We start from the raw sequence: 138,477 nt of genomic DNA, 5'->3' as shown, positions 1-138,477 counted from the left end.
TGCACACAGGGGCATCTATATGGAAGACCGAGCAAGGGGCCATCTACACAGGATTGGCATATACTATAAGGGGATCATATAGTGTCAGTGCTACCCACTAAACGAGGGCGTAAAGCGGCTGAAACAGATGTGCAGTTTGTAGAGAGATGAGGATGGTGCCAAAGTGAGAAGCCTAATATGTCTGTCTGGCAGATTCTGTGGATTCGTGGCTTGGAGAAGTTCTTATAATAGCCCAGGACAGATGGAGAAGAAAATGAAAAGGGAAGAACTCTGATCTATCTATCTATCTATCTATCTATCTATTTATTGCATCGCTTGGTCGAGGAAGGGGGGGGGGGCCCAAGTTGAACTTTTGCACCAGAGCCCAAGGGACATAAGCTACGTCCCTGTTTAAAAGGGTATACCATTATTAAATTTCACTAGTTATAACTATATCTTGTAACTATGCTACTAAACATTTCTTATCTATTCGGGAAAGTCTGTAGAAGTTCTGAGATAAGGAATATGGAATCTTCCTGCTTCTAATGTTACATCAGACAGGCAGATATATAAAGTCCTTGTGCGTCATAAATCAGTAACCTGTAATCATGGATGACTGACACCACAAGCACCTGGCTCATTCTATGGAATGGAAGCTTATAGCCAGCCTCTGGGGACCTTGGGATACACTTAGTATTTTAAATGCGACATAAAGCTTGCTCACATGCCTTGCACCACTGATTTTTATAGGTTTTAGACACTTTTGCGAAAAGGTATCATGGTTCAAGGGCTGTGGGTTTCTAGGTGCCTGATGGAAGAATCTACTGCAGGTTTACCACATGCACATAAGAGGGACCTTAACATTATAAGTTGTATATCATAAATTGTTATAATTCCTGTTATTAGAAGTAGTAGATTAATTTGTTCAATTTTATTTTTAGCATATAAATTTTTTTGTTTTATTGTTTATTAAGTATTGTCTTGTTATGTGATTACATTAAATTGTTATTGTTCATATTTCATATTTTACTTGCTTTATCTAGGGTACCCTCGATAAAGCAAGAACGCGAAACGCGCGTCGGGTCAGTGGTATGGTGGTCGCCTATACTAAGGACAAGATTTATGGGCTATGTATATTTATGGTACTTGATTTATATATGTTGTATACACTATTGTGCATAATAATAATATAGTTCATGCCCAATGCCCAGTATTGCGTTTATGTAAATCAGCATTATATATATTCATCTGTATTTCTACTATATTACATTTCTGTATTCTGATTCATTACCACCCATTGTTTGGGGATCTGTACTATATGTCAGCTCCTATATCATACATTTTTAAAGTGTTTTTGTAAACAAGTTTTTCTATATATATCCTAATAAAAAGAACATTAATATATATATATCTCTTACAACTTAGTCCTGCAATTTTCTTTGGTGGGTTGTCCCCCCGGTTTTTGGTTTATTATATACATCTGAAGTGCATCCGTAGTGCAGCCACAACCCATATATATATATATATATATATATATATTTACAATATGTACTGTGCTTTACTAGTTTTATAAAGCTCATCAGGTAAAAAAAAAGATGTAACCAGTTTGTCTATTGTAGATCTCCATGTTTTTTGTGGATGATATGGATGAAAAAAAGATTACAATCTGTAAAAAAAATAGTGGGCCGTATAAATGCAGATCGTTATGAAAAAAAAATCTTTACTCCGACATCGTTAATCGTACGATCGGGCCAATTATTGTTTCGTGTAAACGCTCCATAAGGCTTTACATTGCTGTTTCTTATTCACTGAAATAAAGCAAAAACTGACGAGACCTCAAAGGGTTAACTGTATGGTCTGTATTCAGCTATGTAAAGTCTGCCACCTGCTTGTTGGAGTCAGTCTTTCTGGGTTTTCTCCCCTTTCTCGACTTATCAGGGCCTGACCAAATTCTCCTCATTCCTCTGTGCTCATAAGTTATCTCGGGTCTCTCTCCACCAGTGGGAGCATGCTCCCTGTAGAAAAAAAGGGGGGTTAGAACAGGCCTGGGGAGATGTGTGCTCATTCAAATTCCAGTGTTCTTGCGGGTGTTATGCCACCTGTATCCAGACCCAAAGAGCCTTCCTCCAAGGGCCTGGCTGCTGGACAATGCCCATGATGTTCATGAATATACTGTACTGCTGTTGTTCATCTTGCCTGTGAACCACAAGTATGCAGTGCTAAACCCCCCGCACCCCCGCCTGGCCTGTCAGTGCCTCCCCTCACCGGGCCCAACAGTGCACTTGCTCCGACCAGGCCTGTCCCGTCAGTGCACTTCCCCCTCACCCATCTTGTTAGTGCGCTTCCCTCCGCACTCGTCCCGTCAGTGCACTTTACCCCCACCCGTCCCGTCCGTCACTGTGATTGGTGAAGAGCACAGGTATCGCTGCACCTTGGCCAGGCAGAGTGCTCTGTGCGGTCTCCCCCTATGCTGGGGCTACACAGGGGTCACAGACTCCACACCAAAGGTAAAGATCTCCGGGTGGCTGTTCCTGGGAGGCAGGGCAGCAGCTGGGGCAGCTCACTGTCAGTGTCAGAGCCGCTGTTCTGTAGGTAGAGGATTCACTCTCTTCTGTAGCATTCTAAATCTGCACTCCAGGTACACAATTGCATTGCAGGACAGTATCCACAAAAGCAGAAGGCTAAGAACTGATCCCGATAGAGCAAAGTTGCTAGAAGCCTATGAACACTATCTCGCAGCGCGGGTGTCAGCAGGAAACCCTCAGCATTCAGCTCTTCCCAGGTCACAAGGTCTGGGGCTTGTGTCACCCACTAGGACGGGTCCCCCGACACTGGTAGGGCATTAGGTGGTGCGAAGACCCAAAGGTCAAAACACAGGCACATGTATTCTCTCATTCTTCTCAAGTATTCTTCTACCTCATCCTCCAACATCCTGGCAGAGCACAGTACTAATTGGGTTGGGACTCTCACAACATCCTCCTATCTGCTCCTCTGACTATACACTTTTAGCACGCAACTCAGTCAACTCACTACAGAACTGGATCCTAACCTATCAAGTGTCTTATCAAATATAAAGTGTTGTGTCAAGGTAAAGCTGTATGACCTGCTGTACATACGCATTCTCCAAGTAAAGTAGACCTTATTTATGGTAAGGATTTCTCACTCCACACCAACACAGTACACGAACATTCCTTGGGTTATCTCCCCTTTCTGTGAGTGGCAGTGCCAATAGTCCGGGTGGGTCATCACTCCACTCCGGACCACCATGACTACTACGCAAGGGACCCAGCAACAGCCCGCAGGTCACTGACCACAGGAGAACAAGGGATAATCGGCCCTCTAAAATAAAAGAAGATGGGCCACCATACCTGTGTGCCCAACCGACACTGGCGTCACGACATAACATCACTGGGCCCGGCTATATCTCGTCCAACCACCATAGAGCTGGCGTGACACTTCACCATCTGGCAAGTCACCGGCCGCACCTCCGCCATAACACCGCAGGGGTACACCACACCTGATGCGGCCCAGTCTCACCCAGGCTCTGCCTCCAGCGGCCCTCGGCCCCCTTGAGTTTGAGACCCCTGCTGTAAAGACTTTCAACAGTGGAGTCCAATATTTTCTAGACAGTGCCCCTTATGTAGTAACCCTGAATTTAAATGCTAAAGTATTTCTACTTAGTACTCCAAGTTGGAGACCGTCTTTCTGTGTATCTTCAAATTCACAGTGTCCTTAAAACTCTGTAAAGGCTGCATAAAGCAGAGGTACTGTGTTGATGATCTTTTGTTTAAAAATATAAAGCATTACAACGATAACTAAACAACAATGTAAATAACATATAACTGTACAATATATACAATATACAATATATAATATAAGTCCATAAAGTCCGTAAACGTATTGGCAGGTCTCATACTCACCAAACACACCACTGTATTACCCCCACACGTGTACTACTGTATTATACCTTAAAGAAATTCCAGTAAAAGTTACAGTTTTCCCCAACTCCTTGTGGTTGGTGTCCTTTGCCAATATAGTCATAGGGTGGGGAAAAATTTGTTCCAATTGTCAAAATGTTTGTTGGGACTGTAGGAGAGTTAGTGTACCACTCAGACCCTTGCCACAGTGGTACCGCACCATCTGCTAGCCTGCACTCTACCTCCTACTGCAGACCCCTTGGTCACCACATACTGTAGAAGATTATATCCCACTTTTATGTTACAGTAGGCATGGGGACACTGAGGATGAAATTAATTTTCTTATCTTCATCCCCAACAATTTATTTTTGCTAAAATGTTATCTTAAATTTGATATGACTAAAAAAAAAAATCAAGTAGTGTCCTATGCCCGTATCTATTGTGGTGACCTCCGGAGGTGTTATGGCGGAGTTGTGGACAGTCACTTGCCAGATTGTAGAGTGTGACGCCACTCCTGTGGTGGTTGGCTGAGATGTAGCCGGACCCTATTGTGTTGTGTCGTGACGCCAGTGCCTGTTGGACGCACAGGCATGGTGGCACACCTGCTTTCATTTTAGAGGGCTGATTACACCTTGTTCCCCTGTGGTCAGTGACCTGCTGGGCTGCTACGGGGTCCCTTGGGTTATAGTCACAGTGGGCTGGAGTGGTGTAGTGACCGTTGGCACTGCCACCCACAGAAAGGCAAAATGCCCCAAGGAGTGTGTATATGCTGTGTTGTTGTGGGGCGGAAAATCACAGAGTCTCTTTACCATAAATAATCTCTTGTTGAAAGTACTTGTGTGCAGCAGAACATACAACTGTGACAGGATACATTTGAAACACTTGAAAACACACTTGATAATACGCTTGATAAGACACTAGACAATACAGGATCCAGATCTGTGATAGAAGGAGCACAAGTGTGCGTCCTAGCTCTGTAGCGTCTCACACAAAAGACCTCATACAAAGGCTGGGGGACCTAGCAGAGGGCCAGGGCCCAAAGGGACCTTTATAGGGAGAGTTCTAGCCTGCGTCCTTCCCCTACAACCTCCAACACAAAAAGACCTGTACACTTCCTTTACCCATGTGACTTCCTATCACTAGCATATCTGAAGTGTGCTGTGAGTGGGTGAAGAGTGCATAAAGAAGAAGTAAAGTGAGAGATGATAGGACAGAAGAAGGAGATACTCCCATAGGTTCACAGATCAACATGACACACAAATAAACATCTAGTGGCGAAACTTTATCATTACTACATCACCACTTACAATAAGTACAGGCTTTTGCGAAGGGTGCAATAGCAATACCCGTGGTGGGACATCACACTATGTTTTCTAGGACTCCCTAGGGTGGCTTCCAACTTTAGCAGTCACAGGGAATCAAATGCCGAGCGCTCAGGTTTAGAGAACGTTACCGAACCCGAACAGTTTGACAGGAAACCCTTTTGAAGAGGAATCTGCGCGGCTAGTGTATAGACATGTGGGCTGTTGTTGGGTAGTTCTAGTTTTGAATAGGATTCTTAGAGTTCTGTTTACTTTGTTCTAAAGTGATAGGCAAAAAAACATATAGAGTAACAAAAATGGAAATAGAAAAAGGTGGGAGAGAAGCAAAAACAGGAAGGAGTCTAGAAGTATTTTCTGTAAGCAGGTGACTGGGTGTTTAGAAGACTGCTCTCAAGCTTCAGAATAGCTCGCTGTGTCCATGTATAGTAGAAAGTGCAGCTCTGAAGCACAAACTGAAGCTGGTCTAACAAAGAAAATTTTGTACAGACTACAAGAAGGCACCTTGAAGATTTATTATCTGGCTGGAGTTGCATTTTCCCACATACTGTATACAGATAAATGATTACCAAAAAATCTTTGCTATTTAATCTACTTATATAATAAATCGCTGATGTTTGCCTCAAGGCCCTTTGAGTCCCAGGTGATGTTATTGAGTGTATTCTGAAATAAACAATATATCATCCTGTGCCAGTCATGAGTCAGTCTGTCTTACTGGCACCCGTAATTGCAGGGTGGCATTAACAAGCAGAGACACATACTGTACACTATGATCATGTGACTACTGATGCAATGGCAGAAGGTGAGAAGCTGTTTTGGATTCATTTAAATCTAAAAATATCTGTTGGACCTTAAGCTACAGATGGAGTAGCATTTCTGTATTGCTGGTGGGCATTAGTTAGGTGTGAACTGAAATTCTGTCAGCTATTAGTAAAAGCAGCTAGTAAGAGCGTCTCTTACTCTGGAGGACCCATTGTTTCCATGTCAGGAATGTGCAGTGAGCCTGGTGTAAACTGGGCCTGTTTTTACTTTTTAGACTGACACACCGCTTGCCTTTCAGCCTCCTGGCAATGCAAGAGTTACACTGCTCACTGCTAGCGCTCACCAAAAGCCTTGAGCCAAGTAGGTAGGGACAGTGGGTGGGTTCAGGCTCAGGGCCCACTGTCTTGTCTTGCCCCTACCTCCCGTCCTGACAGAATAGCCAGCCAACTGTTTTGTGCCTCGCGGTCACCATGAATGCCATGACCAACATAGTGGACCAGATGCAGCTGCTCAATACCATGGTACAGGAGATGGCTGAAAGGGTCCAGGAACAGGAGACGCCCCCCTGACAGCTTACCATGACCTCCCCGGCACCTCCTGAACCTTCCGTTTAGCTCCCAGAGAAATTCAAGGGGGACAGGAGAAGCTGTTCTTTAGACTACATCCTCGCTCCTCTGGAGACGAGGCTCAGAAAATGGGCATAGTTATGTCCCTTCTCCAGGGGCCACCTCAGGATTGGGTCTTCTCCCTGTCACCTGACTCCCTGACTTGCAGACAGTCGACCAGTTCTTTTCCGTATAAGGCCTGCTAAATGACGACCCAGACAGTGCAGCCAATGCTGAGCGACGCCTAACTATGCTACGGCAGGGTAAACCTCCGGTTGAGGACTACTGCATGGAGTTCAGGCAGTGGAGCAGCCCTTCCACTTGGAACGACTCCGTCCTCCGGTTCCAAAGACCTATTAGTGGCCTACCTGAGTCCTGACACCCTCGATGAAAGCATGACCTTGGCCATTCAGGTGGACCGACGGTTGAGGGACCGACAGCGGGAGAGGGGAACTTCAGACCATCCCAGAACCTCCTTGTCTCCGCCCTCCTTCCCTAAACAAACTCTACCTGTACTGTGGAAAAGCCGGACATAGAGTATGGCAATGTCCAGGCCGGGATCACCGTCAGAAAACTTCAGCGCCTGAAGGACTATCGAAGAACAAACTACTATTACCTATATCTCTGGCGTTTGGGGATACAAGTATTTCTGGGTACGCCCAGGTAGATTCTGGGTCCTCTGGCAATTTTATTAACCCCATGTTTTTATCTGGTTTAGAGGTATGTCCCCTGCTACTCAGGTGTCCTGTGAATGTCACTGGAGCAGACTCCGCCCCCTTTGCTCAAGGGGATGTTACATTACCCCCCGCCTCGAAGTTAAGGTGGGGTCTGTTCATGTGGAGACTCTCGATTTTCTCCTCATGAACAATCTGTCTTCTGATGTGATCCTAAGGGGGTCCTGGCTGGAAGCACATAACCCTGTGTTCAATAGGTCCAGCAGGGAACTTGCTCAGTGGGGGCCTAAGTGTGGTTCTCATTGTATTGCTGTGTGACTTGCAGAATGTTCCCCTCGGGTGGGGGAGATTCCAGAGTTTTTGAATGACTATGCGGACGTATTTGATGAGAGTTCAGTGGAGGGGTTAGTCATGCCAGGGGCCAAATATCCTAAGGGAGGAATATTCAACCTATCTTGCCTAGAGAGGGAGGCAATGCGAGAGTATATAAAGGAGAGTCTCCGTAAAGGTCACATTCACCCCTCCTCCTCTCCTTTAGGGGCGGGATTCTTTTTTGTGAGGAAAAAAGACGGTGGGCTTTGGCCCTGTATCAGGAATTAAACAAAATCACGGTTAAGAACCAGCACCCGCTGCCCCTTATCCCTGACCTGTTTAATCAGATTGTGAGTGCTAGATGGTTTTCTAAGGGTACTATTACACGGAACGATAATCGCCCAAATTGTCCCTTTCCGGACGATTATTGTTCTGTGTAATAATGATTTTGTTATTGGCTGATCATTGATGTAGGTTTAGACCTATAATTGTCGGACGCCGACCGCCCAAACAGAATACTTTACCTATCCACGCTCCAGGGCTCCTCCTGAAGTCCACTTCTCCCCGGGTCCCGCGCGCTCCAGCTTCAGAGCGGCCTGTCAGCTGAGACAGGCCGCTCTGAAGCTGTAGTGTGTGGGACCTAGGGAGAAGCAGACTGCAGGAGGAGCCCTGGAGCATGGATAGGTAAAGTATACAGTTTAAGCAAGGGCTGCAAGGACATCAGTAACGATGTCCATGCAGCCCTCGTTGAACGATTATTGGGCCGTGTAACAGGCCCAGTAAATGAGTGCCGTTCTAGCAGATCGGCGCTCGTTTACAGTTATTATCGGGCCTCCATCGGCCCGCGTAATAACACCCTAAGATAGATTTACGGGGAGCATACAATCTTATTAGAATTAAAGGGGTACTCCAGCGGGAGGGGGCATTTTTTGCTGGGACTGTGGAGGAGGTGGCCGAGGGAAAAGACGTCCACTCACCTCCCCGGTTCCAGCAGTGGGTCCCGCATCGCGGCGCTCCGGTGCCCGATCCCGGCCGCTTCCGGGTGTCTGACGCGGGCCCGAGACGATACGTCTCAGGTCCACTCAGCCACTCAGTAACAGAGGTGGCATCTGAGCGGACTTGAAATGGATCCCGCCTCCTTCACTGAGTGGCTTAGCGGACCTGAGACGTCACGTCACGATGCAGGACCCGCCGCTGGTACCGGGGAGGTGAGTGGACATCTTTTCCCTCGGCCCCCTCCTCCCCGATCCCAGCAAAAAAGTGTCCCCCCGCTGGAGTACCCCTTTAAGGAAGGTCATGAATGGAAGAATGCCTTCAATACCCCAGAAGGTCATTTTGAATATCTTGTCATACTTTTTGGGTTATGCAACGCCCCGGCAATCTTCCAACATTTTGTCAATGATATCTTCCGGGAGTACCTTGGTTGCTTTTTGGTTGTGTATCTGGACGACATTTAGATTTTTTCTCTGATTGGTCTTCTCACATCATGCATGTCTGTACTGTTATGAAGCTTCTGAGAGTCAATCATCTCTGCGCTAAGTTGTCAAAGTGACAATTTGAAATACAAGAGGTCTCATTTTTGGGGTATAAGATAACCTCGAACTCTTTTAGTATGTACCATAGCCATTGAAAACTGGGAGCGACCCAATAACCTTAAAGCTCTGCAGAGGCTCTTGGGTTTCGCTAACAACTATAGGAAATTCATTAAGGAGTTCTCGCTCATAGCCAAACCCCTTACAGATCTAACTAAGAACGGGGTGGATCTTGAAAACTGGACCCCAGATGCTATAATTGCATTTAACCAACTTAGAAGGTGTTTCTCAGAAGCTCCAGTACTGACTCAGACGGACTTTGAGCATCCTTTCATAGTTTAAGTGGACGCATCCGAGGTAGGGGTAGGAGCTGTTCTATCTCAAGGGTCCGCAGCTCTTACCAACCTCCGACCAGTTGCATTCTTCTCTAGGAGGTTCTCCAAGGCAGAGTGCAACTATAACATAGGTAACAGAGAGTTGCTGGCTATAAAAATGGCTTTTGATGAATGGAGATACTTTCTCGAAGGTGCAAAACATAAGGTTGTGGTTCTTACTGATCATAAGAATATCATGTATTTGGGCAAAGCTACACGTCTCACACCACACCAGGCCAGATGGGCCTTGTGTTTCACTAGGTTTAATTTTGAGATTACCTACCGGCCTGGTTCCAAGAATGTCAAGGCTGATGCCCTGCCTCCAACCTGATACTATCCTGTCCCCTGGTGTGGTAGTGGCCATCTTACAGCCGGACCTGGTGACTCAGATCGCTGAGTCGCAGTCCCTGGCGCCCCGGAACACTTTGGAATCAGTATTATTTGTACCTCCTAATCTTCGCCTCCGAGTCTTGGAGGAGATTCACAGCTTCGTGTTATCTGGGCACCCGGGGGTGACAGGAACTAGGTACTTGCTCTTGCGCCACTACTGGTGGCCTTCCTTGGCCCGAGATGTCAAGTCCTTTGTTGATGCATGTGAGACCTGTGCTAGGTCCAAGGTTCCTCGTAGACCACCTGAGGGTTTATTACATCCTCTACCTGTGCCTACAAGACCATGGACACACATCTCGATGGACTTCATTACAGACTTGTCCCTATCTAAGGGGAAGACAGTTATTTGGGTTGGGGTTGATCGATTTTCCAAAATGTGTCATCTCCTCCTCGTACCTTAGCCACACTGTTCATAAACCACATTTTGCATCTGCATGGTATTCCTGAAAATATTGTGTCTGATCGAGGTGTTCAGTTTGTTGCTAAGTTCTGGAGAGAGTTCTGTGGTTGATTGGGTATCTCTTTGTCCTTTTCGTCTGCCTTTCACCACAGACGAACGGACAGACAGAAAGGATTAACCAATTTCTTGAACAGTTTCTTAGATGTTTTGTTGCTGATGTCCAAGACAAATGGAGGGGATTTACAAAGACTTATATTAGGCCCCGTCCCCTTTCCCCGGCAGGATTCACTAAGAGGCACACGTGAATCCGTCCGGCTGGGCATCCGAATCTGCACCCGGCATACGAAATCGATTTTGATCATGATTTATTATGCTAATAAAAGACGCATTCCTTCCATCAGTACTTGTTAGGGGAAAAGGTTTGGCTCTCTATGAAGAACCTAAGGTTAAGGGTGCAGTCCGGCAAACTGGCACCCAAATATGTTGGTCCATATACCATTGTGGAAATAATTAACCCAAGTACTTTAAGACTAAAATTGCCTGCTTTGTTTCGGCTTAGCGTGTTGACTTCCCTTTATTGTGTTTGACTTATTCAGTATAGGGAATGCCTTTGTGGTTGTGCACAGCTGCCTTGGGCCAATTGAGGCAAGTAGGAAGGGACAGTGGGTAGGTTCAGGCTCAGGGCCCACTGTCTCGTCCCTACCTCCCTGTCCTGACAGTCCATACATTACATAGCCTGTTATTGGCAAGTGCCTTATGCTTCCTCCCCTCGGTTGGGGCACTGCAGAGAAACACATGGTTTCTTACAGATGATGACTGTAAATTTTGAGGGGTTGCCTCCATAGATCAGGCTTGTTTTTTCAGGTCATCTTACAGATAATAATAATTTATAGGCAAAAGGTTTCCGTAGTGAATCCTGGTGCCATCTACTCCCCAGGTAGGTGACCCACATGCACTTGGCTGTCCATATGTTTTAAAAGAAAAGAAAAGAAAATGTACTCAGACTAGTGATGTCACGATACCAGAATTTTGAGTTCGATACCAATACCAACTTTTTTTTTACAATGCTCAATACCAATTAGATACTTAATAAATAATGCAAGAATAGAAATGTTATTTCCCCCCCCCCCCCCCCACGGGGTCAGGTCTGTACGAACCAATTTATGTTCCTCTAATTTTATTGCTTTAAAAATAAAGTCCCCATTATTTAAAATAAATAAAAACTTGCCCAACTCTGACTCACTTTTTTTTTTATCGCCTTTCTGGCTGTGGTGTGAGGGGGCATTTTTTGCTCTGTAGTTTTATTTAGTACCATGTTTTTATGTGGTGCTGAATTTGGTGGTTTCTGCGCTTGCTGCCAGGGATGGGGGTAGTAGTCACGTAACACACACCAGCTATCAGGGGGATGATGGGGTTGTAGTAATGTCATACTTCGCTATCAGGGGGATGATGGGGACTGTAGTCATGTAACACACTTTAGCTATCAGGGGGATGATGGTGGTTGTAGTCACATAACACACTTCGCTATCAGGGGGATGATGGGGGCTGTAGTCATGTAACACACACCTGCTATCAGGGGGAGGATGGGAGTTGTAATCATGTAACACACACCTGCTATCAGGGGGAGGATAGGAGTTGTAGTTATGTAACACACACCTGCTATCAGGGGGAGGATGGGGGTTGTAGTCATGTAACACTTTAGCTATCAGAGGGTGATGGAGGTTGTAGTCATGTTACACACACCAGCCAGCAGGGCGATGACTGTCGGTGCTCAGATAGCCGCTAGCCGTGTTCTCTGCACTATACTTTATGTTAAACTACATAATAGCACAGTTTAACATAAAGTATCGATACCAGGAAATCCAGGTATCAAACCATTTTTTGGCCCGGAGTATCGATAGTAGTATCGATATTTCAGGGCATCGTGCATCACTAACTCAGACCAGGCCGTCCTCTTCCATTGCTTCACGGTCCACTTCTGATGTTCATGTGCCCATTATAGGTGCTTTCACTTGTGGCTAGAGGTCAGCATAGGTACTCTGAGCAATGTTTAGGAGTAAGGTTCTTCTGATTCCTCTCTCCTCTCACATACCTTGCCTCTCTATTACATTTTGTATGGTATGTGCTATCCTGTGCTACAGAGATGGGAGATACAAATATAAGTAGGAGATAAGCACCAGGAATGAGGCCACGTGACCCTTGCTTACAGAATAATTTCAGCTACAGACAGTAAAATAGTAAGCGGACAATCTTATTTCAAATAAACTATGTGTGCATAATAAAGATTGGAAAACAACTTTTTCCACTTGGGGGCCCATGACCATGCTGCCCTGAATTGATTAAGTTACTTTTGTTATGTTGAAGTTAGGTTTGTTTATCTTATTGCCACTTTCTCTCTCTCTGTATCTTACTGGTTGACCATCATGTTGGTTATACTGGAGTATCTATGTCTATAGTCAATGTCCTAGACAAGGCAGGGTTGCTTGTTTATGCCCTCTGTAGTGGCGCACACCTCGTCATCTTCTCCCCTGTCATTTCCCAACCCTCCCTCCATAATATTCTTGTCTTGATATGATTTTACCTCATAAAGATGATGTCAGTGTCTGCCCCCCCCCACATATACATACACACTAATGGTAGTTGGGACATTATCAAAATCAGCTAGTTCATTATCTCCAAGAGTTGCCCCGACAACTAAAGGCCCTATTCCAGGGGCCGACTGTGAGGAGCAAACGAGCGCTGTCAGTGCTAGTTTGCTTCTGACTTCCCGCCACTACATGCGGCAGCAGCGAGCAGGTAAGTGCGGGAGGGGCCACGGGGAGCTGCAGGAGGGGGGGGGGTTGCCTGGGTGATCACTGGATCTTCCGGGCAGCCCATAGAGGATAGTGATGGTCTGCTGCCGCCGCTCCTATTTCACAAAGGCAGCAGATCGCTGCTATCACAGTCGTTTGTCTTTCAACATGTTAGAAAGACAAATGACAGAAACGATCAACCGACAAGAACGATGTTGGCTGATTGTTGCCTTCTACAGTATTCCATGGGACGATTATGGGCCGTAAAGCCCAATATCGGCGGAATACGGATGATAATTGTTCAGTGGAGTAGGGCCTTAAGAAGATTCAGCCTTGACACAGACAAGCAAATCCAAGGTATCACACACCTGCATTGACTTTGGTAACTTCATGTAGTGACCACTTTATTTGCAGCTTTTAAAATCAGCAATACACCATCACACAGAGGTATTATTCCAATGTGTTTCTACTAATGTACAGTACATTCACTTATAGTCTTAATAAAGTAGCAAATTGGTGTTACTTCCCAACAAAATTTTGACAAATTACACAGTTTGAAGATCTTCATTCACAATTAGGGCAATTAAAACGACAGCTATAATTCCAATGTATTTTAATGAATCTGTCAGTTCATGCTCAGAGCTGAAGTGTCAAGGAGGAGTTGCTGAGCTACATTATGAATGCCTCCTCCCTCCCTCACCCCTGTCTTGAGTCAGTACTGGAAGTAGTGGTCCCTCAACTTACAATGGCCTGAGGATACAATATTTTCAACATACAGTGTTCTATTCTGGACCATCGTAATTTGAGACTAGACTCAACATACAATGCTATTGTATATCAATTATGGAGGGCAGGGGGGAGGGGTGAAGGCATGCTTGCGCTTGGCAACGCCTCCTTGACACCTAAGTTCAGAGCGTGATGTAGAGCTGACAAGAGTTTCCTCAGACATCTATAAGTTGAATATGGGTGTGCATGTATATGAGAATACAAGTTATCTAAGGCCCTGGTTCCTGATAGGATCTAGTGGCTCTTCCATCACCTACGAGGACTCCAATAGTATGAATAGAACATGATGGAGGAAAAGCCCTGGTACAGATACTGCATTGCCCCCTGTGATGTGAAATAACATTGATAAAGATTTGTGAAACAAGAGATTAGAAAACAAATAAAGATCAGAGTAGGATGGAAGCTCTCATGATCACTTTGGCCATTGATCAATCTTTCACTATTTGTGGTAGTACTAGGTGGGTCTTTATTGGCACTTATGGTTTTCCCTGTAGACTTAGTTTGTTGAGAGGTGATGTGAGTAATGGCATATGGAATAGTAACTGTTGTAGTTCTAGTAGTTGTGATATTGGATAGAGTAGTAGTGAGTTGAGTAGTTTGGGACGCCACACTTGTTCTGATGGTGATGACACTTATCATGGTGCTAGGGAAATTGGTTTTGGAGGAGCTAAAAGTACTGTTTGTAGTGGTTTGTATAGCCTTGGAGGTAGTTGTGAGGTTTGGAATACTAGCTGTAGTAGGGTTAGATGTGGTACTTTTTGTACTATTAGGAGCTACGTGTTGAGTCGTCTGGGAGCCTGCACTTGTTCTACTGGTGATGGTACTCATGGTGCTAAGGAAGCTGGTTTTGGAGGAGCTTGGAATACTGTTTATGGAGGTCTGGATATTCTTTACTGTATTACTGAGGTTTGGAATAGTAGCTACAGTTGTTTTAGATGTAGGAATCATTGTAGTATTTAGATTTATGTGTTGAGGAGTCTGAGAAGCGGAAATTGTACTACTTGTGATAGTACTCATGGTGCTATAGAAGCTGGTTTTGGAGGAGCTGAAAATACTATTTGTGGAGGTTTGAATATTCTTTACTGTACTACTGAGGTTTGGAATAGTAACTACAGTGGTTTTAGATGTAGGAATCATTGTAGTATTTGGACTTATATGTTGAGTAGTCTGGGGAGCTGCACTTGTTTTGTTGGTGATTACACTTATCATGGTGCTAAGGAAAATGGTTTTGGAGGAGCTGGAAATATTATTTGTAGAGGTTTGGATATTCTTGGTCGTAGTATTGAGTTGTGGAATAGTAACTACAGTGGTTTTAGATGTAGAACTTAATGTACTATTAAGAACTTTGCTTTGAGTAGACTTAGAAGCAGCACTTTTTCTACTGGTGGTGGTATTTATGAAGCTACGGAAACTGGTTTTTGAGGAGCTGGAGGTACTTTCTGTGGAGGTTTGGATATTCTTGGTGGTAGTATTGGATAATGGAATAATAACTACATTAATTTGAGGTGTAGTAACTTTGCATTGAGTACTTTGGAAACTACCACTTCTATAGGTGACACGCTTTGTTGTAGTAGTGAGGTCTGGAATAGAAACGGCAGTGGACACACTAGTTGTACCTGTGTTTTGGTCATCAATCATAGCTGTGTCTGGAGTATTATGTTTATCAGTGGTGTACGTAGAATCACTGGGTATCCAAGTTGATGGGATATCGAGACCACTGTTTGTAGGAGCTTCATAGCCACTGTCTATAGGAGCTATATAACCCCTGCCTGTACGAGCTATATAACCTCTGTCAGTAGGAGCTTCATAACCACTGTCTGTAGGAGCTTCATAGCCGCTGTCTGTAGGTGCTTCATAGACACTGTCTGTAGGAGCTTCATAGCCACTGTCTATAGGAGCTTTATAACCCCTGCCTGTAGGAGCTTTATACCCACTTTCTGTGGGAGCTTTATAACCTCTGTCTGTAGGAGCTTTATACCCACTTTCTGTAGGAGCTTCATAACGACTGTCTGTAGGAGCTTTATAACCACTCTGTGTATAAGCTATATAACCACTGTCTGTCGGAGCTCCATAACCTCTGTCTTTAGGAGCTTTATAACCACTGTCTGTAGGAGCTTCATAACCTCTGTCTGTAGGAGCTTTATAACCACTCTGCATATAAGCTATATAACCACTGTCTGTGGGAGCTCCATAACCTCTGTCTTTAGGAGCTTTATAACCACTGTCTGTAGGAGCTTCATAACCTCTGTCTGTAGGAGCTGTATAACCCCCATCCGTGATTGTCTCATAAGCTTGGTTTTCTGTGATGGTGTGGGCATCTATGTTAGTACTAGTATCGCAAATGATGCCTGATGACATTTCTGGAAAGTTGGTTGTCACAGACTCAGTAAAGTCAGTTGTAGCAATCTTAGGAGTTTTACTTTCAGTAGGCACAAAATAATCGCTTGTAGGCATGTCAAGTGTTCTGGTCACTTCGAGGTAACTTATAGCATTAACATCATCACTGTCTGTAGCACATTCAGGAATAATAGTTATATCCATGTCAGGAAAGGCGCTTGTCAAAGACTGAAGAGATTCATTGCTCTCTGCCATGTCAGTAGCTGTGGTTGTAGTGGTGTCCGAAGTAACAGCTATCTTGGTGGAAGGAATATTGCTACTATGAAAATTGGCAAGATTGCTCATTGTAGGATCATCACTGTTCATTCGAGTTTCGGGGTGTCTGGTTGTGGTAAAGTCAGGGCTTCCATTTGTAGTGGATCCAGCAATGCTACTTGTACTGGTGTCAGGTGTGTCGCTTGTGGTATATTCAACAATGGTACTTGTACTGGTGTCAGGTGTGTCGCTTGTGGTATATTCAACAATGGTACTTGTACTGGTGTCAGGTGTGTCGCTTGTGGTATATTCAACAATGGTACTTGTACTGGTGTCAGGTGTGCTTGCAGTCATGTTGTGTTTGCTTGCAGTGGTAATGATGGTGTCTTCCAGGGCTTCTGTCAAGCTGGTATCACCTGTAGCTATATTACAGAAGTACAGGAATATATTATGTTTTAATAGACAAGACAATAAAATTATTCTCTGAAAGGAGAAGAAACAAAGTCAGCAGCTCATGTACACTGGATTCCCGGAGCTCCTATACTGTCATTTAAAAAATTGGAAAAGAAATATACCGTATAGTCAGATAAAATGCATTAGGCGAAATTGTAATTCGAATTTACAGTGTACAAGGCAAATGACGACTCTTAAAAATAGATTTTTGGAAAAAAAACTATCCTGAACCCGATTGATAATGCCCCTGAGAAAGCAATGTCCCTCTCCTAACAAATGAGCTTAGTCCCTAGAGTGAAGGAGGGAGAGAAAAATACACCCGATTTTAACAAAGCTTTTATCACTCGGTATAGTATGGAAAACAATTATGAAAAGAAGGCTTTAACATCAAATTGGGAAATTTTAAAAAATGACCCCCTCCTGAGAGATGCATCTTTAGGAGAGGGAAAACGATAAAGAATCTTGTTGCTCCTTCTGCCCCAAAATATATATAAAAAAAATAGTGCACTCACTTTAGGAGCTTTTAGATGTTGACAAAACTGATGTAAATGCTGACATGGTCTTAAACACAAGTGAAAAAACATTGAGGTACCAGGGGAGGATAAACCTTATTTCATCAAACAACATCTCACATGCCAATCCAGTTATGTAATATATCTACTGGAGTGTCCGTGTGGTATGAAATATGTGGGGAGGACAACTAACCTGTTACATGTACGCATTAACCATGACCGATACAATATCTCACACAAATTTGAGAAACATAGCGTTTCTAAATATTTCCTATCACATCATAATAGTGACGCTAACCTGCTCTACATTACCCCTATAGAATAGACCCCCCAGGATATTAGGATGCTATGCAGGAAGGAAATGTTTTGGGTTTTCTGGTTTAATACGTTATGCCCAGATGGTCTTAATGAATCTCTGGAACAGGTATTTCAATTCACATTACTAATATTTTTTATAATGAAATGGTTTTTAACCCTTTAAGGACGGAGCTAGTTTTCATTTTTGCGCTTTCTTTTTATCCTCCTCCTTTAAAAGGCCACTGTGCTTGCATATTTTCCCCTAGAGACCCACATGAACCCTAATTCTTTGCGACACCAATTATACTTTGCAAATACAGACTTAATTTTTCTATAAAATATGCTGAAAAAACAGAAAAAAATTATATGTGCAGTGAAATTGGAAAAAAAGGTGCAATTCCTTTTATTTTGAGAAGTTTCGTAATTATGCTGTTCGCCCTATCGAAAAACTGACATGTTATTTATGTTCCTCATGTCAGTACGATTACAATGATGCAACTTGTATAACTTTTATATTATTTGATGGCTTTTAAAAAATTAAAAGCTTTTAAAAAAAACTAAATGTGTTTAAAATCGCTCTAATAGGGGCTATTATAGGGCTGTGTGAGGTGTCATTTTTTTGCACCGCGATCTGTTCTTTTTTTTGATACCTTGTTTGCGTATATGTGACTCTTTGACCACTTTTTATTCATTTTTTTCTGGATTTAAAGTAAACAAAAATGCGCAATTTGCACTTTGGCGTTCTTTAGCGCTTACGCCATTTACCATGTGAGATCAGGAATGTAATCATTTAATAGTTTGGGTGACTACGCACGCGGCGATATCAAACATGTTTATTTTTTTATTTATTTTTATTTATAAAACGAGAAAAGGGGGATGATTTTAAATTTTATTAGGGGAGGGGATTTTTTTTATTAATAAAAACACTTTATTTTATTTTCACATACAGTTATTAGAAGTCCCCTGGGGGACTTCTAAATACACAGCACTGATCTCCCTTAAAATCAATGCTGTGTATATAATAGAACAATGATCCATCAGATAGGTGCTCTATTATAATGGTCTGCTGCAGACCAGCTACATGGATTGCCAAGCCGGGATTAGCGTCATTCCGACGCTGAGCCCTGGCCAGCTCAGTACAAGGGATCTCCCCTCCGCGATCGCAGGGGGAGATCCCCCACTAGACACCAGGGAGAGGGGCCACCACCACTATTTAAATGTAGCTGTCAGCTTTGACAGCTGCATTTGAATAGTTAATTAGCCAGCCTGGCTACACATAGCAACCGGGGACTGCGGGTTGCAGAGAGGGCTCAACCGAGAGCCCTCTCTGATGACCCTTAACGGGCGCATGACGGGTATACCCGTCATGCGTTGTTAAGGGGTTAATTGTGAGAGCTCTTTATGTATTTATGCTATATGTATTTATGAGATATAATATGTATAGGGCCTAGATTGCACTGATTTTTCTTCCCTTTACTGCTTTTTCCCTTTTTTCTCTTTCCCTTGCTCCTATCCAATAAATTAAGATTTGCCTTCTTCCCCCCTCCCCTCCCTATTTGTTTATTATTTCCTTTGTAGTTGTGTCCAATAGAACTTGTTGTATTGCAATATGTGATGTGCGATCCTAGCAGGGCCGGCGTCAGCACCTGGCATACTCGGGCAAGTGCCGGGGCCCACGGCCGCCCAAGGGGCCCCCGACACTTGCCCAAGCAGTGAGACAGACGCCCGCCGCATCACCGACCCCCGAGGAGCGGGTGCTGCCGACACCAAGTCCGGGGGAGGGCTGGAGAAGGACCTGCTGTGTTTGCTGCACTGGGGAAGGACCTGTGGTGACGTCATAAGGGGGCGGGACTGAAAACGGGAGAGGCTACATATGGATGAAGGACCTGTGGTGATGTCATAAGGGGGCGGGGCTGAGAACGGGAGAGGCTGTATATGGATGAAGGACCTGTGATCATTGTCATGTGACATGAGGAGGCGGGGCTCACTAATACCTTCCCTCTGTATGCTGTGAGTTTTAGTCCTTCTATTATATCTCCTTCTGTAATGGCCTCTGATCTCCCATAATAACAGGCTGTCCATGCTGGGAGTTGTAGTTCTCCTCATATCTCCTCCTGTAATGGCCTCTGATCTCCCATAATAACAGGCTGTCCATGCTGGGAGTTGTAGTTCTCCTCATATCTCCTCCTGTAATGGCCTCTGATCTCCCATAATAACAGGCTGTCCATGCTGGGAGTTGTAGTCCTCATATCTCCTCCTGTGATGTCCTCTGATATCCCATAATAACAGGCTGTCCATGCTGGGAGTTGTAGTACTCCTCTTAAATCTCCTCCTGTAATGTCCTTTGATCTCCCATAATAACAGGCTGGACACGCTGGGAGTTGTAGTCCTATTATATCTCCTCTTGTAATGTCCTCTGATATCCCATAATAACAGGCTGGACATGCTGGGAGTTGTAGTCCTATTATATCTCCTTCTGTAATGTCCTCTGATATCCCATAATAACAGGCTGGACATGCTGGGAGTTGTAGTCCTATTATATCTCCTTCTGTAATGTCCTCTGATATCCCATAATAACAGGCTGGACATGCTGGGAGTTGTAGTTCCCCCTGGTATACCTCATGTAATGTATCTTATTGTAACTCCATTCTAGCCTGCTCTATGGTGAAGGAGCTAGAATACAGACTCCAGGGGGACGACCTCCTTCTAGCACCTTCATTCTAGTCCATTCTAGCATGGATCCGATCTCACCAGCAGGCGCAGAGCGATGACGTCATCACGTCTGCTGGTGGATCCACAAGGCGCACACAAGGGAGAAGAGGACCCGTCCCCCGCCCGGATTAGTGAGTATGTTTTATTTTTTTATTTTCTTGTGCTGAGGAAGATCAGGGGGCATTTCTATGGGGCAGAGCAGGGGGCATTACTATGGGGGCAGGGGGCATTACTATGGGGACAGAGGGCATTATTACTATATGGGGGGCACAGCACGGGACCCACAAACATCCTTATTTTACTGCACATGACACCAAACAGTGGAGTTACTACTGTATAGGAGCCTATGGGTGGGAAAAAGGGAAGGAAGTTGCTGGAAAAGTGCGGAGCCTGAGATGTTTGTCTGACAGGTCCCGAAGAGATGAATTGTAGCTGGAAGAAATCATCATGGAGGTCTGGGCCAGATGGAGAGGAAACGGAGAGCGATCGCCTCAGATCAAAGAAGACGTCACCTGTGAGTTACTGAATTACGTTTTTTTTCGATATTTTGTTAAACTTTATTTGGTAGGTGTGCCCCGAGGTGTGCTATACAAAGGGGCCCGTTGAGGCTCTCTCGCCCAAGGGCCCACAAAAACCTGGAGCCGGCCCTGGATCCTAGGTTTAGATTTACTGTCCTTTCGCTTCACTGTGCATTCCAGCCTGGAGTGCACAGGCGATTGCGTGTTTGGTGCGTTCCACAGTTGGAACGCATAGAGGATTGATGCAACTTCTGGTGTGCCAGGACATGGTGCGTTCCACTGTGTGGAGTGTTCCCAGCCGCTTGCATGTTGACGTTACTTCCGCCGCGCCACCCAGTGTTTGGAGAACAGACACAGTGACAGGACTGTAAGTTATTGTATAAATATGTACATTTGTGAACACTACTTTAGGCTTGATAAAGGTGATAACGGATCACCGAAACGCAATGCCTGTGAACTATTGGACTTCTGTGATGTGTGACTAAAATAAACTTAAAATAAATCCTGAGTGGACTTGTTACATGACCACTTGAGGGGGATACAGATAAGGTGCTTTATCTATCCCCCATGTGGAGTGAGTATCACATATTTTCTCTTGGCGCCCCCTACTGATTGTTTATCATTTATTCTGAGCGCAATCCTGTTTTCTTTCTGTTTTCTTGCTATCTTACTGTCACTTGGGTTAGAGAGGCACCACTGATGAGCTAAAAGAAATCCACTTACCTATATCCTCCTCTATATATACCCAAAGCTGTTCAGCATTTTAAGACTGGTCAATAATGACCATAATCATTGGTGAATTTTTCACAACTTTTTACAAGCTTGCAGGTAACGTGTATATTACATTTTTATTTTAAAGCCAGAAAAGTTGGGTGGAAAAGTAACAAATGACAAATCTCTCCCCCCCCCCCCCCCATTGTGATCAAGTGTATTCATGTAGCAGTGTTCAGTTTTCTAATTTGATAAAACCATCACATCTTATTATTTGGAAAGATAAGCAATTATTTTAAGAGCCCACCTCTTAAAATAGTGCTCTGTATGTTTTCATTTTGAAATGTGTACAACTCCTGGCCCTGTCATTCTTTGCTATCAGGACTGCTAGGGAATTGTAGTTCTGGAACAATAATTTTGTGATCAAATGATAATCAAATGATCAAACATTTATTTTTGCACAAATTTCGGTGCAAACAAACATCACTTGGTCATTTGCAGGGATCGGTGGGAGTAAACAGAGGAAAAGTGGGACATCGCACTTAATTCCTATTGCATGGTTTGGACCAAATCTGTGCAAATGGCCTGAATTTTCGTGAACTTTAGTGGAGCAAGGATGACTAAAGATTTGTAAGTGCAACCGCATATTGAGAAAAAGATATGTTTATTCTATGTAACTAGGTATGTATGTTCTATGTGCTAGGAAAAAAACAAACCTGATGAAAAGTAATGTGGCAATTGCCAATTAAAAAATAAAAATTTGTTTTCCCTTGTCCATAAAGAATTTCAGAACAAGATGATTCAGGTGAAAAAGTCAAAATAGAATGGAAGAAGTGTATCATACACATACAGTAATTCCAGCTATAGCAATGAAAAGAGTGAAAATGTAAGTGCGCTTGTACTTCTATTGGGCTATGTTCACGCACCATAAAATAAAGTTAAAATCCGTCTGTAAATGTACAAAATTTAAAACAATGTGTGAACAGTTTTTTTTTTTTTAAATGTTTTTTTGCAAAAGCAAGTCATAAATAATAAACATGTTTATTATTTGGATGGTCGTAATAAATTTTATATGTTATTCTATATGGTGTGTGCACTGCCGGACAATTTCCCACTGACAATTAAAACAACGCCTGTTCTTGTAAAAAAAAATGTTTTGTATTAATATCATTGCAAATGGCTTTCGTTACTCACTCAATGTAATGAACAATGGCCTTTGTTTGCTACGGTGGTGAAAATAATTGCCAGGTCAATTATTTCTAGCCGTAGTGCATTAAAATGAATGCAATTTTCACTGCAACAACGGCCATTGTTTGACACTCAGAACATGGCTGTTGCTCTTGTATTGTGTAAACATACCTAATAGAGTGTGTTAATATGTTGAAGATACGGCCATATTTTTTCTTTATATTTTATGGCGTGTCAACATAGCCTAAAGGTTTGCTAGGAGAGTTAGGTGCTCAATGCATATTGTTCTTCTCTAAAACCATTCACATTCTACATTTACTTTTTTTATTAAAGCATACCCATCATTATGAATCTTCACCTAATCGGTGTGCAGTTGCTTCTGCCACCAGATCAGATAGCTATGGATACGACCACGCGGGGTGAGTTCCGTGCTCAATTGCTATCCTGATCCAATAGGGCACAATTTACCCTGTTTGTATTTATCGGTACCTGATCTTCCAGCAGCAGGAGCGACTGCTTACCGATTGTATGCAGATTCATAATGACAGGTATGCTTTAAATATAGAATGATCAGAAAAGAACACACACTGTTGGCCACCATCACACTTTTATTTAGAAAGGCAACACGTCTTATGAAGGTGCCAACAACAATACAGTAAACCATACAGAAAAAAAAAATTACCACTTTGAAAATGGTAACTACAGAAATGCATCTGTATATATAATTTATATAGCAATGACCCCTCTTGGGACCATCTCAGAGCAGACAGCTATCGGTTTTCTGCAGTCCTTGCACTTACCTGAGCTCAGCCATCCGCTTAGGAAGTACAGGGCTGTGACAGTGAGAATCATGGTGCTCTGTTCACCTCCAGCATTTGTTTCCCTTATATATAGGTAGAGCTCTCCATAGAAACTAGAGGAGGTGCCAGCAGTCAAGTCTGGTGTGTTTTAGGGGAATGTAGCACCACTGATAGTATATATGGGACGATACAATAGTATATGCTAAAGCTCCGATACCCTATGAAACATGCTCATGTTGACGTTGCAGTCTCCAACCAAATGATGTAAAACTAAAAGAGAGATAATCAGCTACCCGACCCGACCCCAGTCTCACTGTGATGTCATCTGGTCCCCAGCTCATTGCTCTGCATCCTAATCCTGTCAGTGATTAGCTGATCCTTACAGAGATGAGTCCAGGGGGACAAAATAAAAGTTCAAATCACCCCTCCTTTCCCATTTTACAAATAAAATTATGGGAAAAATAATGATAATGAACATATTTGCCATTGCAGTGTGTGGAATTGTCCAAACTACTGAAATATAATGATATTGTCACCGCATTGTGAAAAGCGTCACCAAAAGAGAAAAAAAGCATAGCAATTTATAAACATATATATATATATATATATATATATATATATATATATATATATATACACAGTATATATATATACACAGTGGGGAAAAAAAGTATTTAGTCCGTCACCAATAGTGCAAGTTCCACCACTTAAAAAGAGGAGAGAGGCCTGTAATTGACACCATATGTAGACCTCAACTATGGGAGACAAAATGAGAAAACAAATCCAGAAAATCACATTGTCTGATTTTGTAAGAATTTATTTGCAAATTATGGTGGAAAATAAGTATTTGGTCAGTAACAAAATTTCATCTTAATACTTTGTTATATATCCTTTGTTTGCAATGACAGAGGTCAAACGTTTTCTGTAAGTTTTCACAAGGTTGGCACACACTGTTGTTGGTATGTTGGCCCATTCCTCCATGCAGATCTCCTCTAGAGCAGTGATGTTGTCACGGCCGCGGCGGCGTCACGTGCTCTGGGCCGCAGCCGCGACCTCTCCATGCAGCCGCCGGGGTCCATGTGCAGGGACCCGGCGCTGCTACTAGTACCGCCCCGGGGGGCGCCTTACCTCGCCCCGCTCCTGTCACCCGCTGTGCCGGCCGGCGCGCGTGTCCCCGCCTCCTAGGGCGCGCGCGCCGGCTGTCTCAGATTTAAGGGGCAGTACGCTCCTAATTGGTTCTAGTGTCAATCACTCACCTATATAGTTCCAGCCCTGCCCCCTCCCAGGGGTCGGAGCCTCTGCATGCTTCCCATAGCGTTTGGCCCAGCTCCCTGTTGTTCCTGACCTTAGTCCTTGTCCCTTGTTCCTGTCCGTAGTCCTTGTCCCTAGTCCTTGCCCGCTGCCTTCCCATTGTTCCTGAGTCCTGTCCGCCATCTGCGATCACGCCTACAGACCTCTGCCTGCACTATCTCCTGCCTACTGCTCCTGCCACGCCTCGCCTGCCGTCACTAGCAACCAAGCCAGGGGTAGCGACCTGGGGGTTGCCTGCCGCAGCAAGTCCATCCCGCCTTGCGGCGGGCTCTGGTGAAAACCAGCGGCCCCTTAGACTCCGCTCCCTGGTGAGGCCGCGCACACCACCGCCTGCTGCTTTTTCAACACTTCGACTCGCTCTCCCAAGCAAATACGCTGGTGACTCCAAGTTGTGCAGAGGATTCCTGACTCAATGCACCATGCATATTGAACTCTTAAGTAGTCAGTTTTCCACCGAGCGCTCTAAAGTGGCTTTCATCATCAGCCTATTGGAGGGTAGAGCTCTGGCTTGGACCGAGATGACCCTGCTGCTGCTAATCTCCGAACCTTCCTGGCCGAGTTTCGCTCCGTCTTTGAGGAACCTGCCCGTGCCTCTTCAGCTGAGACTGCTCTCCTCAACCTCTCTCAAGGGAGCTCCTCTGTTGGTGACTACGCCATCCAGTTCCGCACCCTGGCGGCAGAATTAGACTGATCCCCATCCTACTGGCCACCAGGGTCAATACTCGTTTTTCTGAGAGAGAGGAGGAGGTCTGGCATGAACGGCGACTAAGCCTGTCCCGTCGCCATCACCAGCTGGCGCCGGTCTTCCAGAATCTTGACGTTCCGGTGTCCCAGTCGACTCCTGAGATTCCTATGCAGGTGGAACGGGCTCACCTGACGCCTGATGAAAGAATTTGTCGTCTAGAGCTGAATCTCTGCCTCTACTGCGGTGGTCCGGATCACTTTCGGCTGAGATGTCCCCAACGTCCTCAAGCGTCCGGGAAACGCCAGCACCTAGGTCTGGTGGGAGAGGCCTCCCTAAGTGCGAATGCCACCTCTCCAAGGTTGTCTGTGCCAGTCTCCATCCAAACACCTTCAGGACAAACTCACCAGACTACTGCCTTTCTCGATTCTGGGTCAGCAGGCAGTTTTATTGCAACTACATTGGTCCAAAGATGGCGGCTACCCGTGACCCGACTAGCCAGACCCCTGACTATCTCCTCGGTCACGGGCGAGATTCTTACCAACCATGTGCACTACCAGACCACACCTCTAGTCCTCCAGGTGGGCACTTCACATCAGGAAAAGATTTCCTTTTACGTCCTGCCCCATTCTTCTTCCACCATCCTCCTGGGACTCCCTTGGCTGCGATTACATGCCCCTAAGCTGGACTGGAGAACCGGGAGGATTCTTAGTTGGGGTCAGGACTGTTCCAATCGGTGTCTGAGGTCACCTCAGCCCAAGTACTCTATGTTGTCACCCGACCCCGCCAAGCCTCTATCCGGCCTACCGGCGGAATACCAAGACTTGCCTGATGCCTTCTCTGCCACGGAGGCGGACTTTCTACCACCTCATCGGGCGTACGATTGTCCCATAGAGCTCCTTCCTGGAACTTCTCCACAAGGTCGGGTGTACCCTCTCTCCGTACCCGAGACCAAGGCCATGTCCTCTTACACCCGGGAGAACTTACAGAAGGGTTTCATCCGCAAATCCACATCCCCTCGCCACATAGGGATGGACTTCATCACTGATTTGCCTCCATCTGCAGGCAAGAAAGAGGGGGAGGCCAAAGGGGGGGGGTACTGTCACGGCCGCCACAACCTCTCCATGCAGCCGCCGGGGTCCATGAGCAGGGACCCGGCGCTGCTACTAGTTCGGCCCCAGGGGGCGCCTTACCTCGCCCCGCTCCTGTCACCCGCTGTGCCGGCCGGCTCCTAGGGCGCGCGCGCGCCGGCTGTCTCAGATTTAAAGGGCCAGTGCGCTCCTAATTGGTTCTAGTGTCAATCACTCCCCTATATAGTTCCAGCCCTGCCCACTCCCAGGGGTTGGAGCCTCTGCATGCTTCCCATAGCGTTTGCTCCCTGTTGTTCCTGACCTTAGTCCTTGTCCCTTGTTTCTGTCCGTAGTCCTTGTCCCTAGTCCTTGCCCGCTGCCTTCCCATTGTTCCTGAGTCCTGTCCGCCACCTGCGATCACGTCTACAGACCTCTGCCTGCACTAGGTCCAGAACTAAAATCATCAGACGTCGGGCGAACATCACTACGAGTAATAGTGATGCGAGGCCGATGGCTGATGATTGTAGTATAAAATAATAAAGTATTTACTTACCTTACCACGTTCCCCGGTGTCCTCGGGCCTTGCCTGGCCAATCACTGGCCAAGACAGGACCGCGTCCAGTGATTGGCTGAGTGGCTTGTCAGTGCAGAGACCGGGCCAGAAGTCTGAGATGCAGCTGCAGACACTGGGGAAAACCCAAGGACACCGGGAACGTGGTAAGGTAAGTAAATACTTATTTTATTTTACACTAAAGGATATCGATAACAATGTCCATGCAGCCCTTGCTGCCCGATAGTTGGCCTGTGTAATTGCTCAGTAAACAAGCGCCGATTTAGCAGATCAGCACTCATTTACACTTTATGATCGGGCCGTGTAATAGGACCCTAAGGGAGGCATTTATTAAGTCCGGCGTTTTTTACGCTGGACGTAAAAATGCCCCTGCAGCTCCGGCGCTATGGAGATTTATGTAGAGGCGGACTGCCTCTACATAAATCCCGTGCACGCCGTTGCGCACAGCCGAAAACCTACGCCAGCTGAGGACTGGAGTAGGTTTTCGGCGTACATTTTGGCGGAACGGATGATAAATCGCACGGACTCTGAGTCCGCGCCCTCCGTTCCGCCCACTTTCCGCCCCCTTTCCGCCCCCTGGCGTACTCGGCGGAAAGTGCCGATTTGCGAATATTTTATTCGCAAATCGGCCATTTGTGTATAAAAAAATACGCAAATCGTCACTTTCCGCCGAAAATCATCCGTTCGCCGGATGATACATGTGGCCCTAAGTGTTAAATTTCTCTGCAGTGCCACCACCCCTTATCCAGACCACATTTTGTGTGTTCGTTTTTGAGTCCACCACACGTTGTGCATAGTGTCCAATTCTTTGATAAGATCCCAATAGAAGACCCCTTTTCAAAGCACTTTTTGGAGGCCTTGTCCGAAAGGTTTCATCGTTTTACAAAGGTTCTATTGCAACTAATATGCCAACTGTATAATACATAGACAAGCTGGCTCCTCCAGAGTGAGACACAGCCACTCTAAGGCTAGTAGATAAAGGTTGTGAATGTAATATTTAGATTGTATTAATTTTACAATATTATTTGAATGATTACAATATTATATGACTAATGGCCTCCCCAAAAAGAATATATTATACTGTATTCTATTATAGTGTGCTATATTCTATTCTATTGTACTACCTTACATTCCCTGAATGTTGCCTTTATGTTCAGTGAATACTCCATACTATACTGCCCTTTAACACGTTGTATTGTGATTAAGATGTCTTTACAATGACCTTGTGTCGCCTTCACACAGCACTGAGGCCTATAGAGATCTCCAGGGATTATTGCATTGTTTTTTCTTGTAATGTGCAGTTGATGTGACAACCACAGACACAACATAAAATGTCACGAATACAAGAGTGATCCTTATGTACCTGTCCTCAGGAATGCTGTAGAGACTTGGGTTGTCTTATGTAAGAGAACCTTCTAGCAGACCTTGTTCATCCTTGTATTATAGGGAGGCATCTGGAATTTTACGGGGATGTATCTGGAATTTTCAGGGTGCTAGGAGTGGGAATTTGAGATATTAGGGGCGCTGTGAATGGGTCTGTCTCAGAGGAGATTATTAGAGATGAGCGAGCATGCACGTCCGAGCTTGGTACTCGTTCGAGTATTAGGGTACTCGATGGTACTCGTTACTCGGACGAACATCTCGCGATACTCGAGACAATGGTATCTTCCTCTTCCTGCATGTTTGGCGGCTTTTTCTCAGCCAATCATCATGCAGGAGAGTCTTTGGGAGCTTGTAGCATCACGTGGGAACCCTTCATGTAGATAGCAGCGATTGGCTGGCCAGATCAGATGACCCGGGCATATAAGGATCAGGTCCCGCGGTGCTCACGTCAGACGCAGGCTGAATTAGATTAGGGAGAGAGCTGCTGTCTGTCAGGGAGAGTGTTAGGCAAGGAATTAGTGTGCGGTTAGGCAGGTATCACACACAGAGAACCCCACAGTCCTTCTAAGGGCTTAACATTTTTAAAACATTTTTTTTTGCTACTCTTGGCTGCTGGCTTGGACTTGTAGTGCAGCTGTTGCTGACATTCTCTTGGCTGGCTGGGATCTGAAGTTCAGCTATACCTATCCTCACTGTGCAGTGTCCTGTGCACGTTGTGCCTTAAAGAAAAAAGCACCAGTTACACACATATTCTATACGTCTACCCCCAAAACTGCTGTCAGTAGTCAATTTGTCCTGTTGCTGACATTCTTAATTGTTAATTTGGCATAATGTTGCGATTATCCAGGGCCAGAGGCGTCCATGCATGCTGCCCCTGCTGTTTCCTGTCCATTTTCGTGTTGTTTCCACTATTTTCTGAGGTTTCCAGGTTTTCAGGCAACCATCCCTGTGCAGAGCTTTGGTCCCCTGCAAAAATGCTTGCGTTTCCTATTGACTTCAATGGGATTCGTTACTCGAAATGAGCACCCGAGCATCGGGAAATATTCGTCTGAAGTATCAAGCACCCAAGCATTTTAGTACTCACTCATCTCTAGAGATTATCCCTTTAAGTACAGATTAAAGCATAAGTCTCATAAATTAAAAAAAAAAAGCATACCTACCAATCCTTGTGTCCAGTAGTGCTGCTCCCGGGTCCAGCTGACAGCCTCCAGTCTCCTGCAGCTCTTCCAGCTGTAACATTACATGCCCGAGTCACTGACAGGCTGAGCGGGCAATCGACCAGCCATGGCATTGCAGCTAGCCGGGTATGTGCTGTACCTGTATTCCCGATCAAAATGACAGCCGTCAGTGGGATTGAGTTCCATCCATTCTGCCTTTTTTGAATTTTCACTGGACTTCCCTTTTAAGCCTTTAGGGGCTTCTAGGCTAATATGTCAGGGAGTTTGATGAGTCAGATGTATAGGGGGGTTACCCTGTTTAGTAGCGTGACTGAAAACATCTCAGTATCCACTAACCATCTAGACAGTTGTGAGGAATTACTTTGGAAAATAGCCATTGTTTGTGTACACTAATGCCATAGGTTTACCCAGAACATGGAATGAGCCCTGATTTCAAGGTGAAACAAAGGAGGAACTCCAGAAGGCTGGCTTTAGGATCATGCTGGGCCTTTGTGTATCTTTGGCCTTTGGCTTGACAAAAGTAAAGAACATTTTCGTTGTCCCTCTAACACAAAATTCCTAAATGACCCCAGTTAATCTTTCCCAAAACAGAGCCAGCAATAGTCCTACTCTACAGAACTAAAAATGATGATGGAGATGGCACATGAAGTGAAGAAATTGTGTCTTTAATTCACACCCTCTGGCGCAACGTTTCGGCTCAAACTCATTTAAGCGAAAGTAACAGTCCAACACTACAGATCTGCCCTGTGAGATGCAACAATAGTTTATGGTGTCTATGTACAGGGCATGCAATGCATTAGGCTTCTGTGTTGTCCTTGGTCCTGAACCAGTGGTATACAGTGTGAGTGCCTGAGCTGCATGAGGTGGGAGTGTAAATGTGGATAGATACATATTAGATAGATAGATAGATAGATAGATAAATAGATAGATAGATAGATAGATAAGAATATTTTAAATAATTTTCACTTTTCCTTCTAATATATATACAGATGAAAGGAGCCTGGCTTCGATCTGATTTCATGTCTCTGGGACTATCATGTTACAGGAATAATCACCGACTTTCAGCCCTTCTAAGCTTTCAGATTATTATGTCTTTATTCACTACTTCACTTACATGACAGGTGTGAAACTAAATATATGTGTGGGCTTTGTGCTGTGACCCCTCCTGACCGTTGCATACAACACACTGTGCAAGAGGCGAGGAGAGGGGAATGAATAGTAATATAGTAAATTCTTAAGGTTGTGTCTGGTAGAAACTATTAAGTAACTCAAACCCAGGGGGACGTGTAGAGTACAAAGAACCATAGACTGAATATATATATATATATATATATATATATATATATATATATATACAAATGAAGAAAATTATTGCGGCACTCTGGTACAGCTCGTGTTCAAAAGGTGTAGTTTATTTCTCCCACAAAGTGCATTAGCGACGTTTCAGCTCAATCCTTATGAGCTTTTCTCAAGCTGTGCAATATACATGTGTAACATCAAGTCTTAAAGGGAACCTGTCACCCCCCGTGCCGAGGTGACAGGCTCCCGACCCCCCGTTAGAGCCCCATATACTTACCTAATCCCGCCGGGTCCCGCTTCTGGAGGTGGTCGGGTGACGGAGATCTCAGCCGCTGCAGCCCGGCGCGCGCGCTGAGAGATGAGTCCAACGCTCATAGAGAATGACGGAGCGCTGGACTCTCCTGTCATTCTCTATGGGTGTTGGACTCATCTCTCAGCGCGCGCGCCGGGCTGCAGCGGCTGAGATCTTCATCACCCGACCACCTCCAGAAGCGGGACCCGGCGGGATTAGGTAAGTATATGGGGCTCTAACGGGGGGTCGGGAGCCTGTCACCCCGGCACGGGGGGTGACAGGTTCCCTTTAAATAGTAGCAAAGTGATTACTCACACACATCACGTGATCAATCAATAAAGTAGTAAATAGTGAAAAAAATCATAAATCGCATCAATTCATTATATACGTGAACACCATACTGGACGTGTCATGAGACAGGAATACCCTGTCATACAGTGAAAATATAATATGTGTATTAAAGTGTCCATACATTATAAAAGTCCTTTTCACATGAACAATTGAAGACAGGTGGGATAGTCGCTCACCGGATGACGTCAATAGGCCACACTAGGATGTTGACATGAGACATATGAATAAACTCGTAAGCTTGGCTTGTAAACAAAATTGCAGCGCATGCGCCAGTTGAAGCCGACCAGGGTAAATGACGTAACTAGGTCGGATAGGTGCAGAGGCGTCATGTGTGGAGTGACGTAACCCGTATAAGGAACGGCAAAGCAGCTACGCAGGTAACCATGGAGACTGGACGCTGTAACCGGACATCATGGGGGTTTAACCCTTCGTAGGTGGAAGGCATCTCTTCAGTCACCTATCGGGAATCATGTTGGCCAAGGAAACATGGTCCAAAATATGGGCGAGTTCCTGCATAGGGCTGCGCCCTCGGACCAATGTCACCTCCGGACAATCCAGAGTTGTCACGATTCCTGTATTGGCCTCATCCCAGGGACTGTAGTATAGCCAAATTTGGCTTCTCGTCAGACGCTGGAGAATGAGGTAAGCCCTCCCCCCAGCCTTTTCTACTAATTGCTGGCCACCCCCACCCCCCCACGCTCCAACTGCCCCTTCTATTGGCCCATTCACACTGCGCCACACTTTGTTATTGGCCAGTGCTCCCCGCCTGAAATCCCTAACATACCGCTCCTAGCCTAGCTAATTAACCCCTTACTGCCCCACCTGTCATGTACGGGCTGCACTAGCTGCGCCCGTTTCGCCCTCCCTGTGTTGTGAGGAGGAGACAGGCTCTCACCTCCAGCTACACAGCGTCCCCCAGCTACACCTGCTTCCTGACCATCCCCCCTCCTGTCCTGGGCTCAGCTGCTGGAAATGTCAGGTACCTCAGGCTGTACATAGGAGGGAGGTTGGGACAGAGAGGAGGGGGGAGTCTGCAGACCTGTGCAAACACTTTAGCATTTCATACCTCCCAACTTTTGCAAAGAGCAAAGAGGGACATGTGCGCTGCGGTCCCCATAGCCACGCCCCCATAACGACCCTCCATAGCTACGCCCCCATAGCAACCCTCCATAGCCACGCCCCCATAGCAACCCTCCATAGCCATGCCCCCATAGCAACACTCCATAGCCACTCCCCTACAGTCACCACATGCTGCTGACTGAATAGTGCCCCACATAGTGCCCAATCCCCCACATAGTGCCCCACATAGAATCCAATCCCCCACATAGTGTCCAATCCCCCACATAGTGCCCCACATAGAATCCAATCCCCCACATAGTGCCCCACATAGTATCCAATGCCCCCAAATAGAGCCCCACATAGTATCCAATGCCACCATATAGAGCACCACATAGTAGCCTATGCCCCCATATAGTGCCCCACATAGTAGCCAATCCCCATATAGTGCCCCACATAGTAGCCAATGCCCCCATATAGTGCCCCACATAGTAGCCAATCCCCCATATATGCCCACATAGTAGCCAATCCCCCCATATAGTGCCCCACATAGTATCCAATCCCCCATTATAGTGCCCCACATAGTAGCCAATCCCCATATAGTGCCCCACATAGTAGCCAATCCCCATATAGTGCCCCATATAGTAGCCAATCCCCATATAGTGCCCCACATAGTAGCCAATCCCTCCATATAGTGCCCCACATAGTAGCCAATCCCCCATAGAGTACCCCACATAGTACCCAATCCCCCATATAGTGCCCCACATAGTAGCCAATGCCCCCATATATGCCCCACATAGTAGCCAATGCCCCCATATATGCCCCACATAGTAGCCAATCCCCCATATAGTGCCCCACATAGTAGCCAATGCCCCCATATATGCCCCACATAGTAGCCAATGCCCCCATATATGCCCCCACATAGTAGCCAATGCCCCCATATATGCCCCACATAGAACCATACAGTGCAATACACACTCATACAGAACCATACAGTGAAATACACACCCATACAGAACCATACAGTACAATACACACTCATACAGAACCATACAGTACAATATACACCCATACAGAACCATACAGAACAATATACACCCATACAGAACAATACACACCCATACAGAACCATACAGAACAATATACACCCATACAGAACCATACAGTACAATATACACCCATACAGAACCATACAGTACAATATACACCCATACAGAACCATACAGTACAATATACACCCATACAGAACCATACAGTGCAATATACACCCATACAGAACCATACAGTACAATATACACCCATACAGAACCATACAGTACAATATACACCCATAAAGAACCATACAGAACAATATACACCCATACAGAAAAATACACACCCATACAGAACCATACAGAACAATATACACCCATACAGAACCATACAGTACAATATACACCCATACAGAACCATACAGTACAATATACACCCATACAGAACCATACAGTACAATATACACCCATACAGAACCATACAGTGCAATACACACTCATACAGAACCATACAATACAATACACACTCATACAGAACCATACAATACAATACACACTCATACAGAACCATACAGAACAATACACACTCATACAGAACCATACAGTACAATATACACCCATACAGAACCATACAGTACAATATACACCCATACAGAACCATACAGTACAATATACACCCATACAGAACCATACAGTACAATACACACTCATACAGAACCATACAATACAATACACACTCATACAGAACCATACAGAACAATACACACTCATACAGAACCATACAGTGCAATATACACCCATACAGAACCATACAGTACAATATACACCCATACAGAACCATACAGTACAATACACACCCATGCAGTACAATATACACCCATACTGAACCATACAGTACAATATACACCCATACAGAACCATACAAGGCAATATACACCCATACAGAACCAGATAGTACAATATACACCCATACAGAACCATACAGTGCAATATACACCCATACAGAACCATACAGTACAATATACACCCATACAGAACCATACAAGGCAATATACACCCATACAGAACCAGATAGTACAATATACACCCATACAGAACCATACAGTACAATATACACCCATACAGAACCATACAGTGCAATATACACCCATACAGAACCATACAGTACAATATACACCATACTGAACCATACAGTACAATATACACCCATACAGAACCATACAAGGCAATATACACCCATACAGAACCATACAGTACAATATACATCCATACAGTACAATATACACCCATACAGAACCATACAGTACAATATACACCCATACAGAACCATACAAGGCAATATACACCCATACAGAACCATACAGTACAATATACATCCATACAGTACAATATACACCCATACAGAACCATACAGTGCAATATTCACCCATACAGAACCATACAGTGCAATACACACTGTAGAAAGGCAGTAGGTGCTATTGTCGATGACAGGTATGTGTCACCAAGGTGGCTGGCCTCGGTGATATAAAAAACCCAATAGTTTGCACCAGTGACATTATGTTGCTGAGTGGGTTTTTTTGTGGTAGTTCGGGTCCGGGTTTTTTATGGAGCGACCATAGAGCTTGGGTGGGAAGGTCCCTCCCATACTCCAGCCCAGGTCTTACCAGCCCTTTAAAAGGCAGCTGGTTCAGAGCAGAGAGGGGTGTGGTGTGTTACTGAACCATAGTGTGAGCGCTATCAAAGCTGCCAGGCTAAGGAAGCCTGTGGGATTTGCTGCATCTAAACGGTGGCCTTTTGTTTATTTTTGGCTTACCTGAGAGAAAGGACTGTTTATTTTTTCCTTGAAGTGTTTTTCATTGTGCTGAAGAAAAGCTATCTTTATTTGTAAGACTGCGTTCACACAATAAAGTGTCTTTTTGTTTGACTGGAACCTGTGCCCAAGGACTATCTTTGAGCTGAACCCCCACAATTGGTGGAGGATGCGGGCATAACCCCCAATTTTAAAAGGAGAAAGACTGCATGTCCTGGGTCAAGGCAGCGACAGGGTTAAAGGACCAGTCTGACAGCATGGAGGAGCTCCTTAACCCCTTAACGACATCGGGCATAAATTTACGCCCTGATGCCGGTAAGGGAGTTCAGAGCGGGGCCGTGCGGCGACCCCGCTCTGAACCGCGGCCGTCCCGGGTGCCGCGTGTAGCCCGGGACCGTAGGTATTAGCGGGCACGGTCCGATCGCCGTGCCCGCTAATACAGTAATCAGATGCAGCTGTCAAACATGACAGCTGCATCCGATTACCGGATTCAGCCGTTCCCTGGTGTCTAGTGGAGGAGATCACTCCTCCGGGATGTTATCCCGGAGGAGCGATCTCCGTTTCTGAAGCCGGCCGGGGACCGCCCCAAGATGGCGCCGTCCCCGGCTCGGCACTCGTTTACTTCCGGCTGCAGCAGCGAAAGCAAACGAGTGCCTATCTCATTGATCTTTGCTGTATAACTATGCTGCAGAGATCTCTATGAGAGATCAAAGCACTTATACTAGAAGTCCCCCAGGGGGGCTTCTAGTATAAGTGTTAAAGTAAAAAAAAAAAGTGTTGTTAATAGTAAAAATCCCCCTCCCCTAATAAAAGTCTGAATCACCCCCCTTTTCCCAGGTTATAAATAAAAGTAAATAAATAAATAAATAAGCAAACATGTTTGCTATCGCCGTGTGTGTAATCGCCCGAACTATTAATTAATCACATTCCTGATCTCGCACGGTAAACGGCGTCAGCGCAAAAAAAAATCCCAAAGTGCAAAATTGCGCATTTTTGGTCGCATCAAATCCAGAACAATTGTAATAAAAAGCGATCAAAAAGTCGTATATGCGCAATCAAGGTACCGATAGAAAGATCACATCATGGCGCAAAAAATGACACCTCACACAGCCCCATAGACCAAAGGATAAAAGCGCTATAAGCCTGGGAATGGAGCGATTTTAAGTGACGTATATTTGTTGACAATGGTTTAAATTTTTTACAGGCCATCAGATACAATATAAGTTATACATGTTACATATCATTTTAATCGTAACGACTTGAGGAACATATATAACAAGTCAGTTTTACCCCAGGGCGAATGGCGTAAAAACACATTTCCCCCAAATAAACAAAATGCTTTTTTTTTTCAATTTCACCACACTTTGAATTTTTTTCTGGTTTCGCAGTGTACTTTATGCAAAAATTCAGCCTGTCATTGCAAAGTACAATTAGTGACGCAAAAAATAAGGGCTCATGTGGGTTTCTAGGTGGAAAAATGCAAGTGCTATGGCCTTTTAAGCACAAGGAGGAAAAAACTAAAACGCAAAAATCGAAATTGGCTCTGTCCTTAAAGGGTTAAGCACCTGGTTAAGGCCAGTGCACAGCAGCAGCAAGCCCACTTGGAAACTGTGCAGGCTCAGCAAGAGACTAATAATCTCCTTTATAAACAGATGGCTGTCCTGTCAGAGCCAGGGAGACAGTAACCTCCCAAACACAAGAAGACATTGGCCTTGTAAGGAGAAAGGTAAGGGAAGCCTTACAGAAAATGACGCCAGAGGATGACGTTGAGGCTTTTTTGACGGTGTTTGAGAGAGTAGCTGACCGTGAGAAACTACCTCCAGACCAGTGGGCTGAGGTTCTAGCCCCGTACCTTACCGGGGAGCCGCAGAAGGCGTATTATGACCTGACCCTGCAGGATGCTAAAGAATATACAAAACTAAAAGCGGAAATTTTGGCCCGACTGGGTGTGACCTTGGCAGTTCGGGCAGGACGAGTGCACCGCTGGGTGTATAGCAAGGACAAGCCACCAAGATCACAGATGTTTGACCTACTCCATCTCGTGCAGAAGTGGCTGCAGCCAGAGACCTGCTCTCCAGCCCAAATGGTTGAACGGGTCGTCATGGACCGATTCATACATTCACTCCCTAAGTCTGTGCAGTGCTGGGTTGCACAGGGAGACCCCCAGAATGCAGATGACCTTGTGGGTATGGTAGAGCGATATGTAGCTGTGGAAACCTCTCTAAATGACTCAGGGAGCCTGAGGTCACCTTACTGGGGTGCCCAGAGTAGAACAGATACTCAAAAGAGGGGGTCCAAATCTACTCTTGAGGGGCGTTCTCAGGCCAAGGAAGGGTGTGAACCCAAGTTAAGGGGCCCATCCCGAGATATTATTTGTTGCAGGAGATGTCGGGGCCCTGGTCACATTGCCGCCCATTGCCCTGTGACTACTGAGCCAATGGAGTGCTCCATAGGCCGACGCTGCTCCATGTTTGCACACCCAGAGTGCAGTGCTGTTCCAAACCCTGGCCAGGGACCACAGATGTGCAAGGTGGTGGTGAATGGCACCGAAGTGACTGGACTCTTGGACTCAGGGAGTTTGGTTACCCTAGTAACAGCCAGACTCCCTCATAAAATACTCCCTGGGAAGTGGTTAGGGGTCATGTGCATTCATGGTGACACCAAGCGTTACCCTGTGGCCCAAGTGACAATAGGCACAGACTCTACCAATGTCCCCCACGCGGTGGGAGTGGTAAAGAACTTGTTGCATTCTATTATTATTGGGCGGGACTTTCCCTTGTTCTGGGATTTATGGGCGAGGACAGTGCCACCAAGCCGCCCAGTATGGCATGAAAGCCCTCATGATGTGAGTGAGGAAGCACCAAAAGAGTTCCCCTTAACAGTGTTGGCAGGGGACGAGGATGAGGTGTCATCCCCTGAAACCACTGTACCTGACCTGGAGATATCCCGTGAAAATTTTGGGACCGCCCAGCTGAGGGACCTGACCCTAAAAGGTGCACTGGAGAATGTGACAGTGCTAAATGGTGTCCCACAAGAGCCAGGTGCAGATGAGCGGTATCCCCATTTTGCTATGAACAATGATTTGTTGTATCGGGTGACCAAGGTACGAGATGAGGTCATAGAACAGCTACTGGTACCCGGGCCCTACAGACGCATGGTATTAGACCTCGCCCATTCCTATGTGTTGGGTGGTCACCTGGGGGCAGACAAGACACAGGAGCGGGTCCTGCAGAGGTTTTACTGGCCCGGCTGTTTTAGGCCAATAAGTGATTTTTGTCAGTCTTGTCCCGTGTGCCAGGTAACCTCCCCTATTGCTCATTTCTGTAGTCCCCTGGTACCATTACCCATCATTGAAGTTCCGTTTGAACGGATTGCTATGGATCTGGTGGGTCCCCTGGTTAAGTCCGCTAGAGGTCACCCATATATTCTAGTGATGGTTGACTATGCAACCCGGTACCCAGAAGCAGTGCCCTTAAGGAACACCTCCTCCAAGTCTATTGTCCGAGAGTTATTTTTCATATTTTCTAGAACTGGGTTACCTAAGGAGATCCTAACTGATCAAGGTACGCCTTTTATGTCAAAGGTGATGAGGGAACTGTGTAAAATGTTGAAGATAACCCAGTTACGTACCTCAGTATACCACCCCCAAACAGACGGGTTAGTGGAAAGGTTTAATAAGACCTTAAAGGCAGGGCCGGCTCCAGGTTTTTGTGGGCCCTTGGGCGAGAGAGCCTCAGCGGGCCCCTTTGTATAGCACACCTCGGGGCACACCTAGCACACCTCGGGGCACACCTAGCACACCTCGGGGCACACCTAGCACACCTCGGGGCACACCTACTAAATAAAGTTTGACAAAATATCGAAAAAAAAATGTAATCCAGTAACTCACAGGTGACGTCTTCTTTGATCTGAGGCGCTCTCTGTTTCCTCTCCATCTGGCCCAGACCTCCATGATGATTTCTTCCAGCTACAATTCATCTCTTCGGGACCTGTCAGACAAACGTGTTAGGCTCCCCACTTTTCCAGCAACTTCCTTCCCTTTTTCCCACCCATAGGCTCCTATACAGTAGTAACTCCACTGTTTGGTGTCATGTGCAGTAAAGTAAGGAAGTTTGTGGGTCCTGTGCTGTGCCCCCCATATAGTAATAATGCCCTCTGTCCCCATAGTAATGCCCCCTGCTCTGCCCCATAGAAATGCCCCCTGATCTCCCACAGCACAAGAAAATAAAAAAATAAAACATACTCACTAATCCGGGGGACGGGTCCTCTTCTCCCTTGTGTGCGCCTTGTGGATCCACCAGCAGGCGTGATGACGTCATCGCTCTGCGCCTGTTGGTGAGATCGGATCCATGCTAGAATGGACTAGAATGGAGGTGCTAGAAGGAGGTCGTCCCCCTGGAGTCTGTATTCTAGCTTCTTCACCATAGAGCAGGCTAGAATGGAGTTACAATAAGAGACATTACATGAGGTATACCAGGGGGAACTACAACTCCCAGCATGTCCAGCCTGTTATTATGGGATATCAGAGGACATTACAGGAGGAGATATAATAGGACTACAGCGTGTCCAGCCTGTTATTATGGGATATCAGAGGACATTACAGGAGGAGATATAATAGGACTACAACTCCCAGCGTGTCCAGCCTGTTATTATGGGATATCAAAGGACATTACAGGAGGAGATATAATAGGACTACAACTCCCAGAGTGTCCAGCCTCTTATTAAGGGAGATCAAAGGACATTACAGGAGGAGATTTAAGAGGAGTACTACAACTCCCAGCATGGACAGCCTGTTATTATGGGAGATCAGAGGACATTACAGAAGGAGATATAAGAGGACTACAACTCCCAGCATGGACAGCCTGTTATTATGGGAGATCAGAGGACATTACAGAAGGAGATATAAGAGGACTACAACTCCCAGCATGGACAGCCTGTTATTATGGGAGATCAGAGGCCATTACAGGAGGAGATATGAGGAGAACTACAACTCCCAGCATGGACAGCCTGTTATTATGGTGGAGGCTAGAATGTAGTTGCCAGAGGTAGGTCTTGAGGACCTTTGATGATGTCATGCCCATGTGACCAGCCTCATGTGTGGGAGGAGCTATCTTCCTCTGCTCGGTTTTCTATGAGGCGGCTGGTTTCCCGCTTTTCATGAGGCAGCAGCATAGTGAGTGCAGTGTATATGATCAGCAGGAGGTAAACCACTGTTTTGAGGGGTGTGTGGGTGCACTGTTATGTGATGCTCTGCAGGGTCAGTGTGTGTGGGTGCAATGTTCTGCAGGGAGAGGTTTGTGGGTGCACTGTTATGTGATGCTCTGCAGGGACAGGTTTGTGGGTGCACTGTTATGTGATGCTCTGCAGGGAGAGGTTTGTGGGTGCACTGTTATGTGATGCTCTGCAGGGACAGGTTTGTGGGTGCACTGTTATGTGATGCTCTGCAGGGAGAGGTTTGTGGGTGCACTGTTATGTGATGCTCTGCAGGGACAGGTTTGTGGGTGCACTGTTATGTGATGCTCTGCAGAGACAGGTTTGTGGGTGCACTGTTATGTGTTATGTGATGCTCTGCAGGGTCAGTGTGTGCGGGTGCACTGTTATGTGATGCTCTGCAGGGAGAGGTTTGTGGGTGCACTGTTATGTGATGCTCTGCAGGGTCAGTGTGTGGGTGCACTGTTATGTGATGCTCTGCAGGGACAGGTGTGTGGGTGCACTGTTATGTGTTATGTGATGCTCTGCAGGGAGAGGTTTGTGGGTGCACTGTTATGTGATGCTCTGCAGGGACAGGTTTGTGGGTGCACTGTTATGTGATGCTCTGCAGGGACAGATGCTCACACATGCTGAGGGCCTGAAGCCAATGCCCTCTGCACCCTCCTCTTCCGCCCTATGGTGCATGCAGGAATGGTGTTATCAGGAGCACACCCTCAGAGGGAATTGTCTGTGCAGACGTGCAACAACGCTACTACGACGGGGAGCAGGAGGCAGGCTAATGGGTAAAATGCATGAAAATGGGGTGAGGCGGGCCAAGGTGTGGCCCAAATGCCAAGCCAGTACTCTTTGACACTTGGTTAGAGTGCGTTTGTGGGAGTTTAAACAAATTACTGCAGGGAGGCTTTGTAGAAAGTGACCATGCACACCTATACTACACTGTCAGCACCTTGGGTCTGGCCCGGTGCTGACAGATTCCCTTTAAAGCCTGCCTATCAGAAACAACCTCTTTTAGATTATACGGCATGGAGAGAAAGGAGCTGCTGCACCTAACACCTATGGCTGACACTAAGGGTCTGTTCACACAAAGCAAGAACGGCAGAATGCCGCCAGCCTCCGTATCATAATGACCTTGTATGGGAGGCGCACGCGGCTCCTCTCCCAGCGCTGAAGAATGAACATGTTCATTCTTCAGCGCCGAGAGATGCAGTGCGCACCTCCCATAGAGTGTCATTAAGACACTAAGGCTGGCGGCATTCCGCCGTTCTTGCTCTGTGTGAATGGGCCCTAATGCTTCTCGGCTACATTTAAAAACCAACGCCAGGATGATGGTATATAATTTGATTAAACCATATTGCCTCGTGTACCACGTGCAGGTCCCCTGAGTCCCTACACTACACACTGTCGGTCAGTGACCGCAAACCCCGCAAAGCGAGCGCAAGCAGGGAAGGGAGGCCATAAAATGGTCCTGCAACCTCTTTTAGATTACTTTATTATTTCCAGTCTGGAGAGCAGGAGAGGTTTTCTATGTGGATTTTCTACTGCTCTGAACAGTTCCTGACACGGACAGAGGTGGCAGCAAAGAGCACTGTGTCAGACTAAAGAGAATACATCACTTCCTGTAGGACATACAGCAGCTAATATATACTGGAAGGTTGGATGTTTGTTAAGGAAATTACATATCTCTGGCACTAACCCTTACAATACCCATGTGCTGACATCTCTCCTGTCTGTATAATGTGGCAGATGGATCAGTGAGTTCCATCCACCTCCCATTCTCCTTGTAGATGGATCAGTTCCCTCTGTGTGGTGTAAGGACTGTGGCTGTCTCTCTTTCTCTCTCTCTCTCTCTCTCTCTCTTTCTCTCTCTCTCTCTGAGCTTGTCAGGCTCAGCTTTTTAGTTAGTGATGAGTTGCCATGTAGGTTACCAAAGCCCCCCACCCCCAATCTCTGACAACCAGGGACTCCAGGGGTAGGACCTACCTCTGGCAACTACATTCTAGCCTGCTCACACTGAATAGGTTAGACTCCGGAGGTAGGAATTACTTTTTAGCCAGGACCTACCTCTGGCAACTACGGGCAACTACAGGCTTCAGGGGTAGGACCTATTTCTGGCAACTACATTCTAGCCTGCTCACAGTGAATGAGCTAGATTCCGGACTCCAGGGGTAGGACCTACTTCTGGCAACTACGGGCTCCAGGGGTAGGACCTACCTCTGGCAACTACATTCTAGCCTGCTCATAGTGAATGAGATAGATTCCGGACTCCAGGGGTAGGCAACTACAGGCTTCAGGGGTAGGACCTATTTCTGGCAACTACGGGCTTCAGGGGTAGGACCTACCTCTGGCAACTACATTCTAGCCTGCTCATAGTGAATGAGCTAGATTACGGACTCCAGGGGTAGGACCTACTTCTGGCAACTACGGGCTTCAGGGGAAGGACCTACCTCTGGCAACTACATTCTAGGCTGCTCATAGTGAATGAGCTAGATTCCGGACTCCAGGGGTAGAACCTACTTCTAGCAACTACATTCTAGCCTGCTCATAGTGAATGGGCTACATTCCGGACTCCAGGGGTAGGACCTACTTCTGGCAACTACAGGCTTCAGGGGTAGGACCTATTTCTGGCAACTACGGGCTTCAGGGGTAGGACCTACCTCTGGCAACTACATTCTAGCCTGCTCATAGTGAATAAGCTAGATTCCGGACTCCAGGGGTAGGACCTACTTCTAGCAACTACATTCTAGCCTGCTCATAGTGAATGGGCTACATTCCGGACTCCAGGGGTAGGACCTACTTCTGGCAACTACAGGCTTCAGGGGTAGGACTTATTTCTGGCAACTACGGGCTTCAGGGGTAGGACCTACCTCTGGCAACTACATTCTAGCCTGCTCACAGTGAATGAGCTAGATTCCGGACTCCAGGGGTAGGACCTACTTCTGGCAACTACGGGCTCCAGGGGTAGGACCTACCTCTGGCAACTACATTCTAGCCTGCTCACAGTGAATGAGCTAGATTCCGGACTCCAGGGGTAGGACCTACTTCTGGCAACTATGGGCTCCAGGGGTAGGACCTACCTCTGGCAACTACATTCTAGCCTGCTCACAGTGAATGAGCTAGATTCCGGACTCCAGGGGTAGGACCTACTTCTAGCAACTACGGGCTCCAGGGGTAGGACCTACCTCTGGCAATTACATTCTAGCCTGCTCAGTAGAGAACAGTCTAAATTCTGTACTTCAGGGGTAAAAATTACCTTTTAGCAACTCCTGGGGTAGGACCTACCTCTGGCAACTACATTCTAGCCTTCTCCTACTGAATGGGCTAGATTCCGGACTCCAGAGGTAGGACCTACTTCTAGCAACTACATTCTAGCCTGCTCATAGTGAATGGGCTAGATTCCGGACTCCAGGGGTAGGAGCTACTTCTGGCAACTACAGACTCCAATGGTAGGACCTACCTCTGGCAACTACATTCTAGCCCGCTCACAGTGAATGAGCTAGATTCTGGACTCCAGGGGTAGGACCTACTTCTGGCAACTACGGGCTCCAGGGGTAGGACCTACCTCTGGCAACTACATTCTAGCCTGCTCACACTGAATAGGTTAGACTCCGGAGGTAGGAATTACTTTTTAGCCAGGACCTACCTCTGGCAACTACGGGCTCCAGGGGTAGGACCTACCTCTGGCAACTACATTCTAGCCTGCTCATAGTGAATAAGCTAGATTCCGGACTCCAGGGGTAGGACCTACTTCTAGCAACTACATTCTAGCCTGCTCATAGTGAATGGGCTACATTCCGGACTCCAGGGGTAGGACCTACTTCTGGCAACTACAGGCTTCAGGGGTAGGACTTATTTCTGGCAACTACGGGCTCCAGGGGTAGGACCTACCTCTGGCAACTACATTCTAGCCTGCTCACAGTGAATGAGCTAGATTCCGGACTCCAGGGGTAGGACCTACTTCTGGCAACTACGGGCTCCAGGGGTAGGACCTACCTCTGGCAACTACATTCTAGCCTGCTCACAGTGAATGAGCTAGATTCCGGACTCCAGGGGTAGGACCTACTTCTAGCAACTACGGGCTCCAGGGGTAGGACCTACCTCTGGCAATTACATTCTAGCCTGCTTAGTAGAGAACAGTCTAAATTCTGTACTTCAGGGGTAAAAATTACCTTTTAGCAACTCCTGGGGTAGGACCTACCTCTGGCAACTACATTCTAGCCTTCTCCTACTGAATGGGCTAGATTCCGGACTCCAGAGGTAGGACCTACTTCTAGCAACTACATTCTAGCCTGCTCATAGTGAATGGGCTAGATTCCGGACTCCAGGGGTAGGAGCTACTTCTGGCAACTACAGACTCCAATGGTAGGACCTACCTCTGGCAACTACATTCTAGCCCGCTCACAGTGAATGAGCTAGATTCTGGACTCCAGGGGTAGGACCTACTTCTGGCAACTACGGGCTCCAGGGGTAGGACCTACCTCTGGCAACTACATTCTAGCCTGCTCACACTGAATAGGTTAGACTCCGGAGGTAGGAATTACTTTTTAGCCAGGACCTACCTCTGGCAACTACGGGCTCCAGGGGTAGGACCTACCTCTGGCAACTACATTCTAGCCTGCTCATAGTGAATGAGCTAGATTCCGGACTCCAGGGGTAGGACCTACTTCTGGCAACTACGGGCTCCAGGGGTAGGACCTACCTCTGGCAACTACATTCTAGCCTGCTCATAGTGAATGGGCTATATTCCGGACTCCAGGGGTAGGAGCTACTTCTGGCAACTACAGACTCCAATGGTAGGACCTACCTCTGGCAACTACATTCTAGCCCGCTCACAGTGAATGAGCTAGATTCTGGACTCCAGGGGTAGGACCTACTTCTGGCAACTACGGGCTCCAGGGATAGGACCTACCTCTGGCAACTACATTCTAGCCTGCTCACAGTAAATGAGCTAGATTCCGGACTCCAGGGGTAGGACCTACTTCTGGCAACTACGGGCTCCAGGGTAAGACCTACCTCTGGCAATTACATTCTAGCCTGCTCAGTAGAGAACAGTCTAAATTCTGTACTTCAGGGGTAAAAATTACCTCTTAGCAACTCCTGGGGTAGGACCTACCTCTGGCAACTACATTCTAGCCTTCTCCTACTGAATGGGCTAGATTCCGGACTCCAGAGGTAGGACCTACTTCTAGCAACTACATTCTAGCCTGCTCATAGTGAATGGGCTAGATTCCGGACTCCAGGGGTAGGACCTACCCCTGGCAACTACATTCTAGCCTGCTCACACTGAATGGGCTAGATTCCGGTCTCCAGAGGTAGGACCTACCCCTGACAACTACATTCTAGTCTCAACCCTGTTATTATGGGAGATCAGAGGCCATTACAGAAGGAGATATAAGAGAAGGACTAAAGCTCACAGCATACAGAGGGAAGGTATTAGTGAGCCCCGCCCCCTCATGTCACATGACAATGATCACAGGTCCTTCATCCCTATACAGCCTCTACCGTTATCAGCCCCGCCCCTTATGACATCACCACAGGTCCTTCATCCATATTCAGCCTCTCCCGTTCTCAGTCCAGCCCCCTTATGTCGTCACCACAGGTCCTTCCCCCGTGCAGCAAACACGGCAGGTCCTTCCCCAGCCCCTCCAGCCCTCCCCGGTTGAGACTAGAATGTAGTTGCCAGGGGTAGGTCCTACCCCTGGAGTCCGGAATCTAGCCCATTCACTATGAGCAGGCTAGAATGTAGTTGCTAGAAGTAGGTCCTACCTCTGGAGTCCGGAATCTAGCCCATTCAGTAGGAGAAGGCTAGAATGTAGTTGCCAGAGGTAGGTCCTACCCCTGGAGTTGCTAAAAAGTAATTTTTACCCCTGAAGTACAGAATTTAGACTGTTCTCTACTGAGCAGGCTAGAATGTAATTGCCAGAGGTAGGTCCTACCCCTGGAGCCCGTAGTTGCCAGAAGTAGGTCCTACCCCTGGAGCCCGTAGTTGCCAGAAGTAGGTCCTACCATTGGAGTCTGTAGTTGCCAGAAGTAGGTCCTACCCCTGGAGTCCGGAAACTAGCTCATTCACTATGAGCAGGCTAGAATGTAGTTGCCAGAGGTAGGTCCTACCCCTGGAGCCCGTAGTTGCCAGAAGTAGGTCCTACCCCTGGAGTCCAGAATCTAGCTCATTCACTGTGAGCGGGCTAGAATGTAGTTGCCAGAGGTAGGTCCTACCATTGGAGTCTGTAGTTGCCAGAAGTAGGTCCTACCCCTGGGGTCCGGAATCTAGCCCATTCACTATGAGCAGGCTAGAATGTAGTTGCCAGAGGTAGGTCCTACCCCTGAAGCCCGTAGTTGCCAGAAGTAGGTTCTACCCCTGGAGTCCGGAATCTAGCTCATTCACTGTGAGCAGGCTAGAATGTAGTTGCCAGAGGTAGGTCCTACCCCTGAAGCCCGTAGTTGCCAGAAGTAGGTCCTACCCCTGGAGTCCGGAATCTAGCTCATTCACTATGAGCAGGCTAGAATGTAGTTGCCAGAGGTAGGTCCTACCCCTGGAGCCCGTAGTTGCCAGAGGTAGGTCCTGGCTAAAAAGTAATTCCTACCTCCGGAGTCTAACCTATTCAGTGTGAGCAGGCTAGAATGTAGTTGCCAGAGGTAGGTCCTACCCCTGGAGTCCCTGGTTGTCAGAGATTGGGGGTGGGGGGCTTTGGTAACCTACATGGCAACTCATCACTCACTAAAAAGCTGAGCCTGACAAGCTCAGAGAGAGAGACAGCCACAGTCCTTGCACCACACAGAGGGAACTGATCCATCTACAAGGAGAATGGGAGGTGGATGGAACTCACTGATCCATCTGCCACATTATACAGGCAGGAGAGATGTCAGCACATGGGTATTGTAAGGGTTAGTGCCAGAGATATGTAATTTCCTTAACAAACATCCAACCTTCCAGTATATATCAGCTGCTGTATGTCCTACAGGAAGTGATGTATTCTCTTTAGTCTGACACAGTGCTCTTTGCTGCCACCTCTGTCCGTGTCAGGAACTGTTCAGAGCAGTAGAAAATCCACATAGAAAACCTCTCCTGCTCTCCAGAATGGAAATAATAAAGTAATCTAAAAGAGGTTGCAGGACCATTCTATGGCCTCCCTTCCCTGCTTGCGCTCGCTTTGCGGTCACTGACCGACAGTGTGTAGTGTAGGGACTCAGGGGACCTGCACGTGGTACACGAGGCAATATGGTTTAATCAAATTATATACCCTCATCCTGGCGTTGGTTTTTAAATGTAGCATTAGGGCCCATTTACACAGAGCAAGAACGGCGGAATGCCGCCAGCCTTAGTGTCATAATGACACTCTATTGGAGGTGCACACTGCATCTCTCGGCGCTGAAGAATGAACATGTTCATTCTTCAGCGCAGGGAGATTAGCCGCACGCGCCTCCCATACAAGGTCATTATGACACGGAGGCTGGCGGCATTCCGCCGTTCTTGCTCTGTGTGAACAGCCCCTTAGTGTCAGCCATAGGTGTGAGGTGCAGCAGCTCCTTTCTCTCCATGCCGTATAATCTAAAAGAGGTTGTTTCTGATAGGCAGGCTTTAAAGGGAATCTGTCAGCACCGGGCCAGACCCAAGATGCTGACAGTGTAGTATAGGTGTGCATGGTCACTTTCTACAAAGCCTCCCTGCAGTAATTTGTTTAAACTCCCACAAACGCACTCTAACCAAGTGTCAAAGAGTACTGGCTTGGCATTTGGGCCACACCTTGGCCCGCCTCACCCCATTTTCATGCATTTTACCCATTAGCCTGCCTCCTGCTCCCCGTCGTAGTCATGTTGTTGCACGTCTGCCCAGACAATTCCCTTGGAGGGTGTGCTCCTGATAACACCATTCCTGCATGCACCATAGGGCGGAAGAGGAGGGTGCAGAGGGCATTGGCTTCAGGCCCTCAGCATGTGTGCACCGCACTTCTGCCCAACAACGCATGCACGATTAGCAACATAATGATATCGGGGAGCAGGAGGCAGGCGAATAGGTATATATGCATTAAAAAGGGGAGGAAGAAGTAGTGGTGAGGTGAGCCGAGATGCGGCACAAATGCCAAGCCACCACTCCTCTTTGACGCTTGGTTAGACTGTTTGTAAAGTGGAAAAATCCCACTGCACAGAGGCTTTGTAGACAGGTTCAATGCACACAAGGGGATACACACTGTTAGCACCTCGGGTCCAGTCACTGACGGATTCACTTTGGGGCTATATTCACACTGCGTATTTTTCCGTCCGTAGTGCAAACCACGAATATACGCACGTAGTTTTGAGGTTGATGCGTTCGCTTGGAAGTATACGATATACGCCTGCACAATGCACACTACGTATGAGCTTATGGCCGGATCGTATACAGCGCCATGAAAAATGAACAAGACCATTGTTTGAGGACGGAAATGTTGTAACTCACGGCCGTGGATTTCAGTGCAGTCCCGTACGGAGTACTTATTTCAGCCAAATTGAACTTGATTTTTCGATCCAAAAGGTTCTGTGTGTTTTATTGGGCTGGGCGAAGATTTCCAAGTAAATGACCTGTTTCAGATCACTACGAAACAAGCTAGGGAAGCAGAACTCTACTACGGGCGTATGTTCGCAGTTTGTATCATCCGGCCACATGTCGATTTTTCCCACGCCCGTAGTTTCAGCCGCACATGTACGGCGGCGTACGAACTACGGCCGGATTCATAAGCAGTGTGAACATAGCCTAAAGCTTAAAAATGTAGAAAAATAAAAAACTAACCCACATGGGGAAATGTTGTAACTTTTACATTCTGAACCCTGCCAATGAGCAGCACGCAGGGAGACGCATCCCCCAACTCACTCGAAATATATATGTGTGTGTGTATAGGGTACCCAGCAACCTTGGTGCAGTGGGTACTGGGGTAATAATGGGGGAAGGTGGGGTGAGTCAGGGCTTAGTGTTAGCTGGTATAAAATGGCTAACACTAAGCCCTGACTCATGGATGCCATCTGTCAGCCTGTAAAGTAAAGATGACAAATTGAAAAAAATAATGTTTTATTCAAAAAATAAACCCCCCCCCTCCCCCACACTCCTCATTGACCACACTGGTCATTGACATTGTCCACCGAATCAGTCACAAGCCTGTTTACCAATATCTGAAAAACAAAAGGGGAGACACAAAAAAGGGCAGGAGCAGAACACCCATCATTTTGACAGGTGTTTTGCACCTTACAATATACAGCATCTTGCCAGATGCTGCTTACAGTCTGGTACACAAGGGGTTAAGTGAGGATGCATCGCATCTCCACTTAACCCTTTTGGTGCCATACTGAACAATGTGGCCCACGATGGGGTTGTGAGGATGCACTGTATCCACACCAACTCCCTAGTGGCCAGACCAATCTCACTCTTTACCCGTCCCCGCAAGGAAGGGGGGTTAAACGCCCCCTTCCTTTCTGGGATGGGTGCAGTGCGGGTAAAGCGTCCATACTCACCTTCAACATCTTCCTTCTCCAGAGCCCAGCACACTGAGCTTTTAGTGTGCTGTGCTCTGTCTCTTCAAATCAGCCACTTAGCGGCTGAGGCGAGGCATTGCTGCAGGCGATGACTGGCTGAGCAAAGACTTGTGCAGTGTCAGCTCAGCCAATCAGCAGCTGATCACCTCTCCCCCACCCCAATAAACACAATGAAACAACACCCCCAGCTCTTCCCCACCCCAATAAAAACATGAAACCATTTTTTTTTTTAAATAAACTTTTATTACAAACAATTTAAAGATTAATATTGCACAGTGATCTGTCAGCAGGTTCTGGTTGTATAAACTAATAGTGTGTACAAGGCTTTTTATGCAATCAATATTATACCTTTATTTTGAAAATTAAGGTTATATTCACAGTTTTTTTTGTATCCGATGCAGGGATATGTCGCAAAGATGTCTGAGACAGCCCATAGAGGTCTATGGGAGTTCCGGAATTCTGAACACTTTCCTGATGCACATCAGGAAAGTGTCCGGAATTCTGGTGACAGGCCAGGCTGGGTGCATGTGACAGGCCGGGGTGGGCGCCTGCATGGAGCTGCAGGCACCAGCCCCTCCTCCCAGGCAGACACAGTGCCAGTGCAGCGGACACTAGACTGGGAGCACTAGGCTGGGAGCAGACCACAGGCATTCTTGGCAGCATTCCTCTATCTAGCTACCCCCCCCCAACCTCAGCACAATGATGATCGCTAAGTCCACCGGGACCGCAGCGGTGATGTTTGCAGCCCCACCCATCTCATTCTCGCCAGCAGTGATAATTGCTAAGAAACAACTCCTCCCCCCCCCCCCACACCTATCATGTGTCACAAATCCGGAAAATCTGTCCAGATTTCCAGACCCATAGGGGTACATTAGTCATGGACACCCTTCAGGATTTTTTCTGAAGGGCGTCTGTTCCGGAAAATAGGTCAGGATTTTTCACATTCTGTCCTAATTTAATCCGAAATTCTGGCACAGACGCCCCCGTAGAACTATACGGGAGCACCAGAACTCCGGATGCTTTCCTGATGCACACCAGGAAAGCATACAGAACTCCTGATTTGTTGCCCCAGTGTTCCTTTTACAGACCTCACTGTGCAACGATGAGTTCCCCTTAGCTAGCTGGACACACCTCCTCCCGGCCGCACATGTAGCTCCTCGGTCTCTGGAGGCCGCGGGGCCTGCAGGGTAAGGTGTATATATAGAAAACCAGTGGGCACCGCTGTAAATTAAAGGAGTGCTAAACCAATGCATATAAATAACACATATCCAAGGAGAACAAAAAGCATATGCACAAATAGGTAGCACATCACAAAAATACTTTATTACAATATAGACACAATTACAAAAATTCACTAAATAGATGGAGCAGGAGTATTGCAAAAAAGGGAGACAAACCCCAGTAACACTCTACTTTAAAAACAGTTAAAATGTCCACATAGGTCCGGCCGGTATACCAGCAAGGACCATTCCACCACCCTGACCCAGGACTGTACAACCAATATCAGAATGTAACTAAACTGCCAAAGCAGGGTCCCTATAACATATCCCTATAGCAACACCACAGTGGTGTATCCAAATGGGTAGGACAGTACAAAATAGTCACCATAACAGTCCATAAGAGCGTAGTGAAAAAACGGGTCAGGTGGGAAAGGAGAAATCCCACGCGTTCCGCCGCCCAGCGGCTTCCTCAGGGATATGAATAGTAGAGTGGGGGGCATACTATATATGTATCAAGAACATGTGTGGGCAATTACAATCATAACGTACCATGTGCAGGAGAATCTGGCGTCTAGCGATATCGGGCGCCATCTTGGGAAGATTGCGCATGCGCAGTAAGTCCAAAACATATAAGGAGAGCCATGGCGTGTAGCGATAGCGGGCGCCATTTTGGTAAAGTTGCGCAAGCGCAGTATGTCCAAAACATAGGAGGAAAGCCAATACTAGCAAGGCCACAAAAACATGGTGGCCGTAGCCATGGATATATGTAAGCGTTATGGAAGACTCGCGCATGCGCATACATCGCAGAGAGAAAATCATATAAGATAATAGCGCATGCGCCAGTCGCCCAAATATGTTATCCAGCACTATACCCAGATCTGTGCACTGCGGCCAAGGGATAAGCGACCGCACACAAGTCGGAACATCGGAGCTTGCCCCAAGCTATCATGTAAACCACAATTTTAGCATAGGAGCCGCCGTACAATAACTACTAGTTCCGATTACTAAAACCGGCATCTATTACATAGAAAAAATTGCGATAACATAAACATATGGGAATATAAAAAGGTATTAATGGGGGAAATTTTACAATCATGAGGTTATAACCAATATGTTGTATTGCAAATAAGCGCCCCCATAAATGTAGTAGCTGCATCGCAATAATATAATATCATACGCAAATAACATATATCAAATTAAGATGAATCATTAACAGCTACAAATTGTCCAAATGGTACGATACGTAGACCCACATGAATAGACCCAATCACAATGATTCAAGTAGTGCCTAACAGTGCCGTCCAAATCAGGGTCAAACCACGGAGTATAGTCAGTAGATTCGACCCATATAGATGTTATAATATGAAAATGGTATAAACATGGTATAGACATATTAGTTCACAACTTCACGAAAACAGGCAGTAAAATCCAATGGTGATAAGTTAGAGAGCTCAAGACACGTAAGAGATAAATAAGTCGGATAACTGCTATCTGCCATATAGGGAAACTGCCATAGATAACTGCCATATAGAGAAAGCCAGATGTTAATAGCGGCGGATAGATATTTAAAAATAAAGCGATGTGATGACGGCGAATAAATATTTAGAGATAAGACGATGTATAGTCATGATTAGTAATTATGCCGGCACGATTTATCAAAAAGGCTCAGTTATACTCATGTATCGAGAAAACCTCAATTAAGCCGGCACAATGTGACAAGAAACTGACAACTCAACAGACGCCAATGAATGTCGTACAATGGATACAGATGGTGATAGATATATAATGGAACTGTCGGTAGTCACGATCGATGACACAATATGTCTGACAATTCGGGCATATAAAAGGCAACTGAAATGTCGCATAAGAATTAAGTAATTCTTATGCGACATTTCAGTTGCCTTTTATATGCCCGAATTGTCAGACATATTGTGTCATCGATCGTGACTACCGACAGTTCCATTATATATCTATCACCATCTGTATCCATTGTACGACATTCATTGGCGTCTGTTGAGTTGTCAGTTTCTTGTCACATTGTGCCGGCTTAATTGAGGTTTTCTCGATACATGAGTATAACTGAGCCTTTTTGATAAATCGTGCCGGCATAATTACTAATCATGACTATACATCGTCTTATCTCTAAATATTTATTCGCCGTCATCACATCGCTTTATTTTTAAATATCTATCCGCCGCTATTAACATCTGGCTTTCTCTATATGGCAGTTATCTATGGCAGTTTCCCTATATGGCAGATAGCAGTTATCCGACTTATTTATCTCTTACGTGTCTTGAGCTCTCTAACTTATCACCATTGGATTCTACTGCCTGTTTTCGTGAAGTTGTGAACTAATATGTCTATACCATGTTTATACCATTTTCATATTATAACATCTATATGGGTCGAATCTACTGACTATACTCCGTGGTTTGACCCTGATTTGGACGGCACTGTTAGGCACTACTTGAATCATTGTGATTGGGTCTATTCATGTGGGTCTACGTATCGTACCATTTGGACAATTTGTAGCTGTTAATGATTCATCTTAATTTGATATATGTTATTTGCGTATGATATTATATTATTGCGATGCAGCTACTACATTTATGGGGGCGCTTATTTGCAATACAACATATTGGTTATAACCTCATGATTGTAAAATTTCCCCCATTAATACCTTTTTATATTCCCATATGTTTATGTTATCGCAATTTTTTCTATGTAATAGATGCCGGTTTTAGTAATCGGAACTAGTAGTTATTGTACGGCGGCTCCTATGCTAAAATTGTGGTTTACATGATAGCTTGGGGCAAGCTCCGATGTTCCGACTTGTGTGCGGTCGCTTATCCCTTGGCCGCAGTGCACAGATCTGGGTATAGTGCTGGATAACATATTTGGGCGACTGGCGCATGCGCTATTATCTTATATGATTTTCTCTCTGCGATGTATGCGCATGCGCGAGTCTTCCATAACGCTTACATATATCCATGGCTACGGCCACCATGTTTTTGTGGCCTTGCTAGTATTGGCTTTCCTCCTATGTTTTGGACATACTGCGCTTGCGCAACTTTACCAAAATGGCGCCCGCTATCGCTACACGCCATGGCTCTCCTTATATGTTTTGGACTTACTGCGCATGCGCAATCTTCCCAAGATGGCGCCCGATATCGCTAGACGCCAGATTCTCCTGCACATGGTACGTTATGATTGTAATTGCCCACACATGTTCTTGATACATATATAGTATGCCCCCCACTCTACTATTCATATCCCTGAGGAAGCCGCTGGGCGGCGGAACGCGTGGGATTTCTCCTTTCCCACCTGACCCGTTTTTTCACTACGCTCTTATGGACTGTTATGGTGACTATTTTGTACTGTCCTACCCATTTGGATACACCACTGTGGTGTTGCTATAGGGATATGTTATAGGGACCCTGCTTTGGCAGTTTAGTTACATTCTGATATTGGTTGTACAGTCCTGGGTCAGGGTGGTGGAATGGTCCTTGCTGGTATACCGGCCGGACCTATGTGGACATTTTAACTGTTTTTAAAGTAGAGTGTTACTGGGGTTTGTCTCCCTTTTTTGCAATACTCCTGCTCCATCTATTTAGTGAATTTTTGTAATTGTGTCTATATTGTAATAAAGTATTTTTGTGATGTGCTACCTATTTGTGCATATGCTTTTTGTTCTCCTTGGATATGCAGGGTAAGGTGATCGCATTGCTGCAGGTTCTGGGGCTGTACAGCAGGATTGGTGGTTTACACTGCACCCCCTGATCCTGCTGTAAAGCTCCAGGACTCGTAGCAATGCGATCACCTTACCCTGCAGCCCCCGCGGCCTCCTCCAGAGATCGGGGAGCAGGGCTGTATTTACCCGTTCCGCTTGCTCTTCCCCCAGCTGCCAGTGTGCTGTGACATCTGGGGGCGCTCCGCTGCCGGCTGTACAGGGAGGCGGTAGTCCCCATGTGGCCAGCACTTTCTGAGACATGTCCTTCTCCCCTGCAGTACGGAGTGCACCCTCTGCTCCCGGGCACCGCCCACCTCTGAACCCGCACTGCTCAGGTTCAGATGGTCACTCGCCTGCGGCGGTAGAGTGACTGTGATGAGCGTCTCGCTCCCGGTGTTTGGCCGGTAGAGAATGCCGGCCACAAGAACCACGTTCAGCGGCCCCATGTTCTGCCTTGTGCAGCTCTTTCTCTCCTCGTGCACCTCACCGCCCGCAATGATTTTTACGATGAATTTACGATTTTCACAAAAAATTCAAATCAATTCTAAAATTCTGGGCAAATGAATTGAATTTGATTAATCTATGGTCTAGTGTGCCAACATACATTCCACACACATCACATGTCCCCTTGTGTACTGTAGTGCTTCATATCACCACACCATGCTGGGAGATGTAGTTCTACTGTGCCACTGCCGCCTCCTCCTCCTATGCGGTCATCCTCTAATCTGCTGCAGAACTAAAACTCCCAAAATGATCAGTCTATAAGCATGATGCGGGTTGTAGTTCTGGATGGCCACAGGCTGCAAAACTACAACTCCCATCATGAGCTGTTAGCAGGACATGGTGGGGGTTGTAGTTTTAGGGGGTAATCTCACCTCTCCTGTCAATTTCCGGTCCTGTCAGGCTGTCACTGCTGATATTTTCACCGCTGAGGTCCGTCAGACCTGGGATGGAGGATCAGCCCCTTTGTCCGGGGGACGGTTGGACTGCTAAGGTTCGGTTGGGGGTCGGGGGTATGGTGAGGTAGGGGGATCTTCGCCTTCAGTTGGGGGGGGGGGGGTCGGAGAACTTCTGAGGTTTAGGGGAAGGGGGAGTGTGGAGGTGGACGGAGGGGAAAGCAAGCAGGGCGCTATACAAGGGGCATCACTCCATCTGGCTGCCGGTCAGAGGGGCACTCATCACTCTGCACTGTGAGGTCCCCTTATCTCACCCGCTGAGGCCTTCCTTAAAGCTGCAACAATTCAGGAATGGGGGGCCCGATCATTAATCATTACAGCTGTCCAGGAGCCCAGGGCCCGTCTTCATCAGTGAGGGGGGAGCTGTGCCACTCAGGGGGCATGATCTTAACTGCGAACCCGGGTGGGGGGGGGATGATGGGGGGGAGGGTACAGGCTGGTTAGGGGCTGTGACGGCCAGCACCGCAGAGGTCCGGGGGGGGGGGGCATAGTCAATCATTACAGCGATTCAGGAGCAGAAGCCCAGAGCCCGTCTTCATCAGTAAGTTCAGGGGGGATGTAGTTGTGCCACTCAGAGGGCCGGATCATTACTGCGGTCCTGGGTGGGGGTGGTTGATGGTGTCTGGTGGTTGTGATCATCACTGGGGGGGGGGGGTCCAGGTGGCGGGGGGAAGGGGAGTTGGGGCTGTGGTGGCCAGCACTGAAGGTCCAGGGGTATGGTCAGTGCCACAGGGTGGGGGTATCACTGCTGGCGGCTGGGGTGCTCTGGGCTTTCAACCAAAGCAATGGATCCACACACCCCTGACCCTGCAGATCATCTCACAACAGTGCATCCACACACCCCTGACCCTGCAGAACATTGCATACCAGTGCACCCACACCCCCCCCTGCAGACCATCACATAACAGTGCACCCACACACACTGACCCTGCAGAGCATCACATAACAGTGCACCCACAAACCTCTCCCTGCAGAGCATCACATAACAGTGCACCCACAAACCTGTCCCTGCAAAGCATCACATAACAGTGCACCCACAAACCTGTCCCTGCAGAGCATCACATAACAGTGCACCCACACACCTGTCCCTGCAGAGCATCACATAACAGTGCACCCACACACACTGACCCTGCAGAGCATCACATAACAGTGCACCCACAAACCTGTCCCTGCAGAGCATCACATAACAGTGCACCCACACACACTGACCCTGCAGAGCATCACATAACAGTGCACCCACAAACCTCTCCCTGCAGAGCATCACATAACAGTGCACCCACAAACCTCTCCCTGCAGAGCATCACATAACAGTGCACCCACACACCCCTCAAAACAGTGGTTTACCTCCTGCTGATCATATACACTGCCTCTCCCTGCAGAGCATCACATAACAGTGCACCCACAAACCTGCCCCTGCAGAGCATCACATAACAGTGCACCCACACACACTGACCCTGCAGAGCATCACATAACAGTGCACCCACAAACCTCTCCCTGCAGAGCATCACATAACAGTGCACCCACACACCCCTCAAAACAGTGGTTTACCTCCTGCTGATCATATACACTGCCTCTCCCTGCAGAGCATCACATAACAGTGCACCCACAAACCTCTCCCTGCAGAGCATCACATAACAGTGCACCCACACACCCCTCAAAACAGTGGTTTACCTCCTGCTGATCATATACACTGCACTCACTATACTGAAAAGCCCGGGAAACCAGCCGCCTCATAGAAAACCAAGCAGAGGAAGATAGCTCCTCCCACACATGAGGCTGGTCACATGGGCATGACGTCATCAAAGGTCATCAAGACCTACCTCTGGCAACTACATTCTAGCCTCCACCAGCCCTCCCCCGGACTTGGGGTCGGCAGCACCCGCTCCCCGGGGGGTCGGTGATGCTGCGGGCGTCTGTCTCACTGCTTGGGCACTTTCCCGAGTATGCCAGGTGCTGACGCCGGCCCTGCTTAAAGGGGATGTTGAGAAAGGTGGTAGAGAGGGATGGTCGGGACTGGGACTGTCTGTTGCCCTACTTACTGTTCTACATCAGGGAAGTTCCACAAGCGTCCACTGGTTTCTCGCCCTTTGAACTTTTATATGGTCGGCACCCCGGGGGTTTACTGGACATAGCGAAGGAGACCTGGCAAAGTGAAACCACTCCATATAAAAGTGTCATAGAACATGTAGCTCAGATGCAGGAGAGGATATCTAATGTGATGCCCATTGTAAAAGAGCATCTCCTGCAGGCTCAAGAGGCACAGTCCAGGGTATATAATCTGCCAGACTTATGGGCCTACTCCACGGCCCGATGATCGTTGAGCGAGGGCTGCAGGGACATCGTTACCGATGTCCTTGCAGCATCATACATTACCTGGCTGCAGGGATGAAGACAGCGCGGAGAAGAAGCCCTGCAGCCAGGTAATGTATGATGCTGCTGCTTCTTCTCAAATCGTCAGTCGCCCGCCACGCACCGCTATTCAACCGTAGCAATGCGCGGTGGGGGAACGATGATTTTAGGTCTTGCCCTAAATGAACGATCAGCCGATGACACGATCATCGGCTGATCGTTCTCTCTATTTCACCGAACGATAATCGGCCGAATCGGGCCAAATGGGACCGATCCGGCCGATTATCGTTACTGTGGAATAGGGCCCTTAGACAGTTCAGACCAGGGGATCGGGTGCTTGTGCTGGTACCCACAGTCGAGAGCAAATTCCTTGCAAAGTGGCAGGGGCCATATGAGGTGGTTGAAAAGGTGGGTGAAGTAAATTACCGTATACATCAACCTGGTAAGAGAAAGCCTCTTCAGATATATCATGTGAACCTGTTAAAACCCTGGAAAGATAGAGACTCTCCTGAGACCCCTTGTTTAGTGACCCAACCTGAGTCTAACATCACTGTTGTCAAAATTGCAGAGACCCTGTCCCCTTCACAGAGGCAGCAGTGTAGGGAATTGTTGCAGCACAATAAGGACTTATTCTCTGAGTTGCCCGGTCTTGCAAATTGTATTGAGCATGAGATCTTCACTGAGCCAGAGGTTCGGGTAAATGTAAAGCCCTATAGAATCCCCAAAGCCCGCCGACAGGTAGTGTCCAGTGAAGTTAAGAGGATGCTCAATTTGGGGGTGATTGAGCAATCTAAAAGTGGGTGGTCCAGCCCAATAGTGTTAGTACCAAAACCGAATGGTGAATGGCGGTTTTGTAACGATTACCGTAAGTTAAATGAAGTATCTAAGTTCGATGCATACCCCATGCCTCGGGTAGATGAGCTGATTGAAAGGCTAGGGCCGGCCCGGTATATCACAATACTAGACCTTACAAAAGGGTACTGGCAAATCCCATTGTCCAAGGAAGCGAGGGAAAAGACAGCGTTCTCCACACCAGAGGGGTCCTATGAGTACGCACGGATGCCTTTTGGGTTGCAGGGTGCACCTGCTACTTTCCAGAGAGCCATGGACCATATTTTACTCCCTCACAGAAAGTATGCAGCTGCCTATCTGGATGACATTGTCATCTTTAGCCAGGACTGGCAGAGTCACCTGAATAAAGTCCAAGCAGTCCTGAATGCAATAAGGGAGGCTGGGTTTACTATAAACCCTAACAAATGTGCCATGGGGATGGAAGAAGCCAGATACCTGGGGTATATAGTGGGAAGGGGTCAGATAAAACCACAAATAAATAAGGTGGAGGCAATCCAGAGCTGGCCACGCCCACTCACAAAAAAGCAGGTAAGGGCCTTCCTGGGGATTGTTGGCTATTATAGGAGGTTTGTCCCCAACTTCGCAGAGATTGCAGTGCCCCTGACGGATCTCACTAAGGGTACAAAGTCGGCCATGGTAAAATGGTCCCCATAGGCTTAGCAGGCTTTTCAAGAGTTAAAGTTAGCCCTATGTAAGCAGCCAGTATTGGTAGCCCCTGATTTCTCTATGGAATTCATAGTGCAGACAGACGCATCAGATGTGGGTCTAGGAGCTGTCATGTCCCAAGAGATAAATGGGGAGGAACACCCAGTGGTGTATCTGAGCAGGAAACTGTCCTCCTGTGAGAAAAACTACTCATAGAGCTATCATAGAAACTCATAGAAACTATCATAGAGAAGGAGTGTCTGGCCATCAAGTGGGCTTTGGATTCATTAAGGTATTATCTTTTAGGAAGGAAGTTTAAGCTAGTTTCGGACCACGCTCCCCTAAAATGGATGCGAGAGAAAAAAGGGAACAATGCCCGAGTGACACGATGGTTTCTGGCCCTACAGGACTTTAGGTTTAGTGTAAAGCACAGGCCGGGCAAGCTGCATAGCAATGCAGATGCCCTCTCAAGGGTTCATTGTATGTTGGCAGAAGGTGCCCAGCCCCTCGGCTTTGGGCAGGGGGGGGGGGGTATGTAGAAAGGCAGTAGGTGCTATTGTTGATGACAGGTATGTGTCACCAAGGTGGCTGGCCTTGGTGATATAAAAAACCCAATAGTTTGCACCAGTGACATTATGTTGCTGAGTGGGTTTTTTATGGAGCGACCATAGAGCTTGGGTGGGAAGGTCGCTCCCATACTCCAGCCCAGGTCTTACCAGCCCTTTAAAGGGGTAGTGCGGCGGTAAAAAATTATTCACAGAATTACACACATTACAAAGTTATACAACTTTGTAATGTATGTTATGTCTGTGAACGGCCCCCTTCCCTGTGTCCCACCACCCCCACCCGTGTACCTGGAAGTGTAGTGCATTATACATACCTGATCCGTGTCGCGCCCGTCCGCCATCTTCTGCCAAACGACATCTCCGGCCGGCCGGCCCGAACACCTCCGATCTTCCCGAGTGCCGGCCAACTTCTGCCGCGTCATCAGCTGCTCAGCCGCGATTGGCTGAGCATAACTGTGCTCGGCCAATCGCGGCTCAGCGGCTGATGACGCGGCCACAAAAACATGGCCACTTTTCTCCCTACTGTTGCCTCCAGTTCAGGTGCAGTTTGCAATTAAGCTCCATTTAGTTCAATGGAACTGAGTTTCAAAACCCCACCCAAACTGGAGACAACAGTAGGGGGAAAGTGGCCATGTTTTTGTAGCGCTGGATAACCCCTTTAGTATAATGGAGGTCACCCTGCTTTCCCAGCATCTTATACTCAGTATGATGGAGGTCACCCTGCTTTCCCAGCATCTTATACTCAGTATGATGGAGGTCACCCTGCTTTCCCAGCATCTTATACTCAGTATGATGGAGGTCACCCAGCTTTCCTAGCATATTGTATTGTCAGTATGATTGAGGTCACCCAGCTTTCCCACTGTCTTATATTTAGTATGATGGAGGTCATCCAGGTTTCCCAGCATCCTATACTCAGTATAATATGGTCACCCAGCTTTCCCACCATCTTATACTCAGTATAATATGGTCACCCAGCTTTCCCACCATCTTATACTCAGTATAATGGAGGTCACCCAGCTTTACCAGGATCTTAAACTCAATATAGAATGGTCACCCAGCTTTCCCCACCATCTTATACTCAGTGGCTAGTAGCCTCAGGGAGCTGAACTGTACCTCTATACTGTGCAGCTGAAAACCAAATCAGAAAAATTGTGCAAATTTGTTCCCTTTAAGGAGCACTCCAGCCCTTATTATCCTCCTCACATCAGTGCAGGGTCGGTAGATGGCAACTCGGACCTGTACTTCTGCCAGAGGCGATGTTCCAACAGTTCGGATAACGTCTCGAGCCCCTCCGGTCATTTGTGACCAGGGAATCCCTACTGCTCTGTGTCAAGGGGCCAGAAGTCACTTTGTCAATGTAAGTCTATGGGACTATGGTTCCATGTCAGCGCTGAGCCGTCCCATATACTTATACAGGAAAGAGATATCTGACCCCTTCACAGCAAGCAGTAGGAATTCCCTGTTTACAAATGACTGGAAGGGCCAAATGTCTTAACCAAAGTGTCAGAACATTGCCGCTGGAGGAAGTACAGGTCCGGGTGGCATCTACCTTCCCTGCACTGATGTGGGGAGTGTAATAATAGCTAAGAGCCAGTGTGGTCCTTGAAGGATGGGCCGCTAGCCAGCTTCTTATGGGCCACTGCTGTGTGCTTGCCACCCAGGCTAAAATTTGCCAGCCAGCCCCTGGTAGGTAGCATAGGTAGGTAGCTGGCAAGGTAAGTGCAGGCAGGTGTAGATCAAACCATGTAATTTCTATATTTTTGGGCCAATATAGACCTCTGCATACTGCTAAGATTCTGAGAAGTTACCTCATTTTTTTTTTTTTTTTTTTTTTTTTTACAGTAGTCGTTTACTATATGGATGGGTGGATGCATGCATGCCCAAACATCTTACTTTCCCCAAATAAAGCCCTTGCTGGGTGCGTAGCCGTGTGCGCATGCCACTCTGTTCGTTCTTATGCGCTCCTTGGGGGTGTGCACAAGGTGGCGGCATTGCTAATGCATTGACCTGTCTTGGTTGCCATGGCAACACAAGTCAAAGTTCGTATCCAGCCAGCTCATAGGGCAAAGGCCGTATCCAGCTAGCGGGCGTGATGTCATCAAGGCAGCGATGACATATATAGGTGCCTATATAGGTGCAGGCAGCTTAGTTGCAGCCAGGCTTGCAACCAGGTAGGTAGCATAGGTAAGTAGCTGGCACGGTAAATGCAGGCAGGTGTAGATCAAAACATTTAATTTCTATATTTTGGGGGCCAATATAGACCTCTGCATACTGCTAACATTCTGAGAAGTTACCTCATTTTTTTTTTTTTTTTACAGTAGTCATTTACTATATGGATGGGTGGATGCATGCATGCCGAAACATCTTACCCCCCCCCCCCCCCAAAAAAAAAAAAAACCCTGCTGGGTGCGTAGCCGTGTGTGCATGCCACTCTGGTCGTTCTTATCCGATCCCTGGGGGCGTGCACAAGGTGGCGGCATTGCTAATGCATTGACCTGTAGTTGTATATTTATTGTAACGGTGGTAACTAGTAGCAACAGTCTCTCCGGATGCAATCAGGAATAAGGCAATCTTGAATAAAGCAGAGTAATGGGTGATGCTGCAATAGGCTGTGAGAGTAGCGTGCTGAATGATGGGAGTAGTAGTGAAACTGAAGTTGAGATGCTGGGCGGAATGAGACTTGAATGAAATACTTGCTGTTGATGATTAGAGAAGATGATGATGAGAGGAACTGAAGAATGACTGAAGAATCGACACCCAGATGAGAATCTTGAGACTTGAGACAGGAACACAGCCAGTGGACTGGAGCAGCAGAGCACACGCATGCCCCTCTCTTAGCAGGGAGAGAGGACAGACACACAACTTATCCCCTATGGGGCAGGAGATAGACTCACAACTTGCCTCCTGAAGGTGGAGGACAAGACTGAGGTAGAACAGGAAGTCACATGGTAACCCCAGCCAAAAGCTCGATGACCATTGGAGTTACCATGGAAGCAGGGCACAGTCACGTGACATCCAGCCATTGCATCATCACACCATTAGGCATATACAGAGAAATATACATGAGAAGTACCATACTTGAACACTAGGAGGCGACATAATACCATTAGACACTGATATCTGAATATACATGCAATAAATGAATGAAATAGCAGACCTGAATACTGCAGGGGTGACACAATACACGCAGTTTGCAGTGGACCATAGCTTTCCAGAACAGAACTGGTTATAATAAAAGTGTGAGCATAAGAAGGGCTGTTCTGGGACACTGCAGATGGGTGGATGCATGCATGCCCAAACATCTAACCCCCCCCCCCCCCAAAATAAAGGCTGTGCTGGGTGCGTAGCCAAGTGTGCATGCCACTCTTGTCGTTCTTATCCGCTCCCTGGGGGCGTGCACAAGGTGGCGGCATTGCTAATACATTTTCCTCTCTTGGTTGCCATGGCAACACAAGTCAAAGTTCGTATCCAGCCAGCTCTTAGGGCAAAAAACGTATCCAGCTAGCTGGCGTGATGTCATCAAGAAAGCGCTGACATATATGAGTGCCTTTATAGGTGCAGGCAGCTTAGTTGCAGCCAGGCTTGCATCCTGGTAGGTAGCATAGGTAGGTAGCTGGCAAATTTAGTGCAGGCAGGTGTAGATCAAGCCATTTAATTTCTATATGTTGGGGGCCAATATAGACCTCTGCATACTGCTAACATTCTGAGAAGTTACCTCATTTTTAATTTTTTTTTACAGTAGTCATTTACTATATGGATGGGTGGATGCATGCATGCCCAAACATCTCCCCCCCCCCTCCCCCCCCCCAAAAAAAATAAAGCCCTTGCTGGGTGCGTAGCCCTGTGTGCATGCCACTCTGGTCATTCTTATCCGCTCCCTGGGGGCGTGCACAAGGTGGCAGCATTGCTAATGCATTGACCTGTCTTGGTTGCCATGGCAAAACAAGTCAAAGTTCGTATCCAGCCAGCTCATAGGGCAAAGGTTGTATCCAGCTAGCGGGCGTGATGTCATCAAGGCAGCAATGACATATATAGGTGCCTATATAGGTGCAGGCAGCTTAGTTGCAGCCAGGCTTGCAACCAGGTAGGTAGCATAGGTAGGTAGCTGGCAAGGTAAGTGCAGGCAGGTGTAGATCAAACCATTTAATTTGTATATTTTGGGGGCCAATATAGACCTCTGCATACTGCTAACATTCTGAGAAGTTACCTCATTATTTTATTTTATTTTGAAGTAGTCATTTACTATATGGATGGGTGGATGCATGCATGCCCAAACATCTTCCCCCCCCCCCCCCCAAAAAAAAATAAAGCCCTTGCTGGGTGGGTTCCAGTGTGTGCATGCCACTCTGGTCGTTCTTATCCGCTCCCTTGGGGCGTGCACAAGGTGGCTGCATTGCTAATGCATTGGCCTGTCTTGGTTGCCATGGCAACACAAGTCAAAGTTCGTATCCAGCCAGCTCATAGGGCAAAGGTCGTATCCAGCTAGCTGGCGTGATGTCACCAAGGCAGCGATGACATATATAGGTGCATATATAGGGGCAGGCAGCTTAGTTGCAGCCAGGCTTGCATCCATGTAGGTAGCATAGGTAGGTAGCTGGTAAGGTAAGTGCAGGCAGGTGTAGATCAAACCATTTCATTTCTATATTTTGGGGGCCAATATAGACCTCTGCATACTGCTAAGATTCTGAGAAGTTACCTAATTTTTTTTTTTTTACAGTAGTCATTTACTATATGGATGGGTGGATGCATGCATGCCCAAACATCTTACCCCCCCCCCAAAAAAAAAAAAAAATAAAGCCCTTGCTGAGTGCGTAGCCGTGTGTGCATGCCACTTAGGTCGTTTTTATCCGCTCCCTGGGGGCGTGCACAAGGTGGCGGCATTGCTAATGCATTGACCTGTCTTGATTGCCATGGCAACACAAGTCAAAGTTCGTATCCAACCAGCTCATAGGGCAAAGGTCGTATCCAGCTAGCTGGCGTGATGTCATCAAGGCAGCGATGACATATATAGGTGCATATATAGGGGCAGGCAGCTTAGTTGCAGCAAGGCTTGCAGCCAGGTAGGTAGCTGGCAAGGTAAGTGCAGGCAGGTGTAGATCAAACCATTTAATTTCTATATTTTGGGGGCCAATATAGACCTCTGCATACTGCTAACATTCTGAGAAGTTACCTCATTTTTTTTTTTTTTTTACAGTAGTCTTTTACCATATGGATGGGTGGATGCATGCATGCCCAAACATCTTAGCCTCCCCTCCCCTTCAAAAAATAAAAATAAAGCCCTTGCTGGGTGCATAGCCGTGTGTGCATGCCACTCTGGTCGTTCTTATCCGCTCCCTGTGGTCGTGCTAATGCATTGACCTATCTTGGTTGCCATGGCAACACAAATCAACGTTCGTATCCAGCCTGCTCATAGGGCAAAGGTCGTATCCAGCTAGCTGAGGTGATGTCATCAAGGCAGCGATGACATATATAGGTGCCTATATAGGTGCAGGCAGCTTAGTTGCAGCCAGGCTTGCAACCAGGTAGGTAGCATAGGTAGCTGGCACGGTAAATGCAGGCAGGTGTAGATCAAAACATTTAATTTCTATATTTTGGGGGCCAATATAGACCTCTGCATACTGCTAACATTCTGAGAAGTTACCTCATTTTTTTTTTTTTTTACAGTAGTCATTTACTATATGGATGGGTGGACGCATGCATGCCCAAACATCTTACCCCCCCAAAATAAAGCCCTTGCTGGGTGCGTAGCCCTGTGTGCATGCCACTCTGGTCGTTCTTATCCGCTCCCTGGGGGCGTGCACAAGGTGGCGGCATTGCTAATGCATTGACCTGCCTTGGTTGCCATGGCAACACAAGTCAAAGTTCGTATCCAGCCAGCTCATAGGACAAAGGTCGTATCCAGCTAGCTGGCGTGATGTCATCAAGGCAGCGATGACATATATAGGTGCATATATAGGGGCAGGCAGCTTAGTTGCAGCCAGGCTTGCATCCAGGTAGGTAGCATAGGTAGGTAGCTGGTAAGGTAAGTGCAGGCAGGTGTAGATCAATACATTTCATTTCTATATTTTGGGGGCCAATATAAACCTCTGCATACTGCTAAGATTCTGAGAATTTACCTCATTTTTTTTTTTTTTTTACAGTAGTCATTTACTATATGGATGGGTGGATGCATGCATGCCCAAACATCTTACCCCACCCAAAATAAAGCCCTTGCTGGGTGCGTAGCCCTGTGTGCATGCCACTCTGGTCGTTTTTATCCGCTCTCTGGGGGCGTGCACAAGGCGGCGGCATTGCTAATGCATTGACCTATCTTGGTTGCCATGGCAACACAAGTCAAAGTTCGTATCCAGCCAGCTCATAGGGCAAAGGTCGTATCCAGCTAGCTGGGGTGATGTCTTTAAGGCAGCGATGACATATATACAGATGTAGCCACTTTCAACATGATCACTAACGCGTTAACTTTCTGATTTAATGCGTCAGGGGTGACAAGTTAATAGTGTCTAACTGTAATACAAGATTGGCCAGTAGGTGGCAGTATAACAGTTAAATTGAATTACAGTACGGTTTCAGACAGGAAGGGGCTTCCCTCAAATACACTTGGGTAACCTGAACAGGTCCCTAAAAATATCTGATTTTGAAATTTTACAGAAAATTTGGAAATTTGCTGCTAATGTTTTAAGCTTCCTATCGCCAAAAAAAAATGAAATATAGTTTAATAAATGCCGGCACCATAAAGTAGACATGTTGCTAATGCTATTTAATATATAATTTATGTGGTATAACCACTTTCTGTATACGCAAAAAAGTTTCAAAGTTGGAAAAATGCATTTTTTCACATTTTTTCACATTATTTGTGTTTTTTTCATAAAGATTTGTTATGATTATCGACTCCAATTTACCAGAAATGTAAAGTACAATATGTCACGAGAAAACAGTTTCAGAATCAGCCGGATAGGTAAAAGCATCTCGAAGTTATGAATGAATAAAGTGACACTGGTCATATTCATAAAATTTGTCTCTGTCATTAAAGGGAATGTGTCACAAAGTTAAAAAAAAAAAAAAAAATATGATGAAATTTAATTTGTTATTTTTTTTGTTACTTTATATGTGTTTTTTTTTTTTTTTAACATGTAAAGAAATATGAAAAATTAACTATCTAATTTTCCATATTTCCCAGTGATGGCCCCTAGGGGGAGCTCCAGCAGGAAAACTGCTGGTAAAAGTAACCTGATATACGGCTGTGCTGAAAAAAGAGGCAGTCTCTGCTCAACTGCTGTGACATCATCACCTCCCTCCTCTTTTCACAAAGGAACAAAGAGGGGAAAGGTGATATTATGTGTACTGCTGGGCAGCACCATTTTGTTGTTGTCTGCACAGAAGTATACTTACAACAAGTGTCCCTAGCCTTTCATAATACACTGCAGTGTCACAGTACACAGAGGAGCTATATAATACAGGAGGGTACAGGCTATTGTTCTCTGGTATCAGTAGTGTCACATGTTACAGAGGTAGGATATACAGTGGTGCCTTGGATTAAGAGTATAAATCATTCCGGGACTGTGTTTGTAATCCAAATCCACTCTTAGACCAAAGCAAATTTTCCCATAAGAAATCATAGAAATGCCGACAATTGGTTACAAACCCCCCAAATAATGATTTATTATTCTGAATAACATGTAAAACTAATGAAACAAACATTCAGAAAGAGCAGAATCTGTGATATTATAAGTTACTGTACAGTAATGGAGAGGATGGGAAACACAAGGACTGACAGAGACTGCAGGAAGCAGGAAGGAATGAGCAGGACAGATGTGGGCACATACATGCAGCGCTCTCTGTCCGGGGAGAGAGGGGTTACAGCTATGGAGAGAGCTGAGAGGGCAATGTAGCAGAGCTGAGAGGGCAATGTAGCAGAGCTGAGAGAGCGATGGCAATGTAGCAGAGCTGAGAGGGCAATGTAGCAGAGCTGAGAGGGCAATGTAGCAGAGCTGAGATGGCAATGTAGCAGAGCTGAGAGGGCAATGTAGCAGAGCTGAGATGGCAATGTAGCAGAGCTGAGAGGGCAATGTAGCAGAGCTGAGAGGGCAATGTAGCAGAGCTGAGATGGCAATGTAGCAGAGCTGAGAGGGCAATGTAGCAGAGCTGAGAGGGCAATGTAGCAGAGCTGAGATGGCAATGTAGCAGAGCTGAGAGGGCAATGTAGCAGAGCTGAGAGGGCAATGTAGCAGAGCTGAGAGGGCAATGTAGCAGAGCTGAGAGGGCAATGGCAATGTAGCAGAGCTGAGAGGGCAATGTAGCAGAGCTGAGAGGGCAATGTAGCAGAGCTGAGATGGCAATGTAGCAGAGCTGAGAGGGCAATGTAGCAGAGCTGAGAGGGCAATGGCAATGTAGCAGAGCTGAGATGGCAATGTAGCAGAGCTGAGAGAGCGATGGCAATGTAGCAGAGCTGAGAGGGCAATGTAGCAGAGCTGAGAGGGCAATGGCAATGTAGCAGAGCTGAGATAGCAATGTAGCAGAGCTGAGAGAGCGATGGCAATGTAGCAGAGCTGAGAGGGCAATGTAGCAGAGCTGAGAGGGCAATGTAGCAGAGCTGAGATGGCAATGTAGCAGAGCTGAGAGGGCAATGTAGCAGAGCTGAGAGGGCAATGGCAATGTAGCAGAGCTGAGATGGCAATGTAGCAGAGCTGAGAGAGCGATGGCAATGTAGCAGAGCTAAGAGGGCAATGTAGCAGAGCTGAGAGGGCAATGTAGCAGAGCTGAGATGGCAATGTAGCAGAGCTGAGAGGGCAATGTAGCAGAGCTGAGAGGGCAATGTAGCAGAGCTGAGAGGGCAATGGCAATGTAGCAGAGCTGAGAGGGCAATGTAGCAGAGCTGAGAGGGCAATGTAGCAGAGCTGAGAGGGCAATGTAGCAGAGCTGAGAGGGCAATGGCAATTTAGCAGAGCTGAGATGGCAATGTAGCAGAGCTAAGATGGCAATGTAGCAGAGCTGAGAGAGCGATGGCAATGTAGTAGAGCTGAGATGGCAATGTAGCAGAGCTGAGAGAGCGATGGCAATGTAGCAGAGCTGAGAGGGCAATGGCAATGTAGCAGAGCTGAGAGGGCAATGTAGCAGAGCTGAGAGGGCAATGTAGCAGAGCTGAGAGGGCAATGTAGCAGAGCTGAGAGGGCAATGTAGCAGAGCTGAGAGGGCAATGTAGCAGAGCTGAGAGGGCAATGTAGCAGAGCTGAGAGGGCAATGGCAATTTAGCAGAGCTGAGATGGCAATGTAGCAGAGCTAAGATGGCAATGTAGCAGAGCTGAGAGAGCGATGGCAATGTAGTAGAGCTGAGATGGCAATGTAGCAGAGCTGAGAGGGCGATGGCAATGTAGCAGAGCTGAGAGGGCAATGGCAATGTAGCAGAGCTGAGAGGGCAATGGCAATGTAGCAGAGCTGAGAGGGCAATGTAGCAGAGCTGAGAGGGCAATGTAGCAGAGCTGAGAGGGCAATGTAGCAGAGCTGAGAGGGCAATGTAGCAGAGCTGAGAGGGCAATGTAGCAGAGCTGAGAGGGCAATGTAGCAGAGCTGAGAGGGCAATGTAGCAGAGCTGAGAGGGCAATGTAGCAGAGCTGAGAGGGCAATGGCAATGTAGCAGAGCTGAGAGGGCAATGGCAATGTAGCAGAGCTGAGATGGCAATGTAGCAGAGCTGAGAGGGCAATGGCAATGTAGCAGAGCTGAGAGGGCAATGGCAATGTAGCAGAGCTGAGAGGGCAATGTAGCAGAGCTGAGAGGGCAATGTAGCAGAGCTGAGAGGGCAATGTAGCAGAGCTGAGAGGGCAATGGCAATTTAGTAGAGCTGAGATGGCAATGTAGCAGAGCTAAGATGGCAATGTAGCAGAGCTGAGAGAGCGATGGCAATGTAGTAGAGCTGAGATGGCAATGTAGCAGAGCTGAGAGAGCGATGGCAATGTAGCAGAGCTGAGAGGGCAATGGCAATGTAGCAGAGCTGAGAGGGCAATGTAGCAGAGCTGAGAGGGCAATGTAGCAGAGCTGAGAGGGCAATGTAGCAGAGCTGAGAGGGCAATGTAGCAGAGCTGAGAGGGCAATGTAGCAGAGCTGAGAGGGCAATGTAGCAGAGCTGAGAGGGCAATGTAGCAGAGCTGAGAGGGCAATGTAGCAGAGCTGAGAGGGCAATGTAGCAGAGCTGAGAGGGCAATGTAGCAGAGCTGAGAGGGCAATGTAGCAGAGCTGAGAGGGCAATGGCAATGTAGCAGAGCTGAGAGGGCAATGGCAATGTAGCAGAGCTGAGAGGGCAATGGCAATGTAGCAGAGCTGAGAGGGCAATGTAGCAGAGCTGAGAGGGCAATGGCAATGTAGCAGAGCTGAGAGGGCAATGGCAATGTAGCAGAGCTGAGAGGGCAATGTAGCAGAGCTGAGAGGGCAATGGAGCAGAGCTGAGAGGGCAATGGAGCAGAGCTGAGAGGGCTGGGTGAGTTGCAAGGGGGTGGGTCACACATGGAGAGAAGGTATATAATACAGGAGAGTACAGGCTATGGTGAGTGTGTATTGGGGCTAACTGTACCAATTTCAAGATTTGGAGAAAGGCCTGTGCTCTGCTATGTACAGCCACCTCAGTGAGACAGCAGCAGCTGATGGTGATAAGTGACTGGGGCTCCTATGCTGGGTCAGTGACTGGTTACATTAGGAGCCCCTACAGCTGTATGAGTTGCTCCTGTCCTGGGTGCTAATACATTGGTGTATTTCTCTATAGCTATAATCACTGTGGAGGATAATGCATGTATCTGATGTATGTACTGGTAGTTATTGTGGGGTCCCAGCCAGATAAGCTGAAAGTACATGCACTATCCTCCACAGTGATTATAGCACCTCTCCTGTCAGCTCCCGAGCTCCTCTGCTAACAGCCGCCCCTCCCCCCTGATACAGCAGAGCAAGGCAGGGGACAGAGAAGAGGCCGGCTGCAGTACAGAACTCCTTACACACAGCCCGTCCATCAGTCTCCCCATCCCCCTGCACATACGTCCTCTCCATCCTCCTGACAGATCCCGGAGCTCCTCTGCTACCCCTCACCCCCCAGCAGAGCGGCACAGATAAGAGGCCGGCTCCTCACATTGTGCGGCCGTCCAGCTACCTCCTCATCTGCCTGCTGCCCCCGCTGTCTGGCCGCACATACAGAGCCCCGGCACTGGTGTCTCCTCACTGCACCTCCGGCCGCACACAGAACCTCTCACAGGACTTCAGTAAGATGGCGCCCCCTCCCTCCCACAGCTGTGTACTGCGCATGTCTTTGGACATGTGCAGTACACAGCTTAGGAAACACAGTGTAAGTGAACGGGACGGACTCCGTCCCGTTCACTTCAATGCTGTGTGTATGCCGTACAGCATTTGTGTAGATGTCGTGAAATGACGTCATACACAGATGCTCCCCAAGATGGCAGCCCCCTGTGCAAACATCACAGTGTTTTAAAACACTGATGACACATGCCAAAAAAAAAATAAAAAAATACTAAACCACTTATCTTTTGTGATTAAATTTTTTTTGTAAAGAAAAAAAAAAGTGACACTGTCCCTTTAAGGCCATTTCAGGCTCTGTCCTTAAGGGGTTAAGAGTTACTGAACTGAATGGATCCCCCCCCCCCCCCCCCCCCGGCACTGTACAAACTTGTATGACGTGTATTCCTATGTTCATGTGTGTAGATTGTTACCGTCACTGCCTTCTCCTTAGGGAATTCTGGACAGTGACTTTATACTGTACTGGGGGGGAAGGGGAGGTCTGCACATGGGGAGGGGGCTTCTAAAGTGCTAGGGAAGGTGTTACATGGGGGAGGGGGAGAGGGAACAGGTCACAGTATAATGCTGACATTCTTATTGCTGGCTTTTCACTGCTGCTCCTATCCCTGTCAGAGGCTTCTGAGGGGACAGTAACAAGGTGATACATTACTATTATCTACAATAATAACTATTTATTTGCTTTGGCAAAACTTATTACAACAGAAGCATAGATACTATTGCAGATGATAGGAATGTATCAATGTGTTACTGCCCACTCAGAAGCCTCTGACACCACAGCAGCATCCAAATGCCGGGAATAAGGATCAGTCAGTATGGCACTGTAAACTGTGTAACCTAGTAAGATACTGAAGAAACATAGTTAATAAGTTTGATACAAGACAAGAGTCCATCAGGTTTACCTAGAGAAACCCTACTTTGCTGATCCAGGGTGACAAATCTTCTACAGTTCTAATACTCAGGATAATAGGCTTTCTAGCAGCATAAAACACTGTACTTTTTCATTGTTATAATGTACTTATGTTTATTAGAGGACAGTTAGTGTAGAATATGTTCTCTCCAGCCAGCAATGCTTCATATGAGTTGTGGTGCTTTCTTCTGTGATACCTTTATGGGCATTCTGCTTCAGAGGGCATCAGGACATAGAGATAGAAATACAATAGCCTAAGAAAGTGACCTCCTCCTTAGACATTCCCAATCTGCATCACAAGTGCCAGCATACAAACACAATGGGGGAGATTTATCAAACTGGTGTAAAGTAGAATTGTCTTAGTCGCCCCCGGCAACCAATCAGATTCCACTTTTCATTCATCACAGATTCTTTGAAAAATGAAAGGTGGAATCTGATTGGTTGCTAGGGGCAACTGAGACAATTCGACTTTACACCAGTTTGATAAATCTCCTCCAATACCTTGAGAAAGGCTATACTTCCTGAGGGCTTTGCCTATGGTAAAGCACAGCTACAGTGGGAGGTCTCTTACAGGGCCAGGTACAGGACAAGCACACCAAGCATAAGCAGGGGAAAGAGCAAAGGAGTAGGTAAAGCTGGAGGATAACAAGTCTATATATGTACACAATAGTTAAACTTTCCTTATTATGCATAGGGAACTTAGAGGAATTTCTTAGTGCAGCGTTTGCCAGACTTCATTTTTGCACCTTGCGGCATTGGGGCTTGTAAGGATCAGCTGACTTATTTGCCCAGTTTTTTTTATTCTTGAGGGAATGGTAACAAAGTTCTCCTCCACTGTGGCTTGGTTCTCTTTCCTGGCATTGTGGACCAAGTCCAGAGCAGCAGTGTTGTCCTTCAGGGAGTTAGAAGTCATTTACTGAGTAGTGTCCAGATGGATGTGCGGCTGCTTTACCATCACCAGTCCTGGAATAACCTGGGGAAGAGTCCCAGACATGGAATCCCACTTCTGAACAGTGTCATAGAGTTGCTGCACCTTGCTCTCTATGTCCATCCTCCAGGGCTGCTGTGTGATTTCATCCATCTTTCCCTGAACACTCTGTAGCCTGGCTTCCACCTGATCAAGTGATCCAATATCTAACATATTTACCTTAGGGTCCATTTACACAAAAAAGATTATCTGCCAAAGATTTGAAGCCAAAGCCAGAAACAGACTATTAACAGAGATCAGGTCATAAAGGAAAGCCTGAGATTTCTCCTCTTTTCAAATCCATTCCTGGCTTTGGCTTCAAATCTTTGGCAGATAATCTTTCTGTGTAAATGCACCCTAAGCCTGCAGGATTTCACAGTGTCCATCAGATAGGATCCTTGTAATGCAACAACTAGTGGGTTCCGAAAGCCCAGAGCAACTTCTAACTCCCCAGTCTCTTCTCCACTCCAGCTATCTTTGCAGCCTGGAAGAACTTGTTCTGTGCAGGAGGGCAGTGTAATTCATAGGTCACTAAGCGGTCAGCATCTTGGGCTAAACCTTTTGCTGGGCTTTCCCCTCTGAACGCCTCCTGATGTTAGCAGCACCCAGCTGTGCTAGTAAACGCTTTGCCGGTGCACCATCAGGATGAGTCAGGTTGATGGCAGCATCAGGATCTAACAGCTTCTCTAAGTGATCGGACACCAATTGCTGTTTCAAAGCTGTTTAGCCAATGCAATTGGAGTCCTCTTTTTCTTAGTGGCAGATTCCTTATGGCCCTATTCCACGGGTCGTTGGAGGAGCAAACGAGCGCTGTCAGCGCTCGTTTGCTCCTCGTTGGCCGCTCGCTGCCGCCGCTATTCAACGCGGCTGCAGCGCGCGGGTGAGTGCGGGAGGGGCGGCGGGGAGCTGCGGGGGGGCTGCCCGGGGGATCGCTAGATCGTCCGGGCAGCCCATAGGATATAGCAGCGTCTGCTGCCGATGCTCCTATTCAACGGAGCGACGGCAGCAGATCGCTGCTATATCAGTCGCTTGTTTTTCAACATGTTGAAAAACAAGCGACTGCAACGATCAGCCGACATGAACAATGTCGGCTGATCGTTGCACTCTATTCCACGAAACGATTATCGTCCGTAGCGGTCGATATCGTCCGAAAACGAACGATAATCGTTCCGTGGAATAGGGCCATTAGTAGTGCTCTGTATTTAGGAGTGGTTGTGATATTTCTGCTGTGGGGTTACTTTCAAATCTACTCCTTCTCCCATAATTTCCTAGTCCCCAGACTCCTATCCTGTCCTCTTTGGCTTGCCTATCCAGTCAGAGTGGTAGTCCTTGTCATCACTATCAGAAGCATTGAGTGTGTGGTTTTACATAGATATCTATGGCAGAGAAGCATTACTATTACAGAAAGAAGCCCAATGTAACAGAGTGGGGCAGATGGAGTAGAGGTAACTGTGCTGCCTCCCATGCTGAGGGATCTGAGTTCGATTCCTAGCGATGTCAACTTCTTTATTACTGTGTTTGTAGCCTGACTGTCAATCATCATTAACAATTAACATAATTAATGACCAATAACAACACAGTAAATTGATGTGTAATATGTTGTTTGTAAATATATGAATGAAGCAATTAAGAGTTACTGAACTGAATGGATCGCACAGAGAGCGGCAGAGGAGGCAGTAGGATCGCATAGGAGGGGATAGCAGTAAGTATGAAATGTTTGCAGAGTTTTTTTTGTTCAGTGCCAGACAGAATGTAATGGAAGGGCTCAGGGAATACTTTAGGCTAAAAAATTAAGGTGTTTTTTTTTGGTAAATAAACCCATTATCAGGGGAGCATTTCAGTGGTTGCAAATTGCAATTATCCCCTGAGTATGAGTACATTTTTTTTACAAAAAAACATCTTAATTTTTTAGCCAAAAATATTCCCTGAGCCTTTCCATTACATTCTGCCTGGCACTGAACAAACTTGTATGACGTGTATTCCTATGTTCATGTGTGTAGATGTCACTGCCTTCTCCTTAGGGAATTCTGGGCAGTGACTTTATACTGTACTGGGGGGAGGGGGAGGTCTGCACATGGGGAGGGGGCTTCTAAAGTGCTGGGGAAGGTGTTACATGGGGGAGGGGGAGAGGGAACAGGTCACAGTATAATGCTAATTTACATCCATATTGCCGACATTTGAATGCTGCTCCTATCCCTGTCAGAAGCTTCTGAGGGGACAAAATGAGACATTACTTTTAACTACAGTAATAACTATTTGTTTGTTTATGGAAAACTTATTACAACAGAAGCATAGATACTATTGCAGATGATAGGAATGTATCAACTTCTTACTGCCCACTCAGAAGCCTCTGACACCACAGCAGCATCCAAATGCCGACAATAAGGTTGTCAGTCATTCAGGGAATTCTGGTCAGTGACTTTATACTGTACTGGGGGGGAAGGGGAGGTCTGCACATGGGGAGGGGGCTTCTAAAGTGCTGGGGAAGGTGTTACATGGGGGAAGGGGAGAGGGAACAGGTCACAGTATAATGCTGACATCAGGGGCGTAGCTAATGTCTCTTGGGCCCTGGTGCAAGAGGTCAACTTGCCCCCCCCCCCCCCCCCCCCCCTTACCACATACTGACTAACACAACCGCTGCTACTGAATAAAATCCTCTGTACATAGACCAATATCACCTCATCCAGTCATATAGAGGTGGCCCCAGCTCTACACAGGCTCTATACACCATATACATTACAGTGCAAATATATCAGGTGACTCACAGGGGGCGTCTTCTCTGATCGGAGTTCTTCCCTTTTCATCTTCTCCATCTGCCCTGGGCCATTATGAGAACTTTTTGGAGCCACGAATCCACAGAATCTGCCAGACAGACATATTAGGCTCCTCAAACTGACACCATCCTCATCTCTCTACAAACTGCACATCTGTATTGGCCCCTTTACACCCTCATTTAGTGGGTAGCCTGACTCTATGTGACTCCCTTATAGTACATATCCCCCTATTGTATACACCCCCTGTGTAGTCCACCTTATAGATGGCCCCCCAATGTTTCCCCCTTATAGATGGCCCCCTGTGTTGTCCCTATTATAGATGCCCCCCATGTTATCCCCCATATAGATTGCCCCCATGTTATCAACCATATAGATGCCCCCCATTTTATCCCCCTTACAGATGCCCCCCATGTTGTCCCCTCCTCCTGCCCCTCCATCATCATACTACTACCCCTTTCATCCTCCTGCCCCTCCATCATCATACTACAACCACCTTCACCATAATACTACTACCCCTTCATCCTCCTGCCCTTTCATCATCATACCACTTCACCCCTCATCATCCTCTTGTTCCATCATCATCATACCACTTCACCCCTCATCATCCTCTTGTTCCATCATCATCATACCACTACATCCTCATCATTCTCTTGTTCCTTCATCATCATACCACTACACCCCCCATCATCCTCTTGTTTCATCATCATACCACTACACCCCTCATCATCCTCTTGTTCCATCATCATCATACCACTACACCCCTCATCATCCTCTTGTTCCATCATCATCATACCACTACACCCCTCATCATCCTCTTGTTCCATCATCATCATACCACTACACCCCCATCATCCTCTTGTTCCATCATCATACCACTACACCCCCATCATCCCCTTAAAAACAAAAAAATCTATACTTACCTGCATGATTTCTGTAGCCCCCAGGTCACATACGCTGGCGGGCTTCCCCCGGTGGGAGGCGGGGCTTAGCGCGGAGGGGGCGGAGCTTTGCGGGACCTGTTTTTTTCTTAACGCGATGCTCCCTGCGCTGGAAGTACTTCCCCCTGGTGCAAACAGAGCTCCCTGGGGGCCGCAAGACAGCCGGGGGCCCCTGCCTCTTGTGATCGCAAGCAAAACATTGCTTGCGGTCACAAGAGGGAGTGGGAGGCGGGCAGTGCAGTGGTAAGGGGGGGCCTCGCGGGCCCCCCCTTGGTAGCGGCCCGGTCGCGGCGGCGACCCCTGCGACCGCGGTCGCTACGCCACTGGCTGACATTCTTATTGCCGGCTTTTCACTGCTGCTCCTATCCCTGTCAGAGGCTTCTGAGGGGACAGTAACAAGGTGATACATTACTATTATCTACAATAATAATTATTTCTTTGCTGTTACAAAACTTGTTACTGCCCACTCTGAAGTGTCTGACACCACAGCAACACTCAAAAGCCGACAATTAGGTTGACAGTCAGTATTACACTGTATACCATCCAGCAATGCTTCATATGAGTTGTGGTGCTTTCTTCTGTGATACCTTTATGGGCATTCTGCTTCAGAGGGCATCAGGACATAGAGATCTAAATAAAATACCCCAAGAAAGTGACCTCCTCCTTAGACATTCCCAATCTGCATCAAAGAAATCTAGTTCTGGCAAATTGCTTGTCTCATACACATGAGGCTCCTTCCTAGCGATCCTGACAGCTTAATCTGTGGGGAGAATGGTGCTGCTCAGGGCACCAGGAACAACAGATTCCGTATCCACAATAGGTGATGGGAATATCGGTCAGGAGACAGCATACAGCCGAGGAGCCCCAGAATGCTTTTTATATTTATTTTTTTGTTTTTTTCAATTTTTGTATATTGTGTTCCATTAGTTATGTTTGAACGAAATATGCAAAAATTAGAACGAAAAAATGTGATATATTTCTGTAAAACACATTAAAAATCAGGCGGTGGTGAAATTGCTTTCTTACTTTCAGTGGGCGACCCCGTATATGAGTGTAGTGTAGTGTACCTCTGATCCAGGCTCCACCTGGTGGTGAAGTATAGAAACAACATGTTAAAGCCTTGAATTTCTTTTCACGCGTCAGGATAACTGTGACGGGCTGACGCGTCAACCCGATCATGGTGACGATGGCTACATCTGTAGGTGCATATATAGGGGCAGGCAGCTTACTTGCAGCCAGGCTTGCATCCAAGTAGGTAGCATAGGTAGGTAGCTGGTAAGGTAAGTGCAGGCAGGTGTAGATCAAACCATTTTATTTCTATATTTTGGGGGCCAATATAGACCTCTGCATACTGCTAAGATTCTGAGAAGTTACCTCTTTTTTTTTTTTTTTTCAGTAGTCATTTACTATCTGGATGGTTGGATGCATGCATGCCCAAACATCTTACCCCACCCAAAATAAAGCCCTTGCTGGGTGCGTAGCCCTGTGTGCATGCCACTCTGGTCGTTCTTATCCGCACAAGTCAAAGTTCATATCCAGCCAGCTCATAGGGCAAAGGTCGTATCCAGCTAGCTGGCGTGATGTCATCAAGGCAGCGATGACATACAGTATATATATAGGTGCATATATAGGGGCAGGCAGCTTAGTTGCAGCCAGGCTTGCATCCAGGTAGGTAGCATAGGTAGGTAGCTGGTAAGGTAAGTGAAGGCAGGTGTAGATCAAACCATTTCATTTCTATATTTTGGGGGCTAATATAGACCTCTGCATACTGCTAAGATTCTGAGAAGTTACCTAATTTTTTTTTTTTTTTTATTTTTTTTTTTTTAAGTAGTCATGTACTATATGGATGGGTGGATGCATGCATGCCCAAACATCTTACCCCGCCCAAAATAAAGCCCTTGCTGGGTGCGTAGCCCTGTGTGCATGCCACTCTGGTCGTTCTTATCCACACAAGTCAAAGTTCATATCCAGCCAGCTCATAGGGCAAAGGTCGTATCCAGCTAGCTGGCGTGATGTCATCAAGGCAGCGATGACATATATAGGTGCCTATATAGGTGGAGGCAGCTTAGTTGCAACCAGGTAGGTAGCATAGGTAGGTAGCTGGCAAGGTAAGTGCAGGCAGGTGTAGATCAAACCATTTAATTTCTATATTTTGGGGGCCAATATAGACCTCTGTATACTGCTAACATTCTGAGAAGTTACCTCATTTTTTTTTTTTTTTTACAGTAGTCATTTACTATATGGATGGATGGATGCATGCATGCCCAAACATCTTACCCCCACCCTCCCCAAAATAAAGCCCTTGCTGGGTACGTAGCCGTGTGTGCATGCCACTCTGGTCGTTCTTATCCGCTCCCTGGGGGCGTGCACAAGGTGGCGGCATTACTAATGCATTGACCTGTCTTGGTTGCCATGGCAATACAAGTCAAAGTTCGTATCCAGCCAGCTCATAGGGAAAAGGTTGTATCCAGCTAGCTGGCGTGATGTCATCAAGGCGGCGTGATGTCATCAAGGCAGCGATGACATATATAGGTGCCTATATAGGTGCAAGCAGCTTAGTTGCAGCCAGGTAGGTAGCATGGGTAGGTAGCTGGCAAGGTAAGTGCAGGCAGGTGTAGATCAAACCATTTAATTTCTATATTTTGGGGGCCAATATAGAACTCTGCATACTGCTAACATTCTGAGAAGATACCTCATTTTGTTTTCTTTTTTTACAGTAGTCATTTACTACATGGATGGGTGGATGCATGCATGCCCAAATATCTTACCCCCCCCCCCCCCCCCCCCCCCCACACACCAAAATAAAGCCCTTGCTGGGTGCGTACCAGTGTGTGCATGCCACTCTGGTTGTCTTATCCGCTCCCTGGGGGCGTGCACAAGGTGGCGGCATTGCTAATGCATTGACCTTTCTTGGTTGCCATGGCAACATAAGTCAAAATTCGTATCCAGCCAGCTCATAGGGCAAAGGTCGTATCCAGCTAGCTGGCGTGATGTCATCAAGGCAGCAATGACATATATCGGTGCCTATATAGGTGCAGGCAGCTTAGTTGCAGCCAGGCTTGCAACCAGTTAGGTAGCAAAAGTAGGTAGCTGGCAAGGTAAGTGCAGGCAGTTATAGATCAAATCATTTAATTTCTATATTTTGGGGTCCAATATAGACCTCTGCATACTTTTAAAATTCTGAGAAGTTACCTAAGTTTTTTATATTTTTTTACAGTAGTCATTTACTATATGGATGGGTGGATGCATGCATGCCCAAACATCTTACCCCACCCAAAATAAAGCCCTTGCTGGGTGCGTAGCCCTGTGTGCATGCCACTCTGGTCGTTCTTATCCGCTCTTTGGGGGCTTGCACAAGGTGGTGGCATTGCTAATGCATTGACCTGTCTTGGTTGCCATGGCAACACAAGTCAACGTTCGTATCTAGCCAGCTAATAGGGCAAAGGTCGTATCCAGCTAGCTGGGGTGATTTTTTTTTTTTTTTTTACAGTAGTCATTTACTATATGGATGGGTGGATGCATGCATGCCCAAACATCTTACCCCCCCCCCCCCCCCCCCCCCAAAAAAAAATAAAAATAAAAATAAAGCCCTTGCTGGGTGCGTAGCCGTGTGTGCATGCCACTCTGGTTGTTCTTATCCGCTTCCTGGGGGCGTGCACTAGGTGGCGGCATTGCTAATGCATTGACCTGTCTTGGTTGCCATGGAAACACAAGTCAAAGTTCGTATCCAGCCAGCTTATAGGGCAAAGGTCGTATCCAGCTAGCTGGCGTGATGTCATCAAGGCGGCGTCATGTCATCAAGGCAGGGATGACATATATAGGCGTCTATATAGGTGCAGGCAGCTTAGTTGCAGCCAGGCTTGCAACCAGGTAGGTAGCATAGGTAGGTAGCTGGCAAGGTAAGTGCAGGCAGGTGTAGATCAAACCATTTAATTTCTATATTTTGGGGGCCAATATAGACTTCTGAATACTGCTAACATTCTGAGAAGTTACCTCTTCTTCTTTTTTTTTTTTTTTTTACAGTAGTCATTTACTATATGGATGGGTGGATGCATGCATGCCCAAACATCTTACCCCCACCCTCCCCAAAATAAAGCCCTTGCTGCCTGCTCTCCATGTTGGCTACTGCTGCTCCTGCCTGCCCTCCATGTTGGCTACTGCTGCTCCTGCCTGGCCTCCATTTTGGCTACTGCTGATCCTGCCTGGCCTCCATGTTGGCTACTGCTGCTCTTGCCTGGCCTCCATGTTGGCTACTGCTGTTCCTGCCTGTCTTCCATGTTGGCTACTGCTGCTGCTCCTGCCTGGCCTCTATGTTGACTACTGCTGCTCCTGTACTGGCCTCAAATGACTATTGCTGGACCTCCACTGGCCTCCAATGACTACTGCTGCTCCTTCACTGCATTTGTGACCTTTTCCCTGCATAGACCCTGTAATGGTGAATTTCCTGCATAGACCCTGTAATGGTGAGTTTCCTGCATAGACCCTGTAATGGTGAACTTCCTGCATAGACCCTGTAATGGTGAATATTGAAGTCTAAAAATAAAAAAACTGACTTTGAGATATCAAAAATATAATGATGTTACTGACATGTAGAGCCCTAAATTCAACCAAATACACTACCCCCATATTATATAGATGCTTTAAACTATGAAATCCGAAGAAATCCGAAATTCGGTCGGACCGAACTTTCCGAAAAAATCCGAAAGTCCGGTGGGACCGAACTTTTGAAAAGTTCGCTCATCTCTACTACAGATGTATCACATATACTGTACACTTTCTACTTTTACTGACGTTCAAGGCCTGTGGAAAAAACTAATATCTAGATGATATGTTACCCCAAGGGCTGGCATAGAACAAAGCCTCCCATTTCCCTCGCAACCTGTCATTTTCTCAATCCTCTGGCTGACAAACACCTGGTTCTTACCAGAATTTAAAGAGTCACTGTCGTTAAAAATTGTTGGCAGAAATCCAGTCCAGGCAATTTTAAGAAACTTTGTAATTGGTTTTTTTAGGCAAATATGCAATTATCTGCATGTAAAAAGCCTTTTCCCAGGTCCCCCCCTCCTCTCCTTTCTGTCATCCACTCCCCAGAGTCAGGAAATCTTCACTGTTTTTTCATCAGTCGGATCTGTCTGTTCTATGAAGAGGGGAGGGGGGAGGAGGAAGGAGCGAGATTAGTGGGCAGCAAAGAGCCGAGAACAAAGGATTGCACAACGGGGAGCTATTCAGAGCCCTATTCAGAGGTCAGAGAGGTCAGTGGTGACTGCACAGGAGAGAGCCCATGATGTGAATGTAAATTAACTCTTTGTTGTCCTGTTTTGCTGCCTCTACTTTCTCTCTCTTTCCATAGGAAAACCATATAGACAGGGGGGAGAGCTTCAAACTGCTTTTTCATGATAAAAATAATAAATAATAATAATAATAATAAAAATAAATTTTTCAGCTAATAAACCCAATTACAAAGTTTCTTAAAATCGCCTGTACTATTGATTTCTGCAATAAAAATTTTAATGACAGTGACACTTTAACCTCTTAAGGACCCATGACGTACCGGTACGTCATGGATCACTGTCACTTAAGGACCCATGACGTACCGGTACGCGGGTCCTTTAAGAGGGCGCCGCAGCCGGCCGGGTCCCGATCGGGGGAGATAGCCTGCTATAATACATAGCAAGCCATCTCTCCCTGTCGGCATGGGGGGGTTGTTAACCCCCCCATGCCGACGATCGCTGCTATTGGCTGATCAGCCCATAGTGGCGATCGGAACCTTTCCGGGCCATCGATGACCCGGAAAAAATGGCGGCCGGTGCTGTCCGAGGATGGCACCGACCGCCTTTACTGTAAAAAGTAATGGTGGTCACGGTACCACCGGCCCAATCGCCGTGAACGGCCGTCCGGTACCGGCCGGCCATTCACGGCGATCAAAGTCCCCAAAAGTTATAAATACCTGCTCTGGACCCCTCAGCTAGGTAGCTGAGGGGTCCAGAGCAGGTATTTGTACATTACTCACCTGTCCCGGGGTCCTGATCGGCGTCTTCTTCTTGCCGGGTCTTCGGCTTCTTCCGTGCGGTCCCCTTTCGGCCTTTTTCGGCTCCAGCGTCGTCTTTTTTCGGATTTTTTCGGCTCCAGCATCGTCTTTTTTTCGGATCTTGCGCTCTGCTGCCCTCTAGTGGCTGATAAGTGTAATACACGTATCAGCCACTATAGGGATGGTCAGCATGTAGTAAAAGTTTTGTTTTTTTTTTTTTTCTATTTTCCGCACCCTATCGCCGCTGAGTGTTGATCAGCGCTGCTAATCAGCAACTCCTCCTTTTTGGCGTAGGGTGTTTTTTTCCTATATCCTACTGCCACGGTCTGCTGATAAGTGCCGCACATAAGTGCGGCATTTATCAGCAACACCATTTTTGGCGTAGGTTTTTTTTTATACTTACTGTAAAAAAACACGTAAAAAACACTTAATTACACCACACTACACTACATTGAATAAAGTTTGACACTACACCACTACATACCCCATATACTAATCCCTATATAAAAATGGCCCCCGGCGTGTTTTCGGTATCGGACGCATACATTATTATTGCCTCCGACACCGAAACAGCTAGTGAGGATGAATGGTGGGATCCTTCGTTCCTCCATTCATCCTCATCCTCATCATCCAATGACGTATCTGGGGGTAGCGTAGCGTACGTTGGCCCCCAGACACGTCTTTTCCGCCAGTACCGTCCCAATAAGAGATGACGGTATGGCGTGAAATTCTACAAACTCTGTGAGAGTACCTCAGGGTACACTTACAGATTTAGGGTACGTGAACACTGCGGAATGGCGAAGGATAACCCTTTGTGCATTCCGCAGCTGGCACCCACCGGCGGACTGATGCAAGCGAGTGTCTCCACCCGTGTCATAGACTCCATGTTATGCATGGGTGGATTCCATCGTCCGTCCAAAGAATGAACACATTGGGCGGAGAGCGGAATCCGCCTGTGCATAGAATGGAGTCTATGACACGGATGGAGACGTGCGCCTGCATCAGTCCGCCGGTGGGTGCCAGCTGCGGAATGCACAAAGGGTTATCCTTCGCCATTCCGCAGTGTGCACGTACCCTTACAGTGTATGAAGGAAGGGACACCCAAATCCAGCCCCCAGATGCCCCCCCATCCTCGGAGTTAGTGGGAAGATCGTTCGAGAACTGCTCTTCCCACTGCTGGATAAAGGTTACCACCCGTACGGGGATAACTTTTATACCAGCACCCCCTCTTCTGGTCCCTCGCTGCCTGAGCTACTGTAGCTTGCGGCACGATCCGAAAATATCAGAAGCCATAATAAAGCCCTAATATTTAGCAGCCATGGAGCGGACCCAGCGCTTCTGGATATGAAGGACCCCGTATCGCCCCCGGGCAACATTTTCCAGGTGACGTCCCGCACACAGGAGAACGGGAGACCCCAGAAGAAGCGCAGAGTGTGGCGTAACAGGGGGATCAGGAAGGACGCCATTTTCCAGTGTGCCACCTGTCCTGGTCACCCCGGCCTCTGCATACTGGATTGCTTCAAGGCGCACCACACGTCACTGGGGTTCTACATTATCTAAATTCTGTCCTTTATTCCTATTTCAGGGGTCACGTTGATCCGGGGATTATTCTGATCGCCATTATGGAGTCGGGAAGGAATTTTATCCCAGTGATGAGGCTACTGTCGTCTGCCTTACGAGGGTTTTTTGCCTTCCTCTGGATCAACACAGGTTGAATTTGATGGACACCTGTCATTTTCAACCTTATAAACTAATAATTGGCCTAATACCCCCAAATAAATTAGAATTGTCCCTTTTCCCCAGCTAAATAGGTATGGCCGCCATTCCCATTAGAGGATACCACGATGCAATTACAAAGCCTCTGTGCGGCCAGGACAGTAGAAACCCCCCACAAGTGACCCCATTCTGGAAACTACACCCCATAAGGAATCTAACAAGGGGGGCATCGGGTATATGGCCCCCTGGTGACGGCCACATTTGGGACGTGAAAATGAAAAAAATGGTTTTTCTACATATGTGCCTGTTACCAGTGGGGTCCATATGCTCACTGCACCCCTTGTTAGATTCCTTATGGGGTGTAGTTTCTAGAATGGGGTCACTTGTGGGGGGTTTCTACTGTCCTGGCCACACAGGAGCTTTGTAATTGCGACATGGCCTCCATCCTCCATTCCAGCCTCTAAATGGCGCTCTGTCCCTTTGGTGGCTTGCCCTGTGCCCATATGGCACATTATGTCCACATGTGGGGTATTTTTGTACTCAGGGGAAATTACCCTACACGTTTTGCTTTTATTTTCTTTTTTAACTACTTGTGGAAATGGAAAAAAAAATCAAGGCTAGACCAACATTTAGTGTAATTTTTTTTTAATTTTTACTCTAAATCATTGATCTTGTCTTGATTTTTTCATTTTCACAAGGGGCTAAAAGATAAAAAAAAACCACAATGTGTAGAGCAATTTCCCCTGAGTACGGAAATACCCCACATGTGGACATAACGCGCCATGCGGGTGCAGGGTAAGCCTCCAAAGGGAAGGCGCCATTTGGTTTTTTTTGAGGCTGGATTTGGCTGGAATGGATTTCGAGGGGCCATGTTGCATTTAAAAGGCCCCTGTGTTGCAAGACCCCATTATGGAAACTACACCCCTCAAGGAATGTAACAAGGGGTGTAGTGAGCATATGGACCCCACTGGTGACGGGCACGAATGTGGAACAATGTGGCGTGAAAATGAAATATTACATTTTTTACACTATAATGTTGGTCTAGCCTTGAATTTATCATTTTCACAAGGGGTTAAAAGAGAAAAAAAAAACATAAAATGTGTAGAGCAATTTCCCCCGAGTCCGTAAATACCCCACATGTGGACATAAAGCGCCATGTGGGTGCAGAACAAGCCTCCGAAGGTAAGGAGCGCCATTTGGATTTTAGAGGTTGGATTTAGCTAGAATGGATGATGAACGCCATGTCGCATTTACAGAGCCCTCGTGCTGCCAAAACACTGGAAACCCCCCACAAGTGACCCCATTCTGGAAACTACACCCCTCAAGGAATCTAACAAGCGGTGCAATGAGGATATGGACCCCTTGATGACGGGCACATTTGTGCCGTGAAAGTGAAAAAATGAAAATTTTCACTTTCACGTCACATATTTCCACATTTGTGCCCGTCACCAGTGGGGTCCATATGCTCACTGCACCCCTTGTTAGATTCCTTGAGGGGTGTATTTTCCAGAATGGAGTCACTTGTGGGGGGTTTCCAGTGTCTTGGCAGCACGAGGGCTCTGTAAATGCGACATGGCCCTTGAAATCCATTCCAGTGAAATCCAGCTTCCAAAAGCCAATTGGTGCTCCTTCACTTTGGAGGCTCGTCCTGCGCCCGCTTGGCACTTTATGTCCACATGTGGGGTATTTCTGTACTCTGGAGAAACTGCGCTACATGTTTTGTGTTTTTTTTTTCTTCCTTTTATCCCTTTGTGAAAATGAAAAATTGAAGGCTAGAACAACGTTTTAGTGTAAAAAATACTTTTGTCTTTTTTCACGCCATATTGTTTGGAAAATCTGTGAAGCACCTGTGGGGTCCAGATGCTCACCGCACCCCTTGTTACATTCCTTGAGGGGTGTAGTTTTCTAAATGGTGTCCCTTTAGGGGTGTTTTTTAGGTTTTGGCACCCCAGAGCCTTTGCCAACCTGAAGTGGTACAGTCAGAAATGACCAAATATAACGGAGCCATTGAAATTCACTAGGCGCTCCTTTATATCTGAGGCTTGTGGTTGCGTCAAATAGAGCAATAGGGCCACATATGGGGTATTTCTATAAACTGCAGAAACGGGACAATCAATATTGGGGTGCATTTCTCTGGTAATAAGTTTATAATTATGAAAAATATTGGATTACAATAAAATCTCTGCACAGAAAATTAAATTTTTCAAATTTCTTACACAATTAGCTTTTATTTCTGTGACTCCCCTAAAGGGTTAAAAAAACTTTCTGGATGTGCTTTTGCAGAGTTTAGGGGGTGCAGTTTCTGAAATGGGGTGCTTTGTGGGGCTTTCTAACATACAGTCCCCTCAAATACACTCCCACCTGAACAGGTCCCTAAAAATATCTGATTTTGAAATTTTACTGAAAATTTGGAAATTTGCTGCTAATGTTTTAAGCTTTCTATTGTCTAAAAAAAATGAAATATAGTTTAATAAATGCCGCCAACATAAAGTAGACATGTTAATGCTATTTAATATATAATTTATGTGGTATAACCATTTTTTGTATAAGCAAAAAAGTTTTAAAGTTGGAAAAATGCATTTTTTCACAATTTTTCACGCTATTTTGGGCTTTTCATAAAGATTTGTTATAAGTATCGACTCCAATTTGCAAGAAATGTGAAGTACAATATGTCACGAGAAAACAATCTCAGAATCAGCTGGATAGGTAAAAGCATCCTGAAGCTATTAATGAATAAAGTGACACTGGTCAAATTCAAAAAGTTTGCTCCGGTCCTTAAGGCCATTTCAGGCCCCGTCCTTAAGGGGTTAAATTTATTGTCAAGTGCCTAATGCTTCCTCCCCTCAGTTGGGGCACTGCTGGGAAACACATGGTTTCTTACAGATGATGACTGTAAATTTTGAGGGGTTGCCTCCATAGATCAGGCTTGTTTTTTCATCCTACAGATTAGAAACCTTTTGCCTATAAAGTATTATTGCCTATCAGGACGTTAGCCATCACATTGCCACTGATAACTTTTCTTCTTCCCATAGTGATTCCTGGTGCCATCTACTCCCCAGATCGGTGACCCACATGCACTGGACTGTCCATATGTTGTAAAAGAAAATGTACTCAGACCAGGCCATCCTCTTCCATTGCTTCACGGTCCACTTCTGATGGTCATTTGCTTGTTATAGGTGCTTTCACTTGTGGCTAGAGGTCAGCATAGGTACTCTGAGCAATGTTTAGGAGTAAGGTTCTTCTGATTCCTCTCTCCTCTCACATACCTTGCCTCTCTATTACATTTTGTATGGTATGTGCTATCCTGTGCTACAGAGATGGGAGATACAAATATAAGTAGGAGATAAGCACCAGGAATGAGGCCATGTGACCCTTGCTTGCAGAATAATTTCAGCTACAGACAGTAAAATAGTAAGCGGACAATCTTATTTCAAGTAAACCATGTGTGCATAATAAAGATAGGAAAACACCTTTTTCCACTTGGTGGCCCATGACCATGCTGCCCTGAATTGATAAAGTTACTTTTGTCATGTTGAAGTTTTTTTTGCCAATCTCTCTCTCCGTGACATCTTTAGAGCTGCGTGTCTCCCCAGCAATGCACAGATAAGGGAATTAGTGCTCAGCCAGAGCTATAGAGACATGAATGTGCCGATCCAAAGCGTCACAGTCACAGATATGACAGCCTGGTCTGTTAGGAGCTCACGAGGAGAGGGTTGGGGAAAAACAAACCCTTAGAAATAAATGGTAGAATGTTCTGGAGATCAGATTTTACCTAGTAAAGATTACGTCCTTGTCTGACCCCTCCCCCCCCCCACACACACTAATGGTAGTTGGGAAAGTATAATTAACACATTGACACTGTATACCAGGGTAGCGCTGAGTACATTTTCTAGTATGGTATAAAAATCATCTCGTTCATCATCTCTAAGAGTTGCCCCAACAACTAAGAAGATTCAGCCTTGTCACAGACAATCAGATCCAAGGTATCACACACCTGCATTGACTTTGACTTTAACTTCATGTAGGAACCAATTTATTTGCTGCTTTTAAAATCAGCAATACACTATCACACACAGGTATTATTCCAATGTGTTTCTACTAATGTACATTCACTTATAGTCTTAATAATGTAGCAAATTGGTGTTACTTCCAAAATTTTGACAAATTACACAGTTTGAAGATCTTCATTCAGGATTAGGGCAATCAAAACGACAGCTATAATTCCAATGTATTTTGAATGAATCTGTCACTTCATGCTCAGAGCTGAAGTGTCAAGGAGGAGTTGCTGAGTCACAGTATGCATGCCTCCTCCCTCCCTCCCTGTCTTTATTGACTGATATATTGGAGTCAGTGCTGGAAGTAGTGGTCCCTCAACTTACAATGGCCTGAGGATACAATATTTTCAACATAAAGTGTTCTATTCTGGACTATCATAATTTGAGACTAGACTAAACATACAATGCTATTGTACAACAATTATGCAGGGCGGGGGGAGGGGCGAAGGCGTGCTTGGGCTTGGCAACACCTCCTTGACACCTAAGTTCTGAGCGTGATGTAGAGCTGACAGAGTTTCCTTAGACATCTATAAGTTGAATATGGGTGTGCATGTATATGAGAATACAAGTTATCTGAGGCCCTGGTTCCTGATAGGATCTAGTGGCTCTTCCATCACCTACAAGGACTCCAATAGTATGAATAGAACATGATGGAGGAAAAGCCCTGGTACAGATACTGCATTGCCCCCTGTGATGTTGAATTACATTGCTAAAGATTTGTGAAACAAGAGATTAGAAAGCAAAGAAAGATCAGAGTAGGATGGAAGCTCTCATGATCACTTTGGCCATTGATCAATCTTTCACTATTTGTGGTAGTACTAGGGTAGTCTTTATTGGCACTTATGGTTTTCCTTGTAGACTTAGTTTCTTGAGAGGTGATGGGAATGTTGCTTTTAGAGGTTGCAGATGTAGTAATTATTGTACCATTAGGAACAATGTGTTGAGTACTTTGAGAAGCACTGCTTGGTATATTAAAAAGGGTACTAATCATGGTGCTAGAAAAGCTGCTTTTAGAGGAGCTGGAGGTACTTTGTGTAGTGGTTTCCATAACCTTGTTTGTAGTAATGGAATATGGAATAGTAACTGTTGTAGTTCTAGTAGTTGTGATATTGGATAGAGTAGTAGTGAGTTGAGTAGTTTGGGAAGCCACACTTGTTCTATTGGTGATGACACTTATCATAGTGCTAGGGAAATTGGTTTTGGAGGAGCTAAAAGTACTGTTTGTAGTCGTTTGTATAGCCTGGGAGGTAGTAGTAAGGCTTGGAATACTAGCTGTAGTAGGCTTAGATGTGGTAATTATTGTACTATTAGGAGCTATGTGTTGTGTCGTCTGGGAACCTGCACTTGTTCTACTGGTGATGGTACTCATGGTGCTAAGGAAGCTGGTTATGGAGGAGCTGGGAATACTGTTTATTGAGGTCTGGATATTCTTTACTGTATTACTGAGGTTTGGAATAGTAACTACAGTGGTTTTAGATGTAGGAATCATTGTAGTATTTGGACTTATTTGTTGAGTAGTCTGGGAAGCTGCACTTGTTCTGTTGGTGATGACACTTATCATGGTGATAAGGGAAATGGTTTTAGAGGAGCTTAAAATACTGTTTGTGGAGGTTTGGATATTGTTTACTGTACTACTGAGGTTTGGAATAGTAACTACAGTGGTTTTAGATGTAGGAATCATTGTAGTAATTACTGTACTACTGAGGTTTGGAATAGTAACTACAGTGGTTTTAGATGTAGGAATCATTGTAGTAATTACTGTACTACTGAGGTTTGGAATAGTAACTACAGTGGTTTTAGATGTAGGAATCATTGTAGTATTTGGACTTATTAGTTGAGTAGTCTGGGAAGCTGCACTTGTTCTGTTGGTGATGACACTTATGGAAATACTATTTGTAGAAGTTTGGATATTCTTGGTCGTAGTATTGGGTTGTGGAATAGTAACTACAGTGGTTTTAGATGTAACACTTATTGTACTGTTAGGAACTATGCTTTGAGTAGACTTAGAAGCAGCACTTGTTCTACTGGTGATGGTATTTATGGAGGAGCTGGAGGTACTTTCTGTGGAGATTTGGATATTCTTGGTGGTAGTATTGGAGCATGGAATGTTGCTTGTCAAAGACTGAAGAGATCCATTTCTCGCTGTGGTTGTAGCGGTGTCCGAAGTACAGGTTGTGGTAAAGTCAGGGCTTCTGTTTGTAGTGGATCCAGCGATGCTCACAGTGGTAATGATGGCCCCTAGAGTGAAGGAGGGAGAGAAAAGTACACCCGATTTTAACACAGCTTTTATCACTCGCTATAGTATGGAACACAACTGTGTAAAGAAGGCCTCTCCTGAGGGATCATGTATCTATAAGACCTAGATGCATCTTTAGGAGAGGGAAAACTATAAAGAATCTTGTTGCTCCTTCTGTACCAAAACATCAAAAAAAGAATAACATACTAATGAATAGTGGTTTACTCAGTCCACTCACTTCAGGAGCATTTATATGTGGAAAAAAACTATGTAAATACTGACACAAGCGAAAAAGCATCGAGGTACCAGGGGAGAATAAACCTTATTTCATCAAACAACATCTCACATGCCAATCCAGTTATGTAATATATCTACTGGAGTGTCCGTGTGGTATAAAATATGTGGGGAGGACAACTAACCTGTTACATGTACGCATTAACCATAACCTATACAATATCACACACAAATTCGAGAAACATAGCGTTTCTAAATATTTCCTATCACATCATAATAGTGACGCTAACCTGCTCTACATTACCCCTATAGAATAGACCCCCAGGATATTAGGATGCTATGCAGGAAGGAAATGTTTTTGGTTTTCCGGCTCAATACGTTATGCCCAGATGGTCTTAATGAATCTCTGGAACAGGTATTTTAATTCACATTACTAATATTTTTTATAATGAGATTGTTTTTAATTGTTAGAGCACTTTATGTATTTATGCTATATGTATATTTATGAGGGCATATAGATATAATGGGGGAGATTCATCAAACATGGTGTAAAATGAAACTGGCTCAGTTGCCCCTAGCAACCAATCAGATTCCACCTTTCATTCCTTTCCACATTTCCCTTGTAGTTATGTCCAATAGGACTTGTTGTATTGCAGTATGTGATGTGCGATCCTAGTTTTAGATTCACTGTCTCTTCACTTCGCTGTGCGTTCCAGCCTGGAGCACACAGGTGATCGTGTGTTTGGTGCGTTCCACCGTTGAAACGCATAGAGGAATGACGCCACTTCTGATGCGCTGGGACATGGTGCAATCCACTGTGTGGAGCGCAGAGTGTTTCCAGCTACTTGCATGTTGACGTCACTTCCGCCGCGCCACCCGGTGTTTGGAGGACAGTCAGAGTGACAGAACTGTAAGTTATTGTATAAATAGATGTACATTTGTGAACACTACTTTAGGCTTGATAAAGGTGATAATGGATCACCGAAACGCGTTGCCTGTGAACTATTAGACTTCTGTGATGTGTGACTCAAATAAACCTTTTTACCGCTGGGGAATCCTGAGTGGACTTGTTACATGCCTACTTGAGGGGGATACAGATAAGGTGCTTTATCTATCCCCCATGTTTAGTGAGTATCACATATCTTCTTTTGTCGCCCCCTACTGATTGTTTATCATTTATTCTGAGTGCAATCCGTTTTTTTTTTCAGTTTTCCTGCTATCTTACTGTCACTTGGGTTAGAGAGGCGCCACTGATGAGCTAAAAAAAATCCACTTACCTATATCCTCCTCTATATATACCCAAAGCTGTTCCACATTTTGAGATCGGTCAATAACACCATAATCACTGGTGAATTTTTCACAACTTTTTACAAGGTATCGTGTATATTAAATTTTGTTTTAAAGCCAAAAAAATTGGGTGAAAAAGTAACAAATGACACATCCCCCCTCCCCATTGTGATCAAGTGTACTCATGTAGCAGTACTCAGTTTGCTAATTTCATAAAACCATCTTATTATTTGGATAATTAAATAGTGCTCTGTATGTTTTCATTTTGAAATGTGTACAACTCCTGGCCCTGTCATCCTTTGGCTATCAGGACTGCTTGGGAATTGTAGTTCTGGAACCGTTGGATATGTCAAAAGTTTTGATTGCTTGGGCTCTGCTAGGACCAGCGGGGAGAAGTATTTCCTAAACATGTTTACTCCCCACTTTTTCTTCATGGCCTATGGGACCATTGATTAAGTTTTTCTCTAAAGGCCCTTTAACACAAGAAGATTGTACGTTATATCCTTTGAATTTAACCAATAATTGTGTGATCAAATAGACAGACAGAACTTGTCCCTTGAAGGTGGAGAACAAGACTAGACTGAGGTAGAACAGGAAGTCACATGGTAACCCCAGCCAAAGCTCGATGACAATTGGAGTTACCATGGAAACAGGGCACAGTCATGTGACATCCAGCCATTGCATCATCACACCATTAGGCATATACAGAGAAATATACATGAGAAGTACCATACTTGAACACTGGGGGCGACATACTACCTTTAGGCACTGATACCTGAATATACATACAAGAAATTAATGAAATAGCAGACCGGAATACTGAGAAGGGTGACACAATACACACAGTTTGCAGTGGGCCATAGCTTTCCAGAACAGAACTGGTTATAATAAAAGTGTGAGCATAAGAGGGTCTGTTCTGGGACACTGCAATGTGACTTTGATGAGCTGGAGCATTGTCCTCTATGAAGATTAAATTAGACCTGGATGTTTTTTTTACAAGTAGTATGGACTTGTCACCGTACCATTCACAAAGTGTAGGGCAGTTCTGTTCTGACTAGACACACCTGGATACAGTATAAGAAATACAGTATAACAAATTTGACATTTTTAGTGGCTAAATTTTTTTTCCAGTGAATGCCTACAGTCCAGATCAAACATTCATTTGTTGTTAATCGCATCTTTTGTGCCGACGTTAAAAATCTTTGTTAATTTTTGCACAAATTTCGGTGGAAACAAACATCACTTGGTGATTTGCAGGGATCAGTGGGAGGAAAAGTGGGAGAGTGGAAAAGAAAGAAAAAAAATTGCATACGTCCCACTAAAAAACTATTGGCTGAAAAGAACTCAGAAATAAATTAAAAAGAAGCGGACCGCACTGAATTCCTATTGCATGATTTGGACCAAACCAGTGCAAATGGCGTGAATTTTCATGAACTTTAGTGGACCAAGGATGATTAAAGATTTGTTAGTGGAACCGCATATAGAGCAAAAGGTATGTTTATTCTATGGAACTAGGTATGTATATTCTTTGTGCTAGGAAAAAAAAAAATGATGAAAAGTAATGTGGCAATTGCCAATTAAAAATAAATCCCCCCCTTGTCCATAAAGAATTTCAGCAGAACAAGATGATTCAGGTGAAAAAGTCAAAATATGAATTCCAGCTATAGCAAAGAAAAGAGAAAGGAGTTTGACACTCACAACATGGCTGTTGTTCTTGTATTGTGTAAGCATAGCCTAATAGAGCGTGTTAATATATTGAAGATACAGCCATATTTTTCTTTATATTTTATGGCGTGTGAACATAGCCTAAAGGTTTGCTAGGAGAGTTAGATGCTCAATGCATATTCTTCTTCTCTAAAACCATTCACATTCTACATTTACTTTTTTTTATTAAAGCATACCCATCATTATGAATGTTCACCTGATCGGTGTGCAGTTGCTCCTGCCACCAGAAGATCAGATATCTATAGATATGACCACGCGGGGTGAGTTCCGTGCTCAATCGCTATTCTGATCCAATAGGGCACAATTTACCCTGTCTGTATTTATCGGTACCTGATCTTCCAGCAGCAGGAGCGAGTGCTTACCGATTGTATGCAGAATCATAATGACGGGTATGCTTTAAATAGAATAGAATGATCAGAAAAGAACACACGCTGATGGTCACTATCACACTTTTAGGCTACGTGCAGACTACGTATCGGACCTGCCGTTCCGTGACCCGGACGGTTCCGTGACCCGGACGGTCTCTGAAAAGATCATCCCGGCCGGTACTGCAGATAATCTTTGCAGCCGCTGAGTTCTGATTAGGGCGCATCCGTGCACACCCGCATCAGAACTCTCCACTGCACGCTATGCCGCTCGTTCCATAGTGTGCATTCACAGGTTTTTCTGCGGCTGCTATTCAATGAATAGTGGCCACAGAAAACTGACATGTAAGTTGTTTGCAACGCCACTAGGGATCCCGACCGGAGCGTATACAATGTGCATACGCTCCGGCCAGGATCCCATAGACGGCAATGTAACGTATATTTTCATAATATTTTCTCACAACGTATACTTTCATAAAACAACATGTATGTACAACGGCTGTGGTTTTACGAAAATATACGTTGTGTGAACATAGCCTTACTTAGAAAGGCAACAGGTCTTACAAAGGTGCCAACAACAACACAATAAACCATACACATTATTAAAAGTTTCAATGTCAGAAAAAAAAATTACCACTTTGAAAATGGTAACTACAGAAAAACAGTATATATATATTATAGAGCAATGGGACCATCTCAGAGCAGACAGCTATCGGTTTTCTGCAGTCCTTGCACTTACCTGAGCTCAGCCATCCGCTTAGGAAGTACAAGGCTGTGACAGTGAGAATCATGGTGCTCTGTTCACCTCCAGTATTTGTTTCCCATAAATATAGGTAGAGCTCACTATAGGAACTAGAGGAGGTGGCAGCAGTCAAGTCTGGTGTGCAAGGGGAATGTAGCACCACTGATGGCATATATGGGACTAGACAATAGTATATGCTAAAGCTCTTATACCCTATGAAACATGATCATGGGGACGTTACAGTCTCCAACTAGATGACGTATAACTATAAGAGAGATAATCAGCTACCTGACCCGCCCTCAGTCTCAATGTGATGTCATCTGGTCCCCAGCTCATTGCTCTGCATCCTAATCCTGTCAGTGATTACCTGATCACTACAGAGATGAGTCCAGGGGGACAAAAAAAGTGTAAAAAAAAAAAAAAACCCTTTTGAAAAATAAAAGTTCAAATCACCCCTCCTTTCCCATTTTACAAATAAAGTTATGTAAAAAAAAAAAAAAGAACATATTTGCCATTGCAGTGTGTGGATTTGTCCAAACTACTGAAATATAATAAAATTGTCACCACACGGTGAAAAGCGTCAACATAAGAGGAAAAAAAAATCATAGCAAATATATATTATAATTATTATTATTTATGAGAAGAAAAATTTATAAAAAGTGATTTAAAAATCCCAGCAAAACCAATATGATACCGATAAAAGCTATAGATCATGATGCAAAAAAATAATTCCCCAACCAGCCCTGTAGGTGGGAAAAGAAGAGAGCTATGGCTCTTAGAAGATGAGGAGGAGAGCACTGCTTCAGTGTGACCTGTACATACTGTACGTGCATCAATGACCTTTGGTCATGAAAGGGTTAAATTATTATTTGTAGTACGATACATTGTAAGCCCTCGCAGGCAGGGTTCTCTGTCCCCATGTACCAGTCTGCCATTTACCTTCATGCAATGTGTTTTTGATCCTGTAATGTTTTGCTCTGTCATCCCCTATCGCTTGTATAGCACTCTGGGATCAAGGGCCATGTAATTGTTCCATGTGATAGAGAGAATGATCATCGGCTGATCATTTTTCTAGGTCCAGACCTAAAATCATCGGACATCAGGCGCGCATCGCTACAAGTAATAGCGATGAGCGGCTGATGATTTTAGTATAAAATAATACAATATTTACTTACCTTACCACATTCCCCCGTGTCCTCGGGCCTTTCCTGGTCTCTTCAGCTCTGTCTTCTGTTCCCTTCTGACCTGGTCTCTGCACTGACTGCCCACTCAGCCAATCACTGGCCGAGACAGCACCGCATCCAGTAATTGGCCTGGATCAGTGGCCTGTCAGTGCAGAGACTGGACCAGAAGTCTGAGCTGCAGCTGCAGACATCGGGGAAAGCCTGAGGACACCGGGGAACGTGGTAAGGTAAGTAAATACTTATATTTTACACTAAAGGCAAAGGCAGCATGGACATCGATAACGATGTTCATGCAGCCCTTGCTGCCCGATAGTTGTTCTGTGTAATTGCTCAGTAAACAAGTGCCGGGTTAGCAGATCAGCACTCATTCACATTTTATGATTGGCCGTGTAATAGGACCCTAAGTGTTCAATTTCCCTGCAGTGCCACCATCCTTTATCCAGACCACATTTTGTTTGATAGCTTTTGAGTCCACCACACGTTGTGCATAGCATTCAATTCATTGAGAAGCCCCCTTTTCAAATCACTTTTGGAAGGCCTTTTCTGATAGGTTTCACCGTTTTACAAAGGTTCTATTGCAACTAATATGCCAACTGTATAATACATAGACAAGCTGGCTCCTCCAGAGTGAGACACAGCCACTCCTAGTAATAGATAAAGGTTGTGAATGTAAAAACCACTTTAAATACTTAGATTGTATTCATTTTACAATATTATTTGAATAATTACAATATTATGATTAATTCTCTCCCAAAATACAGTATATATACTGTATTCTATTATAGTGTGCTATATTATATTCTATTGTACTACCTTACATTCACTGAATGTTGCCTTTATGTTCAGTGAATACTCTATACTATAGCCCTTTAACACGTTGTAATGGGATTAATATGTCTTTACAATGACCATGTATCGCCTTCACACAGCACTGAGGCCTATAGAAATCTCCAGGGGTTATTGCATTGTTTTTTCTTGTAATGTGCAGTTGATGTGACAACCACAGACACAACAGAAAATGTCACGAATACAAGAGCGATCCTTATGTACCTGTCCTCAGGAATGCTGTAGAGACTTGGGGTGTCTTATGTAACAGAACCTTCTAGCGGACTTTGTTCATCCTTGTATTATAAGTAGTGATGATCGAACAGTAAAATGTTCAAGTTCGAGTCGAACCTTGAACAGTAGTCAAGTTTGACTCGAACTCAAACCTCGAACCCCATTAAAGTCAATGGGAGATGTTTTGGTTAATTTTGACACCTATATGTAGTAGGAGAAACTATAATTATCGAAAAAAAGACAAATCTGGTCAGCTCTTCTAGAACACCATTCACACCAGGCAGGAGCACATTGCCATGGCTGAAGTTGCAAACACACAAAAACACAAAAAAATGCAACAGCTCACCACAATGGCAAGATACAGACCCACTACAGACATGAAAATAGTTAAAAGCAGCCCCCAAAACTGCAAAAAAAAAACTTCCGCAAAAATAATTAGAATCTTGGTTACCATTTGAAAATGGTGTAAACTACCCCACCATGTTACGGTGGCCTCATAAACAGGGAAGTCCTACACTGTACTATGGCCTCTCCATGGCAAGAAATACGCCTATGTTCCAGATGGGGGAGTGGCTGCCTCTGCTTGGTCGTGCACTCCACCTATCCCACCTAGGTGGTGTAATTACTTGTGCCGGTATAATGGTGCTTTTAGATGTAACGATTATCGTTCGAATTTGCACGATAACGATCGCATTTGAGCGATAATCGTTCCGTGTAAACACAGCGAACGAAAAAGCGTCGAGCGAGAAATCGTTCCTTTCAATCTTTCAACATGTTCTCAAATCGTCGTTGATCATTCGCAAAAAAATCGCAGATCGTTCCGTCTCTTTCAACGATTTGACCTATGTGTGAGATAGGCTTTTAAGCGATCGCAAAACGATTTTTCCGTACGATGTATCGTTCCGTCTAAACGCTGATCGTTATAAAAAACACATCGTTCATTCAAAATTGTTAATCATGCGATCCGGCGAATTATCGCTCCGTCTAAAAGGAACATAGGACAGATCTTGCATGCCCAGAGCTTAGGCGTATTTCATGCCATGGAGATGAAAATAAATATTTGACCACTAGGAGGTCACCAAGGGCACAATGAAACCTTATGAAATGATGCCAACAGCTCTGGAATGCATATGGGACACCAGGGGAAGCATGCCAGGGTACATGAACGCAAAGTAGAAGTGTACGTTTTGTTCTAGCGGTACTTGTGTACGTATTAGGTGGTGCGTAATATTAGCGTATATATTACGCACTCATGCATATGTATGACGCAATACGCAGGACGAATGGCAGGCCCCAGCGTATTGACAGCCCTCAGAGATCCGACCTATTCCGGTATAGTGAAGCCAAATACCTTGTCCAAATGATGGACAGGATTGATTACGATCTAAAAAGGGATCAGTGCAGAATCCTAATCTGCAAAAAAAAATATAATTAAACAAATCATAGTTGGCTTGCGGAGGAAGTTTAATCTGAGGAGAAATCGGGGCAGATACAAAGAAAGTGGTCTGATCTCAAGTACAAAAGCTCAGAGCGGCTGAGACAGATCCGTTCAGAGATACGCCAAGGTGAGTAATATGCTGGGAGCCTAATACTGGGGTGTGTAATATACTGGAGAGTCTGCAAAAAACACTGAAACACTGAAAAACACTGCATACACAAATAACATTTTTATTAACAATTAAATAATAATTTTTAAGAAAAGGAAAAAAAATTAACACTTCCTTTGGCGTCGCCTTGCCAGCATTGCCTGCATTTCTGCAAGCTCAAGTTGCAGGCCTCTCAGCAGGTGACTAGCTGCATAAAGGCGGGTGGGGACCTCATAATGGGGTGTGTAATATGCTGGGGACCTCATACTGGGGTGTGTAATATGCTGGGGACCTCATATCGTGGTGTGTAATAAAACAGCTTATGACATGTGGGTACTGATTTATTTTGTAGAGCGACGCCAACAACGCAGGCAGCGTCCAATACAGGCAGATCCTTTGCCCACACCTTCTAGTAAGTGTAAAGATATGTATATTTAACCCCTATTGATCAGGGGAATTTTCACCTGGGCCGTTCCAAGATCAGCCATTATTGGTGTCCGGTATGAACAAACCCCTAATCCTACAAACTGATATATGTCCAAGCACTAGGGATCATTGACACATTAATTTATGTCCTCCTACTTTTAACAAACATTCTAAGCTGAAGGTGTCTGCCCTCATCAGATGGCATACTGCCATGCGGCTTAAAGGGGCGAGGGTTATTTTTAGGGTATGGCCGTTACGGATGTCCTTGCAGCCCTTGCTTAACTATATACAATACCTATCCACGTTCCATGACTGCTGCTGCGGTCTTCTTCTGCACGGGTCCCGCACGCTCTAACTTCAGAATGGCCTGTCAGCTGACAGGCCGCTCAGCCAATGACAGGCCGGGACCGCCGCGGCCTGTGATTGGTCGGGCGGTCTGTCAGCTGACAGGCCACTTTGAAGCTAGAGCGCGCAGGACCCGGAAAGAAGAAGACCGCAGCAGCAGCCTGGAACGTGGATAGGTAATGTATATCGTCAGTCACTAGCCGCGCACCGCTATTACACGTAGCGGTGCCTGGTTGGCGCCCGACAAAAATAGGTCCAAACCTATATCAACGATCAGCCGATGATCGTTGTCATCAGCTGATCGTTGTATTTATTACATGGAGCGATAATCGGCCGAATAGTTCTGTGTAATAGTACCCTGAGTGCCTGAGCTGCATGAGGTGGGAGTGTAAGGCTATGTTCACACTGCGTATGTTTCCGGCTGTAGTGCGAACCGCGCATATACGCACATAGTTTTGAGGTTGATGCGTTCGCTTGAAAGTATACGATATACGCCCGCACAATGCACACTACGTATGAGCTTACGGCCGGATCGTATATGGCGGCATGAAAAATGAACAAGACCATTGTTTGAGGACGGAAATGTTGAAACTCACGGCCGTGGATTTTCATGCGGTCCCGTACGGAGTACTTATTTCAGCCAAACTGAACTTGATTTTTCGATCCAAAAGGTTCTGTGAGTTTTATTGGGCTGGGCGAAGATTTCCAAGTAAATGACCTGCCTCAGATCGCTTCGAAACAAGCTAGGGAAGCATAACTGTACTATGGGCGTATGTTTGCGGTTCGTACGCATCCGGCCGCATGTCTACTTTTCCCACGCCCGTAGTTTCAGCCGCACATGTACGGCGGCATATGAAATGCGGTCGGACTCATACGCAGTGTGAACATATCCTAAATGTGGATAGATACATATGAAATAGATAGATAAGAACATTTTAAATAATTTTCACTTTTCCTTGTAATACAGTATGTACAGTACAGTAATACACAGATGAAAGGAGCCTGGCTTCGATCTGATTTCATGTCTCTGGGACTATCATGTTACAGGAATAATCACTGACTTTCAGCCCTTCTAAGCTTTCAGATTATTATGTCTTTATTCACTACTTCACTTACACGACAGGTGTAAAATTAAATATATGTGTGGGCTTTGTGCTGTGACCCCTCCTGACCGTTGCATACAACACACTGTGCAAGAGGCGAGGAGAGGGGAATGAATAGTAATATAGTAACTTCTTAAGGTTGTGTCTGGTAGAAACTATTAAGTAACTCAAACCCAGTGCGACATGTAGAGTACAAAGAACCATAGAATATGTGTATATATCTCTATCTATCTATCTATAGTGGGAGATTAGCTCTGTAGAGCAGGTCAGACAGCAAGAACGACAGTCAGATTCAGTAACACAAACTTGTATAAAAAAGGGATAACCCTGTTTGTTTGTTTATTGAAGCCAAAAGAAGTGCAGCCCTTACATACAGGCACAAAATAAAATAAATCCTGCTCATCTGAGCTCGAACTTAAGGGGGCACACCAGCAAAATTCATTTTCTTTCAAATCAACTGGTTTCAGAAACGTATATAGATTTGTAATTCACTTCTATTTAAAAATCTCAAGTCTTCCCATACTTATCAGCTGCCGTATGTTTTGCAGGAAATGTTGTTTTCTTTTGAGTGTGTCCAAGACAGGAACTGTCCAGAGCAAGAGAGGTTTTCTATAGGGATTTGCTGCTGCTCTGGACAGTTCCCGTCTCGGACAGAGATGTCAGCAGAGAGCACTGTGTTGAAAAGAAAACAACATTGTAGAACATACGGCAGCTGATAAGTATGGAAAGACTTGAGATTTTTAAATAGAGGTAATTTATATATCTATATAAGTTTCTGAAACTAGTTGATTTTAAAGAAAAAGATAACCCTTTTAACAAAGCAAATTCTGGCTATACAGGTAACTTGCTACCAGTCACCCAACATAAAACACAAGCTGGTACAATACCAGTCTGGTTCTTAGTCCCAAAAGAGCCTTTAGCAGCCCTGACACTCTCCATCCCAGGAGAGACATCCATGCAGAGCTGCAGCTCTGTGCACTCTGTGCATCCTCTTAAGAGTGATGAGCAGTCTCCAGCACCTGTGCTGACTTGGGCCAAAAACCTGGACTGGCCAGGTAGGGAATGACCGCCCCACTACCAACCTGCCTGTCATTCCATAAAAATCCAGGCCCATTTACAGCCACTACAAAACAGTCCCATAGTAAGGATGCTATTAAATGGGCCTATGGGGGCCCGATGAATACTGTAAACGAGCGTTGATCGCCGCCCGATGATATTAGGTTTGGGCCTAAAGAAGTGATTAGCCGATGATCGTTTAATCGGCTGATCGTTGTCTCTATTACATTGAGTGATAATCGGCTGATTCGGCCAATTATCACTCTGTGTAATAGGGCCTTTAGGTTCCATCATTTAAGCTTCCTCTAAAATGACTGCTTAATGGTTTCTTTTGTTCCATAAGAATCAGTACACTGTTCTAAAGGTACCTCTGGAGGCAGCAACCTTCAAAAAAATATAATGCACACTCTATGTCTTGTGTCTATTTCACCCCAGCTCAGCTGGATTTGTGGTGTCCCACTGTGGGTGTTGCTATTCTCTACACCCCTCATAAAAGTCTGTACTTGTCTGTGGTCTTGTTGTAGCTGTAGTATTACTAAAGATGACGACTAGATGTCGATGTAGGGTATAGCTAAGGTCTAGATGCTGCACAGCTGAAGTATCTCAAGGGTTATTTGTAGGTTTATGTATCAGATTCTGTTAGCCAGTAGGATCACTCCTTTCTTCTATCCTATCCTCTTTCTTTTCCCCTTCTCTATTGCACTCTTTCCACCCAGCCACAGCGCCTCTTAGACGTTGGTTAGGAAGTTAGTCCCTTGGGTGAAGGAGGAGTCTTAGCCGAGCTTTGGTGGATAAAGGACGCAGCTCAGATAGCTCTCCACCGTGGTTCTACCTGGACCCTGGCCCTCTGTCAGGTCCCCTCTACACGTTAGTTCTTAGTCAGTACTCCTCAGGGGTAGGATGCTGGGCAGAGCTCGCTTACAAACTTCTTTCTAGAAGCACCACACACGCTGTGTGATGCACTGTTAAGCCCTTCAAGAGAGGACTAGCCTGCAGATCACCTCAACCCATGCCGAGCACTAGGAATAACTACAGTGGAGGACAGTCTCCACAAAAGAGCCAAAGAGCTAGGAACTGATCCAGGTGGAACAAAGTCACTAAAAGTCGATGAACTCCATCTCGCAGCTTGGGTGTACTTAGGAAACCCTAACCATACCGCTAATGCCAGGTAATGGGGTCTGGGGCCTGTGTCACCCATCAGTACAGTTCAGCCAAAGCTAGTCTGCATAAGGTGGTGTGAAGACTATAAGAAAGGTCAAAACACAGGCACAGGTTGTTGTTTCTTCTTCTTCTTCTTCTACAAGTATTATTCTATGCACTCCAACCTCCCAGCAGAGAACATTACTAATTGGCTTAAGACTCTCACAGCACCCTCCTCTCTACTACCTCAGTACAACCTTATCAACTCTACGACATCCTGCTCAGCACTTATCTCACAGATCTGGTGGTTCTCTGTACATGTGATAAGTCAAGATTTACCTTTTTATCTGCTTTATTCTCAAGTGACTATCCCTGTCCAAATTGAATAAAGCGGAGTGCCAGCGACGAGGCGATAGCACCATACACCAGTAGTTGATATTGCCTTCTCTCTCAGCTGAGAAAGAAGTATATACTCTTACTTAATTTAGTTTCACATAGAATATATAAACTTTCACCACAGGCGGGGTTTCAAGTCACAAGACACATACATATCACACTCTGATAGGTCAGTCCATAGATGGTCAGCAGTTTCCTGTCCTGCGCAGTCAAGATGTGTTGTTTACCATATATTGTTTATATAACAGTGTCTCGTTCTTGCGTTTGTATTGTGGCTGTAATGTAGGTTCATAGTGCTCTCCTCCTAGGCCTGCTGCCAGCATTCCTTTTTTTTCTTCCAGGAGCAGTTACAAGGCTGAAACCATTTTAGGGCTTACAATGTTTTTACCCGAAGTAATATCACCTTTATGGTCACCTTCACATGTGTATTTATTGGAACTGTATCAAGCGTATTTCAAGATTCGTTGTATTTCCTGCTGCACATTTACAAGAAGTAAACCCAGTCAACGTTACCAACTGAGTCTGTGATTACTCGCTACCACCTGCACAGCACTTGCACCTCAACCATGGGACATTTCCCCTTTCTGTGGGTGGCGGGTCCTACCACTATTCAGGAGGGTTACTACACCACTCTGACCACCTGTGACTACACTATCCCAAGGGACCCTGCAGCAACCCGACAGTACTCCGACCACAGGGGAGAAGGGTACAACCGGCCGTATACTCAAAAAGCAGGTGTGCCATCACATCTGTGTGCCCACCAGGCACTGGCGTCACGTGACGAAACCCTTAAGGCCTGGCTGTATCTCGGCCATCCACCACCAGTAGTGGCATCACAATTCCACCTATCAAGTGATCGGCCGTCCCACTGCTACAACATCATCCGGGGGCTCACCACAGATCCATACAATTCTTTACTGTAGATGGGTCAGATGATCACCCCTCTGATAACCAAAAAATTACATGGTGTTATGTGTAACAGGATGTGGTCTCCTCTGTTTCAGGTGACATTCTGTGAACTACAGTACAACATCACCACCTATCAAATCCTTCCCCAGCAAACCATTCATAGACTGATGATGCTATCTCCAAAAACCAGGAGTGCAGTGATATATTAGATGCGTCCATACATTATTTGGTTATAATACAGTAGTGTATAGTAGGACAGTAGTGGTAATGGGGGACCTCAACTACCCAGATATAGATTGGGGTCACGGTTCAGCTAAAACCACAAAGGGGAGGGAATTTCTTAACCTCCTTGCAGGATAATTTTCTGGGCCAGTTTGTGGAGGAGCCAACTAGAAGTGATGCCTTGTTGGATCTGGTTATTTCTAACAATGCTGAGCTGGTTGGGGATGTCACTGTCCATGAAAACCTGGGTAATAGTGACCACAATATAGTGACTTAGCTGAAAGTGTAGACATGTAAAGAAACACATGTTGGTAGGGCAAAAACGTTTAATTTTAAAAGGGCCAATTTTCCTGAGTTAAGGGCTGAACTTCAGGGTATAGACTGGGAGCGGCTGCTGTTGCATACTGATACAGCTAATAAATGGGAAATCTTCAAATCCACATTAAATAACTGTACTGCCAAATATATTCCTATGGGTAACAAATATAAACGGTTAAAATCAAATCCCACATGGCTTACAACTGAGGTTAGAAGGGCTATAAATGAGAAAAAAAGGGGTTTTCAAAAAAATACAAATCAGAGGGATCAGCAGTAGTCTTTAAACATTACAACGAAGTCAACAAAACCTGTAAAAATGTAATAAAAGCAGCAAAAAAAATCACAATGAAAGGCAGGTAGCCATAGATAGCAAAATAAACCCCCCAAAATTCTTCAAATATATAAATGCAAAAAAACCAAGGTCAGAGCATGTAGGACCCCTAAATAATGGTGACGGGGAGTTAATAACTGGGGATCAGGAGAAAGCTGAGTTACTTAATGGGTTCTTCAGCTCTGTATATACAAAAGAAGAGGATGGAGCTGCGGTGGGTGGGGCCAGTGCTGAAGTGGGTGGGGCCAGTGCTGCTAACACATGTAATGTACTGAACTGGTTTACTATAGATATGGTCCAAGATAAATTAAATAAACTCAATGTAACCAAAGCTCCAGGGCCTGATGGATTACACCCCAGAGTTCTTAGGGAACTCAGTTCTGTAATTTCTTTACCCTTGTATGAAATATTCAGTGATTATTTGCTAAGGCAAATGTAGTGCTGATCTTCAAAAAGGGCTCTCGAACTTCCCCAGGTAACTATAGACCCGTAAGCTTAACGTCCATTGCGGGGAAACTATTTGAGGGGCTTATAAGGGACTACATCCAGGAATATGTAGTGGCTAATAGTATTATAAGTGATAACCAGCATGGTTTTACTAAGGATAGAAGCTGTCAAACCAACCTAATATTTTTCTATGAAGAGGTGAGTAGAAGCCTGGATGGTGGCGCGGCTGTGGATATCGTATACCTGGATTTTGCAAAAGCGTTTGACACAGTTCCTCATGGACGTCTGATGGGTAAGTTAAAGTCTATCGGTTTGGAAAGTTTAATGTGTAATTGGATTGAAAACTGGCTTAATAATCGTACCCAGAGAGTGGTGGTCAATGATTCCTACTCCGAATGGTCCCCGGTAATAAGTGGTGTACCACAAGGGTCAGTACTGGGCCCCCTTCTGTTTAACTTGTTTATTAATGATAGAGAATGGAATTAACAGCAATATTTCTATCTTTGCGGATGACACCAAGCTTTGTAGTACAGTACAGTCTATGGAGGATGTGCAGATGTTACAGGATGACTTAGACACACTGAGTGTTTGGGCGTCCACTTGGCAAATGAGGTTCAATGTGGATAAATGTAAAGTTATGCACCTGGGTACTAATAACCCGCATGCATCATATGTCCTGGGGGGAGTTACTCTGGGAGAGTCGCTGATGGAGAAAGATCTGGGTGTAATTGTAGATAATAGACTACAGAACAGCACACAATGTCAGTCAGCTGCTTCTAAGGCCAGCAGGATATTGTCATGCATTAAAACAGGCATGGACTCTCGGGACAGGGATATAATATTACCGCTTTATAAAGCTTTGGTGCGGCCTCATCTGGAGTATGCTGTCCAGTTTTGGAACCCGATTCATAAAAAGGATGTTCTAGAGCTGGAGAGGGTACAAAGACGGGCAACTAAACTAATAAGGGGAATGGAGCATCTTAGTTATGAGGAGAGATTAAAAGAATTACATTTGTTTAGTCTGGAGAAGAGACGTTTAAGGGGAGATATGATTATTTATTTAAATATATAAATGGCCCCTACAAGAAATATGGGGAAAAGATGTTCCAGGTAAAACCCCCTCAAAGGACAAGAGGGCACTGCCTCCGCCTGGAGAAAAAAAGGTTCAATCTCCGGAGGCGACAAGCCTTCTTTACCATGAGAACTGTGAATCTGTGGAACAGTCTACCACAGGATCTGGTCACAACAAGAACAGTAGAGGGCTTCAAAACAGGGCTAGACAAGTTCTTAGACCAAAATAACTTAAATGTATGGAACCTATCACCCATCCCCCTTTCCTGTATCCATCCCCTCCTTGGTTGAACTTGATGGACATGTGTTTTTTTTCAACAGTATTAACTATGTAACTATGTAACTAATACTCACTGGATGACACTACCCGCCTCTGCTATGTGCTGTGTGCAGATTCTGTGGAGCGTCTTGTGTGACATGACACCGCCCTCCTGCATGTTAATGATGTATGTACTAAAGATGAGCGAATACGATTTGATCAAGATGGTATTTGATCGAATATTGCAGTATTCGAATTCAATCGAGTAGTGTGACGAATATGCGGAATAAATTCGAAAGCCCTCCCATCGCACTTGGCACTTTTTTTTAATCCAATCACCATGCAGGGAGGCCTTGAGGGACCCTGGGAGTACGCACGCAGCGCGAAAATGGCGTCTACCCTCATTGGATGGCTGAACCACATGACCTAGAATATTTAATACTTGACTTCCGCTTCTCGACCGCAGATGCACTTTCAACCTAGCCAAGGAGAGATCTTCGAGCAGGGAGAGAGAGGTTTTACAAGAGTTTTGGTTAGGCAGGCTTACTACTGAACCCAAAAGTCCTTTTCAGGGCTAAGATCTAGCGAAAAAGTCATCTCTGAATCCAAAGCACTTCTTATCCTGGATAGTGGCTATGTTTCAGCTGGGTTCAGCTATTACACCTATTACAACTGAGGGAAGTTCATGTCTGACTATCTAAGACATGGAAAAACCAGGGATGTGAGGTGATCTCCAGCAAAGGTAGTTGCTGGGGATGTATTGATAAAATGTGTTTGGGCCAGATGTTTAGGAATGGATGGCAGGTTTGGCAGTGGGGCTGTCCATTCCACTTCCTCCACTCCAGATATTGTTTGGCATCAGACGCCACAGGTGCTGAGACTGGATCATCAGCAGCTCCACAAAGTTTTGCAGAGGAATGGACCGAGTGAGGCTGGGTGCAGCTGAGTGTGCTGGAAGGCTGCAGCCTCAGGAGAAGCCATATACCTGATGAAGGTACTGTAAATACTGGACTGTATACAATATGTTATGTTCGTGCGACTGCAGCTAGTCGTAGCGTATAGACAGGGCTGTCTTCTGTTTAGTCAGTGCTGGACAAGCAGAGTTTATTTTGTGTATGCCTGAAGCCAAGGCTGTTTATTTGTTTTCTTGTATTGGACAATAAACACAGGCAAAGCCTGTACTTGGACTTTATTCGTTTGAGCCTTTTGACTGCTGTTCACATTGCAATCTGCTCTACTGAGCAAATCCTATCTCTAATCTCCTTCGGAAGAGCTTAGTAGCAATACTAGAGATGAGCGAATACGATTTGATCGAGATGGTATTCGAAAGATTCGAATTCAATGGAGTAGTGAGGCGAATACGCGGGAAACATTCAAAAGCCCTCCCAGTGCAGTTGGTGCTTTTTTTAATCCAATAACCATGCAGGGAGGCCGTGAGGGACTCTGGGAGTACGCACGCAGCGGGAAAACGGCGTATACCTTCATTGGATAGCTGAACTACATTCCCTCGAATCTTAAATACTTGGCTCCCGCCTCTCGACCGCAGATGCGCTTCCAACCTAGCCAGGGAAAGATCTTGCAGCAGGGAGAGATGGGTTTTGGTCAGGCAGGCTTACTACAGAACCCAAAAGTCCTTTTCAGAGCTAATATCCAGCGAAAAAGTCATCTCTGAATCCAAAGCACTTCTCAGTGCTAAGAAATAGATGATATAGCAGCATCAGCAGGTGTATTCATTCCAGTACCCTGTGTGTACAAGTGACTTATAGTGTCCCTGTTTAACACCACTAAGGGCACGTTATACATATTGTTCCTGCAGCCCACTAAGGGCACCTGATATATATTGTTCCAGTAGTCCAGAAAAAGGCACGTCATACATACTGTTCCAGTAATGTCCGTACAGCATTACGTGTGACTAACATGACTCTCTGCGGACGCACATTGGAACCATGTATGTAAAACTGCACAAAAAATATGAACGAAATGTGTGAACATTGCCATAAATGTCCGTAAAGCGTTTGCAAATATTTTTCCTTCGCAACTGCAGAGAGTGGCATTATACTGCGATTTTGGGGTGTTTGGTGTACCCAGGCATGCTCTCCCTGATGTCCCAGTGTCATTCCGGAGGTGTTTGCATCGTTTAGGGAGGTTTCATGGGGGACTTGGTGACCTCCAAGTGGTCGAATTCGGATTTCCAAGTGCCAAGAATTTTTTTTTTTTTTTCCCCCCATAGATTATAATGAGTTCGAATAGTCGAATCTCTGTGCCTATTCAATTCGAATTCTCGAAAGTCGAATATTTCACTACTCGCTCATCTCTAAGCAATACCACAAGCAAAAAAGTGGGAACAAAAAGTGGTGCTGTATCTAGAAGTAATCAGCTTTACTTACCTAGGATTTGCTAAGAATATGCAAAGTTTTCTGTGGTATTTTTTTTTCAGTTTTTAAAAAAAATCTGTTTACCTGCATGAGGCAGTAAAAAAGCTCGTATTTTTAGAGGTGTTTGTAAGCAAAAAGAAGTGTGCAAAATAAAAATAAACCTCTTCATAATGCTACCAGGCGCCCTCTACAGACAAGAGAATGAAGATGTCAGAGCTCTGAGCAATAACATCATGTAGATGTTTCTATAGTTCTTCAGTTCAACATGAAGAAAATGCTGATCTCATGTGAAACCAGCAGGTGGCAGCATGTTACTACTACACAACAACACCTGCCAGCTCAGAACTGATATAATATATGCATGCCCTGCTAAGAACTAGTGTTGATCGAGACAAGTTAAGTTCGGGTCGAACATTTTGATTTTGAGCGCCTTTTTTGCCAGCCAATCAGTGCAGAGCAGAAACGTCATTGCTGAGGTGTAGGGGTCTCATTGGCTGCTAAAATCACATGACCAATGTCACAAAAGTCACTGTGCCGCGTTCTGGGTGCCATTTTCTCCTCATTCAGCGTGCTGTATGCATGGCAATCGCAGTGTAGCATCGTCTGCCTGCATGCAGCCATTTCCATTAATCACTGTGCTGCATTCTGGGCGCTATTGTTTCCTCACTCACTCACTGTGCTGTACAGACGGCTATCAGTGTATCATCTGACTGCATGCAGCCATTTTGAGTAGTCCCCATGCAGCTTTCTGGACGCCGTTGTCTCCTCACTCACTTTTCTGTACAGACAGCTATCTCACAGATAGGCAGTGATATTACAGAGAGAGGCATTGAGATTAGAGAGATTAATGGTGTGTTCATCATAGTGACACTAGCATATTTGCAACAAGCATTTTCCTGTCCATAGACCCCATTGCAGCAACAGCAATAATTATTTTTTGGATTGCAGGCTTCATATTGGATTTGGCAATTTATACATAGTGCCTAAAAGTGTATTTTGGGCTGCTCACATCTGTAATACATTAACTAAACGTACATTTCATTTGTATACATGCATTTCTTATTACAGTTCTATTCCTACAGTATAAGCTGCAAAAGGTCCCCTGTCAGGAAAAATACGAAATAGTACGCATCTGTTATATAGTGATTAAACATACATCTCATTTGTGTACATTTCTTGAGTTATGACAGCTGTATTCCTATCAGCTGACATACTTTCTTTGTCCTGTCCATCATAACAAAAAAATACTTCATCAATTATACCCAGTAATTAATTGTACATCTGATTTGTGTTTATTTGGATTTATCTTGAGTGGGTAGATCTGTTTTGTTTTTAGTCCTATAAAGGGCTCCAATATGCAAGGTCTATATGCACACTTCACTCTTCAAACAAAACCAAAAATGGTATGAGGGGAAAGGTGTTAAAAAGAACACCCCATCCAACAGATAGATGCAAGACCAAATATAAGAAAATTATTGTTTTTTATTTAATACTAGAAAATGTACCCGGCGCTGCCCGGGTATAAAGTGTCAGTGTGTTAATTAGATTTGTTCCAAGGTCACCCAGGAGGCAAATCTATTCCTTTTTTTTTTTTTTTTTTTTTCGGTTAAGGGGAAATCGCCAGGAGCGCCTTTATAAGCTATATACCCCGACAGTTCTGCACTGTTTATGTAAATCGTAGGTTAGAAATAAACAAAAAACTTTAAACATCCTAAATACCTAATAGCCAAACTGAGATGTCATCATGTGATCAGACTGTATACAGAGCCTGGTTATATACAACATTGTCAGTGTAATATACAGCCTGGTTTTATGCAACATTGGCAGTGTTATATAATATACAGCCTGGTATACAACATTAACAGTGTTATACTGAGCCTGGTTATATACAACATTGGCAGTTTTATATACAGCCTGGTTATGTACAACATTGGTAGTGTTATACAGAGCCTGGTTATATACAACATTGGCAGTGTTTAGTGGAAGTCCTGTATACCTGTAGTATATAGTTGGTGGAGGTCCTGTATACCTGTAGTCTATAGTTTGGGGGTACCCCCTGTTGTCTGCAGACCATAAGTAAGGTGTGTGTGTGTGTGTAGAAAACTTGTAGCTTATAATTTATACGTGCATACACAATCCTGCATCATCATAATCTGGCCCTTTTAGGCACTACCTTCCATCCTTGGTGAGGACAACACAGAAGAGGTTTCTAATACTGTATACGCTCCCTCCCTGCAGGTAGCCCCCATATTGTATACACTCCCCCCACAGGTAGCACCCATACTCTTTACACACACCCCTTGCAGGTAGTTCCTATACTGTATACACTCCACCTCCCGCAGGTAGCCCCCATACTGTATACACTCCCCCCCCCCCCTTGCAGGTAGTCCCTATACTGTATACATTTCCCAACACCACCACCCAGCAGGTAAGCCCATTACTGTATACACTATATATACACTGTTAGGCTGGGTTCACACTATGTATATTTCAGGCAGTATTTGGTCCTCATGTCAGGTCCTCATAGCAACCAAAACCAGGAGTGGATTGAAAACACAGAAAGGATCTGTTCACACAATGTTGAAATTGAGTGGATGGCCGCCATATAACAGTAAATAACGGCCATTATTTCAATACCACAGCCGTTGTTTTAAAATAACAGCAAATATTTGCCATTAAATGATGGCCATCCACTCAATTACAACATTATGTGAACAGAGCCTTTCTGTGTTTTCAATCCACTCCTGGTTTTGGTTGCTATACAGCCTCACAAATACAGCCTCAAATATACATAGTGTGAACCCAGCCTTAGGGTGCCTTCACACCAGATTTCACGCTGTTAATTCGCAGCAAAATCCACTGCGGATCCAGTGTCATTCAACCCGATGTTACTACATACTCGCAGCGGGATTGACATCCCGCTGCGAGTATGTAGATTAACCCCCTTGGCGGCCGGAGCATAACTTACACTGACAGAGGCAGATTTTGGGGTGTTGGGTGCACCCAGGCATGCTCCCCCTAATGTCCTAGTGTCATTCCGGAGGTGTTTGCATCGTTCAGGGAGGTTTCATGGGGGACTTGGCGACCTCCAAGTGGTCGAATTTTGATTTCCAAGTGGCGCAAATTTTTTTCCCATAGACTATAATGGAATTGAATACTCGTCCGACTAGTCGAATATCGGTGTCTATTCGATTCAAATTCTCAAAAGTCGAATATTTCACTACTCGCTCATTTCTACTAATCATATAAACTATCTAGAAAACAATGAGGAGGAAGGTCAGATCAGAGGAACACACACAAACAAGGATGGTGGGTGGTAGGCATCCCCTTTACATTTCCCATGTTTATGTGGTCTGTGTGCCCTCCCTATAGTTTATCCATGTTACCTACAATGAATCAACAATAAACAAAGCTAAAACATCAGAGCTACATCTTTTTGAGGCTATTGTTAGAACAAGGCAATACCATTCAACCAAGACAGATCTGTGGAGGAACCTTCCACAATACCTACAGATGTATCACATATACTGTACACTTTCTACTTTTACTGATGGTCAAGGCCTGTGGAAAAAACTACTATCTAGACCAGTGTTTCTCAACCTTTTCAAGCCAAGTACCCCCATGCGATGAAATGCTCCAGCCGAGGACCCCCAAGAATGTGATCGATTATAAACATTGCATTACGGTTGATTCACATATATGTTTCACAGCTAAATCTGCTGCAATAGCCTATGGCCTATGGCTCTGCGCTGCGAGAATGTAGCCACTGGTAACTAGTTTGCTACCAGGCCTTAAACAGATCCTGCTTACCTGTTGCGAAAATGCAGACCCAATGAGAAATGTACGTGTGAATCTCCCCTTAATTAGGACAGGATCACACTGCAGTCATAGGCTCTGGATAAATTCTGTCAGCAATGGATTCACATATCAGATCAACCCATAACAATGAGACTGACCTGTAGGACCCAGTAATAATGCTCAAGTAATGTCATAATAATGCCCCTCTAAGTCAATAATAATGTCCCCCTGTGGCCAGTAATAATGCCCACCCTGTAACCTGATATGCCCCCTGCAGCCAGATAAACCGCTTGCAGTTAGATCTGCCCCTCAGTTAGGTCACTTACTCATAGGTGACAGACCACCATGATGATTTCTTGCAGCTATAATTCATCTATTCAGAACCTGCTAGACAAACATCTTAGGCTCTGTACTTTTACAACAACTTCCTTCCCTTTTCCCTCCTATAAGCTTCCATACAGTTTTAATCGCGCTGTTTGGTATCATGTGTAGTAAAGTGAGTAGGTGTAGTGGGTTTTCCCTTGTATGTAGGATCCTGTGCAGTGCCCTCATATGCTAAGAATGTCCCTACTGTGCCCTCATGTAGTAATAATGACCCCTGCTGTGCCCCATATAGTAATGATGTTCCCTGCTCTGTCCCCATAGTAAATGGCCCCTGCTCTGCCCTATAGTAATGACCCCATAGTAATGTCCCCTGCTCTGTCCCCAAAGTAATGTCTTCCGTAATAATGTCCCCCATAGTAATGTCACCCCCTACCCCAACACAAAAAAAAGCCTTCATACTCACCTGCAGCGAGGTCCAAGGGGAAGAGTGGAGGTGAAGAGGGCAGAGAGTAGATGTCGGCACCTCCTTAAGGCGCAGGTTCGATGATCTGTAACTTGGTGAGCCGGGTGTCCATGCGGGTCCTGGGGGGGGCTGTAAATGCTAGCACTGGGGGTCTGGGGGTACTCAGATCAGGCCGTCCTCTTCCATTGCTTCACGGTCCACTTCTGATGTTCATGTGCCCATTATAGGTGCTTTCACTTGTGGCTAGAGGTCAGCATAGGTACTCTGAGCAATGTTTAGGAGTAATGTTCTTCTGATTCCTCTCTCCTCTCACATACCTTGCCTCTCTATTACATTTTGTATGGCATGTGCTATCCTGTGCTACAGAGATGGGAGATACAAAAATCACATTAGTAGGAGACAAGCACCAGGAATGAGGCCATGTGACCCTTGCTTACAGAATAATATCAGCTACAGACAGTAAAATAGTAAGCAGACAATCTTATTTCAAATAAACCATGTGTGCATAATAAAGATTGGAAAACACCTTTTTCCACTTGGTGGCCCATGACCATGCTGCCCTGAATTGATAAACTTACTTTTATCATGTTGAAGTTAGGTTTGTTTAACTTTTTGCCTCTCTCTCGCACTCTCTCTGTATCTTACTGGTTGACCATCATGTTGTTTATACTGAAGTATCTACTTCTATAGTCAATGTCCTAGACAAGGCAGGGTTGCTTGTTGGTGCCCTCTGTAGTGGCGCACGCCTCGTCATCTTGCCTGTAGTTATGTTCCTAATGTGGTTTTCACAAAACTAGTTTTCCTCTCCCCTGTCATTTCCCAACCCTGCCTCCATAATCTTCTTGTCTTATAAAAGGATTATAATCTAATAATCTATATATTAAATATGTCTGTCCTCTATAGACTTCCGAACACCAGAACCACTTGACCCCAAATTTGGCACACATATAAATTGGGTGCCCGGGTAGGTTAGAAGGGAAGAGAAGGGGGATGGGGAAGTCCGTCCCATAGAGATGAATGGGAGAATCTCCACACTGCACGCACAGGTGACATCATTACAGCTGCATGTCTCCCCGCAATGTACACGTGAGGGAATTAGTGCTCGGCCAGAGCTATAGAGACATAAATGAGCCGATCTACAGCATTATAGTCACAGACAGGGCCGGCCTTACGGTAAATGCCACCATGTGCAAAACCTTTTTTTCGCCCCCCCCCCCCCCCAAGGTAAAAAAGCTGCTTCCGCCTCCCACCCTTCCAGACGGTATCCAACACCCATCACCGCCCCCCCGCCATACACACAACTACCCTCCCAGCCATTCACACAACTACTACTTCCCCCTCAAGCCATAAACGTAACTACCCTCCCAGCAATACAAACAACTACCCCTTCAGCCCCCAGCCATTCAAACAACTATCGCCCCAGCCATACAAACTACAACCACCTTTATTTTTAACGTAATAAAATAAAAGTTTACATTTTTTAAATAATTGTGGTTAAAATTGCCCTATTCTGTTTCAGCTATCAGACTATGCTGGGGGTTGTAGTCCTGAAATATTTCAGCTATCAGGGTATGCTGGGTGTTGAAGTCTTTTAATATTTCCAAAGCAGTAAAGATCCAGAAAGCACCTAAAGGTTGTGTAAAATCTGTAACAGATATAGTATGTGTGACAGTATCGTAAGGCTCGAAACACACACAGCTGTGGCCATCCCATGATATACAACGGCCCATATGCTGGACAAATATTATGTATGTGTGACAATCTGGGAGTTACTCACTCACTGGGATCGCCATCTCCTGGGTCTGAGACGGTTGGCACATCACAAATTGCAGTCCAGTCAGTGCTGTATGCTTTATACTGACCTCAGTCAGCTTTATTTATCTGTTCAAAACATAAGACAAAAGCAACACTTTGCAAATAAAATAAAACCTAGGCCGTCTAGCCACTGTCCAGGGGCGTAACTACCACTGTAGCAGACATAGCAGCTGCTATGGGGCCCACCACATCAGGGGCCCCCCATTGCCTGCTCTTGCCATATGCTGAGCCCCCTAAACTGTCATCATTTTGCAGCACTAGGTGGCCAAGCAGGCATCCGAGGTATTGCAAATGTCCCTTTAACTGCAAGCACTCCTGATGAGCGCTTGCAGGTAGGACTAGACTTGACAGCTAAGTAGTCCGTCAGGAAGGAATGAAGGGGGGCCCAATTGAAAAGTTTGCTATGGGGCCCAGCCATGTCTAGTTACGCCCCTGCCACTGTCTAACACAACACAGCTTCCCTGTCACTTTTGAGCCTACTGCTCAATACTTCCAGTCTCACCAAGACTTGGCTGTAGCTCCCACAGGCCGAGCACTACCTGTGTTCTCCCACCCTGGGAGCCATCACCTGGGAAGCTCTGGGGTCTCTAATAGAGCTCCACCAGGTGGGTTTCAGAGCCTCATTAGCTCTAAGGTTGGAGTGGAGTATCTGGACCAGGAGCTCCACCTGAACTCCAATTCCCACTCCAGAGGCATAGAACTGCCTCTTAAAGTCCCACCATGCCACATATGGAACACTTATACTGCAGTGAGTTCCCAAATGGTCAGAGCAATACAATACCTACCTGACACCGCAGTGTTATCTCCATAGAGTAATGTACTGATATTCAACCAGCAGACAGGGTGTATATCATATGCCACACACAGGGAACATGTCAAATGCCGCACACAGTCATACTGTATGTATGTGTGTGTGTGTGTGTGTGTGTGTGTGTGTGTGTGTATATATATTATAATATATTATATATAAACAAAGCAAGTGAAGGACAGCATCTCCAATGCAAAAGTGCTCTTACTTTATTGTGCCAGTTTGCATAAAAATATACAACGTTTCAGCTCTTTGCCTCGAGCCTTTTTCAAGCATAAAAACATGTGGTATACATCGCCATTTTATATAACACAGACCCAATCACCATATAGTATCAATTAGAATAAGACCAATTATTGTAAGATGGGCGGAACATATCGATCTGCAACTTGTTACGGCCCATATCCATAGGCTATTATTCATTGTCATAATTAGCAACAAAGTATACACATATTCAGACCTCATATCCGACCCCACACAGGCATCCGATCCTTCCACAACAGGACCGCACTCCATCCCAATCATCAGCATTGGACCCGGCACTCAGCGTGTAAACACATTCACAGAGGTGTCACACTGCATACATCTTGATTGGAGAAGTCCCAGCATCATACAGTCACGTGTTCTCTAGGCAGCCTTCTCACATTGTCATAGTAACATATTCAAATGGGCGCCATCTTAGTCTCCACAGCAGCAACCGGGACGCTTTCAGTGATTCCAATACGCCGGTATATTCCACAGTACACCCCTCCAAACCGTCATCTGTCACAATATATTTCATATTCCTTATTCACTTCAGTCCAGGTTCATGGATTCAGAAAGTTCCCATGGTATACAGAGAGTTTATAATGGCAACAAATAAGCGTACCAATCCAGGCTACCGCTCGAGGTTATTTCCGCAAACATTAGCAGAATTCTCCTTTTCATCATATACTCTCCTCCGTGGATTCATCCAACCTCTTCCTTTGAGACAAAGAGACTTCCAGGGGTGGTGTGGGGCACAAGTAAACAACCACGTTAGGTCATGTAGTAATGTTGTCCATAAAACATTTCTCACATTCTGCAGCAACCCTGTGCATGTCAAAACAGAGAGTCACGGGAATCGACAGTGCACTTCCTCCAGTCTGGATATGCGTCCTAGTTGGTTAGAAATCCAATGCTCCATGCGTAGTCCATCTAGAGCAGGGGTACTCAACCACTTTTAGTGAAGGTCCACTTACCGGGGTCTATTGTCAGGTGAAGGTCCGAGCTGAACATCAGTAGGAAATGTGTTTTGTTACTTTTCACAAACGTTCAACTATTTACATACAGAATTGATGCTTATTAGTGGGAAAACTGGCGTTTTTCTCTCTCACCAGCACTTTGATATTGGGTACAAAGGGGGTGACTGGCCTAGTAGTATATAGCCTCCCTGTTGCTCCCCCAGTAGTATATAGTTACCCTGTGCGCTCTCCCCCAGTAGTATATAGTCACCCTGTGCGCTCTCCCCTAGTAGTATATAGCCCCCCTGTGAACTCTCCCCCAGTAGTATATAGCCCCCCTATGAGCTCTCCCCCAGTAGTATATAGCCCCCCCTGTGAGCTCTCCCCCAGTAGTATATAGCCCCCTCTGTGAGCTCTCCCCCCGTAGTATATAGCCCCCCCCTGTGAGCTCTCCCCCCGTAGTATATAGCCCCCCTGTGAGCTCTCCCCCAGTAGTATATAGCCCCCCTGTGAGCTCTCCCCCAGTAGTATATAGCCCCCCTGTGAGCTCTCCCCCAGTAGTATATAGCCCCCTGTGAGCTCTCCCCCAGTAGTATATAGTCCCCAGTGAGCTCCCCCCAGTAGTATATAGCCCCCCTGTGCACTCTCTTCTGTAGTATATAGCCCCCCTGTGCGCTCTCCCCCTGTAGTATATAGCCCCCTGTGAGCTCCCCCCAGTACTATATAGCCCCACTGTGCACTTCCTTCAGTAGTATATAGCCCCCCAGTAGTATATAGCCCCCCCTGTGCGCTCCCCCCAGTAGTATATAGCCCCCCTGTAGTATATAGCGCCCCTGTGTGCTCCCCACAGTAGTATAAAGCCTCCCTGTGCGCTCTCCCCTTATAGATGGCCCCCAGACAAAAAAAAAACACAACTCACCTAGCACCTCGTTCCGTGCTGCCCCTGTCTTCTTCTTTTCACCTGTCGGCTCGGCCCCCGGCTGATACGCGCTCTCTGGGGATATCCTGGGGATTCCCCAGAAGAGCGCGCACCAGTGACCTCAGTGTATGCCGCTGGCCTGTACTTCCGGAATGTTCAGGACGGCGGCGTACACTAAGGTCACTGATGTGCGCTCTGCTGGGGAATCCCTGGGACATCCCGAGAGGGCGCGTATCAGCCGGGGGCCGGGCTGACACTGCCCCAGCACCACAGGCGTACTGAAATCTAAGGACAGTACACCTATGGGGCGTGAGGCATTGCGGTGGGGAGCGGGAAATATGGGGGCCGTCTCGGGACTGGGCGGTTGGGAGGTCTGACCAGGGGTCCGGACAGCTGGCCTCTGCAGACCGGGTTCGGACCACGGTCCGCCAGTTGAGGACCCCTGATCTAGAGAAATTCATAAAACAATATGGCGTATTAAAATGACTTTAAAATAACAGATATATAGATATATATGTATATAATATATATATTACGCTGCATACAGGCTATATGCCATATGCTGCCCTGTGCACAATATTTACTTTACTAATAAACTTTATTTTAGAATTTGGCACCAGAATATGTTTCTGAGCAGCCGTTCAATCACCCCAGCACATGTATGCATTAGGGGAGGAGCCTTCCACTGTCTCCATATCACCCAACTCCAGCATGAGCCATAGAATTACAAAGGGCCAGACTGGGACTTAAAATCAGCCCTGGCACTCAAACCTCAGCAGCCCACATACCATATCCTCCCTGATATATTAGAGATAGCGTTGTACTATACATGCTGTAGCGAATTCTACTCACTACTTCTTAAATATTGAACCTACCATCAACACACATAAAAAAAAAAAATCTTTTGTGCATATTTATGTATTTCAGCAGCACCAAATCCGCAATAGATTAGTTATGTATGTGCCCTTAACGGGAATCTGTGAGGTCCATACCAGGTACAGAGCTGTAGAAAGGTGCGGGGGAGATACAGTATAAGTGACAGGACTTTTAGTCCAGTGTAAACTTTTATAATCATCCTTTTTCTTTACCAGCTGAAGTGTCACAGAGGCGGAGCCTTCCTGCTCTGACTGATTTACATACATGGCGGTGCTGCGGCTGTCACTGTGACACTTCAGCTGGTAATAAAAAGGATGATTATAAAAGGAGTGCTTATAGTGCAATTACGTCCAGTGACTTACAGGAGGCGTCTTCTCTGCATGAATTGCAAGTAACGTTTTTGCTAAAGTTGTTCTCTTTTTCTTGCTCACCTATCATGAAGACTTCTCCGGCCGTGACTCCCCTCTGTAGGATCTACCAGACAAACATTTTAGGATCCTTGCTCCAGCATCATACCCAAGTGTATTACTTCACACAGTAACCTTTGCCAAAGTGTCTGGGGCCCCCCCTAACAAAAGGGCCAATGCCCCACTCACACCTTGGACGTGACCCTATTATTAAAACTTAGTGTTTGTTAATACCCAATAAAAGAATAAATTTAACATGAAGATGAATGTGACACTATTAAAAATACACTCCAGGTCACCAGTATATGAAGTGTATGGATATGGCGGCCCACACAGGCCCTGCCTATACTGTAGCTGCAGACTACTATCCATCGAACAATACTGATGACCGGATGATATATTAAAAGCTGCATAGCCCCTCAACTAGTGTCACTTTGCAAAGAGGGAGCTTTACTGCAGCTTATTTCCAGGGAAGTGAATGGAGCTGAGTTCTAATAGGGTGGCGCTGTTTTTGGAAGAAAACAACCATGTTTTTCTAATTCTGGATAATCCTTTTAAGGAACCTGGTCAGTTTTTTTACAAAGATCCCGGGTCCATTTAAAAAAAAACAAAAAAACAGCTGCCCGGTTTCTGCACTGAATCCGATTCTTCATGTGCAGCAGGCCGCTCTATGCACTAGAAGCAAATCCGTTGCCCAAAGGAAGAAGCTATGTCTGTTAGGGTTCGTTCACATCAGCGTTTGACCATCCGGCACCATTCCGTCTACCTTTTCCGTTTTGGAGTAAACAAAACGGAAACTGGCGGATCCGTTAAAATCCCCATAGACTCCCATGATATTTTAGTGTGCTCCGTTTGCCCTAATTGTGCTCCGTTTGCATGCAATCCGTTCAAGATCCGTTTTTTTGAACGGAGGAAAAATTGTGTTTGCAGTAATTTTCTTTCCGTTTCAAAAAACGGATCACGAACAGAAAGTGCACTTCCGTTTTTTTTTACATTGTAGTCAATGAGGACGGATCTAAAACGGAAGGTATTTTCGTTTACATCCATTTGTTTTCATCCGTTTATGCACTGAGCATGCGCAGAAGCAGCAAGAAACCAAAGAAGAAAAATAAACTGGTAGAAAAACGGATGCTGACTGATGCAAACGGATGCAAACTGATGTACAAAAGTCAGTTTTTTTAAGCCAAAATACAAACGGACCATTAAAAAAAATTAACATTTTGCAATCAGTTTGCATCAGTCTGCTCATCAGTTTATGCTCATCCATTTAATTAATATGGACGGATCCGTTAGAAAAAAAAGAAAAACGCTGATGTGAACGTAGCCTTACCTTTCTCTGCGCCATTACCGCTCTGTTAGCAGTGGGGATCTGCAGTGTTTCTACAGGAAAATTTGCAGCACAGAGGACTTATTGCATATTTTGACATCTGTAAGGAATTAAATGGGAAAATCCTGATAAATCCACTGTATTTCCCGGATGAAAACTGTCATGCTGTGTTTGTGTATAGATGGGATTTCTCATCCCCTCTGCTGCTCCTGTATATGGGGCAGATTTACCACACAGATATTTCATGTGCAAAATGTGCCACAGATAAACCACATGTGACCCTACCCCAACCCCAAACATATGTTCCTATTCCTTACATATACAATAGGCGCACACACACACACACACACACACACACACACACGGACAGAAATGCAGCTGGAGGGGGGCACAACACAGACAACACTATGGGGAGGAGGGGGCCACTTGGAGGAGATGAGGGGGCCACTTAGAGGAGATGAGGGGGCCACTGGGAGGAGATGAGGGGGCCACTTAGAGGAGATGAGGGGGCAACTGAGAGGAGATGAGGGGGGGCCACTGGGAGGAGATGAGGGGGCCACTGAGAGGAGAAGACAGGGAACACACAGGACAGAGCAGGCAGCATGAGGCTTCAGGGTCCCGAGCTGCTGTTTGGCCCCATCAGGCTGCCATACTGTGAGTCCCTCCCCTTCTCTCTGACCCGACAGTTGAAGAAGCAGAAAGCTCCGGAGGAAAGCAGGAGATGAATAGAGAATGTGCAGCATATACTGGAATGCTGCACGTTCTCCAATCTTATATGCAATTGTATAAGGAGGCGAGGGAATCCGGAGGGTTATGGCATTCCGGCAGACAGCTGCACTGCACAACTAACTTAGTAACAGCAGTTAGATGTGCTGTGTGTCTGCAGGAGCGCCCAGACCGAACCACTATGGTATAAGGGGAGGCGATCAGCTAGGGGGCGCTCCTGCAGACAGGCAGCACATCTAACTTCTATATCTAAGTTAGATGTGCAGTGCAGCTCTCTATCTGCCGAAGCGCCCCCTAGCTGGCCAGGAGTGAAGCGCACAGGTCCCACACCCCAAAGGCCGGCCCTGGTCACAGATATGACAGCCAGATCTGTCGGGAGCTCACGAGGAGAGGGTTGGGGAAAAATAGAAATAATAAATAGAAATAAATGGTAGAATAAATAGAAATAAATGGTAGAATGTTCTGGAGATCACGTTTTACCTCATAAAGATGATGTCAGATGGTGTCTGCCCCCCCCCCCCCTCCCCTCCACACATACACACACTAACGGTAGTTGGGAAGGTATAATTAACACACTGACCAGGGTATACCAGGGTAGCGCTGAGTATATTTTCTAGTATAGTATAAAAATCATCTAGTTCATCATCTCCAAGAGTTGTCCCGACAACTAAGATTCAGCCTTGTCACAATCAGATCCAAGGCATCACACACCTGCATTGACTTTGCTAATTTCATGTAGGAACCACTTTATTTGTAACTTTTAAAATGAGCAATACACCGTCACACACAGGTATTATTCCAATGTGTGTCTAGCAATGTACATTTACTTATAGTCTTAATAATGTACCAAATTGGTGTTACTTCCAAAATTTTGACAAATTACACAATTTGAAGATCTTCATTCAGGATTAGGGCAATCAAAACGACAGCTATAACTCCAATGTATTTTTAATGAATCTGTCACTTCATGCTCAGAGCTGAAGTGTCAAGGACGAGTTGCTGAGCCACAGTATGCATGCCTCCTCCCTCCCTGTCTTGATTGACTGATATATTGGAGTCAGTGCTGGAAGTAGTGGTCCCTCAACTTACAATGGCCTGAGGATACAATATTTTCAACATAAAGTGTTCTATTCTGGACCATCGTAATTTCAGACTAGACTCAACATACAATGCTATTGTACAACAATTATGCAGGGCGGGGGGAGGGGCTAAGGCGTGCTTGGGCTTGGCAATGCCTCCTTGACACCTAAGTTCAGAGCGTGATGTAGAGCTGATAAGAGTTTCCTCAGACATCTATAAGTTGAATATGGGTGTGCATGTATATGAGAATACAAGTTATCTAAGGCCCTGGTTCCTGATAGGATCTAGTGGCTCTTCCATCACCTACAAGGACTCCAATAGTATGAATAGAACATGATGGAGGAAAAGCCCTGGTACAGATACTGCATTGCCCCCTCTTATGTTGAATTACATTGCTAAAGATTTGTGAAACAAGAGATTAGAAAGCAAAGAAAGATCAGAGTAGGATGGAAGCTCTCATGATCACTTTGGCCATTGATCAATCTTTCACTATTTGTGGTAGTACTAGGGTAGTCTTTATTGGCACTTATGGTTTTCCTTGTAGACTTAGTTTCTTGAGAGGTGATGGGAATGTTGCTTTTAGAGGTTGCAGATGTAGTAATTATTGTACCATTAGGAACAATGTGTTGAGTACTTTGAGAAGCACTACTTGGTATATTAAAAAGGGTACTAATCATGGTGCTAGAAAAGCTGCTTTTAGAGGAGCTGGAGGTACTTTGTGTAGTGGTTTCCATAACCTTGTTTGTAGTAATGGAATATGGAATAGTAACTGTTGTAGTTCTAGTAGTTGTGATATTGGATAGAGTAGCAGTGAGTTGAGTAGTTTGGGAAGCCACACTTATCATGGTGCTTGGGAAATTGGTTTTGAAGTAGCTAAAAGTACTGTTTGTAGTCGTTTGTATAGCCTGGGAGGTAGTATTGAGATTTGGAATACTAGCTGTAGCAGGATTAGATGTGGTAATTATTGTACTATTAGGAGCTATGGGTTGAGTCATCTGGGAACCCGCACTTGTTCTACTGGTGATGGTACTTGTGGTGCTAAGGAAGCTGGTTATGGAGGAGCTGGGAATACTGTTTATGGAAGTCTGGATATTCTTTACTGTATTACTGAGGTTTGGAATAGTAACTACAGTGGTTTTAGATGTAGGTATCATTGTAGTGATCATTGTAGTACTTGGACTTATGTGTTGCGGAGTCTGAGAAGCGGAATTTGTACTACTTGTGATGGTACTCATGGTGCTATAGAAGCTAGTTTTGGGGGATCTGGAAATACTGTTTGTGGATGTCTGGATATTCTTTACTGTACTACTGAGGTTTGGAATAGTAACTTCAGTGGTTTTAGATGTAGGAATCATTGTAGTATTTGGACTTATGTGTTGCGTAGTCTGGGAAGCTTCACTTGTTCTGTTGGTGATGACACTTATCATGGTGCTAGGGAAATTGGTTTTGGAGGAGCTAAAAGTACTGTTTGTAGTGGTTTGTATAGCCTGGGAGGTAGTAGTGAGGTTTGGAATACTAGCTGTAGTAGAGGAGCTGGAGGTACTTTGTGCAGTGGTTTGGATAACCTTGTTTGTAGTAATGGAATATGGAATAGTAACTGTTGTAGTTCTAATGGTTGTGATATTGGATAGAGTAGTAGTCAGTTGAGTAGTTTGGGACGCCACACTTGTTCTGTTGGTGATGACACTTATCATGGTGCTAGGGAAATTGGTTTTGGCGGAGCTAAAAGTACTGTTTGTAGTCGTTTGTATAGCCTGGTAGGTAGTAGTAAGGCTTGGAATACTAGCTGTAGTAGGGTTAGATGTGGTACTTCTTGTACTATTAGGAGCTATGTGTTGAGTCGTCTGGGAACCTGCACTTGTTCTACTGGTGATGATACTCATGGTGCTAAGGAAGCTGGTTATAGAGGAGCTGGGAATACTGTTTATGGATGTCTGGATATTCTTTACTGTATTATTGAGGTTTGGAATAGTGACTACAGTGGTTTTAGATGTAGGAATCATTGTAGTATTTGGACTCATTTGTTGAGGAGTCTGGGAAGCTGCACTTGTTCTGTTGGTGATAACACTTATCATGGTGCTATGGCAAATGGTTTTCGAGGAGCTGGAAATACTATTTGTAGAGGGTTGGATATTCTTGGTCGTAGTATCGGGTTGTGTAATACTAACTACATTGGTTGTAGATGTAGAACTTTTTTTATTATTAGGAACTTTGCCTTGATTAGACTTAGAAGCAGCATTTTTTTTACCGGTGATGGCATTTATGATGCTACCGGAGGAGCTGGAGGTACTTTCTGTGGAGGTTTGGATATTCTCTGTGTTAGTATTGGAGTATGGAATGGTCACTTCGAGGTCACTTATAGCGTTAACATCATCACTGTCTGTAGCACATTCAGGAACAATGGTTATGTCCAGGTAAGAAAAGTCGCTTGTCAAAGACTGAAGAGGTTCATTGCTCTGTGCCACGTCAGTAGATGTGGTTGTAGTGGTATCTGAAGAACCAGCTATCTTGGTGGAAGAAATATCACTACTATGAAAATTGGTAAGATTGCTCATTGTAGGAGTTTCGGGGTGTCTGGTTGTGGTAAAGTCAGGGCTTCTGTTTGTAGTGGATCCAGCAATGCTCGCAGTGGTAATGATGGTCCCTAGAGTGAAGGAGGGAGAGAAAAATACACCCGATTTTAACACAGCTTTTATCACTCGCTATAGTATGCAACACAACTGTGTAAAGAAGGCTTTAACATCAAATTGGGAAATTTTGAAAAATGACCCCCTCCTGAGAGATCATATATCTATAAGACCTAGATGCATCTTTAGGAGAGGGAAAACGATAAAGAATCTTGTTGCTTCTTCTTTACCAAAACATCAAAAAAAGAATAACATACTAATGAATAGTGGTTTACTTAGTCCACTCACTTCAGGAGCTTTTAGATGTGGACAAAACCGATGTAAATGCTGACACAAGCGAAAAAGCATCGAGGTACCAGGGGAGGATAAACGTTATTTCATCAAACAACATCTCACATGCCTTGTCCATGTGGTATGAAATATATTGGGAGGCCAACTAACCCGTTACATGTACGCATTAAGCATCACTGATACAATATCTCACACAAATTCGAGAAACGTGGGGGAGATTTATCAAAGGGTGTACAATTAAGACTGGTGCAAACTGGCCACAGCAACCAATTACTGCTCAGCTTTCCTTTTACCAGAGCTGGAAGCTGAGCTGTGATTGGTTGCTGTGGGCAGTTTGCACCAGTCTAAATTTTACACCCTTTGATAAATCTCCCCCATAGTGTTTCTAAACATTTCCTATCACATCATAATAGTGACGCTAACCTGCTCTACATTACCCCTATAGAACAGACCCCCCCAGGATTTTATCATGCTATGCAGGAAGGAAATGTTTTGGATTTTCCGTTTCAATTCGTTATGCCCAGATGGTCTTAATGAGTCTCTGAAATGGGTATTTTAATTCGCATTACTAATATTTTTTATAATGAGATTGTTTTTAATTTTTTTGTGAGAGCACTTTATGTATTTATGCTATATGTATTTATGTATTTATGAGGGCATATAGATATAATGGGGGAGATTTATCAAACATGTTGTAAAGTGAAACTGGCTCAGTTGCCCCTAGCAACCAATCAGATTCCACCTTTCATTCCTTTGTGGTTGTGTCCCATAGGACTTGTTGTATTGCAGTATGTGATGTATAGTTGCTAACAGTCCTGGTTTTGCCGGGACTGTTCCGATTCTGAGGAGACAGCCCCGGCAAAACCATGTCCCGGGAAGCTCCGCCGCCTTCCAGCGTGAGTGATGTCACTCATGCAGAGCAGGGAGAGGAGTCCCTGGGGGACTAGAAGAACCATACTGGTGAGGTAAGTATAGCTTTTTTTTTGTTTTAAATACAGATGAAGGGACAAGAGGATTATGAAGGGGTACTGGTATGATGATGAAGGGACAGGAGGAGGATGAAGGGGGAAGTAGTATGATGATGGAGGGGCAGGAGGATGAGTTGGGTCGTACTATGATGATGGAAGGGAAGGAGGATGATGGGGTAGTAGTATGACGATGGAGGGGGAAGGAGGATTAGAGGGGTACTATGATGATGGAGGGGCAGGAGGATAAAGGGGGTAGTAGTATGATGATATGGGGTGCAGCTGCATCATATGGGTACAAACGGCCAGTAGGTACAATCAGTAAGTATAATGCTATCTCTGAGTCTCAGCCTGCTGGGGCATGTAATATACTGGCGACTTGAAACTGGGGTGTATAATATACTGGGGACCTAATACTGGGGGTTGTAATGTTCCTTTTGTGTTGTTCTGAGTGTAAATTCTAACTGGAAAATTTTGAACCCACACCCATGATAGGCCACACCCCACCGAGGCCACACCCACAATAAGCCACATCCTTTTTTAATGCTAAAGTGTCCCTAGAAAAAAATTTCAAATGTTGGCAACTATGTGTGATGTGCAATCCTAGGTTTCGATTCACTGTCTCTTCGCTGTGCATTCGAGCCTGAAGTGCACAGGCGATTTCGTGTTTGGTGCGTTCCACCCTTGAAACGCATAGAGGAATGACGCCACTTTCGATCCGCCGGGACATGGTGCGTTCCACTGTGTGGAGCGCAGAGTGTTTCCGGCCACTTGCATGTTGACGTCACTTCCGCCGCACCACCCGGTGTGTGGAGAACAGACAGAGCGACAGGACTGTAGTTAGATGTACATTTGTGAACACTACTTTAGGCTTGATAAAGGTGATAACGGATAACCGAAATGTGTTGCCTGTGACCTATTAGACTTCTGTGATGTGTGACTCAAATAAACCCGTTTACCGCTGGTGAATCCTGAGTGGACTTGTTACATGCCTACTTGAGGGGGATATAGGTAAGGTGCTTTATCTATCCCCCATGTGGAGTGAGTATCACATATTTTCTCTTGGCGCCCCCTACTGATTGTTTATCATTTATTCTGAGCGCAATCCTGGTTTCTTTCTGTTTTCTTGCTATCTTACTGTCACTTGGGTTAGAAAGGCGCCACTGATGAGCTAAAAAAAATCCGCGCACTTCTATCCTCCTCTATATACCCAAAGCCGTTCAGCATTTTGAGACTTTTTAAAAGCTTGCAAGTATCGTGTATACTAAATTTTTGTTTTAAAGCCAGAAAATTTGGATAAAAAGTAACAAACGACAAATCCCCCCCCCCTCCCCATTGTGATCAAGTGTACTCACGTAGCAGTGCTTAGTTTGCAAATTTAAAAAAAACATCACATCTTTTTATTTGGAAAGATAAGAAATTATTTTAAGAGCCCACCTCTTAAAATAGTGCTCTGTATGTTTTCAACTTGAAATGTCTACAACCCCTGGCTCTGTCATCCTTTGGCTATCAGGACTGCTTGGGAATTGTAGTTCTGGAACAGTTGGATATGTCTTAGAGACTAGTCAAAAATTTTGATTGCTTGGGCTCTGGCCGTCAAGAAATTGCTAGGACCAGCGGAGATAAGTATTTCCTAAACATGTTTACTCCCCACTTTGTCTTCATGAGGGAAGACGGACGGTCTATGGGACCATTGATTACGTTTTTCTCTAAAGGCCCTTTAACACAAGAAGATTGTACATTATATACTTTGAATTTAACCAATAATTGTGTGATCAAATGATCAAACATTAGTCGTTAATCGTATCTTTTGTGCCGACATAAAAATCTTGGTTCATTTTAGTGCAAATTTCGGTGCAAACAAACATCACTTGGTCAATTGCAGGGATCAGTGGGAGTACACTGAGGAAAAGTGGGAAAGAAAGGAAAAAAATGGCGTACGTCCCACTCAAAAACTATTGGCTGAAAAGATCTCAGAAATTAGAAACAAATTTAAAAGAAGCGGAAATCGCGCTGAATTCCTATTGCATGATTTGGACCAAATCCATGCAAATGGCCTGAATTTTCGTGAACTTTAGTGGACCAAGGATGACTAAAGATTTGTTAGTGCTGTTAGTATGGAACTAGGTATGTATGTTTTATGTGCTAGGGGAAAAAAAACTGATGAAAAGTAATGTGGCAATTGCCAATTTAAAAATTATTTTTATCCCCCTTGTCCATAAAGAAATTTCTGCAGAACAAGATGATTCAGGTGAAAAAGTTAAAATAGAATGGAAGAAGTGTATCACACACATACAGTAATTCCAGCTATAGCAATTAAAAGAGTGAAAATGTAAGTGAACCTGTACTTCTATTGGGCTATGTTCACTCACCATAAAATAAAGGTAAAATCCATCTGTAAATGTGTGAAATTTAAAACAAGGTGTGAACAGGTTTTTAAAAAATGCTGTATTTTGCAAAAGCAAGTTGTAAATAATGAGCATGTTTATTATTTGGACGTTCGTAATTAATTTTATATGTTATTCTATATGGTGTGCGCACTGCCGGCCAATTTCCCACTGACTTTTGTGTTCACACAAAGTATTTTCTTAAGACAATTAAAACAACGTCTGTTCTTGTACAGAGAAATGTTTTGTATTAAAATCAATGCAAATGGCTTTCGTTGTTCACACAATGTCATGAACAAAGGCCGTGGAAATAATTGCCAGGTTAATTATTTCTAGCCGTAGTGCATTAAAATTAATGCAATTTTTACTGCAATAACGGACATTGTTTGACACTCACAACATGGCTGTTGTTCTTGTATTGTGTAAGCATAGCCTAATAGAGCTTGTTAATATATTGAAGATACGGCCATATTTTTCTTTATATTTTATGGCGTGTGAACATAGCCTGAAGGTTTGCTAGGAGAGTTAGATGCTCAATGCATATTCTTCTTCTCTAAAACCATTCACATTCTACATTCACTTTTACTTAATCATTATGAATCTTCATCTGATCGGTGTGCAGTTGCTTTTGCCACCAGAAGATCAGATATCTATGGATACGACCACGCGGGGTGAGTTCTGTGCTCGATTGCTATCCTGATCCAATAGGGCACAATTTACCCTGTCTGTATTTATCGGTACCTGATCTTCCAGCAACAGGAGCGACTGCTTACCGATTGTATGCAGATCCATAATGACGGGTATGCTTTAAATATAGAATGATCAGAAAAGAACACACGCTGATGGCCACCATCACACATTTACGAAGGCAACAGGTTTTTCGAAGGTGCCAACAACAATACAATAAACCATACACATTATTAAAAGTTTCAATGTAAGAAAAAAAAATTATCACTTTGAAAATGTTAACTACAGAAATGCATCTGTATATATAATTTATATAGCAATGACACCTCTTGGGACCATCTCAGAGCAGACAGCTATCAGTTTTCTGCAGTCCTTGCACTTACCTGAGCTCAGCCATCCGCTTAGGAAGTACAAGGCTGTGACGGTGAGAATCATGGTGCTCTGTTCACCTCCAGTATTGGTTTCTCTTATATATACTGGAGGTAGAGCTCTCCATAGAAACTAGAGGAGGTGCCAGCAGTCAAGTCTGGTGTCAACAAAAGAGAGAAAAAAAAAAGCAGATCATGTATTATAACTATTATATATGAGAAGAAAAAATTATAAAAAGTGATTTAAAAAATCCCAGCAAAACCAATATGATACTGATAAAAGCTATAGATCATGACTAGTGATGAGCGAGCATGCTCGTCCGAGCTTGGTACTCGTTCGAGTATTAGGGTACTCTATGGTACTCGTTTCTCGGACGAGCATCTCACGATACTCAAAAAAATGGCATCATCCGTTTCCTGTAAGTTTGGGTGCAATTTCTCAGCCAATCAACATGCAGGAGACTCTTTGGTACATCCTGTGATCACGTGGGACCCATACATGTCGATAGCAGAGATTGGTTGGCCAGATCAGATGACCCTGCCATATAAAAATTTGTGCGAGCGGCACTCGTTTCACATGCACGCTGGAAGAGAATAGAGACAGAGCTGCAGCTTGTCAGGGAGAGCGTTAGGGAGGGAATTAGCGTTTCAGTAGGCAGGGATACTATAGAAAGAACCCAACAGCCCTTGTAAGGGCTTAAAATCTTTATTTTTTTGGATTACTCTAGACTGCTGGCTGGGACTAGCAGTGCAGCTAACACGATTTTAGCAGCACACTGTAGTGATCGGCTGCTGGTAGAATGAAGTCCTCAGTACTATTATATTTTTTTGTGGCTGGTGCTACTGCTATTGTACATTGTATTGCTGTGATTTGTAGTACAGCTGCATAGAACCTCACTGCTCATTGTCCCGTGTAACAGGTGGCATAGACCATATATCACTACTTACAGACAGACTATATGACAACCTCCAAAAACTAGTGAACGACTCTAATCAGAGAAGAAGTGTAACTGCACTCTCTTATAGGGTCGCCAAAAGCAAATTCCGCACATTGCGCCATCTACCTTGAGGCAGGCCCTGTTGACAACCTCCAAAAACTAGTGTGACCAGTATATTTTCTAATTTCTTTATTTCTTAGTGCAGCCATCAGGGGCGTAGCTAGGATTTATGGGGCCCCATGCAAAAAACTGTATGGGGCCCCATGAATCCTGTACGCCCCCCCCCCCCCCCCCCCCCCCGGCAAACACAAACAATGACGCACATATACACACACAGAGGCACCATTAACGTGTATACAGATACGCCATTGACATACACACATATATACAGATACGCCATTGACATACACACATATATACGCTGTAATGTGATTACACTAGTGCTGATGTATACACCATGAATAGACTGTACACAGGAAAATCATCTCAGTGTAATAAGAAATACTGAACCAGAAATAAAAGAAAATGCAGCAGATATTAATGGTGGGTTCTTTTATTAGAGCCGAGCATTAATAGAAGCTGCTGCAGAACATCTTTGGGAGCAAACCTGTCAATCACTTGAGACACTACTGACATACACAAACACACACATATACACCAGTGCTACAGACATTGCTGACATACACACACACACACATATATAGCCACAGATACATACACATAGTGACATATAAATATATACACAGATACATATATACACACACTGACATATACATATACCCACAGATACATATATACACTCACTGACACACATACACAGCACTTACAGCTCCCAGGCTTCCCCCTCCTCCTCCTGTAGTCCGGGCTGATCTTCACATAGAAGTATTGAGGACCTTTGGGTCATGTGACCCAAAGGTCCTTCATCCCTCTCCTGTGCCGTCTGGAAGGTCCTGCTCCTCTGTTCAGCCCGCTCACCCGGCACTACAGTGAGGGGGCTAAACAGTGCAGTGGGGGTCCCTCTTCCTCTCTGGACCCCTGGGGGAGCGGGGTACCTAACATGAAGGCAGGGCAGGCTTCCTCGGGCCCCTTTCCTGCAGGGGCCCCATAGCAGTCGCCTTCCCTGCCTTCATAGTAGCTATGCCACTGGCAGCCATATTTAAAGGGGTAGTGCGACGGTAAAGAATTATTCACAGAATAACACACATTATAAAGTTATACAACTTTGTAATGTATGTTATGTCTGTGAATGGCCCCCTTCCCCGTGTCTCACCACCCCCACCCGTGTACCAGGTGCACTGTGTGTTATTCTGTGAATAATTCTTTACCACCGCACTACCCCTTTAAGCTCACTGCTAATTGCCCTGTGTAAGAGGGTGGCATACAGTATATAGCAGCACTTACCCACAGATTGTATACGACAACCTTCAAAAACTAGTGTGATAAGTATATTTTCTTATTTCTTTTTTTCTTAGTGCAGTCATATCCAAGCTCACTGCTAATTGCCCTTTGTAAGAGGATAGCATACAGTATATAGCAGCACATACCCACAGATTGTATTTGACAAGTTGTATTTGCCCTGTGTAAGAGGGTGGCATACCGTATATAGGAGCACTTACCCACAGATTGTATTTGACAACCTCCAAAAACTAGCGTGACCAGTATATTTTCTTATTTCTTAGTGCAGCCATATTCATGCTCACTGCCCTGTGTAAGAGGGTGGCATACAGTATATAGCAGTACTTACACTTAGCCTCTGAGGAGGAGGCAAGGTCAGCCACAAGACCGGTTGGAAGAGGAAGAGGGGTGGGAAGAGGGAGAAGCAGGGGCAGAACAAGTAGATCAGCAACTGTTTCAAACTCCCGTGACCAGGCCTAGATGTTCGCAAATCTGGAGGTTCTTTAAAGAAATTGCGGATGATCGACGGACTGTAGTGTGCAACCTGTGCCACGCCAGGATCAGCAGGGGAGCCACCACTACCTGCATGCACAGGCATATGAGTGCTAAACACCCTACTCAGTGAAACCAAGGACGTTCAGTTACTGCAACTCACACCCCTGCTTCTTCCCCTGTGTCACATGCTGGCTCTGTCAGTCCCCCCGTCCAGGCCCCAGGCACGAGCGCCTCCCGCCCTACACTCACCCCTTCACCTCCACTATGCTCCACACCCTCCAGCAAGGTGTCCAAGCGAAGCATTAAACTGTCCCTACAACAGACCTTTGAATGGAAGCGCAAATACACTGCCACTCACTCACATGCACAAGCCCTAAATGTGCACATAGGCAAACTGTTGAGCCTGGAGATGCTGCCATATCGGCTGGTAGAGACAGAGGCATTTAGGAACCTCATGGCGGTGGCTACCCCTCGGTAGGTTTTGGGAGGTTCCACGTCTGCCTCATCTAAAGGCCGGTAAAGGCCACTTTATGGTCTTTTTTTTTTTATCCTCAATTTCAATTTTCAAATTACATCGACTTCAATTCAAGTGATATTTTGCAGGACTCTCTGGTCATCTATTGTATTTAGCATCCTTGTGTTGTCCATTTCGAACCATACTATCTGTGGATGTCAACTTGCGGGTGTCCTCTGACGTCCTTTCATTTTTTAGCTGTTTTAAAGGCAGTAGTAAGCTGCTCATTAAAGCCCACTTTATGGCCTATTTTTTAATCTTTAATTTCAATTTCAACTCTAATTCGACCAATAGTTGAATTCAAATTCGACTATTTTGCAGGGCTGTCTGATCATCTATTGTATCTCCGTGGTGTCAGGCTCAGTTTTTGGGTGGTTCATATGCTACCTCTGTTTTAATGGTTCCCTGTGTTTTCACTGCCGTGCTGTGTGAGGCTAAATTTTGGGGTGGTTCACGTGCCCACGCGTTGGAATTCCACCCTTCAGATGGTAGCCAGGGTATACCAGCATTGCAGAGCCATTGTGGAATGCCAGATGTCAACCTTGGCAAGAAGCGGTAGTCAGGTCAGTCAGCTTCCTCAAATCTACAATGAGGAGTGGACGTGGATGTCTGCTGTCTGTCAGGTACTGGGCCCCTTTGAGGAGTCAACACAGATGGTCAGCGGCGATGCCGCCATCATCAGCCTCACCATCCCGTTGCTGTGTCTGCTTTAAATCTCCCTGCTCAGCCTGAAGTCTGAGACTTTGCCTTCATCTCAGGAGACGGTGGAAGATCATCCGCCGCTAGATAGCCAGCCCACCCTCACGTCTGTTTCTCAGCACGAAGTACTGCTGCCGCGACTGAAGAGGGTACCCATGCTCAATGCTCAGCTGTTGAGCGTGCATGGCCTGAAGAGTAGGAACTGGTGGAGGAGGAAATTGAGAGTCAGCCTATTGTGAAGAGGGAATTCTTGCGTGTTGACACCCTGGCGCACATGGCTGACTATGTTAGGCTATCTTTCCCGTGACCCTCGGGTTAAATAATTTCTTGACAACACCGATTACTGGGTGTTCACCCTCCTGGACCCTCGGTACAAGCAGAACTTTTCCACTCACATTCCTGCCAAAGAATGCAGCATGAGAGTGAATCAATATCAACAGGCCCTGGTGCAGAAGCTGAAAATTTACTTCCCATCTGACACCACTAGCGCCAGAGGACGTAGTTCTGTGGGCCAAAAAGCGGGGGAGAGGAGGGGTGGAACAGGCAGCAGGGGAACACTCACTAAGGCCTTTGACAGTTTCATGGCACCCCAGCAAGACTATGTCCCCAATCTAGACAGAGTAGGGGGGAGGCCTTCAGAAAGATGGTGAGGGAGTACCTTGCTGACAATACCAACGTCCTTCCCGATCACTCTGCTACATACAACTACTGGGTTGCAAAGCTGGATACGTGGCCCGAACTGGCGTTTTACGCCTTGGAGGTGCTGGGCTGCCTTGCCATTAGTGTGTGTCAGAGCGGGTCTTCAGTGCAGCTGATGGCATCATCACTGATAAGTGCACCCGTCTGTCAACTGACAGCGCTGACAGGCTGACGTTTATAAAAAATGAACAAAGCCTGGATTTCACCTAAATTCAACTGCCCACACGTGGAAAGCAGCTCAAGATGAGGATTCTTCGTTTATCTTCTCCTCCTCTTCCTCCTCCTTCAATTCTCAGCCAACAGCCAATTCTTGTTCCGCCATGCTGTGTCTGGCATAATTTTTGGGAGGCTCACCTGCTACCGCTTCTACCTGGGTCACTCTGTCCTCACCACCATGCTGTGTCTGGTATAACTTTTGGGAGGCTCACTTGCTACCTCACTTTTAATGTTTTCTATGTGTTCCTACTGCCATACTTGTCTGGCATAATTTTTGGAGGCTCACTTGCTACCTCACTTTTAATGGTTCTCTGTGTCCTCACTGCCATGCTGTGTCAAGTCAAATTTTTGGGAGGTTCCATGCCTGCCTCATCTAAAGGCCACTTAACGGTGTTTTTGTTTAAGGTTTAATTTCAATTTTCAAAGCACACCGCAGACATTCACTCCATAGCTTCTTCTCGCAACTTATGGTGCCTCGGGGTACACCGCTATTGAAACCGCAGCAGTGTGAACAGGTGATCACGTGGATAGAACATACAAACTTCATACAGATGTTGTCCTTGGTGGAATTTGAATCCGGGACTCCAGCACTGCAAGGTTACAGTGCTAACCACTGAGCCACTCAAATTCAAATTCAAACTCAATTTCAAACTCAAAGTCAAAATCAAACTCAAAATCAAATCAACACTCTCCAAGGATTTTTTACCTTCATAGTGACCTTTAGCCCTTCGACCGTGGTCGCATGTGCCTTGCCCATCTTGGTCTGGGTCTGCACTATTATCTTGAAGTTGACCACTGGGCTGTTGCCCGGAATTTGGCGTAATGGTGCAATTAGGCAGCCTCAGAGGCATCCATGCAATGCTGCCCCTGCTGTTCTCTGTCCATTTCTGTGGTGTTCCGTGGTGTCAGTTTTTGGGTGGTTCATATGCTACCTCTGTTTTAATGGTTCCCTGTGTTCTAACTGCCATGTTGTCAGGCTAAATTTTGGGGTGGTTCATATGCTAACTGTTTTAATCCTTAATTGTGTGATCACTGCCATACTGTTGCCAAGAATTTGGCGAAATGGTACGATTAGGCAGCCTCAGACGAATCCATGCATGCTGCCCCCTCTGTTTCCTGTCCATTTCCGTGTTTTTTCCATCATTTTCTGAGGTTGACAGGTTTTCACATGACCTTCCCTGTGCCGAGCTTGGGTCCCCTGAAAAAATGCTTCAGTTTCTCATTGACATCAATGGGGTTTGTTACTCGAAACGAGCACCGGAGTATCGGGAAATATTTGTCTCGAGTAAGGAGCACCCGAGCATTTTAGTACTTGCTCATCACTTATGATGATGCAAAAAAATTATTCCCCAACCAGCCCTGTAGGTGGGAAAAAAAGAGAGCTATGGCTCTTAGAAGGGGAGGAGGAGAGTGCTGCTATAGTGTGACCTGTACATACTGTACGTGCATCAATGACCTTTGATCATGAAGGGGTTAAATTGTTGTATGTAGTACCACAGATTGTAAGCCCTCGCAGGCAGGGTTCTATGTACCAGTCTGCCATTTACCTTCATGCAATGTGTTTTTGATCCTGTAATGTTCTGTTCTGTCACCCCCTGTTCTGTCACTTGTATAGCACTCTGGGATCAAGGGCCCTTTATGAATAAATAATAGTATAATTTAGCCGATTATCGTTCCATTTGATAGAGAGAATGATCATTGGCAGATCATTTTTTTAGGTCCAGAACTAAAATCATGGGACGTCGGGCGCGTATCGCTATGTCTAATAGTGATGCGTGGCCGATGGCTGGATGATTGTAGTATAAAATGTTAAAGTATTTACTTACCTTACCATGTTCCCCAATGTCCTCTGGCGTTCCCTGGTCTCTTCTGTTCACTTCTGACCTGGTCTCTGCACTGACTGGCCACTCAGCCAATCACTGGCCAAGACAGGGCCGGTCCAGTGATTGGCTGAGTGGCCTGTCAGTGCAGAGACTAAGCCAGAATCTGAGCTGCAGCTGCAGACACCGGGGAAAGCCCAAGGACAAGTAAGGTAAATACTTATATTATTTTACACTAAATGTAAAGGCAGTGCGGACATCGAGAACGATGTCCATGCAGCCCTTGTTGCCTGATAGTTGGCCTGTGTAATTGCTCAGTAAACAAGTGCCGATATAGCAGATCAGCACTCATTTACACTTTATGATTAGGCCGTGTAATAGGACCCTAAGGGGGACATTTATTAAGTCCGGCGTTTTTTACGCCGGACTTATAAATGTCCCCGCATCTCCGGCG

The 138,477-nt window shown here is 45.4% G+C and overlaps 2 protein-coding genes and 1 pseudogene across 2 annotated transcripts; all 3 read right to left on the bottom strand.

Annotated features, from left to right (window-relative positions):
• Positions 1–13,897: 13,897 nt before the first annotated feature.
• LOC138768727 (mucin-5AC-like) lies at positions 13,898–23,677 on the bottom strand. Its single transcript, XM_069946683.1, has 3 exons — positions 23,626–23,677; positions 14,620–16,856; positions 13,898–14,005 (listed from the first exon to the last, which is right to left on the bottom strand). The coding sequence occupies exons 1-3, from the start codon at positions 23,675–23,677 to the stop codon at positions 13,898–13,900; spliced, it is 2,397 nt and encodes a 798-aa protein (XP_069802784.1).
• A 49,918-nt stretch (positions 23,678–73,595) lies between these two features.
• Positions 73,596–122,134, bottom strand: LOC138768726 (dynactin subunit 2-A-like; annotated as a pseudogene).
• A 2,183-nt stretch (positions 122,135–124,317) lies between these two features.
• On the bottom strand, positions 124,318–138,037 carry LOC138768725 (mucin-2-like). The gene is made up of 5 exons (XM_069946682.1): positions 138,030–138,037; positions 136,910–137,003; positions 135,684–135,687; positions 135,395–135,490; positions 124,318–126,566 (listed from the first exon to the last, which is right to left on the bottom strand). The coding sequence occupies exons 1-5, from the start codon at positions 138,035–138,037 to the stop codon at positions 124,318–124,320; spliced, it is 2,451 nt and encodes an 816-aa protein (XP_069802783.1).
• Between the last annotated feature and the right edge of the window lie 440 nt (positions 138,038–138,477).

This window comes from Dendropsophus ebraccatus, chromosome 12, assembly GCF_027789765.1.
Source record: "Dendropsophus ebraccatus isolate aDenEbr1 chromosome 12, aDenEbr1.pat, whole genome shotgun sequence".
In the NCBI taxonomy this organism is placed as follows: Eukaryota; Metazoa; Chordata; class Amphibia; order Anura; family Hylidae; genus Dendropsophus; species Dendropsophus ebraccatus.
This window is presented reverse-complemented; position numbering and strand designations above follow the sequence as displayed.

Coding starts and splice junctions, on each gene's coding strand:
- LOC138768727 (XM_069946683.1), bottom strand. CDS start 23,677: ATGATTCTCACTGTCACAGCCCTGTACTTCCTAAGCGGATGGCTGAGC. Junction 16,857..23,625: donor AAGCGGATGGCTGAGCTCAG/GTAAGTGCAAGG, acceptor TCTGTAATATAG/CTACAGGTGATACCAGCTTG. Junction 14,006..14,619: donor GCTCCCAGACGACTCAACAC/GTAGCTCCTAAT, acceptor TTCAACTTATAG/ATGTCTGAGGAAACTCTTGT.
- LOC138768725 (XM_069946682.1), bottom strand. Junction 126,567..135,394: donor CTTCGTGCTGAGAAACAGAC/GTGAGGGTGGGC, acceptor CCTTCACTCTAG/GGACCATCATTACCACTGCG.